Source organism: Strix uralensis, chromosome 10 (genome assembly GCF_047716275.1).
Source record: "Strix uralensis isolate ZFMK-TIS-50842 chromosome 10, bStrUra1, whole genome shotgun sequence".
Classification (NCBI taxonomy): Eukaryota; Metazoa; Chordata; class Aves; order Strigiformes; family Strigidae; genus Strix; species Strix uralensis.
The window spans coordinates 25022690-25151973 of NC_133981.1; the positions used below are offsets into that span (position 1 = coordinate 25022690).

Sequence of the window (129284 nt, forward strand, 5' to 3'; positions counted from 1 at the left end):
AGTTTGTTAATTCTACTGGATAAACATCATCATAACGCATTTTTGAGAGTATATGAGGAGTTACAGATGTAATTTCAGGAAGACTTGTCACCACTGCCACCAAAAGCCTTAGTCCCACCCTCCCCACTCCTGTACTGCCACCGGTGTTTGCATGGCTGTTTGGTGAAACAGATTAAACTGGTCTGATCCAGGCCAAAACTAATCCAGGAAATCTCATGAAACGGCACAGAGCATGGTGCTCCCCAAATATGAGCACAAATAATTAATTTTCTAGGACTGCAGTAAACTCAGTTCTATCTCTCAGATAAAAATTAGTATTTAAAGACTAATTCAAATGGCGCCTTCTTAAAACACAAACACAACAAGCAGAAAACGCGATTCCTTTTCTCTTTTATTGATACTGCCAATGTGACTACCTTTACGCAGGCAGATTGCTTTCCTACATTAAGCACTTTTTTATTAATTTGGAAGTAACATTTTGCCCTCTATACCTCCTAAGGTTATCCAATTAACACACAGTTATCCTTTTAAGAAGTTTTCACATTTTCTCTTTAACTCTTTTTTTCAGATCTGTGTAAAGGTTACTTGGCAAGAATACATGCATATGACGTTAAATGGAGACCAATCCACCACTAAAAGGTAATGCACATAAAACATAATACAGTACTTCGACATCATTTCAAATAAATACCCACATACAAATGTAGTAATTTTAAATGCAACAACTTTTCTTATGAATCAATACTGTAACAGAAGATGGAAATATAAGTCCCCACATCTAGGAATAATAATAATGCTTTTTTTCCAGCAAACAGAAATCTTTTCCCTGCTGTCAATATTATTTCAATTTGTACTTTTTTTGAGGAGTGGGAAGGCTCCCCCCCAATAAGTACCAATTTAATCATTTATGTGAGCCTCAACAAACGGTAGAGAGATAGGTACAGCTTGTTGATGCACTTCTCTGTTTCTGTTTCCTGAAATTACAATGATTAGATACAACATGCAAGAGAAGATATCAATGTTTTGTTGTTCACATTTGCAAACAATACTATGGTTAACTGCATCCACCACCATACAAAGCTAACATAACATCAATATTCTTGATACGTTCTTTGTACTGTTACCACAAATGTGTCAATACATCTTGCTCATTTGTTCAACATGAGTCCATTTGGTTCCCAAAACGTATTCGGGTTTGTTTTTTTCTCTATACCCCTGAATTTGCAAGGATTTGCATGATGAAATATCATTGACTAACAGAATTTTTTACAATTCCTTGAATATATAATCTCTATAGTAAGACTACCCATTAAAAATGTGCGAAAGGGGAGTTCACTTTGCACTTATTGCTCCATGTTTTTCATAAATTCCAAAACAGCCATTCCATGTCTTCTAAGTTACAGGACTTAGACTAAGCTATTCTAAGAGTCTCCCTTAAAATTATTAAAGGCACTACTGGCAATAATTAATGACAGAAAGGCGCTGATATATAACACCCTATCATTGACAACTTTAGAATTTTTCTTTCTAAATGTACCAGAATTTGGCACAATAAAATGAAAAAGTAACAAAACAATTCCAATTTGGAATTTAACTGGTATAGTTGTATAAAATTCCGTTAATCAATAATACTTCAACTTCCTAAAACCCAGGAATTCTGGAATTTATAGGTAATACTACTTATTTAATATTTTTCAAGTGCCTATTACTGTTTTAACCAGAGCAAAGTCAAGTTTTCTTCTTGTTACATTGAACTATTCCTAAGAATAATAATACAATATGAAAAAAACCCCAGAATTTGAATACCCTGGATTTCTTAATGAACATGGCAGTTTAAAAAAAAAAAAAAAATCAGTAATTTAAACATATAAAGCTTAACATTTTATAATAAAAAAGCTGCTGAAGCACAGCACACAGTTTAGCAGAGCTCCTGTTTTTTGTTGAAACTCTTTTCTAATCACAATCTAGAGCCCTCCAAAAATCTCTGCCACATGCTGATGTAGAATTCAAAAATCACAAGCCCAAATTGGAGAGAGACTATGAGCACAAACCACTGCATTTATATAAACTCTTCTACATAAGGAGTTAAAGAAGCTAAAGAAAAATATCAAAATATCAAAAGTGCACAGGTTTAACAATCTGATAAGAAATGAGCAACTGCAATGAAATAAGAAATTCTCCCATCCGAACATTTCTAGTAGATCGTAAAACTAATATGGTGATCGTTACGTTTGAAGTAAGTTTCTTCAGCACTTGTAAGTTTTCTTACTGCATCAGCACTTATAGGTAAAGCTTGTTTGTTTTATAGCTTCAGACATAAAAGGAAAGTTTCAGGTAGTATATAGGAAAAGGTGTTTTCAAAAGTTAGGATCAGGTCAGTGGTTTCCATTCTTTGTGCAATGGGCTACCACTTTTAACCACAATGAAAGAGGCTAAGAAATGCTGTTGCACTGTTGGAAAGGCCTTCTCCAGGGACTACTCTACAGCTGAAAAATGGAAAAATAAAATAGCATTAGAAAAAAAATAATTTAAAAAAAAAAATCAGTGTTTATTTCTCAATTAAAGAACTGAAAACTTAAACCGACATGCTGCAAAAGCTGGTTAGTTGGTTAAGGGTGTCTTAACTTACTGGGGTAGAAGCAGCCATTTTAGCTCACAGATGCTCTCCAAGCTGATGAAACAATGCTTTATGGGTTTAGCTTCGAAGCAATAGTTTTGCAGAAAGAAGGTTTCTTACAAGTACTGAATAAAGCTTTGCTGTTCAAGCACAAGTTAATAGCAATGAATGTGCAAGAAACATTTTCAGTGAAGCTTTAGGCTCTCCAGAAACATGCAGGTCAGTATATCATGCAGGCCAATGCAGAGAGTATCATTCAGAAAAAGAGCCTGCTTGTAGAGGTAGGTGATGGCTTAAGGAATTTTCCATGCTTTATCCCAACCCATTCAAAGTGATACGAAAGACTTACAGCAAATGTACGTTTCAAGAAATTGTTAATCAAGAATTACAAGACTCAATCTAAACATTATCTAAAAATACAAACAGCAGGATCAAGTCACCTTACCACCATTCCTCATTTCTTTCTACAACAGGTGCTACAAGAAGTTAAGCCATAACCTTGACAAGCTCAGATAGCAGTCAGGTTGGCTGTTTTGTTTTTTAATGATTCACGGAAATGAATGAATATGGAAATGACTATTAAGACTACTGGGTTAATAGCATAATTGCTCATATTTGGAACTGAAAGCATGAGCCAAGATTGATAGTAATAGTCACTGTCTGGTAACACCGAAATCTTTACAGAAAGTTCCAGTTAATTTGAAAAAACCTAACAATGCCTTCAATTAGTTTTTCCAATTTACCTTTTTGCCATTAGTATTTTGCAAAACTACTGCCATTAGAGACATGGAAGCAGTGAAAATTGTATTAAAGCTCCCTACCATAGCGGAAGCTAAATTGTAACTGTTTCTTTTGGAGCAGAGAAAGTTAGCACTCAAATGCCTGCTTTTACAAAGTATTTTTAAATGACAATGCAGGAATGAGAAGAATAAAGGCCTTTTGGAAGATTGTGCAGCAAAGAGAAAAGCAGGATTGAAAACTGTTAAAAGATGTCTCACTTCTAAAATATCAAACCTGCTATTTAGCAATATTAAAGCTCAAATTCAGGAGAATTCAGTGTTTTCCAAAAAAAGTAATAACAGATGCACAGGGCCTAGTTTCTAAAGCCAGAATTGCTATTTGTTTAAACTTCTCAGGCAGTGATGTTTGAGCAACATATTAGACTTAAATCACGTGGGGCTTTGTTTCCTCCTCTCCATGTTGGTAAATGCAATTCTGGCCCTGGACTGTGGCAATCTGATGTTTCCCAGCTTTGTAGCAACGTTTCTACGATTCCATTTGTTTAAAATCTCATTGTGTGAGTTTAGAAGACTCTCTTCTCCCCCCGCTCCCTAACATCTGGGAAGCCAAAATCCCATGGGGTTTCCTCTCACTGGGAGAACAAGCTGTGCTCCTTATTACCTTATATTAGTACTGTGATATCTCCTGACTACTTATAGGCAGAGCGGCAATGCACAGGAAGCAAGCTGCTGACCATCTACAAGAAATGGTAGTGAGATGAGGCAGTACCACACCAGGAATATTAGAATGGCTTTAAAAAACATCACTATCAAGCAGACAACTGTGCAGTCTCGCATTGCTTTTAGTAATACTATAGGCATACAAATTATTTTGAAAGAGTACAAAATGAACAGGGCTTTACATTAAAATAAAATTTGAGGCTAGGCACTTTAAAACTCTGGTTTAAAGAAGAACGTGTGCCTTGTGCTCCACAAATTTTCCGCAGTTTCAGAAGCAACATTTTCAATCTTTTTCTCTTATGTAGGCACCAATTATGAAGTACACTTTCATATTATCAAACATATTGTAATTAAGCGGCTAAAAAGGCCCCTTAAAAGTTCAATAGTAGACAAAGGTTTATGTGTTTTTAAAGACTAATATGTATACTAAGCTACTTCATAAATAATTATTAGCAGGATGATCTGGTTCAACTTCCTGTGCCTATAATGTAGAGCCCTGTGAAACATGTGCTTGCATAAGGAATGTGATATCTTCCATGTATTTAAAAAAATGATCAGAGCTCTGACATACTATCCTATTTAGATTAATACTGAAAGCTGAGAAAAATTGTTTTGTGACTGACAGTACTAGACCATAGTCACATTAATTCTACACATGTATGTTGTGTGGCTACAGTAATAAAAACAGATTCTTTCCGAAGTGTTATGCTTGCAAGGAGCAACATGCGACCACAAAGATCCTTTCAGGACATGACACTTTTCCACAGCATAACTTCTTAAAGTGGAACTGTCTACCAGGTAGGATCCCAATTCTTAAAATTTTAAGTTTTATATCAGATGGGGTAAATATTGCATATTTTAATATAAATGTGCAAGTTTCTTCTGGTTAACCCTCCGAAGAGAGGGAAGCAGAGTGTAAATAATGTACCCTACCAAGTTTTTTCTAGCTTTTATAGCCTATAAAAGCTTTAGGACTTTGGTCAGTGGTGTTATGACAGCAAGTTCTTAGTATCTGCCACAACAGGCAAATTAAATTTGGTTCCAGCTTCAAAATGATCTGCATTTTCAAGACATGCCTCTAATTTTAACATTTGCCTTTCACCACTTCTTAAGCCACAGTAACAAGGAAGGTTTTCCGTTTGTTTCTGCCTGTGAAAGCATTTACTGAAGTATGCTGCAACCCTGGAGAAAGGATCACATTTGTGCTATACAAACTACAATTAGTAGCACCAGATATACTATATCAGGTGTACTCTTTTAACACTTACCATAAACAGCAAACCCCATACATGTTAATTGTGGAAAAAGCTAATTCCTTTCCACTATTAACTTGTTAATAGCATCCCCATACTTATGAATTAGTTACAGTTAAGACCACCATAATACAATTTGTATTACCTGGTTCAACAACATACTAGTACAAGCCAACTCACTGCGACATTAGATAGTGGGGATTTATGCTGACAGTTACAGCTTAAAATAAGATGCATAATATGATTTTTCTACACACCTGTCCTAGTCACAATAGATTTTATATTTCTCACTACAAAAAACCTCATTGTTAAGGACAGATCCTTCAGACCTGTCTCCGCAGGACCGAATATGACTTACACTAGGGTTACCGCTCTTGGCTTTGGAAGCAGATTTTGTGCGCACCCTTTTGGACTGCTCGTGGTCTAGCTCCAAATGTTCCAGGCGCTGGGTCAATGCCAGTTTCTGCTGGATAGCCATCCGAAGCAAGGAGTTCAGAGTCTTCTTCTCATCCTCAGCTGCCGCAAGCTGCCGCTGCATTTCATCCAGCTGTGTGACATACTCGTCACATCTGCAATGAAATATATAATCTTTAGCAATCCTGTTTCCACCTATTAAATATGAATCCCTCGTGTCTGGCCGGTACTAGCAAGAGTGATAGCTCTGCAGTTGCTTGCATACACACCCTTGTAAATAGGAACTTCAACCAAACCTAGTAGAAATTCACAATTACTTTTCACAGGGGTTCTTACAATCCCACACTCAGCACTTACATTCATGCCTTTCAAGACACAGTATAATTAACAGCATCCTTAGATAATGAAAGTATGGCACCTGACAGGTAAGTACTCATGTCTACAGGTCAGTAAGATGTCCTTCCATAGTGAGTAGACAGAATGCAGTCCAATTACTTTTGTCTCTACTTACAGAGAGACCACAACAGTTCTATGTTTCAGGCCAAAAAGGGAGTCTGAGGGGACCAGTAGGAGTGCTGTAAAATGACCATTACTAAAATGGCTATTAATAGCACCTGATGAGCACCTGAACTTTGTAGTTTGTTACTTTACACATGGAGCCCAAATAACAAATTTCCAGTGGTGATTGAACAACATTGTTAAAAACAAGCATCTTTCATAATTCTACTTTAACCTACCTCGATTCCTGATGTAAAGATTCTATAATAGTGTTTTATTACTGTTTTCTCTATAGCAAGTGTCCTTTATATAATTGTTTTCACCATCAAAATTAATTTTAAAACAATTAAAGGAACTGAGTGTTACTGGGAACCCTGTAGGCAAAGCCGTATGAATGCCTGCGAGCTTTCATCTACAGTCATTCCCACTGAGCCTGGAAGCTACTTAACTTGCACAGTGCATCATGAACAATTAAAAAATTAATGTCTTTACATGTAGATGCATATTTACTGCACATGGAAGACCAATTATGAGTATGGGTAGAAAAATAAATATTCATAGGTACCAGCTGGAATTTACAATGGCCACATCTGTAAAATACAACTTCATAAACAATCAGCAGAGAAGCATCTTTTGACATCAAAATGGAAAAGCCCCTGACTTTAAGGGACACTTATCACCAGTAAGTAATATAAAGCAGATTGGGAAAAAACCCCCACCACATCACAAAGCAAAACTGCATTCACATGCAGATTCATCAGCTGTGCTTTTACTATCAAGTCTGGAATTCTGCTCTCCCCGACTTCAAATAGCAGGATTAGGCCTATATTTCTAATTATATTTGCTTGGGAAGAAAAAAAAAGGGAAGGGAAAAAATAGGATTTAATTTTTAATACATATGGAGATTAAGCAATAACCCAGAAATATTCATATAAAACCTGTATGAACTACAACTGCAGTGTAGCTTAGCATACCGGAAGGTTTTGAGTTTAGGGCCACTATGTGAGCAGAAATCTATCCTCTCAAATCTCTGTGCCTCCTGCTCTAGGGTTCATCACAGTACTTCTCATACTGGGAGCACAGTAGAAAAGCAGCATGTGAGGGCTTTCTCTTTTTAAGAGAGAAAACTATGAACCTTAAACTTGCTAGAAGTCCAGCACCTGCCCTTTTCTCTTCATAACTAGATAGACCTTAAAAGGCAAAATCAATCCATACATCTCAGTGCGTGGAAGCAGACTAAGGGCCAGATCCTACCTAATTTACCATTAGCACTAGAGAGGAACACAGATTGAAACGGCCCTAGGAAGTCTGAAAAGACAAAAATAACAGTCCTTGCCTCTTACGGAAGGTGGCACAAGCTCCAAATGAGAGCACACCTACAGAAATGAACAGCTCACAGCATCACTGCTAACACTGTGCCCTCTTCCTCTAGATTGTCAGAGGTGTGTTTTCTTCACTTGGGGGTGGGAGCAAGGCACAGACGAAAGATCACTGGGAGGCCTGAGGGCTGTGGGGTTTCCATCCAGTTTTCACACACACTCATCACATTCGAGGTGAAAAGCGCAAACCTGCTTATATCACAAGTGACCTTTCTGTTTTCTTTCCTATCCTCTCTCAAACCCGATTCCTTCAAAGCTCCATTGCTGCAAAGCAGGGGAAAGTCCAGAAAGTGTTACCGAGTCCTTGAGAAATGTAATACGATTGCTTCAGCAAAATATGATCTGGCACTGGAGTGACCTGTCCCCGTCACCCTTGTTTCACTCTCAGTATTACCCTACCAAAAGATTCGGGCAAGGTGAAATTATGGGGAGGTTTAGCCCCACTTTCCCAACTCCTTTCATGTGAATCAGAATGTATCCTTTTCTTTTTGTACGGAACAGGAAGACAATTTAGCCCCAAAAGTTTCAGCTCAGTGAAGCAGCATCAAGACTGTGGCAGTCTGTTTACTCATTTGACTTCCACCAGAGAGGTGCTAATCAAAGCCAGCCACAGCAAGAGGGGCAGACTTCTTCCCAACCCACCCCCCACCCCCCCCTTTAATAAACAATAAATTTTAAAAAAAGAGATATGATGAAAACAAAACCATTGCAGTAAAGCAGAGCAGGGACTTCCCACAGTGTCTTGCTAATGTCCCTTAATCCTCTTCTCGTTTCTGGTATTACTCAAACACCTCTTGATCAAGTTGTGCCAAACCTGATAGCTGTCTGGTAACACAGACAAATGCTTGTCAGAGTCTAAAAGGTAGTCAAGTCATTCACACGTGAGCCAAGCTATAATTAAAGCCATGATTTTGACTCCAAATGGTTATAGTAGCAAGTCATTATCTCATCAAGCTTTCTGTTAGCACAAAGGTTTAAAGCATCAAATGACTGTCCTTAGAAATTACAAGGCATTTGCTGTTTCAAATATCTAAATCAAGATTTTTTTTCCCATAAAACTCTATGCAGGGAGTTTTTCCTTCCTTTCCAACAAAAAGGAAGTGTTATCAGTAGCATACATGCAGCTGCAGTTTTTACTGCACCTGAATTTCTCTCATATACAGGAGAGGACTAGGGAGAGGCACGAGTGTTAACTACTATGATTACACACAGCCATGCGTCCTGAGCCTGTTTTCCTGATCTTTAAGTCAAATGAAATGATACAGCCTCAAAACCAAACCTTCTCGTGTTGCAAGCATGACTGTCCAGGGTCAGAGGAACACTACCCTATGCAAAATACGGCAATTGTTTACCTGAACAGAACAAGTGAGGGTTGAAAAGTTTCCTAGAATTGGATGTAGACGTTGCGTGCACAGGTGGACTGGGATCTGCCTTATTTAATTTCTTCCTTCCTGCTGTTCACTGACTCCCAATTTAATTTTATCAAAAAAAAAAGTTAGCCTCCTCAATGACAGCATATTTTTGTGGTATGTGTATCTATATTTTCATAGCTTTGCAGATATAACAATAAAAGATCCTTCCCTTTTACAATTCCATTTGCCACATGCTGAGCTACTTCCCAGCTACATATTCAATACCAAAATCATTAGAAGGTCAGAGCAGAAAACATCTGTTTTAAAATCACCTCTGAAAGAAAATAATTGAGCTTTCATGCTTTAAAGAATATGAAATTAGCATCAGACTGTTGTACATTTACACATTCACAGTTTTAAGTGGATAGTGAACAGAAGGCTTTGATGTTGCCTATTTTATTATGAATGATAATTCACAACAGAAAAGGGAGCTTAAGGAGACATAAACTAGATTTTTAAAAACAACACCAACTAGAACATCTACAGAGAGGAAATGTCTTGAATGTTAAATATAATGATGAGAAATAAAAACTAAAGCCTCTAAAACGCTATCTGAAGCCAAATTATTGAAAAATATAACAATGGGTTGTCTCATTTTCAAAATCCGCATGCCACTACTTCCCACAAATGCCAGCTGTGCCTTATTTCTACATACCATTTTGCTTAAGCTTTAGCATGTACTATATTTAATAACATTTATAGCTAAATTCATTACTGAATCAAGATCTGTTCTGGAAAAAAAACTGATGTAACCAAATGCACCAAATGGGTATAATTATACTTTCTCCCCCTCCTCTGCAGTCAGCAGGGACCGTATGACAACTTCCAAGAACCCAAGACAGATGCAACTGAGGGAGGCCTTTTGAGAGAACCATCAACTACTTCAACTTCTACCTTGAGATTAAATTGTCAAGCTACATAAGAAATTAGATCATGGAGGATTAAAATCACAATTTTTCAGCTTTATTAAAAACTGGGAAACGTACCAGCAGAGCAGCAGCTGAAGTGACATGTAAATGAGCATTGATTGCATTCGGCTATAAGGGATATGAGCCGCCTGCCATTTCAAACTGAATCTTTATATTAGAAATTAATAGTAAAGACTGAATTTGAACACTTTCCTCGCACCTCCCCCTTACCCCAACCCCTGGTGAAAACCAGCTGATCTGCAGAGAAAGCAACAATTTTGTATTACCAAAGCAGGAAGACAGAGAAGATGATGGCAGCAATAAAGCTCGTGAATCTCCTTTCACAAGAGGGCCTTCCACTCTGTGATGTGTGGCAAATGCAGATGAGCTCCGCGGTGTCCTGCAGAGCTGTACTCCTCAGCACCAAGTGTAAGATTTAGAGCCAGTCCATACACAATTTGGATTTTTAAGTGGAAGAACAGAGAAGGCTGTTACTAGGGATTGACAGCAGAAAACAGGCATGCCTTCAGAAATTAGATCATCACTATTCTCACCTAATCTGTTTGAGTTGGCCTCCTCTGAAGGAACTCATACTGGGTAATTTTGCATATCCATAAAACCAAATACACTTGTTTTTTAAAAAGCTGTTGAAGCAGAAGCATTGAAAAGCTCAACCCCACCTAAGCATGCTCCAGGCAGGTAAATTTGCCATATGCACTAATCCAAGTGCAGCTGCACCAGAACTCAGATCCGACTGAAGAACCAAGGCCCTCTGCTAGGTTCAGCATGTTTTAGATATTTTTAGGAAGTATACTAAAGCTCAGTTCTTGCCTTGGTTTGCATAGTCATAAACCACGCAGATCCAGACTCCAGAAAAATTAAATAAAGCACAAATCCTGAAGGCGGCAGAAGAGCAAGCACCCCAGATTTAGGCAGTTTAAGATCACGGATAAGCAAATTAAAGGAAGTATCTATGGAAACCTCAGCCAATTGCTAATTTGTAATTACTTTCTCAATACCTTGCACTGAAAACTCATCTGGAGTTGTATATTTGACAGGAATAAATGCTGAGGCCTTTATTTGTATAAGTCATTGTGATTTTCAGCAAGAACAGAGAATAGCTTATAACCAGCTATAGTTTTCCAGAATGTTCATAATCAGCCATGTGTAAACAATGTCCATTAGTAAAAGCTATTAAAGAAAGTAATCAGACCATGAATCTCTCTTGTAGTTTGAAACATATGGGAAGAATTATCTCCTGCACTGAGAGGGAACAATCAGCCCCACATTGCTGGACACTACAGCTCTTCTAAATTTCCACTGATAAAAACTCTCAAGGAGAGATCATAAACTTTTATGGCAAATTCCCTCCTCCTAGAATTTAAAAGAAAACTCCTTTTTTTATACATTCAAAGGTTGAAATTAACAATGCTATGCCACTAGATCAGAAGTAAATTTAAAGTTATCGCATAGGTGGGACGTTGTTCCCAGTTCTTCACTGAAGGAGGTAGGCAAGGGGTGGAGAATCTAATCCTGAGCCCCATCCCTATCTACCCACCCTGTACCACTGAAGTTGTGCACATGCTTTGTTTTTCACAGACTATGACACTTTCTGTTAATTCCCAATTGAAACCAATAATTGCCTATCTAAAACACAAATAACTGCTGCTACAGTAGTCTCCCATACAAGGTATTTTAAAGTAACTCACGTTCCATTTTGATTAAAAAGGGCAGACAAACTACACAACAAGAGCTGGCATTGTCTTTACTCTGAATATTTCTATGGCACCACTATATCATCACAGGAACACCTTCTGTGCTTTACTCTCCTTAACAGCAGGCATTCAAACAAAGCACCATGGCACAGAGGAGTTAGTGCTGGGGACACAGCCACTTCAAAAAATATCCGGGAGAAGAGTGAGAACTCACTGTTGCAACCCAGGTCCAGGGTCTATCTACAAGGGGCACCTTCACCAAGGTTGAGTCTCAATATATCCAGCATTACTTGTAGTAGACATTTTAACTGCCAGACACATTTAGAGTCTAGAGCAGGCTTATCAATGCTATAAACGTGACTATGCGCAAGACATCACTCGTGGGTTTTTGTAGCATGTCTGTAAGACAATCGAATGCCTTTGTCCTGCCTGGATATCTCCTCGCTTTCACGTGAGCACTGGTGGCCCAGACATTTTTCTCTCCAGACATCATTCATCACCTCTAGATCTAACACCAGGAATAGGAGGCAAATGCTGTTACTCCCATCTGGGAATCCCATTCTGGAAATTTTCAAAGTCACATTTTCTGTGTCTGGCTCCTCTGAGCATTTATCCTATAGGATATTTTTAGAGCAGTTGAATACTTCTGTGTGAAGTCCAGTAGGAAGACCCTTTAGCTATAATTCTCAGTCCTGTGAGGACTGCACTGTTCTCTGCATGAATTTCAACTCCTTTATATTCTGCAGGCCTTTGAAGTCCATGAACAGAAGAATATTTTCCCAAATGCTTTGGATACTTGGAAAACTGACAGAGAATCTATGATTCTGAACTGACATATGTATTCATTTGAAACACACCTTTTCTCCATTAATGAAAAACAGCTAGCTGCTAGTTTCTTGTGTGTATTCATGGCTTTGTTTCTTCATCAAAAGCACTATCTTGCTATTGTAATCTAATGTTACATGCTGTCAGTCTTTCCAGTATGTTCTAACACTTGCCACTTGTCCCCTTGCTGACATGTTGCAGAGTTTGTCTCTCCCTTTATTTAGAGTTTATGAAACACTGGAACATGGGGGTAGCCATTAATTACACCTAGGCATATTTGTTTTCTGTTTTTCAAAGCCTTCTGCTTCTGCTAGATTTCTTAATTACTGTTCTATCTTTATTTTCAATGGATGAGAAATGTCTGTTCTCTTACTATCCTTGCTTGTTCTTAGGCTCTGGAAAAGAAAAAGAACATACATAAACAGCAAAGTTGAGAAACCCGTGTCTTTAATCAGAGGAGGGAAGATGTATTCTAAGTCACTTGTCAAAGTCTGTTTAACTCTGTCAGGATTTATCAGGACAAATGCAACTTCATATGAATATAATTATTTGGTTTTGTTGCCTGACCTTGAGCAAATAAGCCAGCAAGGAGACAGCCTGGCTGTTTTCAGCCTGCTTTACTCCATCCACTGCAAGAGTGTGGCTGTAAGCTGTCACACAGGAGGTACTTCTAGAGAGCAGAGATCATGGAGTCCTCCCATGAGTGCACACAGTACTTAACATGCAAGTTAAAGGGACAAGAAATTTGTAATCTATATCAAAAGACAGAAAAACAGCTGAAAAATAACACAGGGAAGAGAAAGGTGAAAAACCATGTTTCTGCCATCTTCTGTATTTAGTAGAACGTTTGAAAGGATGTTTACTCAAATTCTAGCAAATAAAAATCAAGGAAAAGACTAGCATAACAAAATAAAATAACCTTTGCTTTTTAAAACGCAAAATTGCGTTTAAACTGCCTTCTTGTCCAATCCATGACAAGCTTTTCTCAGTGCATTTTCTTGGCTGGAAGCGATGCCAACACTGGCCTCCTGCTCTTCATCTAACCATCCCATAAGGACCTTAACCTGGTTTGCTAGTTGGTGAATCTGTGTACCATCAGCACTTGCAGTGTACTCTGGAAATAGCAGATTCAGAGGTGTTCTCCAAACAACTAGCAGAAACCTAGTCTTCTCACTCCCTCCTTCCTTGCTGAAAAGTTAAAGAAGCCTCAAGCTTAAATTCCAATTCTCATCTAATGTGCTTGCAAGTTTGAATGACAAATTGTTTACAGGCAATCTAAAAACATATCTTGACCTACATGACAAGGAAACCCTGCTTCACTCCCACCCCAAATCATGAAAATAGGACATACTCACTTAAAGATCCCTCAAAGCATTTAGGAGAAGCTCGCTCTCTGGCAAAGAAAGGAATCACTCTTTCTTCTGACAATATTTTAGAGGAAGATGAATTAATTTATCTCAATTTTGCTACTAAGCCCCTCTCCTCACCCTTCAGTAGGGATTTATATTGTTCTGTACAAACAAACCTAGCAATTTCCTTAACCTACTAAATGAGAGTTTAAAAAAAATAATTTAAGGCTACCATAAAATATTTTTGGAGATTAAATATTTTTGCCTGGAAGACCAGCAGCAGCTCCTGGCTCTATGCTCCCTATGCATCACTTTGTAGTGACCTGAATACCAGCTGCCGTATCTGCCTCTAGTCTGGGAACTCCTGTTCTCACTCACGACTTTCTCCTTACTTGGTGCTGTTAACACAGGGCGCTGGTCACATTAAACTCAATAAATACCCAACGAACACTTTGAAAGAAGCCCCTTGTTTCATATATACTTGAAAAAAGACCTGACTGAAATGAGTTAACTGCAAATATGTGTTCTTTATACCTTTTTGTTATAGAGATGCAGTTAAAACTCAGAGACAGTTCAAATTCTGAGAGTAAACACTGCTTTTTAAAGGCTTATTCTACCTTTTGGAAATTTCCATTGAAGATTTTATTCAAAAACAAATCAGTTATTAGTTATACTGTCTAATGTAAAAATTCTACCACAAGTGGTTTGTGTGGAGCTGTATTTTCTTTTGCCAGTTTGCAAGGATTTGTTCTTTAAAATATAGAACATACCCACCCAGATATTACTGTAGCTCAGTGTTGCAAGCGTACTGTAAAAGTTACTGCTTTCTTACAATGTTCAATCTCATCATGTGAACACAAGCTATTCTGTTTTAAATTCCTAAGTAAATACATTCATAAGCCTCTCAAAACAGCAACCACAGTAGTGCATTTTGTATGATGAATTTTGAGAAAGATTATTTTGGGAAATATTCTTTCAAACAGCTTCTCCAGATAGCAGGTAAAGTACAGGAGCCAGATGGTATCCATAAAGAAAAAGAAGTATCACTTCACATCTTGTAATAAAGCCGAAGGCTGCACCCTAATGAACATTTACTGCATCATTGTCAGGCCTTGTTTGTTTACATTTTGCATCACCCAAGCTGCCTGTTAGCAAGTGCAAACCTACTTGGCAAAATAAAACAAAAGAGATGTTCAGTTTCTGTTTGGATTTTAAATGTAGAAGTGATTGCATACATTTTTTCTGGTGAAGAGGAAATGAAACTAATGAAACATCAAAATGTTTGATTGTAATACAGTGATACATAAAAACCTGTTACAGCCTTATTAAGCAGATAAATTCCATTTTCAGCTCTACAGGGCAGATTTTAATCTGGCTTCCAGTGCTTTTTGTCTGTATATACAACAGGGATATGTATGTTAATTAAGAAAATCTGGACTTTAACAGGACAGCTATTGCATGTACGTCTATAGTACATAATGCATATCTTGATTTATTCCTTTGTATAACAGCTTAATTTTAGGTGTACAGCATTGTCTAGCAGGCTGCAGCAGTCCCTCAGTGCTGGAAGCTGTTAGTCTGTGTCTTGCAAGCCTTCCTTTGTCTGCAGGTTGAGGTCTTATTGCATTTTCATTACTTATTAAAAATAGCTGGTAGTATTGTCAAATTAGTGGGATTAACCTACTTTAAAAAGGAAATTAGGTCAGTTACTATATTCATGCCCAGCCTTCAATTCTCATGTATTGTTACAGCTCTCTTGCATCCTACAAAATGGGCGCCTTCCTGTGGAAAATATCTGTGTGCAGCAGTCTGCTTCATCCCACACATGAACACAAGACTGAAACAAATGCAATGGGTGAAAACCCCATCACTTGTTATTAGTCTCCCCTGATACAAACCTCTTGTTGGGTCAGAGAAGAAACACAACTTACTGTAGACTGTTAAAGAGGTGCTCCATTAGCAGGTTGTTTGCGATGCTGAAGACAAATTGGGCTGTTACATACTTCTGATATTTGAACACACCTAATAATCAGACTCCAGAAGAGTTTTTGAGGTTATCTTCACCAAAGCACCTAGGAACATGCCTTCCAAACCTACCTCACCTGAAACAGAGACTAGGATGAAACAATCACTGACAGAGGAATACACTCAGCCAACCTCCTAACCCTCTCTGACCAGAGATCAGGGAGGGAAGGGGTGACAGTACCCTCCCTGCAGTAATAGGTCTTGATAGCTATTGTGGCATCTGAAACACTGGGCACTGGGAGTAAGAAGCAATTCTTCATGCTCTGTGCATCTGCCACTGTCTGAGGTTGGATGCAAAATACAAGGCCCAGCTGCCTATCTGCCATGCAACCATCAGAAATGCAAGTGCTCATGAGATGAAAGGCTCACGGACCATGTCTCCACTCACTCCATCCTCAGCTTTCTGAGTCCTCCTTTGCTCTTGATGGCTTGTTTTATTCACTGTAGTTACTAAGACAAGCATAAATTCAGAAATTACAATTGTTCATTTAGGCAGGAGTCTGTTGTGCATCCCCAAACAGAGCTCACTCCTGCCTCTAATCGCCCACAACTCCGTGAGAGCTCCAGGACAGAGCTCTTAAGTCTGCTGCTGTCAGAAAAGCTTTTATTCTGCCTCTAAATTCCCCATGCCAAGGAATCCTCATTATTGTCTTCCTAGTAAAAGGACAAGATTGACCTCTAGATAATACACCACGAGAAAAGCAAAGAGAGAATTATCCCTCAGGCATCTCTCTTGCAATTCTTCCTCTCCAAACCAGTTCACAGTCACTCTCTCATTTTCACACTGAGGCAGGAAAATCAACTTGTAGGAAAAACATACTGCAGTTATGTGTAATTTAGACAGCTAGCTATCTGCATCTAGGAAAAATAACTAAAAGTTAACAATATGCTTTTTCTCTTTCCTCTCAGCTTCAAGCTGATGTACAACTAACAAAGAGTTTGCAATTTCTGCACAGTAATTACACTCCAGAAAAGGAGAGAGAGAGGAAAGAAAGCAGGACAAAACCAGACTGCACAGGGCATTCCTTCCTCCAGCGTAATGAACCACCACAATGCAACCTTTAGCATTCCTTGATATCCATTCCTCCTTTCCATGCTTACCCACACATGCACAGATACTGCTGAGAAAGGCTGAATCACCAGGAAGCCCGAGATTACTCAAGGAACATGAGAGCTGCTGCAGAACCACTCCCACAAAGACCACACAAAAAAGCCTCAGGAATCCTCATAAGCACCTTCGTGATTCCTCACTATGGTACTTTATAGCAGATGACAGAAAGTCATCTGCTTTTCAGTCTGGGTTTTTTTTTTTAAAAAAAAAAAGTGTCCAGAGAAGGTAGAGAAGGAAGCAGCATACAGCACATACAGACTCCCCCGTCCCCTCGGGTTAGCTTAAAAGCAAGTGTCTAGGTTACATCAAACAGCATCCTTTACAGTCTCTCTTCTCCACCTTCTTTAGGCAATGCATGAAATGTGCAGGCAAATGAACATTGTCAGGGGTGTCCTGTGAATCTCACCGAGCTATGACAACTTTTAGATAAAGTTTTCTTTTCATGTTTTCCAGAATTATCTCCACACAGGAGCCAACTGAACGTTCTTTAGCTGTGAAGCAGATCTGGATTTTGTAACATGATGTTGTTGCCTCAACATTCCCCAAAAGAAATGCGTAGACTTAAAGAAAAAAAAAAATCAATGACAGTAGCAGTAAGCAACATGCAGATCAAAACAGCATTTATCACTTCTACAGCACGAGACATGTCAGGAGGTATTTGTCTATTAACTCCACAAAGCACAACTAAGAAGCAGAAGCAAGTTCCAAAGACACATGCAACCCAAATCAGCTCACACAAGTACATGAAATGAAAGAAATGCTAACTGCAGGATGGAGAATCTAAGAAGTTTGCAACACCTTTACTTTTTTCTGGATCACTACAGGTCAAGCAGAGCCACATCTTCATGATGTAATAAATGCTCATTCTGCATTGTTAAATGTCACTCCTCCTCAGAGTTAATGGCCTCGAGAAACAGGGATAATCTCACACCCAAATTAAATAAATACTGCTGCAACAACTTCTTGTTTTCTAGCAACATACTGCATCCCTGGCATTTTCCTCATCAACCAGAACATACCACAGACAAACACCGTAAGCAACGAACTTGGAAAAAGGCACCCCACCCTGATAATCTTTGCATGGGTAGGTGGGTTCAGCTCTTCTTCCACAGAAGCAAGAAATTACATTTTGCAGAGTTCGTATGTTCTTTACCTTGTAGCAAACATTGCTCTCAGGGAAGAGAAAGTAGCAGCATCTTCTTTCAATGCCTTCAGCTCATTTCGCAGCTTCATCATTGTCTCCGTAACCATAGCTTTCTCATTTTCATACTTGCTTTTTAAGTTGGCAAGGGCTACCTCTGCAGTCTATTGTTTACCAAGAAGAACAGAAACATACTAGTTAATGAAACTCTTCACAAAGTGGCTTGCTAAGAGATTTCTAATCACTATTCACATAATTAAACGTATACTTTGTACTGGAATGTTAAACTTCTGGTTGACTTTTCTTGTACAGATTAAATAAAATTTCATTTTGAACACTGGAAACAGATCAGACATATGGGTCTCCCACTCCCATTAATCATGCAGCAGCATCTAGGAAGTTACAGAATATACATTTAGTGACACCTATCTCCAACTACTAAAAGAAATTAAACTTTACATACTTCAACACAAAGAACAGTAGTCTCTTTAGTATCTCTATATTTAAATGCATTCATCAATCACTTGCACAGTTCTCTAACCCTTTCAGCATTTTGCTCATCTTACATATTGGGCCACCTTTATTAAAATGTGCAAAAGAAAACTGAAAGTATGTATATATTTCTTAAACAACACTATAGTTTTGGGGTTTTTTTTTTTTGAAGACTTCAATTCGCATGACTCACTTCAGAGGAGATAATGAAGCATGCCACATGGTGTATCAATAGCACTTATTTTCATCTACTGCACTGCTAATGTGTATCAAATTGCACAGCCCAGTCCCTAAAAGCTAATTTTACCTTTCATCCCTGTTATTTTGACCATGTTCTTATATCACATCCTCATCTTGGAAGACTTTCTTTTATTTTGCAATTGGAGAGAGGAGAGTACTTAAGTTTAAGAACTCTTAAGGCTAACTAATAGAATTCTTCCAAGTGGAAAGTAAGATTCACGTCTTAATTTTAGGTGTCTTACATTAAATATAATCTATATAATTCAGATAGGCAGTACACTGAAGCTACCTTAAGCTTAATAAAAATCTCATGAGTACGTGACAAGCAAAAGTCAGTTAAAGCCCCAGTGCTCAGCTTTACAGCAGGACAGCTAAGTGCCTCTGATGAAACAGCCTGCTTCAGCCTTGTACTGAACAAGTATCAGCAACAAAAGCCCCACTGAGTTGAGGCAGTATGACCTCAAAGATAAATTCTCTTGTGTTTATGACCTAATGCCCTGACACTACAACCTTCACAGCTATAAGACCTGGTTACCTGTTTGTTGGCCTTCAGCACAGTTCTCAGAGTTGCTATCTGTTCTCTCTTGGTGCTCAGCAGGGACTTCAACTTCAGGATTTCTTCCATCAGAGCTTCCTTGTCTTTGTCCACTACTGGCCCAAGTTCTTGAGTGGCAACACGCTGCCTGGACAACTCAGTTGTTCTGTCCACAGCAGCCTGAAGATGTTTGATCTGATCCCGGATTATAGCAATCAAGTTGTAAATGTTCATTGGTTCTTTACGAGGATCTGACACAGGAGATGGCAGAGATGACACTGGAGATGGGCTGCTGTCACCACTCCCATTCTCTGCCTTTCCTAGCTCTATAGTTAACAGCCCTTTAGAAAGAAGAATGGGAGACCTCCTTCCCTTGGTCTCTGGACTACTGCGTCCACCTTTACCTTCCTTGTAGTAATCCAGCATCACTCTATTTGGAGTTTCATTGTTGCACATGCAGACATGGTGGTATAAATTGGCCAGTTCTTCACTGAAGGTGACTAGTTCATCTTGGGCCACGCTGAGGCTGCCCTGTGTTTCTCCAGCAACATCACTGACTTTCTTCAGCTCCTTCTCCAGTCTGGCCACCTGTTCTCTATCATGCCTACTGCATTTTTCTAGTGAGGTGATCTTTTCAGTGAGAGCTTGGCTATCAGTCTCATATCTGCTCTTCTCTTCCTCATACTTAGACTCACATTCTTTGTATTTGGCCTTAAGATTTTTGAGCTCTTCTTTTAGGTCAGTAATCTCTGCCACAGCCACTTTGTACTTGCACTCCAGGATCTCTGGCCCATTGATGTCAACTTCATAATAGTCTCCATCTTCGTGGCTGTCTCGGTCCTTCTCATTGTCAAGGGCAGACTGACGTTCCTTGCTGACCTGGAGCTTCTTCATTGCGTTCAGATTTTCTGTGAGTCTGCCAACTTTCTCATGTTGCTCTGAGAGGGCCCCCCGTGTATTTTCCAGCTGCTTCTGAGATTCCTGTAGCGTCGTTAACAAGTTCACCTTTTCTCTTTCCATCTGAAATGCATGAACAGAGACATTGGCATAAAGGGAACTGTATCACTTAAGTGGTTTTATTATAAGAGACAGCAACTCCGGTCCATATGGTTACAGAAATCCAATCACATGCACATTATGAAAAAGACTATTTAATTTATTCTAAAACTACTCAAGCACAGTGTTTCTTGCCAGTTCTTTTTCATTTCCACTTCAAAATGCACATTTTTTTACACATTTCTCCCATAGCTGATGGTCTCATTGTGAAAACATCCTTTCAGCTGAAGATAAGCTAAAGTTTACTGTTATCTTGCAAATTATCAAGTAAGTATTAGAAAACATGCAGCTAGTCTATAGTGGAAGCTTGGAGCTTCATGAAAAATACTGAAACTTTTAAGGTTTCTCCTCTGGAAGTTCTCATTTTGAAAAAAATCCAGTAACTTTCTCCACAAATGCTTTTTCTTACAGAACACTTAAGAAATGCTTGACAAAATAACTAAAACATTTCCAGGCAACACAAATATGTACCTTGTTTCAAACTGTCCAACCTCCCAATAGCACAAATATAACACAGAAATGTTTGGGACTGATTAAAACTTCATGAACTTTGAACTAATTACAGAAAATCGTTATGGTGTACAAAACACCTTTTGATGAAGAAGACTGGAGTATCTTTCGATTTCTGAACAAAATACTATTTCTTGCTAGTGACACAATGAAGTAGACACAGCATGTACTGACTGCACGGAAGATGCCTTACAGCCTTCCTCCAAACACAGGACATGACTGCTAGTTTCTTTGCATACAAGAGAAAAAAAGCTATGGTTTTCCACTGACAAACATTTAACATCCTCAAATTCTAAAATCACAGCCTTTACAAATATAGTTCATACTGTATGATGGCCACATGAGATACTGAAAAGACCGAAATTACAACCCAAATAAACTATAACGGCTACTTGGCAGTACACAGTTGTTTACAAAACCCATTTACCTGTACAAGCTGCTGTTTCAGCTTCTGGATTTCAGAAATGTTTAATTCACTCAGAAGATCTGAAACCAGACTTGGGGCTGGAGGGAAGCTTTCATTTTTCTTGGGTGTTGACGTACTGTTCTTGCCATTGCCGAGTTTGCTGAGGCAGTTTTGTTCAAATCCATTCATGATTTCATCATTATTGGGTTCTGTGGCTTCATCACTGAACTTCAGTCCATCCAAAGAGATGTTCAGGTGGCTGTTGTACATGGAGTCATTGATGTTCATGTAGTGAGAGAGCTCCTTACGAAGATTGTTCTTCTGCTCCCGCTCTGTCTTCAGCGTCTCTAAGGCCTCCTCAAGCTGGCGTTCGGAGATCTCTTTCAGCCGTATGGCATCTTCTAGCTGGCTGTTGAGAAATTCAGTTTCTTCTTCAAGCCTTTTGATTTCATGTTTCAGGCCTTCAAACTCCACCTGGACATATACAAATGGAGGGGAAAAAAAAACCCTAATGAAAATGTCTGCCTGCAAGGCACCAAGTAATTTTACTTTTGCATGTTTGATTCACTAAATATGGTGAGAATAGAATAATTTTCTCAGTTCTGGAGTCTAGTTTTGGCACTATGACTGTAAACACTGAATACATAATTCACGTTCACAGAGACCATGGAATAAAATCTCTAAGCAAACCATCGAATGAGTTGATCTATTCCAGCTTAACTAGATGGGAGATACAGTGTGTGATAGAGAGGCATCACAAAACAGGCTTTCCTAGCACATTATGCAAACTCTTTCTCTGTTTGATTAACAAACTCCCTTGCCAACCTTCCCACAAATTCAAGCTCAACATTTCCAAAACCCAGGATCACAAAGACACTCTGCTGCACTGCTGTTAGAATATGCCACTGGGCTTAACACTGTTGGGATGCACCTAGCAATCACACCCTGCTTCTACACATCCAGAATAAAATGTTTTACCATATCTGTCATCATCATTTCAGCACATCTTGAGCGCGCTACAATTCAGCCTCTACGCTTCAGACTCATAGTGCTTCTACATGAAATTTGATAGCATGCTGTAAGTTTTTACTTGTAAAATTGTATTTATTTTAAACCTCGTTTGCACTGAAATTATGAACACCAACGATTAGTGTAAAATTCTGGATCTTTTGGGGGAAAAAAAGCCTAAAGAATACATCTTCCTTACCCTGAAAGAAAGAAAAACATACTACATGGTATATGACCCAGTTTTGCCAAGTGCTAAAGGAGTTTTATATGCCAACATACACCAATCTGGTAATGCCGAACCACACCTGATTTAAAACCAGGAACCAATCATGTTAATTCAGTTTTGCAAGTTAAGCCTGGGAAATCTTGATGGCTGCTTCTAGTTATGTCAATAGGATAATTAAAGCTTAATAATATTCATCAAGTAGGATTAGGACAAGGTAGAAAATGAAGTAATCCATTACCATGAAAAGAATTAGCTCCACTGAGCTTAAATATTTCTTGCAGTCTATTTTCAAAGGCTCCAGAATGCACACACAGTAGTCAATAATTACTAGCAACTGACAAGATAGCATCTGAGGTTAAACTTGGCTCAGCCCAGAATGACAGCATTCTTGAATATTGTTATTTTAGAATGTGAACATGGAGCTGGGAACTTTCACTCACTCCTCTGAATACAATAAATGAGACCAAAAAAAAGGTAAAGAACAAAAGTAACCACCTACATAGGTTGGATTTTACCAGATCACTATCTCTTCCAGCCTGCATCTAGAGTGCAATAGCCCCTTCCTCCTTACCATGTGATTTCAGAGCACCCAAACCAGCGTAATTAGACCAAATATATTCATGTGAGAACAGGTCCAACCTGGAACCCCATTTTGGGCACAGCAGTGAGGTCAAAGTAATCCAACACTGACATGGAGTTTCACCCAGACATAAATGAAATATCCCAAATACCTCAGTTGGTAGGGTACCTTTCATTCACAACACTGAAGGAGTTCTCAAGCAAATCCTAATAAGCTTTTTCTATGTGCTCACTACAACAGATGGTATTAACTCTACTGTTTTCTTCAAGAGCTTTTATTTCAGGAATATCATACCATTTTCTCAGCTGAACCTTGAATTTTATTTATACAGTGAGAGTGACAGGTATCTGAACAATAGAAATAGCAAGTCCCCAATTGACACATGAAGGTAAGTGAGCTGTGCCAAAGACAACATCTCATCTAATTACCTCCACAAATGATAACTCGGGGAAATTCTTGAGTTGTTCCAAAAATGCAGCTAAAATTCTGAAAATAACTGGAACTATGCAATTAAAAGTGACTTTTCAGATGAGCAGTCACACAGGTCTGACAGTATAGAGCAGCTGTCACAGTAGTCCATGTTTAATGAAAGTAGCTAGAGGAGAGGAGGAGTACAGAACTGGAGAGTAAATGTGAGCACTACGTAGCAATAAAAACATATGTTCAAAAATACACCCAGTTACAGATACTGTAGAATGGGATGGATGGAGAGCATTGCAAAGAGACACTGAAAAACCAGTGTAGCACAAAGAGTAAACCAAGTAACAAAGCAGACTGGTAGAGACTTCACGCCCATCAAAGAGAAAAGACAACGGAAGGACTTGGAGATCGGTGTAGAAGCAATAAAGTCTCTGTATAGACAGAGTCATAAAGGACTTAAACATTTTGGGACAGCTCTTGGAACTAAAAGATAGAGGTTACAGTCTCAAAAGCAGTACAAGCATAAAGGCGTGGTTGGATGACCAAATGAGACAGAACCATGAGGTAACACAGGAATTAACTGATGTCTCAAAGCAGTGTTCAATATTTTGAAAAACTTGCCTGGTTTTGCTTCAGGACAGACACTTGTTTCTGGAGACAGATGTTTTCTTCTTCAAGCTCAGTGTAGTCTTGCAGCAAACGTGCTTCTCGGAATTTATATTCCTTAATATCATCTCGCAGACGGGCTCTTTGGATCTCCACATTCTGATTGACCTGGAAAAACAAACCAACCCCAAAATGATGTTGATTTGGTCAGCGACAATTCAATTTCAAAATTTTATCTTTCCTTATGTGCAATAATCAATTAGATTCTATTCAAACAGAAACTCTTCCTCCCTGCCCCCTGAAATAAAATTACAGAAAACCAAGTTATTTGCACAATAATTAATTTTGTTTTCTTGCTTCTCTTACAAATTCTCACCCTTGACTCAAAAGTTAATGAGCAAGCAGGGAAAGCAGCACTCACACCTATGTGGTCTCACTGGCTGTAAGCAACAGCCAAAAGTTTTCCAGATCAGAAGTCAATGCCTGAATCTGTTAACACTTAAACAAGAAGGGCCTTTTCACAAGAGAAAGGCAGATTCAGATGACTCCAGATGTTCTTATTTGGACATGTATTTGTTGCTGCTTTTCAACAGACCTTTTCTTTATGCCCTTTATGCCTAGTGCAATAATTTGGAGTATGTTATAATGAATCCCCTTTGGAGAGAGACATTGAATTAAAGCTCAAATGAAATCCAGGATCCCAGGTAGAAAGAAATAGCAACTGTGGTTGACTTATAAGATGTTCCCTCCCCTCAGCCCCAAGACTTATGCAAGACCTTAAAGAAAAACTTTAACACCCCCCCCCCCCCCCCATTATTGTTTCAGGATAGATAAGAAGTAAAAATCAATATGTTGGTGTAGTGTGATCTTTAGATCTTTTGTGAGTATATACAGACACTTCAGTAAATTGAGCTAGCACATATCCGGCTATGTGAACGGCTCACTGTACTTAGCTCTTATTTTTTCCAATATCATTTTCCTTCAAGCCACATCTTTAAATACTTAATTAAAAGAAAGTGAAAAATATGTTCTAAAACATTAACAGAAATATCATCAGAGATAGGCAAACAGGCAATATAGTTGCCTATAAAACCATCCAGATATTTAGTAGCTGTACCTGTGAAGTGACACGATGATTTTCCAAACAGTTCTAAATTGGCACAAAACAAACATGAGCTCATGAAAGAGGCAGCCTATCAATTCAGGTAGTTAGGTTATGGTGTCTTATTTCTGTTTTCATATATCCAGCAGCCTAGCCAAGAAAGCTTCACCCTCTGGTATACAGACTCAGATTCCCTTCAGTGTTCTCCACTTCTGGTTAGAAACAAGAATGCCAGCAATGAATAGAATATGGGCTCAGTCCTCTGGTAAGTGTGCAGCAGGAACACACAGAAGTAATACAACGCAGGCATCAACAGCACCTACGGAAAGCTAGGAGATAAAGGAGAAGTTTGTGGCAGGAGCATATGCCAAGACTTGAATCTGGCATTTTCTGAACACAAACAAATTATCACCTGCAACTGTTAAGACCAAGACATTTAAATGATAGCTCCCTCACATGCCAGGTAAAGATTAGTGAAGATTAGACTATGTAAACTTGTCAGTTTATTTTTAGCAGTGAAGAGCACTACTTCCCAGCACACTGAGAAGCTAAAATAAACATTAATTACTAAAACCAGACACTACAGTACAACAATACAAATGAAAAGCTGCTACATTCCCTCTTCCATGCCTGAGCAAGCACTGGTTCCATCTCTGCACAAACCCAGGGCCATGGGGAAAGATGTGCCACAGGTAGCACAGGCTACAGGCTGACATGAATTCACATCTTAACTTCTGCTCCTTAATAACTGCAATGAAGGCCTCTCGCCTTTGACAGAGAGCCTCCAGCCAAATAATCCAAACTGTTTCAAGTTACAATTGCAAAAATCTCTTGCATCAAACCGAGTTTCACACAAATTAGGAGATCCTATCTGTAATTTTCCCCATTCTCGAGTAAGCGAAATGCAATGGAAGACCTCCCACAAATCTACTGGCAAGCTTCTATCCCCACCATTCCAGTTGCTTTGGTCCTCTTCCTCCCTGGATGATCTAATCTTTGCAGAGGTCAATGCCTGGAAAAATCGTTGGAGCCAGTCTTTTCTGAGGAAAGAATGGTTTCTGTCCAATTCTGCCCGTTTAATTCAGAGCAACAGTAAGAGCTCATTATTTAATGTGAAAGTATTGCCATGCTCTGTCTAGCACAAGAAAAATCATTCTATTTCAATGTGTCCAGGAAGGCCAGATTTAAAAACAGCTCCCTTGTTTCCTGACTAGAGAAGGAAGATATAATCTAGATTTTATTGGCTGTTTAGTAAGCTGTACATTCAGTTTGCTCTTAGCATTTTCTTGTCAAATAAATGTGCGTGCTTGCAAGCTGCAAGGTTAAATTATGTGTCATGCTCTCATATAACTGTCAAAATGGTGGGATTTTTCTGCAGGAAAGAGAAGCTACTGCATCCTTCTTTGTCAGATTTTTCTATTACCCGTACAGAAAGTGGTATTCATGTATTTTAAGACAGACATTGCACACATTCTCACAGGTGGTGTTTTACAGTTCAAGTCTATACAAAAGGTGAGTTCACCTACTGATCAGTTTGAATCTTTCTGTGACTCTTGTTGCTTCAGCAGCTTCTTCCTTCTCTGAGCAACCCTTGAGCACAGGGGAGAATTCACACCTCCACCCAGAGCTAATCATATAGCACTTCACAATATCATTACCACTGTGTGGAGAATTGATGGCCATAAAATCTCACTGAGTGTTAATCTACCTGACAAAACCCCTCAGCTTCTCAACATAGAGATACCCCTGCTGTGCAGAAGCCTCCCACCCATTCTGCCCAGGAAAAGACTGTGATCTGAAAGTGGTTTTGCCTGATCTAAAGGCCACAGACCACCCTGCTCCTGCTGCTACAGAGCTTGTCTTCAGCGTTTTCATCCTCTCAGCTTTGCCTCAGAAGAGTTTGGCAAGGGGCCCCTCTGAGCAGCACTGGTGCTAGGAATAGCAGGGATTTCCTCAGGACCAGTTTGAATTCACACTTGCCTGCATGTCAAAAACACAACTACTGTTCCTCATCACTGCCAAAAGCCTGCTCCTTAGCACCTACTTTTCTAGTACAGCCCAGCATCTAAAGTTACATATAATTTGATCCCATGAACGAAAATAATTGAGAAAAAGATCTCAGGTAGCTTATTCCCTCCTTTGTTTTGGGCACTGCACTGCGTGACCAGAGTTCAGCCTCCCGGTCACCAACCAGAGGCTGCTCTTGCAAGCGAAGTTGTGCCACTAGCACAGTTTCTGTTAACATGAACTCCACCAACTCATGAGGTCACGGGTCAGTTTGAGTTCCCTGCTGCAGTAAACGTGCTCACACCTAGTTTTACATGTCATTATCATCATCAAGAGTCAAAACTTAGTTTGCCCAAATTTATTACTAATTCTAGGATTAGATTTAGTACATCATGCAATAAATATTTCCAGATATGATCATTCCCTTTTGTGTTCTTCATGGGAAGGAGTCACAAAAAAGTATGTAGACTCTTTGGAAGAAATACAGTGTGGTCAGAAAGGATGACAACTCATATACATTCTGTTGCTGTGAAGGAGAAGAAAATCATAGACTCATTTAGGTTGGAAAAGACTCTTAGGATTTAGAGTCCAACTGTTAACTACCAAGTCCACCAAAATAATCAATAAAACATCATCTCTTAGACATTTTATTAAGTATCAACATGAAAATTGGGAAGACTAATCCTCAGACACCTAACTTAACTTAGCGCCTGCTTCGGCACTTTTTAGAATGAGGTGCTTCAGCCAATGTTTTTCTCAACACTGCCCTCATACTCACAGCTGTCGCTCCAGAAAAGCCAACCTCAAAGCTACATCATCTAGCCTCGGTACCAGTGGTGAAATTAAGAACTCAAAATACGGACTATAACGTTTTTCTATGCACAAAAAGAAAACTTCCGGTCAATCACTAGACATTAACACAACTGACAAGTTACATTATTTAGGCTACAGAGACCAGTAGTTACAAGTTGCTTGTGAAATTCACAGTTGCCCATCTGATTTTAATTGTGTTTCCTTTGCACATGTGAGGACTGGGGTCCTGTGGCAAAGTATCACACAACTGTAATCAAGGGCTGGGATATAAAATATTCCTAGAACAGAGCTGAATTAAGATTGCACAAGAAACCAAAAATAATTTTCCCCTAGTTCTCAAGCTACAGGCTCTTAATTTTTTTTTTTTTTTTTTGTATTACAGATGTTAAACAAAGCACTAATATTTGAGAGGGGAAAAAAGTTCCATTAGATCCAATTGTTTACTATGTATCAGCAAAAGCTTTGGAAACCTGAACTTTCACCACTGCAATAAAGATCACCTGCGTGACAATGCTGCTTGCAGTCCCTAGCAATGGGGTGGAGAGGCAGACCAGCAGCCACACATGGCCAGCTGCACCCCCTGACAAGGGCCTTCTCTCTCTCATCTTCCTCAGATGCAGGAACTACAAAAGCTTCTTGTTTTTAAAATTTTGCCCACGCTGTTCTTACACTAGAAGAACTATAAAATAGTATAAAAACATTTATTTATGCAAAGGAGAAATGCCACAGTGGCCTGGCTCTGCTTCCTCATTTACAGGAGAAACTGCCTCTAGTCACAGCTGCACCTATGTTATCATGTGTGCACATGTACTGGTATAGTGTGAGATGCTCCTTTGCATGAGGAAAGATTTACAAATAGAACACCTGTAGATACCATGGCTCAGGCAGCCTCAAGTTAAGAAAAGAATCAATTCTATTTCCCATGCAATCCCTGTATAAAATTCAGGCTATATTACACTACACACACATCTCCCGCACAGTGAATGTCAGGCAATGAAAACAAGTCTGCTGGAGACTGACAACCAGGCACAGGTATACCTAGAGCAGTTTTCTATATATAGAAAAAACGTATTAACAACTACCACTCCAAACTTGTTATGACATTTGTTCAGCATTCAGCTATTCTCATTGACATACAATGGTCACCGAGTTACTCAAATGTAACTATCATAGATTTTGTACTTCAGTTCATGAGCCACAGCCGTCTCTCTCTAGCCCTACACAACAGAAACAGACCATCCTCTGGATACAAATCTTTGTTTTTTATAATTGTATCCAGCACCTGTGTCCTCTTCCCCAAACACTGCACGGAAAACTACTAAGAAAACAGTTCATATAAGTGACAGAAAAATTAGCTTCCTCTCAGCAGTGTTTTACAAAACAAACATATTCAAAAGAAATACTGCAGAAGATAGACCACACAACCAGTACAGAAAGTCTACACCAGTCAGACTGTCTTTTCCAGAATTTATAGCAGTGGTTTTGGTGTCTTGTTCACACAAGCCCACTGGAGAAGAATAAAGTAGATATTACTGAACTGTAGTTTGAACTCTTCTCCACTCTTTAGCAAGTCATTCCGTAACATGATCTATCTGCTGAAAAGCTGCTTGACTTTCTAAGCCTTGGTGTGACTGCAGACAGGAAGATACAAGTAGGGAAGGAAAGAAGAAGGCGGAGCACTGTGGTCACATAGAAGCAGAAGGAACAGTGTTTTGTTTGTGTGTTTTTAAAAACAAAGTCAAGCTTTAATTGTATTTCATACAGAAAAAAATTACTGAGCCAAAAACCCCTAGGAGACAGATGACTCATATCCCAGTCAAAGTCTACCCTTCCCAGGTACCTCTCTGAAATACCATTTCGCTCTGGGAACAGAGGGAAAAAAACAAAACAAAACAAAAAATCCACCAAAATCCCAGCAGTGGCAACTGCAGTCAAAATCAGGCAAGAAGCTCCAAGCCCACCAGTGCAGCACTTGACCCCAGTGCTCTTGGGGAAATCCAAACTGTGCTCGGACACCACTGCAGGCAGCTCTGTCCTCCTAGCACAGCTCAGCAGCACCATCCAAGCCTCCCAAACACAGCACCAGGAACACCTGTGCTAGCACCTTGGGTGGTTCTGCAGCTAATGCTAAAGGAACTTACTAAAAGGTCCTCACCTCACCCCTTTCAAGGTTTCCCTACACCTGGGCCCGGTATACGCCCATTTTATCCATTTGGAGTCACTGAGCAAATATGACCTGATTTCTCTTTCCCAGCAGAAATTGCAGTCTTACTTTCTATTTTTTGGACTAGGAGACAAGAGCTGAAGAAGTCTAATTCACAAGACATGCCCAGTGTTCCCAAGCACAGTCAGGTTGAACTCCGTGACAAATACCCTGCAGGGAACAAAATCAGAGACGGCAGGGAAGAAGAGGTGGAATATGTGCAACTCACAGCACATTTATTCTCTTGCAGAAAGTGGGGAAAAGAGCATACTAGCTATTTATCATAATTTATACATACTGCCCCAATAGCTCTGAACTGTTAATGGAAGCCACGCAGCTACACTAAAACTTTGGTAACAAATCTGCACAATTGCCTGGTTTGTGGCTGGGGTTTTTTTGTAGTTTTTGTGGTTGGGTTTTTTTTGTTTTGTTTTTTTTACCTGTCCATTATCCAAACACCTACCCCATGACAAAGCATCTTACTATGGATACATGTGCCTCAGGATTTTCTTTAGCTGTGATTAATACAGGGGCACCACCCTACTTATATACTCAGTTCAAGATTTATTGATTTTTTTTTTTTTGCAAACCATTAAATAAAAAGCTTTGTGAAGCTGTGACATTAAGGATGGGTTTATTGCAACACTGGAGAGCAAAGAAATGCACTGTCATGGATTTCTTTTCTGCACAGTATTAGAGAGACCTGAGCTGAGACTCAGTTACTACAGCATATCCTGGAGCCATTTAAATCTCTTATAACTACTTAATCAGCATTAAGTCTTGCCACAATACATATGCCCTATTACTTAACATGTTGCTTGCTAACTATCTGTTCAAACATTTGAGCCAATCCAGAGTCAAACCCAAAGCACATCCTCCAAACCCTTTCTTTGTCACAGGGAGGCTTAACACCTGTGCACATATGGCAACACGCCACTTACTCTCTTCAAGTTCCTTGTACAAGGATCCAGCCCTGCTCTAGTGATGCTCTCCTCCTGCAAGCTTACAACCCAGGCAAGGCTTACAGCCTCGCCCCGGCCCACAGGCTTTAGCTGCCCACCCAAATGGTCTTTGCCCGGTAATCCACTGGGCACTAAACACTGGTGTCTGGCACTGGTGCAAGCCCACACAGGCAGCAGCAGCGGTGTGATGTCTTCACAGAAACAAACAGGTCAGTGGTGTAGTAGAAGCTGGGAACATTGGAATGAGCCCTGTGATCAACAGCCGAAGGCACTGATAAGTCTGTGAGATCAGAGGTCAACTTTTTAAATCAATCCAAAATAACCCATTTTAAAACTGGAATAAGTCAGTTACTGTTAATGATCTTGCTTCCAAACAGTCATCTCATTACCTATAAAACTGAGCCATCTTAGAGCTCCAGGAGCACAAGAGGGGACTCTGTTTGCCCTGTGCATTCCCAGGCACCTCTCTTCTCCAGAAACCTGGCTTGTCCTCCTGCAGCACCAGGGTGCTGGGTGGGCCCCGGCTCTGCACCTCAGCTCCAACTGAGCTCTGCAACTCAACTCCAACTCCGTGGGAGTCGGCATGGAAAACGCTGACCCAAACTAACAACAGTGTTATGAATGGCACTGTGTAACATTATTACCGACTCCTCCTTCCTGCACTGAATTGCTTGCTAAGAGCAGTTAAACTTCAGCTGCTTTCCAAATCTCAAATCTAAATGCTTGGCAGCTTTCCATGTCCTTCACTGCCACAAAGAAAACATTTAACCCTTCCAAGGCCGGCCAATAAACTTTTAGGTAGCTGTCATCTTTTACCTCCAGAAGGTCTGGTGGAGCTAGCTCTAAGAAGGGTCACTGGGACCCCAAGTGTCCCCAAGCAACCACCCACAGAGATGGATGATGCTCAACAGCCGCTCCGCTCACCACTGCACCCAGCAAACCTGTCTGCCTGCAGCCTCAACTAGCAGGTTTTGAAGGCTTTTCTGTGTGCTGTGCTTGTATTTTCAGATGTTAATGAAACAAGTTCGAGGTTGTTTCAACAAACCTCCCTCAAGCTGAAAGGAGAAAGAAAAAAAAGATCTCAGTAACTGAGACAACATCCCTCTGCATTCAGTGCCTTGACTGTCATTCTCCCAGGTTTCGAAGGGCACAGGGATGTCGTTCACTGGGGGATAGCTAAGCTTGGATATACCTTGGGAGTATGTGGACTCAAGATCCAACTGCAGTAATTCTACCTATAGATGCAAACTAGCAAGGGACTGGAAAGATGAAGCATGCTTTCAGGAAAACAAAATGAACAGTAAACCAAATAGACCTACATAAGAGTCATAAAGAGCCTTTGCTGCCTCTTTTGCGGTTTTGTCTACAGCCCACACTTACGGGAATAAGTAGTACCAAAGATGTATTTAAATTAGTAGCTCTAAGTCACATTTAATTAAAAGAAAAGTATATTGTGCCATCAGTTTTTTATATTTCAGCTTGAGACTCCTTATTAAAAGCTAATAATCAAAATCAGTCATCCCCTATATCTGCAATCTTTAACAGAAAACAGCAATAAAACCTACAAGTGAGATATTGCTCTGCCTGGAGAAGCTGTGGTGGTCTAAGGAGTTACAGAACAAGAGATCACAAAGTAAACTTTGAAACAGTAATCTGCTGAAATTGATATCAGATCCTTAAAAACTCTCAGGGTTTCACTTCCCAAGTGAAGCATATGATCTAGACTGTTCTAATATACCAGGTGTCTTAGAAGAGTCAAACACTGCAATAATTTGGTAGCAAACTCAGGAACAGACAAAATTTCCCTTTCTAGAAATTGGCCTCCATCTCTGGTTTCAGGAAGACACTCCTCCTCTAAAAAGCAACCATGCTGCTGGAATGTGACTCACAATATATCCACAACAGACCTCATCAGAATAGGGACTTTTTTGGTGAGATGCCAATTTGCTGTCTGCTGGACCTCAATGTTGTGATTCTCCCAGTGAGTTGACCGAACCCTAGCCCTGAGGGGGTGCCAAAGGGGCCGCTGGGCAGCGGGGGAGCCTGCTGCACCCACACGCCCCACGCCCCAGCCCCTGCCCAGCTGGGAAAGTCTTGCAGAGCAGTTGCTGCTGATGCTCCCAGGTACAGAACAGCCTTGGGACAGAAGCAGCGACCCTGGTGGGGAAGCAGCAGGGAATCCCTTCTAATGCCATCAGACCCTTCCTTGTCATCATGGCAGTCAACGTCCTGAACAGTCTCGCTTGTCCCTAACCAAGCTAAAACAACTCTAACGTTTCAGTATTTCCATAAACCACTTTTTCTAGCACACTGATAGGTTCTAGATGCTTTTCTCCTTGGTCAAGCTTTTCTTTGTTGTTACTTCTGGGTTTTGATTTTAACATCCTTCTGTTAATCTGTGATAATTATTGACCAAAGAACTCCCACTTGAATGATATTAGAGAAGTACTCTATGCTGTGTGCTGTGCTTTGTGCCTGCAGTCCAAAACTGCAGTTTTACTCTGCTGTGATGTCCCTTTGCAAATCCATGTTAAGTTCCATTCAGAAATGTCCACAAACCACCTATTTTCAATAACCATAAGTACAAGTTTCTCTTGTTAATTAAAGCTTGCCCTCCTCTGTTACAAGGTCTGTTGGAGGCTCATTTATTTTCTTACTCATAGTTCTTACTCTAATATTAAAGGCATATTTTAAAGTTTCCATTAACTGTTTCCAGCAGTGACAGTCTTTCTTAGGCAGATTTAACACTAGCATACTGCAGCAGCAGGCCAGAAGCAAGTTTATGGGACTTCAGCACTAGATACCACATATCTGTCAGACGTAAAAGAATTTACAATTAAAATAATATTGACAAAAAGTCAAAGTTAGTACAGCTATCAAAGATTAGAGGTCTCCTACTGACTTAATTTGGCCATAACTAATTTATATGTAAAGCATGAGATGAAAGCTTTGGCTAAGTTTATACTCCCAGCATCAGTGGCCTATTTTCACAAGGTGCCACACTTCCTGGACGTGGAAAGTGCTTAGTTGACAGTACCCAATCCTACCGAGATACAATCATCTCAAAACCACTGGCTTAGAGCTCCATCACTACTTCAAACAATTTTAATGAACTAAATCCCAAAGGAGTTATCTATCTAAATTAATGATACCACTTTATAAATAGCAGAGGCATATGAAAGATTTTGCTTACATTTAGATTATGGAAGCGGTACTTCTCTATAGAAAATACTAACACAAGATCACAGAATCGTCTAGGTGGGAAAAGACCTTGAAGATCATCCAGTCCAACCATTAACCTAACAATGATCGTTCCTAACTACACCAGATCCCTCAGCGCTATGTCGACCCGACTCTTGAACACCTCCAGGGATGAGGACTCCCCCCCTGCCCTGGGCAGCCCATTCCAACGCCCAACAACCCCTTCTGCAAAGAAATCCTTCCTAAGAGCCAGTCTGACCCTGCCCTGGCGCAGCTTGAGGCCATTCCCTCTTGGCCTGGCGCTTGTTCCTTGGCTCAAGAGACTCATCCCCCCTCTCTGCACCCTCCTTTCAGGTAGTTGCAGAGGGCCATGAGGTCTCCCCTCAGCCTCCTCTTCTCCAGACTAAACCCCCCCCAGTTCCCTCAGCTGCTCCTCATAAGACCTGTGCTCCAGACCCTGCACCAGCTCCGTTGCCCTTCTCTGGACACGCTCAAGTCATTCAATGGCCTTTTTGGAGTGAGGGGCCCAAAACTGAACAGAGTAATCGAGGGGTGGCCTCACCAGTGCCGAGCACAGGGGAAAGATCCCTTCCCTGTCCCTGCTGGCCGTGCTATTGCTGATGCAAGCTATGGAATAAAGGAAAATGCTGTAGTATTAAACAATATCATATGGAAGCCTTACAGAGGCTGGATTTAAATTTTTTTTTAAAAAAATAAAGAGATTTTTCCTTTAAAGGCATAGCATTCCTTCTGGAGTACAGCAGAGGTGAAGATGCCTGGCAGCTCGGAAGGACGGCAGGTACACGGTACAAGCCATGAAGTGACGCCCAGCCCTTTCAACTCCACGGAGTGTCTGCCAGGTCCACCCATGCATTTGGAAGCAGCAACCTTCCCTCTGCTGCCTGGGGCAGTCAGAAACACTCAAGCACTCATGAGCTGTTAGAAACCACACAACCGATCAATGCAGTAAGCTCTATACTGTGATTCTGGATTAAAACCATCTTCTTGACTCTTATTCCTGAGTATGATCTGCTAATGGCATAGTCCTACCAGTCTTCTCTCACACAAACAGCCAACTTCAGCCAGGGTCTTCATCTGTTGGGCTGCAGAAGAGCTCCTAACACCAGCATAGTCAGGCTCTAGCACGATTCATGCTGCCAAACCAGGATCACTCAGCATTCCCGATAGAAAGTTGTTGTTTTCTATTCCAGCAGCAACATTTTCAAGTAACGTTTCACACACAACACACCAACCTGCACACGGACTGCACAAATTGCAAGTGTCTCTAGGGCAACATTTTTTTAATGAAGCTGCTGTGTATAACTTGCATTAAACCAGAGGCAGAACCTCTGGTGAGAGAAAAGGATCAAGTGAAGAGGGATAGAAAGCAAGGATAGAGTACAAGGAGGTCAGTACAGGCATAACCCTAGCTGCTGCCATATCACAGCCTGCATTCCCGTTTTCCAACGGACTGTAGGTTACAAGAGAAAGACCCAAGCAACTCAGACTTTCTTTCAGCATTCTTGTTTACCACTTAGCAGGACAGACTTTAATAACCTTCTGATGACTTAATACAATTACTTCATATATTTTATGATTAAATTATGAAATCTCTTTCTTTTTTCACAGTTGTACTTCAGACAGTGTGTTACATCTAGCTTGTATTCTACAGAAATAAACAGATGTGGGGACACAGCAATTGGATCTTTGTCAAACAATGACTAAATGCTATTTCCAGAAATTTCCTTTGTCAACTGTTATCTTACAGCTACAAACACTTTGAAAGGCCAGACACACCATAGCAGCCTCTTCTTTGCAGGACACGCTTTGGAGGGAGCAGCCAAGTCCTGTGTGCAGAACAGGGTACACTGTAGATGTGTACCAGTAATTAGCAGGACACTGTTTTGTCCGCTTGCACTCAAAGTGCACCCTCTGTGCCTGTTAAAAGACCTATACTTCCTTAAAGCAAGGAGGGGAAAAAAAAAAAAAAAAAAAATATCAATCTTTGGCCATATAAGAGTAACACACCTCCCTCCTGCTATAAAAAAAGGATTATTTTTCGAACAGCTATTTTGATAGAGAACTCACACTAAAGTTATACTGTATAAAAATCTACACATAGGCAAAACTGGCAGCAGCAAAACAAGAGAGTCCCTTTGTCATGAAAAAAGCTATGGTCATTGACCCCATGTTAGTTTTTCCTTTCACAAGAGCTTCTGTCCAAGTTCCTCTGAACTCGAATGCCTGAGACATTGTGAAGATCAAACAGCTTGGTTAGAATAACCACAGAACATACACTGCCATCATTAAGACACAGAAGGACAAGTTTCCATTTTAGATTCTGCATTTTAGGACAAAATACCATGCAGTAGAAGTGGTGGCATCCAATTCTTGGAAGCAGTTGTCAGTACCTGTGCTGACACAACCATTTATATTGCTACTTAGTCATAAGCTGTCCCAATAAATATCACTTCTAGAGCTGCTGACTATTTTCACATTGGCCACACAACTGTGACACCATGAACTTCCTTATAAATTCTCAAAAAGGAAATCCAAACCAGTTATTTATCTTGTTGAAACCAGTCATCTTTTCAATCTCCTGGAGAAGAACTCCGAGAAGAACAACAAAGGATACCTCCTCCCTGGCTTCCAAACCTAAGCTATTTGCAGAAGCAGCTTGGATTTCATTGCACGTGATTACCTAATACCGGGTTATTCTGTTCAGTATTTCCTCTTCAGTCCTGACTATATCACGAACAGCTCGGACCAGTGCCAGTCTGACACACAGAGGCCACCCTGGGTTTCTCTCATCTGCTCAACTTTTAGAGCAGCAGACACCTCCCTCTGGGCAATCAAATGCTAAAAAGTAGTAGGGGTTAGGGAGTTAGCTACACTCACTAATGAAATAAAGGGAGAGAATACTAAGCAATGTCAATTAAAAAAATCTGGACGGCCTCCTTCATCTGCAGATGATCCAGTGGACATTTATGGGGAGCTGGGGAGGGAGATTCAATACATTACCACCCCAAACTTACTTCACCTAAAAAAAAAGTATAAAGAGTAGTATCAGTAAAAGTACATCAAAACTAAACTTGAAAACCAAAACAACACAGGGTAAAAAAAAAAAAAAGAAAAAGAATGGATTTTGATACAGTCACAAGGGTGGCAACAGCACAGCAATGTTATTTCTGATAGTACAGGAACATCCCCTAGCTGGCTCTTTGTGCTGCTGCCCAAGCGATGTTGTGTCACAAGCTACGTTCATAAAACCTACCGTATGTGACTTGAAAATAAATCTCAGGGTGCAGTTTTGAGTCAGTCTATCAGCACAGAACTACTAGGTGAAACAAAGGAATTTTTTTCCCGAGTGTATTACAGTACTGCTTTGAGGCATACTGTGGTACACACTCTTTCCTATTTTCGAAAAAATGTCAGTCTGCCCCAAAGAAATCTCGCTTAGATAGATTGCCAAGGATCACCTACTTCAATGAAAGCAGTGCCAAGCACAGGCGAAACAAAGCCATCTCCCTGCTTCCACACCCTAAAAACCACCCTACCAACAGAACGGGAGCTTCACTCAGCGGGGTGCACACCCCCCCCCCCCCCCCCCCCAAACCTCTTCAGTTAACAGCTTGCAAAGTAATTTTGAGCCACCGTTTCACTGATTAGAGCGTTTCCAGAGTGATTTTACATCTGTTAAGACTACAGCTGCATACAAGAGACTTTCTCCCTCCACTGCTCATGCTAGTCAGAAACCCTCGGCAGGGTAAAGGTAATGGAGTTCGCCAGGAGCCGTGCCTAAAGAGAAAGACTCATCCTGCTAGTGCTGCAGCGCTGATAAGCACCCAGCAATTTAATTGTCACAGAACAATGAAAAGATCCCCAAGCAAGCATGATACCAGGTTAATTCCCAAAAACAGAGTATCATGGAATCTTAACCGCTATATTGAAGCTTTGAGAATCATATTTGGAGTTTTATAATGTCAGAAAACCAAGAATTTATTTTAATATTTCTTTAAAATCTGAAAATAGTGTTCAAATGGTGACTTTCGACGTCCCCATTTTCAGTGTTAATTTGTTTCTGGACACTGAGTTTCTAGGCAGCAGCCATTACAGAAAGAAAAACACTGTTGTTAACATCTTTCCTCTGAATATATCAGTGCACAACAATAGAGAAATCACGAGCAGATGCCTCCTTGAATACGTGCAAAGCACATCAACTGAATTTCCACGACAATTCATCTTCTTTGGAACGGATTTTTATTATGTTTCAAATGGATACGAATGACATGCAGTACTTCCTTTTTGTACTCAGCTCTCATCCTTCTCAACAAAGAAAAAAAAAAAAAAAAGGAAGCTGTCAGTATAAAAATCAACTTCAATGAAAATAAAAAGGTGGGAAGAAAACAGCTGCCATCTGCAGCCATCTGCAATGTGCTGAGCCAGCACCCAGCAGCACGTCGCTATCATACTGTTATCATCACCTTTTAACTTCCTTGCACTGGACAAGACAGTTTTGGGGTTGGTTTGGTGTTTGGGTTTTTTTGGGGTTTTTTTTGTTTTTTTTTTTGTTTTTGTTTTTTTTTTTTTTTAATAAAACAAAACTATTCACACTGTGACCCTTCTAATTCTTTGAACACATTAGAGGACAAGAAATCCAGTCCTGCCCACTAAATGTGATGGGCTCAGTGCCCTCACAAAACAGGCTCCTCGCTGCTTTGCTTTTAGAAATGGAGCTTTACCAATCCATGAACAGTCAACTTTTGCATTTGGAGCACGTTTAGCAGCTGATTTCCAGCCACACTGCTCACTTCAGACATAACTCTTTCAGTGTATTTTAGCATTATTTAAATATACTTCTGTATGCAGAGTTCAAAAAAATAGCAACAAATCAAGGAATATCTTCTACACACTGCTGTGGGGTATTATTTAAGCATTACACCTGGGCCCAGAAGGGACCTAAAAATCCACAGGTAATCAGCTCTGCGAGAGCCTTTGTGCTCAGAGGCTTTTCCATTAGAAGTTAAGGGTTGCCAGGGGATCCCTGAACAAAGAGAAATGGGGGAGAACCCCATCTTTATCCCCAGAGCATTACACCAAAAGCCGTGTTACACTGCTGCCTTATTCCCAAATTCAGTGCTGATAAACACATCAATTTCTACGAGCTTTCAAGGCGAAAAAGACAATGTGCAAATGTACCTACCTCCTGCAGCCCTTCCTGTACAACACACGGGAATGGCAGAAGTGATGTGCGATACCAACCCTGCAGCCATTCCTGCAGACTGGACAATCACACCATGACCGAGCAGAGCGACCCTCAGAAGGTCACACTTTGCAACTCATCAGGCTGAGAGCAGGGAAAATGCTGTGCTTTTTACCTTGTTTTTAAAAAAAAAAATAAAAACAAAATATCCTTTTCTCCATGACTCACCAGTCTGCAATCTGCTTTTATAAAAGTTTATGCAAAGTGCTCAGCGCTCTTACACAATTCTGCTTGCTTGTTAGGTTTTTTGGTCCAGCAACTTGACTGTATAACTGGTCCACCTGCCTTCGTGTACACCTCTCCCACGCTGGCTACCTCTGGATTGCACTGGTAGTTCTACCAGCACCCAGGCAGCTTCATTTGGTATACAATGCTGGAGCATAAAGCCACCCACAAAGCCCTGCTTTCTAGCAAAGCTCACAATATTCTGTAATTAAGAGACGTTTTTGGTTTAGCTCGTTCAACAAAAGGAGCTCTCTCCTCGCTCTTTGTCAACATTCAACCCCAACCCTCCATTTTCTTCTCATCTCTCTCTAGATCAACAACCCTCCTCCTGTTTCTTTGGTGACCATGATTAGTTTCTCTCTCAACTCGTTCTGCCTCCCATGGAGTCTCCAACTCTCTGTACCCCCTAGATGCAAAGTTTCTAGAAAAGCCTTTATTCACACCTTTTTTCAGTGCAACCAAAACTCTTACACTGCCAAAACTTCAAGCTCCGTTGTTCCAAAGCAACCAATTCTACTATCAACTTTCAGAGCTTTTCAGCCTCCTGCACTCCATTTAATCCAAATATTACCACTAAAGGCATCTTCCTTCCCCTTGCTCCAAGTCATATTCTCCATGAAAAATGTGCCTTTTCTCTGCTTTCTATTAAAATGACACCATTTTAATGCCATTCATATCTCTGACATCTTTTTCCATTCTTCACACTTCTGCTTCCAAAAGCTGCAAATCCTCCTCTGCTACTGTCCTTTCTGATTGGAAAGAACTCCTCTAGACATGAAGTAATTTTTAATTTCTTTCTTCTCCAAGATTCTTGTCATGAAAGGCAATAAATCTTTCAGCACTTCCCCTTCTCTAAGCTGTTCACCTATACAGGCATTACAGATTAGACACTATTCAGAATGGGAAAGGCAGTTTACCCTACACCACGCAAGTGTGTACGGAAGATAAACGTTCTACAAGCACATTTTTGCTATATGATTAACATTAACTCAAGTTTCTTTGACTTTTGCAATATATCCAGAAATATTACAGCACCAATATTGAGAATTTCATATGATTTAATTGCACCAAAAATGTTTCCCCTCTTCCTCCATTATTTAAAAAGGGAAGAAAGAGCAAGCCCTCTTGATTTGATGCAGAAATACAGTTCAGGCTACATGAACTGTAGGACTTCAAATCTAGAATACACTGTAATTAACTACTTGAACACATTTTTTGGCCACTTACCAGTAGCGCACAGTCTGTAATTTAGAGCACAATAAAATGTTGTTTCCACTTATTCTCTGTTATAATAAAACTTACGCCTTCTTTAAGCATGGCTCCTGATAGAGCTTTTAGGGAATGAGAACACGGAGGCTTTCCTTCCTTGGCTGCAGGGGAGATCTGTTGTGCATTTTCCTGTATGGGTTACCAGTGTGTTCAAGATGGAGAAGCAGAAACCAACACAAAGGACTATTCAGCACCTTAGCTATAAATCCTAGTGGGAAAGAGAAGTGTGATCATAACTTTAGGAATAGTCTTCTTTCACTGACAATATCAAGGAAACCTGGAGAACTTCAACGATCAGATCACTGTGTATTTATAGAAGAATTGTCAGCCACGATGGCTCTGAGCAGACAGGGTCACATCTAACAAACAACTTAATGGCCTGCCATGGTGAAAACACTGGCTCCAAAAAATAAACACTTGCTAGCAATTAAAACAGTCAAATATTGTGAACAGACTCTGTCCTGGGCTTCCCAGCAATGTCTCTTCCACCTCTGTTCACCTATTTTAACTTCAAGGCCCACAAAGCTGATACAAGCACCTGCAGTATTGCTGTGTTGAAGGACATGGAGAGATCACTGCAAGCAATTCCATTACTGCACTATGTGTAAGACAGTCATGGTTGAAGTGGCCTGATCTAATACAGTGCATCTCATGTTTTCAGTGATGGAAGATCAGCTTCCACTTGAAACTGTTCTAATCAGAGTGCTGGCTATTGTCTGTCTGTCCTTCAGTGAAGCATTTGGCTCCCCACAACAAGAGACCAAGTTCTAGGTCTTCACTGCAGAATAAAGATGTCAGGGCTGGTTGGTTAGTTTTTTAGGTTTACTCTGAGAGTATGGATGAGCTTCATAAGCTATAAACTTAGTTAAAGAAATTATTTACAGGATTTGACTAGAGCACGAGGGTTGTTAGAGTCACTCAAGACTCTGGAAAAATAAACTTGGGACCAATTCCTCTAACATGAGGCAAGAGAATAGGATGGATAAAGCTGACAGATCTTTATAGAGGTCTACGTGCTGAGTGTCCCTTTTCTCTAGGGTTAAAAAGAAATAAAGAAACCCCAGGATAAACAATTGTGTATCTGTGTTCAACACAGATCTTAAAATCCCAGCATTATCAAGAGAAAAAAAAGAGGGAGAGAGTCCCCTGTCCATAGCAGGGCCAGGTACACATGGTATTCATTATCCTTCAGATTGACACACGCTTTCTTGATAAAGCCTATTAGACAATAATGCAGAACAAGAAAGTTTCTTCAGAACAGACCTCAGAAAAACAGCTTTCATTTTATAGCCTTGGAGGAATAAAATTACTCATATGTTGCTGGTAAGTTGTGGGGTTTTTAAAACATGCTATTTAGTACATATTATATCATACCATGTCATGTCAGCTATTTCTCTTAATGAATAAAAGCACACCCAATATATTTCCTTTTTTAGTTTACATAATCACAACACCTTTTTATTTCCTGGGAAAGAATCGCTCATTCATTTGTCAGCCTCTCTATACTGGGCACAGCTACCTCATGACTTCACAGTCAAATGACCCTATGAAATCTGTTTTGGTACCACTAAAACACAGGAGAGATGAAAAAAAAGATTAAAAAGGAATAGCGATTAGCAATTACTCAGGAGCAATTATTCCTTTCAGTGACTCTTCCAGGACACAGGAGCTGCTGAGCTAGCTAATGACAGCAGTAAAACTCATAATTGGTAACCACCCTGCCAGCCTGTCTCAACAGGCCAAAGTTAGATAATTCAACAGAAAGCATCAGAACCACTCACGTCTGCTACAGCAGTGCCAGGTGTACCAAATGTCACTTTTCTCCTTCCAAAACCAACTAATTACTTCTGTGCAAGTGTCCTGAGAACATACAAAAGGAATGATGACATCTTAAACATGCAGTCTTGAATGCTCTTCCAACCAATGCGAGTCAACATCTGGTTTCAACCCACCACCACCACTACTGCCAGCTCAAGAGGAGCTGCTACCTGATGCACTTGGCCATCCTCCTTGTGCCACTACTAAAGACTGAACAGATTTTTTCAAAAAAGCCCCAGCAACAGCAAAACTCTGTATCCTATCAGATAGCTACAAAACAGCAGATAAAAACTTTTGCAGCCAGCCCTGACAAGCAAGACTCCCTTAAAAATAAAGCAGAGATTCATCCTCAGTTGATTTCCTGAGGTTTTTGGGTTTTTTTGCTTTTAAACTTCCTTTTAGTTTTGACAGGAGCAGCCCTCTGCCTGGCTAGAGGATATACAGCCAAGCATTTTTGACATCCCTCCTCTTATTTGGATCAAATCCAGAACCGCTGCAATGCAAGTAAAGTTTCCTGTTCCCCCAGACATCTTGCAAGTCAGTTCTCTCGATAGGCAGTAGTAACACAGGACTTCCAAAATACACGCTATAAAGACTACATCTGCCTATAAACATTCTCTACAACAGGATGAAGAGCCACAATAGTTTTTCTTTCATCAGCAGTCAGAAAAAAATGAAGGAAGGAATTTCTACTATGTCTCTGTGGTATAAAACAGTAGATCATATTCCACCTTCATCCCCAACATTTTCAGACTACAGCAGCATTCTTCACAGCACAGAGTCTCCTTGGACTAATATCAACGTTTACCATGAGACAGGCTAAAGCCAAGCATGGCAACAGAGACTGGGGAAAACCACACTGCTCATTTTGCTCACTAGCTTACAACCATCACAACACGTTCTCCTTGATTTCTCTCACACAATGCTTTAAAATTAAATTTGCTATTAGACCTATAAATCATCACAGGATGTGCATATCCTCCTGTTTCCATTTACCTGGACAGCAATGGTGAAATAGCAACTATTTGAACTTCTGCCACTTTCTGACACACCATATGAGAGAAAAGCCAGTCCCTCAAGATGGTCATGTTGACTCAGCTTTTTTATGGGCCAGGAGAAGACTGATAGCTCTGTTCACACACCTTGCCTCACTATTCCCTACCAATATTCAAACCAAAATGCAATACATAAATAGGCATCATCAGAGGAAAAGAGTCCCAAACCACACATGGTCAATTGGCCCAGATGATTTCATTTTAACACTAAAGCTTTCATGCCATTTCTTGTTCTCCTCCTCACCTCTTCACCCCACAATTCACCAGCAACAGAAGAAACAGCTAGGCTAAAAAAAGGGCAAGGAAAGAAGAATGTACTCAGTGAGATGACACAAAGTAACAGGCAGAGAAACCCCTAACTTCAAGGTTCCAGTTATTTATCATATTAGGTTTTGATTTTTATTTTTTTTGACAGAGTTCAGTTTCCATTCAAAGTTTAAAATTAGTCACATCCAGTTAATCATCATCAGCCTTTATTTCTAGTCAAGTAACAAAATGCATCTTCCCATGTTCAGCAGAAGATAGCTTAAAAAAAAAAAGTCTTTTTAAAAAAAAAAAAATACGATCTTCACAAGAAACCTGACATCATCCACTTACCTTCTTCCCGCACTCTTCAGGTCTCACTGGGGTCCATCTCACACAAGCATGTTTGTGTAAAAGGGTGCATGGATGAGGTGGAAGGACAAAGCACAAGAGAAAAACCACCCAAAAACCTTGCAAACTGACAGCTCATCCGAGGGCTGTATAAAGCAAAATGCAGCTCCAGACAAAAGTGGCTGAAACATGGCAGTATCCAGAAGGAAAACATCACCTTCAGCTGCAGCGATACAGAGAGCTGGATTGAAATCTGGAGCTGAGCACACTTTTGAGTGGGTCTGGAATCCTTATGGACACAATGCCGCTGCTAGGGTGGGGAGCTTTTAAGGTGTTCTTAAAAGTTAGGAAATAAAGACAAGAGTTGTGTGCGTGCTTGCAAGGACTGGTTCCTTACCTAAGCACACATGGCTTGATTCCAGCTCTGTTATCCCACAGCCAGGGCCATAAAATTAAAGGAGAACTTGACTGGCCTGCTTGACCTGTGACAGTTTGCCCCACAAATCTCCTTCTCTCTCATACCTCAAAGTGAGGTACTATTGAACGCCTACATCTCCACAGAAGTAACCTACATTTCCTCATTAATTTTGTCACCAAATATTATACACATATTTGTTACTATGTCCTAAAGAAATTAAATGAGACTCTTCTGATTTTCAGCTGTGGTCACACAGAGTATGCTGAGATTAAGAAGTGGGCTCTTAGATAACCTTCCCTCCTGGCAGGGGAGGCCAGTCAATTATCTCAGAGCTAGAAGAGACTAGTACCCAACACTTCAAAGGAAGGTGCAAGAAAGCTCATGAGTGATAATTGCTGATTGTCTACCAAATCCATCTGTGGTTTACTGTCTCTAACTTTTACCCAGTCTAAATTTAAACAAAGGTTTGAGCTCTCAAAACAATCCTTTCTGCATCAGTACCACAGAGACTCCTGCTGAGCTACACATTTTGTAAGTAATTAAAATTTTAAACTCAATTTCTCAGCAATTATTTCCCCTCAGAAACAGGCAGTTTCAATACTAAAACAATAAAAAGTCAACAGTACTTTGAGGTAGTAAGTTATGCAACCTATGAAATAGTAAAAGTCATCACTTTCATGAGAGAAAACACAAGACTATAAACTTTAGTATTATTTCTTTTGTGCAATTCAGTGTTTTGTTATGCTCCCACATCCTTAGAAGTTCGGGTGGGAAAAGTTATAAAAGGAGAAACTATGCCCCAAATACTTCACAGCAAGAAAATCTGAATTGGGAGTGAGGCAGAAAAAGTCCACCCAAAGCATCTCTGTGCTTGGACTAGACAGATTCCTCTGGTTTTTAAGGCAGCAGTTCTTGGACTGAGGGAACTGATGTGCAGTACCCATAGCACCAGCTGGCCCGAACACGCAGCCACGTGTCTGTCAAACCACCTGCGACACAACACAGTGGTTACTGCAGAGCTAGTAGGTATTTGAACAAGTCACAGTGAATTTGTATTGGGTCAGAACCATTGCGGGCACAACAGGCTGGTTCAGCAGATGGAACCAGAAAGCTGGATTTACTGATCTACTGAATTACAGCTTCAGCTGGATGTAACACTGGGGTCTCAGAGAGACAACCCATCTTAGCAGCTGCCGGTATTAGCAGATACCAATCAGCTCCAGAATATTCCTTATTTTGATACACAGCACAAGAAAACACAACCACAATACAAGCTGTGGTGTGCACTGCACACCTTCACTCACCTCTTTCAGTTCCTGTGCAACAGAATTAAGGCGCTCATTTTCAGACTGAGTGTTGGCAAGGACATTTCTGAGCTGCTTCAGTTCTGTCTGCAACTCCATCACCTTTTTCATGTAGTACTCTTCCTTGGTAGCCGATTCCTGAATCAAGGTCTCCTCTCTGCTCTCTCCATCTGCTGCTACCTTCTTGTGGTTGGTATGGGCCTGCCCAAAGGCCTAGGACAGTCAGAAAACAAATCTTTTATTAGTAAATCCAGAATTCTGTGTAAGTAAGTAACTGCCATTTTAAATCGTTGAAAATATTTACCCTCAGATTTCTTTGATGCAAGACAACGTAACCCATTCCTACAGCCCCCCTCCTCTGGGATCAGACCTTTAAACGCTATTAAGTGGCCAACACAGGGCTCTTAAAAGTAACACACTTGTGTTTTGTGTTGCATAGGATACTTATGCAGAGCCTCATAGAGCCTTATGGGAGGGAACAACAATGTATTTATTGACTTGAGTCTGCTGTTAAAACAAGACTTGGGTTTTCAACAAGACTACTGCAAGATGACTGGACACCTCCGCAGGTGCATATTACACAGAATCACAGAATCATCTAGGTTGGAAAGGACCTTGAAGATCATCTAGTCCAATCATTAACCTAACACTGCCAGTTCCCATCTACACCATATCTCTCAGCGCTATGTCGACCCTTCTCAGCACTATGTCGACCCTAAATATATTCTCTCTAGTTGGGTCAGACTCACTTCTGCAAAAACTGCATCACTGAAAACAGATTTAGTATGAGCAGCCCGTTCCATTTCTTAGCTGGGAGGACACTTATCCTTCCTGATGCAGCTATGACAAAGAAACATATCGCCACCCTCAGCTGCTCATTGCTGGAAATTACTCCCCCCTCAAACCTGCTAACCCACTGCAGCCATAAGCAAGTGAGGTTAGCAGGGCTACTCCATAACCAGGTTAAGTTAACGTGGGTTATTCTGGCTGAAGTAGGTCAGTGGATGCTCACCCCACCAGCTCTGCTGCCTGCTCTCGGAGACAGCACCTCTAGCAGCACGCCAGCAAACGGACTTTGAGGCAGGTCAGGGATCTAACCTCTTCAGCATAGCACGTCTCTGTTTAGACCTGACACTCTCATTTTTTTACCTCCTCCCACTTATTTTGGGGGTTTTCATTTTGCTTGAAACTACCAGGTAACACTCCCAGCAGCAACGTTCTCCAACACATGAACAAGCAGGCCATAGAGACACCCCAGCTATTGCATTTAAGAAACCTGTCAGTGGCTTTCACTAATAGATGTTATAAAGCAAAGAGGTTAACATTTTAAGTAGGTATATATTTGTAACACACTGCCTGACAGACGGACCAAAGTCAATGAGATTAACAAATGCTATCTTTTAACTGCTGTATGTGCATGCACCACAACCCAATCCAAGATGTATTTGGAGCTTTCAGGTGCCACAGCATCTTTTGGGATGCCAGTGTCCATACAGCAGGTTTTCATAGCCAACGTTAACATCAGGCACTAAGCCAGGTCAAGGACAGATCAGCATCTCATAAAACTCCTTGCCTAGTCATGCATTACATTTTCAATTAATCATCTTTTGCTAGCTCTTCAGAAATATAATGTCAGCACAGAAAAAAAAGATCTGCTTTGAAGAGAAACAGATTTCAGTAATTTATTACTTCTGTATATTAAACCAGATGTATTAATAGTACAGTAATTGATGAATATACCAGGGCTGAAACAGATGATTGAACATGCTAGCTCTGCCTACAGTTAAAGACACCCACATATTTCTCCTATCAGACTAAACTCTATTTCAGATAAGCAAGTCATAGATACTGGAGACTAATATCCATTGAAGAAATTCTATCCAGATTCACTGAATGACCCAAGGGAAATTAAAAAGCATCACATTTCAGACAGAAAGTAAAGCACCATCTGTGCAAGTCCTTGTCAAATGAGTTTCAACAAAGCAGCTTAAAAGCCTAATACCCAAGATCTCCATAAATGTTAAAGGGATAACAAAAAACATGCAAGCTTCTCAAATACACTGTCTTTTTTCCATAAAGAATTAAGATCCACCTTTTATAGACCTGCATTTATTACAAATCTCTGGCGCAGAGAAAGGGACTCTGGGCATCCATTTGCCCAGTGAAATGGCACCATTTTCTTGGTAGCAGGGTGACAATGCAGAGCACATTGAAGCTCAGGATACTCAAAGCCACATCTGATCAGCCAGACAGCAGAGTCCAAACATGATTCAGTCAAGGAACTCAGTAATACCACTAAGGGAGAAATTATGGAGAATAATGACTAATTTCCTCTTAAAACTTTCGATGCAGATGATAGGCCTTGGGTTTCTTTAACAACTAAAAAGAAAATGTCATCATTTTGCAGAAGCCACCATTGACACAGTTTATCTGAACATGGAAGTTGGAACACTAGATGAGACTAGGCTTTTTTTTTTTTTTTAAAAAATCCAATATCCTGTCTTCTACAGAGGCTAATGCCAGATGCTTCAGAGAAAGGTGCAAAAAACCCCATAATCTCCCCAGAGTTGGGGATCACCTTAAACTTTGAAGCAGAATGCTTAATGTAAATTTGGAAGAGCTATTAACATTTAGCTACCCACGTAAAATAACCCCTTATTTTTCACAGGTTTATGCAATTTTGGCCTCAAAATCCTACAGCAATAAATTCTGTATTTTAAATCATACTCTTACATGACATTTTGTCAGTTTACAAGTTTCCCACGTTTTCATAAAAGAGAATGTATTTTTGTTCAGACTTGAAAGTGTGCTGAAAGTGTCCATGATCTCCTGTCAATCATTCATTCTTTTTAAAGACTTCCATCACACCTCTCTATTCCCTGGTGAAGGTGAGGTGAAGTTCCGTAAATTATCACCACTTTTATGTTTGGGAGTTTTTTTCCAAGCCCTAAGACAGTCAGACTCCCTTTTTAGAAACTGCTCTTTATTATACCTTATATGAAATGGCAAAACTAACCCAACCAAATGGGAACTGCAGATGTCAGCTCACACAGACCAACTGCGGAAACAAGCTCATGGATCACCACCCCTACCAAAGGATGCTGCTGATTCATTGTGGGCTCCAGATAGTTCTGCACATCAAGGCTGCCGTTTGCTCTCAACCAGCAAGCTTGTGAAATTTCAGCAGAAATCCTACCACTAGACTTGACAGTATTACTGTGGGGTCAGGAAGCTGGGTACGGAACCGTGAGTAAATGGACCCTGACACTACACAGAACACAAGAAACCTTAACAGACATGGTCATCAGGACAGGCAGCCTGGAACAATTCCATCTGGGTGGATTTATAAGGGAACACTTAAAATCCACCTCCATTCTAACCAAGCTTCATTATCTCTCTTGTACATACTTAGAAACCACCTCATACATTCATGTTATAAGTCATTTTCATAATTGTAACAGCCTGTGTGGAACAGGAAATTTAACTTTGACAAAATTGTGCAAAATTACAAGGCAATGCAATTACCTTCCATGGCTATAGCCCAGGCCTGTTTTAAATCAAGCTATTAAAAGGAAAACTGACTTTTTACTGATATGCATGAAAACCATAAACCTTCAATATACCCAGCATCTACCCATTCACTTTTGCTTTAACATTATATAAAACACAGGAATTGACATCAAAGTTACTCTGCTCTTCTTCCTCTGCCAAAACATCTATTTCTATCTACCAGTACCAAAGGTACCAAAATAGGGAAGAAAATGGTTCACAGTTTATCAGAATGATACTCTTTGGAGTATAGTCTCTTCACAAATAAATGAGTTTCTGACAACTCATTTGCACACACCGTCCTGGATGCAAGGGCTGCAAAGCATCATGTTTTGCTCAACAGCTGCCTCAAGGAATTACAATAGACTAATATTAAGGGACTATCAAAGTTCCCTTCTTTCAGATTTCCCAAGGTCAGGTCAAAAGCAAAATCAAAGAGTTCATAAACTGAAATGCTATCTTGCTATTTGCTCAGCTTGATGCCCTCATTGATACACCGGAAAACACTTTACACTGCTGGACAAAGGTACAATTAGCTTCCATCTATCTCTTCAGAAAGCTGCATGAGACAGAGATCGAAAGCCCTCCTTTGGTTTTAACACTATTTGACACTAATCAAAACCAACCTCCACCCCAAACACACACAACCTCAAATTCTGTGTAGTCATTTATCTCTGGACCAAGTGGACATGAAAAACTCCCCAGGCAGGGTGCTCCAGTTACGTGGTGTGAGGGCAGTGCACCCCACAAGGCAGCAAGGAGCACACACCGAGCCCAGAGAAATGCACCAAATCATTCAGATGCTGATTATTGGTTATTGCCAATTACTGCTGCCAAAGCTGCTGGGAAGCTGCAGATCAGCTGAAACCCTGCCAAGTTTTCTCTCGTCAAGCTGCCATCCCCTACCAGCCATACCACTACTTGTGGGCCTTCAGCCCTCCTCCCCCAAATACACTAGGAAATGTTGCCCAAAGGCTAATTATGGCACCCTGGAAACCAATAGAAAAATTTACCATAATGAGCTGATGAAGGTTTACCAAAATAAGGATAATCAACCAAAATGTTATTAAATCAACTTTCACGTTTGCAGCATTACTTCCATCATCATACTCAAACACGTGTTATCATATTCTTAAATAGCTGAAAAAAATATAATTGCTAAAAATCAAGATTTCTACAAATTTAATCTTCAGTCAATGATGTCTTAAATCTCAAGAATTCAAAACTCTCCATGGTAATTACGAATGGGAAAAGGAATTTGGACAGTAAACAGATGAGGCAGACTCATCCAATAACTGAGACGTTACATAAAATGGTCAAAAAACAGCTCACTTCAAATGAAGTCATGGATCAAACTGCATTTAAATCAGGTTTAAAGTACCAATTTCCAAAAGACAGACTCAGTAAAAGGTGAAGTTTCCTCTAGGCTTGATGATTACACAGATTCATCTGTGTATTTTGCAGGAGGAATCTGATCTCAATCATCTTACAGATGAGCAGATAGCCTTTGCATGAAACCCATCACGCTGAAACAGACTTTCATATAAAACTCCAAGCTTTGAGAAGAAAGTATTCCTGGTTCCTTTAAGATTAGCGTACTTGTTAAGGTATCAAGTACTTCTTAACAAGATTATTAAGATTTTAAACCTAACCTTTTTCAAAAAGTTCCTTCATGTGCAGATGTTCATTGATCCCATGATATGTGAAGAATCTCTGAAACACACTTCTTGGAGTTTCAAATGCTATGCTTCTCTCAGAATAGCTGCTGCGATACGGGAGATGAAAAAATGATCTCAGTCATGCTCAAAATCAAGACTGTAGGCCTTGTGGAAATTCAGAACAGTGCTGCTTTGTTTGCGTCTTTCTTTGATCTGTCACTCCAGACCTCTACTCAGACAGAAGCAGGTCCTAAAAAAATCCTAAAAATCATTACATTCACCCGAAGTATGGTGGTTAGTTATGCTTTCCAATTTTCTGGGAGTTCCTGAACGAGACCGCTGAAAACAAGATATTAACAAGACTACCTGGTGTTTGTCATAGAACAAAATACTAGGATGCCACTACCAAAAAAAGTGATGCTGGGGAGAGCTCTTTCTGAGCTAGAGCAAAACCAGTACAATCTCAAATCCTCTACTGACTTCTGCAAAGAGCTGGTGTCCCTTAAGGCTTGCTGAGATGTGACACTAGTCCACATGCTGCAAAGGGACTTCTACAGGTTCGGGTGTAAGCCAAAACGTTTACAGTAACACTGGAGGCTGCCTTGTGCAGACGCTCCAGTCTGTACCTGTCTTCTTACCTAGTGTGCAAGTCAAGGCACACACTGACCTGAGCAAGAATGGAAAGAAAAAGTCTCAGAGCTGCTTAAATCAGGTGCACCAGTAAGGAAAGAGTCACAAACACTCCGCCGAGATGTTACAGAGGAACAAACAGCAGAAATAAATCTCCCTCTTACTGGGTCAAAATGATGGGGAGGTTCCTGTGGCATGAAAGAACACACCCAAGAAAACAGAAAACAACAAAAATATTTCAGCAAATGAGTTCTGTAAGAGGTTTACAAAATGTCATCTAAAACTGAACTAAAATGTTCTCCATTTAAAGAAGGGGGGGAGCAGTGAAAGAAAACTGCTTATACATGATTTGAAGGATTAAGAAAAAGGAAGGAAAACCTTGAAGAGGCTTAGGGCTCCACAATACAAATCAACTTCTGGACAGTATGTGTCATCCTAGGAACATGCAAAATTATTTTATTCCTTCAGATTAAAAAAAAATAGTACTTCGGCCTGTAACAAACATGAAAAGCTTTTTTTTTCCCCCCCTCCACAAAAATGTTTTGCTGGTGTAATTCTTCAGCCTAAACAGAAGTAAAAATGATCTTTTGTTCTTTTCAAAGAAAAACCTCCCATTTTGCTTTTTTGCCCCTTTAGTCAGCTTATCTCGCATTGATTGGTTGCTATGATAAAATCAGTTGAGAATTAACAAAAGAAAAACCCAACATATTCTACAACATTTATCAGAAACCAAGGTCAGATTTTCAAAGAGATGCAGGTACTTGCTTAACCAGTTTATACATAGCCTGGAGCCAAGTACTGGGCACTGATTATCATTCCGAGACAACCCCACTGAGCTTGCTAATGCCTCTTCATGCACAGTATAATAAAGGACCATTTCGTCCTTTTTGAAACAAGCTGTCTGCTTGTTCTGCTGAAATACACAGCTTATTCTCTGAAAAAAATAAAATCTCACATACTGATTGCTAACCCCAGTCGGTCATGAGTTACTGAATAGCCATCTCATCAGCAGCAGGGAACTATTAGTGATTTTAATGTTTACTCTGCAATTGCTTAAGAGTTGCATTTATATATATTCATGCAGTAAAAGCATTGTAAATTTGAATACATCCTTCTTAGTCTACAAAAGTCCTAACAAGGGCGCATAAGAAACCCCACATAGAACAGTAAATTGCTTTTAACACTTTTAAATGAATGCTAGCCAAGGATATTTTCAACCTCTAAGTGGCTTTAACACTGTGCTCAAGTTGCATCACCTGACTGAAAAACAGCTCCTAGGAGGGAGCTGGGGACGCCCCATGCATCACCCCATCATCAGGGCAGGTTAAGGCTGGAGCTGGCAAGGCGAAGCTCACTATTTTAACGCACCCTCCTTCTGTGCAACATTCAGGGAGGTTATCACATCTCTCTTCCTCAGCACGTCAAGAATGTCAAACCTTTCTTCAATAAACATAAGTTTTGGGTGTTTCTAAAATTTTCCTCTCTGTCTGCAGGTAGAGAGAAGGACAGATGCCTTGGTGACCAGGGACAGTAGCACATCTTCCAGTAAATGACACGCTGCCAAATTTTCATACTGTGCATTAGTTCTGTTTCCTTAAATGAAAACAATTCAAGGGCAAAAAAAAGGGGGGGATAAGGTAAAAGTAAATCATCAAGTTTTTCCCTGTGCACAGCTCCTGCTTGCTTGCAGTCCTTGGAGCACATAGATTTCTGAGCTGGTGAAAACAGACGTTGAGCAGCGTCTAAACGACGGGGTTTTTCTCTTGGTCTTGGGGTTTTTTGCATTACAGCATTTACAAAATCCTTAGGTGCTCTACAATCACACACATGTGGTACTATATAGAGCACATGTTCTCTGCTGAGAAGCAGGATGCTCCTGTCAACCAAGCTGTACACATCCACCAAGGGACATCAAGGGGAAAAAAAGACTAAAATGTAGTGTGGTTTTGTTCCTGATGCTTCACAGATCTAAAAATTAAGCTGCTGTTTCTAATCAAGGACAAAGTAAGCTTGAAAAATACCAACATGGAAAATATCAAGTAACGGTTGAATCAAGAAGAACATCAGAAAGACCAAAGTGGCAACATTCGAGCTTAAAGTCATTAGCAGGTGGGCAGAGACAGAATTCACAGAATCACGGAATCGCCTAGGTTGGAAAAGACCTTGAAGATCATCCAGTCCAACCATTAATCTAACATTGACAGTTCCCAACTACACCATATCCCTAAGCACTACGTGGACTCTAATTCAAGTCAGCTGAGAGGTCTGAGTCCTGGGCTCTGGAGACAGAGGCACCTCCAGGCTTGAAACACAAATTCCCAAAACAGAGGGCTCTGTGTAAGCAAGTGACCCTGCATCCCAGCGACAGAGGTGGCTCATATGCCACTACAAATCAGATATCCATGCAAAACCTCGCACTTCAAAAGCCTTCACTGCTTTACAAATACATGTCTCAGTGGGATTTAGCCACAAAAACCTCCCAAGGAAGGTGATGTTACATGCCACAGCATCGCAACGGAGAGAGCAAGTAAGAAGCAGTACCAGAAGGTAAATGATGGTCACCCAGCTAGTCTTTGTCCTGTGCATCAATCAATCAGTCACAGACCTGGTTAGAACTGAGGGTGCACAGCCCACCTTCCATATGGGATAAAGGAAAGAGGCACGTATTGTGTCCTCTTAATTTGCTGCCCAAAGCAATAAGCCCGTGGCATTGCCTGTCCATTAGTACAGCTGCCTGGGCCAAAGGGTTCGCTAATGCTGACTACAAATACAGGACATAAAAGGTTGCAGCTGCTTACGTATCTGTAGACACATGGAAGAAATAGGAGAATAAGATTCTGAGCATAATGGTGGGAGCAGAGGACAGACACCAGCTTTACAGCTGCAATGCTCCACGCTGGACAGAAGCAACAGAGAAGCAGTCACTAAGAAAACAAGACTGTGCCAAAGACTGCTAGCATTGTCCACAAGTTACCATCGATCGGACAAAAACCTCCATCTCACCCAAAGCCTTCACATACTGATTCGCATCAGGGAGTCAGAAGGAGCCACACAAAGAAAATCACCTGAAGCTGCTGGGGACATAACAAACACTGTCCTTTTAGGATTCATAACATTTTTCAAATCATTGGGTAACTGGATGCCTTTGCTACTAATAAAAGTTACTACTTGCCTTCTTTTATAATGCATGATAGTAATGATGCCTAGCCCTGGCATCCCCCACTGAGGATAGGGTTGTTTCAAAAAACCTTCATGGACACGCATTACAAAGAGCACAGATTACACACCATCCAGCCTACAAGCTCCAGCTTGCTTTGAACACGACTAGACTCTAGCATTGCAGCTTTCAAAATTACATACTTTAGAGGCCACGACTTAATTTTCCCCACTATAGAGAGACTAAACCCAGGGATGCCCAACCTTCCTTTGTTCTCCAAACTGCTCTGTTTGAGCCTTCTTCTTTGTACTGTAGGTTATTTTGCTGTCTCGAGGGGTCAGATTGCTTTATTCACATAAATATGGAGCTAGAAATGTCAATATAGTTACATGCTCTCTGCTTATCACACAGATTCCCAGTCAGCATTAGATGTTTGGTATACAAGCTCTGGATAAGATCAACAGTGTATAAAATCGTAAGTCTCTTGCAGATATTTCTTGCTATTGATACTCAATTTCGAGCATGTTTCTCTGCTTATTCCACAAACCTGGTATGACAATAACAAAAAAGTAGAGACTTAAAAAAAAGTCAAAGAAATGAAAAAGAAAAAGAAATGCTAGCTTCAAGTGAATGTTTAACCACAAATCCTTCAACTGAAGGAGTCAAGATGTTAATAATTTATTTGCAGTAAAGAAATTAACATTTTATATCCATCTTGGAATGAAAGTTATGTGCACTTCTGGAGTGACTACAAATTTGCTTTTATCAAATGATTAACAAATAAAAAGGAAGACACAAGTATTTCAATAAAAGAATAAAGAATAAACCATAGTATATTGCTACAGAATCATATCACCAGGATGAAAAAAACAGCAAGACATTGGCCATTTTTGCACATAAAACACATTAACAACATGTGAGTGTAGAAGCAAAGGTCAAGACATTTTGGAAAAGCTATTCAAGTTCAGGCATTGGGGCTTAAGATGGTCTCTAGTCATTAGGATTGCTACCTTGTGCTGATAGTATAATTCTACATCTTCCTAATGCCTTTTTGCAGATGCTGGTCATCAGCAGAAACACGCTGAACTGAAGATATGACAGATCTGATTCGATATGACAATTTATTCATACACCCACACTCAACAGCAACCTTAGCTTTTTTTTTTTTTTTGGTCAATGACCAGCTGCTCTTAAAATCTCATACCCAAGCGCAATTCAAAATCAAAAACCCAAAATACACACAAGAGAGCAGAGGAGAACTGTTTTAATCAATCCTCCCCTCCTGCAGAGGCCTGTGGTGACAATAGCTGCCAAAGGGCATCGTCTGCATGAAGAGTCTCCTGCTCAGTCCTCACCTCTCCCCAGCCTCTAGACTCCCTGCCCCTCCTCCCCATTTTGTGATTTGGGGGAGTTTGATCTGTACCAGGCAATTTTACCTTCAGAAGTGCAGACTGCAGCTTAAGAGCTGTGTGTAAACCCAACTTGCAATTTGAGTTGAAATACGCCTCTCGATCTTATTCTGAGAAGCCTTCATCATCAGGAGAGCTGGCCAGGTAACAGACAAGCTACAGTTACCTCTGCAAGCAATTTTCAAATGCTACCATGCAATACTGTTATTCTCCTCCCGCTATGTGAAAATCCCATGTTTTCAAATTTTGCTCCTAGCAACGCCACTTCATTTTAATTATCAATAGGTCTCATCGACATTAAACTAATCAGGATACGTTCATATGCATCAGAAGATTAATTAGCACTAAAAGCCACTCAAATTTTTGTTCACGTTTCTGCACTGTCAGTCTGAATTTAATTACAAAATTTTAGCACCAGTTCAGCTCCTAATTCTTACGTTTATCAGATTCAAAATAAAAGATGTTTTTCGTGGCTTCACCAAGCATTGCACATTTTTCGTTACAACAAATTCATTGTGACCATAATGATCTAAAACAGTGACAGCAAAGTGTAAAAACACTGGAGAGACTGACACCTCTTTACAGGGAGCAAGGTATTTAACAAAAGCAGGTATATTCCTCTTGTGCATTGTATTCATATATTTTCATTTAAAATTTTCTTGTAAAGTGGCCACTCATGTGTTCTTCAGTTAATACACCAGCACTTTGACTAACAGGTTCTCAGCAGAGTCGTTAAATGAACACACTAGATTTGCATCAGAAGCCTAAAGCTGCAGTGACACAAGCATTTTCATGTGCTCCGATAAACACCATAATCCTTTGAGCACGACCTAATCCTGCACTCCCACTGACTCAGTCCCTCTCGGCTCTCAGCTCCTTCAGCTGGGTGACAAGGGCTGACCGCAGCATCGGCATGACGGAGGGGATGGACGGACAGACGGATGGATAGATGGAGGTGCACGGACCGGGGCCAGAAGATGCTCATCCCTCCTTCCAGCAGCAGCCAGCTCAGCTCAGCTGCTCCGCTGAGACAGAAGTTCCTAATGCCAGCAAGGAGCTCCTTCACCTTTCTTCTAAATGGCTCCAGTACCTTTAACTGGAGCCTTGTTTCATTTCACAGACTCACTGCTGTTAAACCCTCAGCAGCACCACGGAAGCTGCAGCCCAAACAGAACACTCACAACAGAAGAAAGTGTCCTACAGGGGTTGATGCTTTTAAGAGCCTGAAATTTGTGAAGAATAAAGAAAATAAAACCTCCCAAAAAAACCCATGAGGTTTTGATACCATATTACAAGGTTCAGATAACTTCTGGGTCTTGTGTTGCATGAATTATTCCCATGCAGGCTCCTATTTGCTCTCCTCAGAGATATGAGGGCAGCATGACAGAAAAGAAGTCAGCTGTACAGTTTCCCTGCCCAAACCACCAGCCGTAGCAGACCAGAAGGGATGCTCTGGCAGTGCCAGGAGGGACAGGCTGGCAGCAGTGTGGTCAAGCTCTGGTGCTCCTTTGCTTCCATTCGAGCTGAGCCAGCGTGATCATCAGATTTACACAAGATTTAACAAGGTTTCAGGCTCAGCAGGAAGAAATGCAAATGCCTTATAAGATCACAATGTTCTTCCTCACAGATTAGAGGGACATTCCACAGATGATTTAGAGGGATTTTTTTTTTAAATGGTACAAACACACTGGAGCCTATATTTAGAATATATTGCTTTAGTGCACTGCTGCTGGGATGAAAAGATTTGATGATAAAAGTCTAATTTAGCCTGTCAGCTTAGTTAGCTAGACACTTAAACTGTATTAATTTGCAGAGTCCAGAGGGCTAACTGCAATCGTGCCTAAATCAATAGCTAAGCAGCAACTCCACATATTGTTCCAAGAGCTAGTAGCCACATGTTGGCCATACTAGACACAGCTGGGAAGGGGCTGTAGCCTCCTCTGCTCCCTCAATAAATACTCTTTTGGCATGACCCACCAAAAAAAAAAAAAAAAAAATCTAAGGCAGTGGAAATGGCTCAGAGCAATGCAGGAGACATTCCACTTAAAATCACCTGCACTTGGCTTCTTTTGTTCACAGGCTGATAGGATGCTCTTCAAGGAGTCTAGAGGAAGGGATTACTGAAGCTGAGAGTTTGGCTTCAGGTGTGGAAATTGCTGAAGCAGGTAAGAATCAGTTTGCTTTCAAAGTGAATTCATGTGAAAAGGTGTTAACATGATAGCTCTTGAGTCAGGAGATTTAGAAACGCACACAAGATCCAGCATGAGGAGCATCCACAGCATTAGTTTCTTCCAACACCCTCTTACCTGCCCTTGCAGATCACAGCTCAGGTGTGTCACAGAGCTGCTCCTCTGCCCACTCTCCCCTCGGCAAGGCTAACAGCCTCACCAGCAAGTCAATCTGGAAATTATTCTTAGCCATTTCAATTCTTGCCCTTCTGCTCCCTCATTCAGCAATAAATCTTGGACTCATTAGCAAGTCAAGTGTTAGAATTGGGACCACCTTAATAAGCATAGGCAAATCAGACAGCATGAGCTAAGCAAGTGCAGGCAGCAGCAGTGAAAGCACAGTCTTCATAAAACATTCATCCCCAGGTACAGAAGTTCAAGCTGACAGCTGCTTGGAGAAAAAACAAATAAAACTCAAACCCACATTGCAAAAATTACAGCAAAAAAATAGTGTGAAGATTGCACTGCAAAACAACTTAGTCATGCTTTTTCTGTGGTTTTTTAATGCACAAAAGGTAATAGCTAGATACTTCAAGTCTAGAAAAGTGCTATTTGCAGATTTTTTTTCCCTAAATAAAGAAACTAGACATGTCTTTAGACACTTGTAGCTGTGCTCCTTTGGCACTGATTCTCCACTAGTCTCAGATACTCAAACTGCATTCTTAATTTCAACGTTTTCATGATATAGACACCTGCCCACGCCAAAGCCATCCCTTTGTTTCATAAAGGCCACACACCAGGAATGAGGTAGCAATTACTTCTGCATGCTTTTGATCCAAGGCAAAATTTCTTGGGCTGTCCCATCCTGTTACCCCATTGTCAAGATAAAATTTGAAGCAGCTCCTATCCTCTTTATGGTATACAGATAAAACATGCTAAGGAGGGGAAAAGGTTGCTCTCTGTCTTTTCAAAACATCTACTTAACATGTCACCCTACAAAACTGCCCCACTAGCATCACGGGGATAGAGAAACACTTTTGCTGAAGTGCAAAGAGAAAAATAATCATCAGGTATTTTAAACTACTCCTAAATTCACCACATCTTTCATCAGTCCTGCTGAAACTATACCTTCAGACCAGTAGGGACTATGCAATCTGAACAAACGTTAAGACCTTTCCCACACAAAAGGCAGGCTGGGAAGGCAAGCCATGCAGGGCCACCACTGGGAGCAGCCATCAGCCTTGATGGCAAAGGCAATCCCACAGACTGCACGTCACCTGCCCTGAATCGCAAACAGACCAGCCTGCAAATGGGTCAGGCTATCCTGCATAATTCATAGGAGCTTCCCCATGATTTCTTACAATTAAGCCAGGCACTGCTAGCCAGTAGCTCTGTGGTGTTGTAAAGATCAAAAAATTGGTCACTGATTCAACACTGTACTGTTCCACCTGCACACATACACCCATACACAGACTGCAAGGGACTGTATTAGGTATAATGCTACACTAAACACAGGGGTAAGTAATGAAACACATTTTAAGAAAAGGCTTCTGGGTTTCACGCAAGGTAAGAGATTTCAGGAGCATCAAGAATCTCTGAGATGGTACAGGGAAGAAAAATATGGCAGCTCAAGTTAACAAATTCATGCTGCAGACTTTAGTACCTCAGGTCTATTTTCTGAGAGAAGACCTGCATAATCAACACTTGCATTAAACTACAGAAAGGTCCCATTTACTGTAACGTACACACATAACACTAGGTAAGGGTTTACACATACATCTTGGACTTCTGCTCTTGGAAAATGCTCAGAAGATGGAACAAGTGAAGTGACAAGTAATTTACTGAGGCTTTTTACGCTACCTGTAACATTTTTATGCTCTTTCTCATCCTGGAAATTTAACTCTCACAGAAAGGAGGATGTGTTACAGCCCATTTTTCATGATGGAAACTGAGACACAAAGAGGTTAAAGGCCTTATCACCATCAATCAACATGAGAGAAGGAATAAACCCAAAACCTGCAGAGTCTCCTGACCAGGCAAGCTTCAACTTCATTACTCTGTCTCCCTACAAGCAAATACCTGCACTGAGAATGTATTCCTGCTGGCACACTTTATTGCACAGTAATATCTAGTTATCCTGCCCATGCCTCGTCACCACAGCGTTGAACAGACAGCGTGTAACGTGCAGAAATGATGATATATCAAGGTATCTGTGAGGAAGCATCAAACAGGTTTCTTCAAAATTAAATCAATACACTTAAAAAAAAACCCCAAAACAAACTCAGAATAGAAACAGAGGGGAATGAGTGACCTGACAATAAAAGCAGTAACATACAAGGTACGTGGCAATCCAAATTTGGATACAAACCAAAAAAGCCCTTTCCAAAATAGCTTGATAAAGAGTTCCAGCAAGAAAAAAAAAAAAAAAAAATTTCCTACACACATTCCCTCTTGTGTGACCTAGTTCAGCCCTATCTTTTAATTATTTTTTTTTTTCTCTTCCTCGTTCATCAGATCTTATGCTGAAAAATAGAGAATGAATTAGAGAATGATGCCAGGAGGATGATTGCACTTCAGAGGTCAGAAGGCTGGTCAATAATGCATCAACACCAACTTACATAAAACAAGATCACCAACACAAATCTAACCCAAAATTAGCACAGATACCAAGATCTACACCAGAAAAGGAAAGAGTGGGCCAAAAGGAATGGTCATGCTGTGTTTAGGTACTGCCTTTTCCCAACCTGGTCAGCTGCAGGCACAGAGGAAACCCACAAGCTTTGTCTGTCCTGACTAAAAAGATCAGAACTTTCCTGTCCTCATACCAATTTCATCCCTCCCAAAGGCTAAAGGAAATATGCCTCAGGGGAAAAAAAAAAAACCACACCCAACCAAACAACAAAAACCAAAACAAAACACACAAGAAAAAAAAAAAAAACACACACAACCAACCAAAAAAACCCCAAACCAAATCAACCATCCTTGTTCATAAAACTGCTTGTTAATATTAAATGTGCAATCTAATTTTTGCAATTGCTTCCCTTCAGACAATCTTTGCTAAGTAAGAAAGCTAAGTATTAGCAGTCTCCAGGAGACTGGTTTTATTCCCAGCTCTTCAGTGAATTTCTCGTATGACTGTTTGGATAGCCATTTCATCACTTTTTGCTTCACTTTCCTGACCTACAGTAGGGAAACACCACTCCCAATGCCCTGTGAAGTACAGGGTAGTAGTAAATCTAGAAAAAAGGAGGGCAGGAACACAATAAACAAGTTTGGGTTTTATACTTCACCTATTGCGCTCTTTCGTTATATGAAGAAGCGGGTGAAGCCAACCTTAGCACTAGTCCAAAAAACGTACTTCTCTCAAGAAGAGATTTATACAGCCAAAACTGAAGGAAGGACATAACGCATCTGTGATAATTCCCCAGCACTTTTATGCCTTTCAGCAGTTTTCAAAGGCAATCCTCACATTAGGAAGTCTTCTTCATTTAACTTTGTTAAAAACTCAATTTGCCAGGAACAGCACTTATTTGTGGACTTCATAATGACCATGAGAAGCTTGTGCTCACTCCTGAGTTGCACCCTGAGTCATAACTAGTATTTCCCACATATTTCCATATGATCACACCACTGGCCAAGGGCCATCTCTTCAGAAGCATAACCTACAGAAGGAACACATTTATGTTATTATATTCAGAATCACATGACAGAATGGGAAGTGATTATATAAAGAGTGTTTTTTTCATTCTAATTTATCTTCTGCCCTGCAAACAGCACCATGGCACTCATGAAAACCCATGCCTTTCTGCTATTCACCAGCCTCCCTAATTCCTCAGACAATTACTTCAATAACCAATGTTCTGAGATTAAAAGGTGATCTTCAAAAGTGTAAGAAGGGTTTGAAAAACATAATGAAAATAGGATCAATCTGACACCATAAAGTATGCTGGCAGCAAAGGACACAACTCCTGCCCAACAGCAAATGCCCTAGAGTCAGGCGGCCTCATCACAGCAGGCTCTAATTAAGCATTGTCAGTTGGAAGTGAGAGATGGGGCATGACTGACTGCCTAGGCCTACACACCCAACTTTGCACATTCTTCTCCTTTAACCTTTTCATAAAGGAATTGTGCGGGAAAATAGGACACCAGTGTCCCTCATGCTCATTTCTGCTCAAGTGAAGCCTACACCGTCTGTACATGTCCCCAGTGCTGTTAACCCAGCCAAGAAGCACATTTCTTCCAATTTTCCAGACCGTGCATCTAGCCACACGTGATGCTGAAATGTCAAGCAAAGAGGGGCCGTCTTTAATAAATGCCATGCTGCCCTTTTCTCTGCAGTGAGACACTGCTATATGAAGCTAATTGTACTCAACAGATGAACCAACATGAGGCATTAACCCTTGCTGTCACTCACCCAGAGATGTTTAAGGTCTGCTTCAGCCCTTGTTATCTTTGTCACACAACCATGTATAGTGCACCACCACAGACTGGAATGTGCACCATGTGTTTCTCCAAGAGGCATGTCAAGCAGAAAAGGAATTAGTTTAAAACTCATCGAATAGAAAAGCAGGCATAGACACAGGAGAAAGGTGATATAAGAGAACTTGTCTGAAAACCCCGTGCCTTTCTCAATAAAGTTTGAAAAGCAAACCGATGCCCATGTTTGTGCATGCACCAGGAGAGCAGTATCACGTACGTACCATCACTAGAGTAAACACACAAGAGAGGTGCTTGTTCACAATTTGGGAGCATCTAGCAGATGTGTTTCAGCTTCTTCTCTGCTGAAAATCAAGAAGGATCTGCAGAAACTGCCCCTTTTAGGTGGCTACCGTTAGCTACTCTTCCAGTGAAAAAGGGGTTTATCTATGCAAAATTAAACAGAACCCAAACCCCCAATAAAAAGGTGCAGTTTAATCACGATGTCCTTTTTTAAAATAAGGATAAAAGTCATGTGACAAAAAAGAAAAAAATCAAACAAGGTATTTTCCTTCAGTTGTACTTTACAACTCAGAGATTCAAGGCTTTTTCCCCTCAGAAGGCTTTGTATTGATTAGCAGAGAACAACACACATCCTATCCTCCTTCAGCTACAAGCACCGAAATGTGCTCAGGGCACACGTGCTCTCCTTCTGGTGTCAGTGAGCAAAGCCAGCCCTGCCAGTACTCATTACTGTCCACTATGACTTCCAAGGAGAGGGACTGGAGAGCTTGGAGTGAAAAGCCAAAGGACATTAGTCACAAGGTATTTCATTCATTACTGTTACCTCCTGCAGTGAGGGAGCCCCAACACCCTTGTTTTGTTTCACAGATCCTACTATAAATCAGCATTCATATCTTCCCATAACTTCTCTGTCACTCACAAGCACGTGCGACTACTGACATCAAAAATACATTTATTGACAGTGCGGAGCATTTCCTCAGCCCCCAGTATCCTGCCCTGGGGACAATTAGCAGGATGGTGCCCCCATGACCACATCAGAACCTGCTGCTGCCTCCACCATTAGTCATCTTCCTGGGAAAGCCACCGGCTGAGCGGCTGGCTTCAAAGCCTGCCTGCGATTAAGGGACTCACCAGCAGCTGCTCTAGTTGTTCTCAGCTACTGAAATGGGCAGTCATCCAACACTGGAGTTTTCTTAAGAAAAAAAATCACTTTAACCGCAGCAGGGATTGAAAATTAAAAGGCCCCAAATGTGTTTTGTTGAGCTTAAATTAGAGAAGAGCAGGGTTTTGGTGTGCATACATTTGTGTTTTCTTATAAAGAAAGAAAAGGAGAGCATGTGGGGGCAGGAAGGTGAAAAGGATCACTACAGAAGTCAACACAAAGAAGTCCTCCTTTCAGGATAATTTCAAGACTAATGGGTGAAGAAAAAAAAAAATTTAAAAGCTACCTTGAGGCATCTTTCTATCCTCTGCATCATAACAGATCCACAAACTAATGGTCTTGTCTGCTGGAGGCAGACATCTGCACAGCTCAAGACCAGGCCTCAAAGAAAAGAAAGATGCTGCCATAGATGTAGATGTGCAGGATAAGGAGTTAATGCTACTGAACATCCAGCACTATTTAGTGGTTTGAGAGAGAGGAGACTATGGACTTCTACTTAACAGCACAAAGGGTGCCCTTCACTACCCACTGAGGTATCAAAGCACAGCTAAAACTCACTCTTTCCAAAATCACATTGCAGAAATTTTGATCATCAGATGCTGACTTTTAAACCCTTCTGCTAAATTTGATGGAATGTTTTATTTTTACAGGCCAGTTCACAACATCAGTTTGATCCTATTAAGCAGGCTATAGGGCCTTTATTTTCCCCTGCATATAAATCCAGAAGTGACTGCAAATAGATTATGAACAGTAGTGTCCTGTTAGACTGTTGCTCTTCTGCACGCGCTCAGGACTAACATAAAAAATGACAGTGCAGAAATTTGATATAGGTATTATCTACAATGAAATCATTTTTAAAACTGAAAACCAAGATCAGTGATCTATAAATACTACACTAGATCTTTGGCAGCTGACCACAAAGTATACATAACTAAAGTCCATCAACAGACTAGAAATGTTAGGAAAAGCCCATTCCTTCTTAAAATGTTAGCTCTTTACTTAAAACTCAGTAAGATCATACTGAAATTACACCCTTCATAAAGGACAATGTAGGGTTATCTTAAGTACATGCCTCAAACAGCCTTTGTTATAAAAATTCATAGAAGAGACAGCTTTCATCAAGTGCTATTAAACACAAGGATACCCACTGATGTTCAGCAAGCACCTGACCAATAAATCCCTGGAAACTGAGCAAATGCATCATGGACCTCTGCTGACAGTATTGCATTCCTTCTTGTCTTTACCTTCAACCCATAAACACAACTTGACAGTGAGACAAGTATTAATATTTAATACCATTAGCACCAGCATTTCCCCCCCCAATGCACGTGCCATTTTGCTCTTCTACATTCAGCCTTATGTATCGTACCATGTATTCCAACAGAGTCAGTTGAACTTTTGTTACCTCTAAAAACTTCTGCAAGAGGATGAAAGAAAAACCAAATGAGATCTTGGTCCTCTAAACACATGTATTTAAAGTTAGGAGGAGTTATACTTAGCTGACAAAGCAAGTAGATGCATTATGTCCTTCACATTACACCAAAATGGAGATAGCGTAATTGCCTCACACACACACCCCCCCTAAGAAAAATCTTTTTTGTCTATATTTGAACATCTGCAAACAGTTTGACTGCAGTCTGGAGCATATCCAGTGAGAACATGTGTGGCCTTCCTAGAAGCAGGCGTGGCCGAGTCCCCCCATGGCAGCCTCCGATCTCCAACCCAGCACCAACACCAGTTTCCTCCAGAGCCGCAGCCCATGCTCAGACTGTGGCCACTCACTGCAGGGGTGCCAGTACAACCACACAAACCTCAGCTCCTCATTTGTTCCTCACCATTGCAAAAGCTCTCTCATTTCCACAAGTTTGGGAGCAGGCTCTTTCTCCCACACTCAAATATCCCCAGGGCCAACGGCAAACCTTAGCTAAGCAGCAGGAGCAGATTCACAAACACCAGCTTACTCCAGTACCTACGGGGAGTTGTGAGGCTTTACAAAACAATACATCACCTCCTATCACGCCAGCCCACCCCACACAGAGTCACGAAACATCTTCCAAGAGATAAAGATTTGTGCACACTCCGGGAAAGAGTCCAGCCCTTGATCTGGCTTCAATTTCCTCAAAATAATGTTTTACACTTTCTTTGGTGAAAGCCCAATTAATATACAAAATAATTCTAGATTGCCATTCTCTAAAATGTTGCAGCTTGAGTTGGAGCAGGATTCGTCCTTGTAGAGCATCACTGCAAGCACAACCCTGCAGCAGAGCTCACATATCCCCTGTTCAGCAATAGACTGTAATTGTGAGGAAACAAAGTGACATTGCAGAAATTCGAGGTATCAGGCTGATCATCTACTATAAAACACCACTGAATGTCCTTCAATGTGATGGGTTAACAATTGAGAGATGTTGCTGCAATATTATGAGCTACTTTTCTATAAAGTTAGCTCAAAAATGAAATGCAAGATATAACACCTCATCTCACACAAGAAAGATTACTTATTAAATATTAACACAAACCGCTTACGCAACCAATGTCTAACTGGAGACTTCTACCAAGGCTGACCAAGAATTTAAATCGGTGCTGAGGGAACTGCTCTCGGGCTCAGCACCCAGTCCCAAGAAAACAGGCTTAACCTCCCTCTCACTTCCTCTGCCCCAACCCAGCATTTGTAATTAGAGAACTGAGAAGACTTGTTTTAACTGGGAGTAAGTTTGAGCATTTAGGGATGAGAAGACACAGCTTCTGCTCACTCTTTAATTATTGGTAACCAGAGGACCACCCACAGAGCACAGCGTTAGAAGCCTCATTCCATTCTCTTCAGCACTGAGACCTAGTGTGCTGTGGAAGGTTTTACTCCGCAGCAAATGATCTTTTATCTATATGACTAACAGTGAGCATGAAATTCTGCAGTAATACTCATGTAAGGGGTTGGGGTTTTTTCAATACAATAGTTAATGAGCATTAGCATCTCATTGCATGAGGAATCCTAAGAACAATGCTTGCCTGCTGAGTGGGCACACCCACTAAAGAAACAAGAGGAAGTAAGTTGCATCCTGCAAAACATACTTAATGTAAAGCTCATTACCCTGCTGCTTGTTGAACAGGATAGTGGTTTCCTCTGGTGTGGCAATAATAGAGGCTTTCATGAACAAACCCTGGTCCACAAGGAGTCAGAAATACGGTTGCGTAAACACAGTCCAGCACATGTAAATACCTGTGAGTTCTTAGTACCAGAATGAACCAAGACATGCGGCACTTTCAGGGAAAATAAAATTAAAAAAAATCTCAGACTAATTACTTTAAATACCTAAGCACACTTTTAATCACTGAAGTAGTAAAGGAGACTGAACAATGACTGTGGAATCACTTACTGCATATGTTAAAGTTACCTGTGCTCATGTGAGCTCAACTGCTCGTTTACCTTGTATGCAGAGAGCTTTATAAAAGCCATACCTACTAGTCAGGCTTTTGGTCTTAGTGGTTTTCAATAATTCTGACACACACACAGGGCTGCACAAGGTGTATCACCAAATATACCATCACCAGCGATTTCTGCACTGCAAAAGCAGACTTTTCCTTGTTATATTACTAGCCTGTTCATTAAAAACTCCTTACACCTGAACATCAAATTTATTTCCACTTAGAATCTGAGCAAAGGGCCAGAGAATTTAATCCAACTCAACTGCATCATCTTTTGCGTCCAGCTAGTACAGTATTTACAAAGCACTCCAGATGAGTCTCTTGATTGCATTTCACTTACTTGCTTTCAGCCTACATCTTCACACTAAACTACAGCATATCTATTTACCATTGCCCATAGCGGTTATATATTATTTTAAAAAACAGATATTAAGACAGACACATTTGGGCCTTTGTTTTATGATTTGAGTTAAAAAGCAAGAAAGGAGGGTGAAAAAACCACAGCCTTCTCCTCATAACACAGTTTCTACAGTCAGACAGGAGAGAGCAACTGCCAGCTGTGATAGCACACATGGCCAAGTCACTGGTGTGCACCATTTAATCTGAAACACGCAGCTGAATCAAAGCTCCATCCAGCTAGAGGGAGTGCTGGCGGGGTACTTGCCACCATGCTCAGATGTCTAGCTACTAGCGATATCACTGTCAGAAACGATTCAAGGACAGGCTTTTTCCATCATTTAAAAAAAGGGAGGACAAATGAAAGGGAAGGGAACTGCAAAATACAGAACATGAAGCACTGGTGCGTTACTTAAACACTGGCAAACAGGAAGCAAAGGCTTCCTTTACAGCTCGCTCCCTCCCTCCCCACGGCTCCCACCATGCAGGCCAGGAGGAAGCAGCCCCATCACATGACATCCCAAACACACTGGTAGCTATTTTTACATAGCCCTGTCAGGCTTACAGCAGTCACTGCTTATTTCAGAGCACAATGCCTGTCAAAATAAAGAAACAACTATTCTCACTGGCAGACGGAAAGAGCAAGAGGTTTTACTAAAATGGATAGCACAAAAGAGTCCTAAATCACCAAATTTTCATGATGCTGTATGAGCAGCAAAGCCAAGTTACTCCTTCTCGATGAACATCCCAATATTTCTCATAATTCTCATGATTTAAGTTCATTTTTGTTCTCCACCTTATGAGCAAACCCACAGTCTCCCAAGCCCAGGCTTGACAGTACCATGGGCTGCTTCATCTCCTCTTATACAGATTCTTTCAAGTGCCATATTGTTTCAACAATTAAAGAATGTCAGCAATTAATATAATCAGAAAGATTCCTGTTTGCTTTTTATGCCCCTGGGCCATTCCTTGACATAGCGACAAAGTAAATACTTATTCTATACTATAACTTTAAAAAAAAAATCATTATATCAGTTTCACATTCATTTTATTCTGTATTGTAGATACATGACCACTGTATTTCCAGATAATCATTTTCCAACTACCTGAGGAATGATAGTCAGGTACCCACCTACCTTGGGTACAGACCTCGGACTTTATCCCAGACTCCACTTGAACAGTAAAGATGTCCACATCTGGCACCAAGTAACAGGAGGTGGCTTAATCCTTGTTACCACACGGACAACCACAAACAATTCAACCTTCCAGCACTGGGCTTTACTCAATGTTGAGTTCTTCAATTACAACAAACAATTGCAATTCTGTAGAATTTTAAGGAATTGTTTAGGAACAATAAGACACTTTAATACATTGATGAAATCAACATTAGTACAAGCCCATTCTTTTATTTCCTTGACATCGAGGCTTCAGCACCTTGACATATAACATCAAAAGGAGCCACAAAATTCCACATGAAGCCAGAACAAAAGGCATCCGTAACATTCATAGAATCATAGAACGGTTTGGGTTGGAAGGGACCTTAAAGATGACCTAGTTCCAACCCCCTGCCATGGGCAGGGACACCTTCCACCAGCCCAGGTTGCCCAAAGCCCCGTCCAACCTGGCCTTGACCCCTTTCAGGGAGGGGGTAGCCACAGCTTCTCTGGGCAACCTGTGCCAGGGCCTCACCACCCTCACGGGGAAGAATTTCTTCCTTAGATCTCATCTAAATCTGCCCTCTCTCAGTTTAAAGCCATTACCCCTCATCCTACCCCTACACCCCCTGATCAAGAGTCCCTGCCCATCTTTCCTGTAGCCCCTTTATGTACTGGGAGGCCGCTCTAAGGTCTCCCTGGAGCCTTCTCTTCTCCAGCTGAACCCCCAACTCTCTCAGCCTGTCCTCACAGGGGGGTGCTCCAGCCCCCCAAGCATCTTTGTGGCCTCCTCTGGCCCCACTCGAGCAGGTCCGTGTCCTTCTGATGTTGGTGGCACCAGGGGTGGACACAGCACTGCAGGGGGGGTCTAATGAGAGCAGAGTAGACGGGGAGAATCCCCTCCCTTGACCTGCTGGCCACATTAACCACCTTCACATTCCCCCAAAAAACTGAGGTTTTTCTTTAAAGCATGGATAGTCTGCCTTCCTTTTTTGTGAATTCCTAATGGATGTCAAAGCCACAAATTAACTAGTTGTGCCACAGTATGAGAGAAAGGCATTTTTCCTCTCTCTACTGAGGAATTCCAAAGGGTCGAAGGAGCAATTTAAGGACCTTTGTAGTTAACTACTGACAAATAGCATTCTTGCCATTTCCAGCCAGCCATTCCATTTTGCTGGCTCAAAAATGCAACTTTAGAAAAAAGTCTTTTCTGTTCCCACTACCTGACCTAAATTTTACACCAAGGGCTTAAGTTCTGCTTTCATTTACAGAAATATAAGTGAAAGATAGTAAAGATTTAGACTGATAAACACAAGTATAGAAAATAGACCATATCAGAAGAGATACCTAAGTCTTCATACATGCTACAGAGTTAGATCCTGTTTGTATCACAGAAAAAAAACAAGTACTCAGTACATTTGAAATCTTTCCCAGATTTGCAAATAGGCCATTCTGGTAGTGATTTCTTGCCACTTTTTTTGTACCATTGCTGATTTTAGTAAGACAACTTAAACACACCCAGGAAGCCTTACTCAATACAGATGCTAATTTTTTCCATGGTCAGTGCTAAAAAAACTTATCAAAACAAAGTCTTCATTCTTCAGCTCTTAATGATTTTAATAAGCATCATGTGTTGTTTAGAATTACGAAAAGTTACCACTCTCAGGCTGTGAATGCAGAGGTCCTGCTGCTAAGAATTACAGATCCCCATTAAAAGCATCAGTGTTTTAGTGCTTGCCACTCTTCCAGCTATGCAAGGCTCTTGCGTTTAAAATGTTAAGCATTCCTAAAACAACTGAAACCATGTCACTTCATAGAATCTTGCAGACCCTTTGGCCAATTCATTTTCTTCAATTAGACTCAATTTAACACAGAGTCTTACAAATTTTCAATTTATCTATTGCCCTAATGTGTAGGCCTCTCCTCACAAGGCTTTAGTATAACGTGCACACGCACCAAAAAAAATGTCATTGTTAACACACGGGAATCTGCACTAGCACAGAGGTGCTGCAAAAGCAAAGCTGAAGCAATGTGAAGTCACCCGCTACAGACAATGTCCAGCTTGTGCTCTGCACACAGGATGCCTGTGCCAGGAGTCCACGCTGACCACTGTGAGATCAGCAGCCAAATATAGCCCCAATGCAGTCTGCTGACTGTTGGAGGTCCTGCTCCCTGACAATACAGCAGAACGGCATTAATCCAAACGGATCAGGCTTATGTATCCTGCCTGTACTGCAAGGGAATAAGGTTGTTGGAAACAGAAACGGGTTAAAATAAGAATACAGGTGAACAGCTAAGGAAGCTACAAGGTAGAATGCAAAACACACAAAAAACATGCAGTCAGGTGCAGAGTGCACAAAATAGTAGAGTTTATTAGTAGGTATTGGATTTCTATTTATGAAATATAGCTACACCAGGAATAATCTCGTGTAACAGCAATCAGCTGGCAATCCTCAAAAGCACAAAGCCCTTCCACATCAGTGCTGCAGTCTTAAGCCACTGTTAAGTGAGCAGAAAAAGAGGTGACAGACAAGTTAGCAAGGAAACAAGGAGAAGGTAAATTAAAATCAAGACTCATAGAAATTCCATGACAGAGGCCACACAATCTTAATTTCAGGAGAAATTAAACAGTGTGTGCCAGCACAAAGATCACTAGAGCTATGATTATTCCTGGCAGCTACTTTTCAGAGCTGCTCTTCCCCATATTTAGAGAATAGTGCATGTCTCCCTGAAATTCAGTCCCATAAATACAAACAGCAAATAACAGAAGTGACTTCAGCTGGAAATAATGATCTTTGCTCAAATTGCACTAAACAACATTAACTAAAACTGATGAGAAAAAAACGGATCCATTCCTCAAAATTGGCCAATTTCTCATCCAAATACAAGTTAGAATGTGTCTGCACGAGTTGCATGGCAGAATTAGTTCATTTAGATACTTCCCCCTTTCACTAAAAGATGTCTGTGGGAAAAAAAAAAAAATCCATCTTCTCAATGGCTTTGCAAATTATTTTTTTTTATTTGTTTTAAAAAAGACAGACCAGTCAGCATGCTCCATGCACTGAAAGTTTGAGTCCCAGAATTTACTCAGCACAGTTTGTTTACATGGATGCGACTCCACTGATCACAGCAGACACATTGCAGATTCGCCCTCATGCAAGTAAATGTCAGATCCTACATGTAATCATAGAATCCCAGGTTGAGAGGGACCTCAAGGATCATCTGGTCCAACCTTTCTTGGCAAAAGCACAGTCTAGACAAGATGGCCCAGCACCCTGTCCAGCCAAGTCCAGTGTTGGGGAATCTACCACTTCCCTGGGGAGATTATTCCAGTGGCTGATTGTTCTCATTGTGAAAAATTTTCTTCTTGTGTCCTATCGGAATCTCCCCAGGAGTAACTCCTACTACCCCTCCTCTTTTCCATGTGACTCCTAGTGAAAAGGGAGTCTCTACCTTCTTTGTAGCCACCCTTTAAATGCTGGGACATGGTGATAAGGTCTCCCCTAAACCTTTTTTTCCTCAAGGCTGAACAAACCCAATTCTCTCAGCCTTCCCTCATATGGCAGGCTTCCCAGTCCTTTGATCTTCTTTGTGGCCCTTCTCTGGACCTTCTCCAGCCTGTCCCCATCTTTTCTGTATAGCATAACATGTCTTTTTTGTACAGTAAGAGAGTGCACACCTTCCATCTGATGGACTCCTATGGTAAACACCCTGCTGTTTGGATTGGCAATGAGGACATTGCAGTTTCCACTCCTGGCAAAACAGTGCCATTTTCATTGGCATTGCTAAGTAGCTAACTAGGAGAATGTGATTTTACATTTTCACATCCACATTTGCAGATGCCCAGAATTACAGTCAGGTTCAAGCAGACTGTGGAAGAATGGGAAGACGACTGAATAGTAAACTACTTCTATAGCAAGTGAGGCGTGGTCTAAACTTCTACCCAAGAGCAACTACAGCTCTAAGAAAATTGAAAGCCTGTTATGTATTTCAAGATTTTCAAAAAGAACAGTTTAAAACACAGACTTTTTTTTACAGAACCTTCTCAGTTCTACCAGACAGATTTAAGCTTTGGCCAGGGGAGGAGAGGAAGTGAATGAGTCTCATCATTTGTAAGGCAGAACTGCTAAGCACAATAGGAGACTGCTTGTCTAGTTACCTTATCACACCAAGGCCCAGTGTCTGAAATCAGGATAAACTCAGAATTCTCCAAATTGGATGTAATCTGAGAAACCCAAAGATGGCCCGTGAACATGGTCTATTCCTGACTTCAAAACAATTTCAGAGGAATTGTCATTTAAAAAAAAAAAAAAAATTGTCTTCAGGAAAGCAAAACAAAAACCAAAAAACTGCTAACAGTCAGTAGCCTGTCCTTGCCAGAAATGCAGCAGCAAACAAGCAACAGGAAGAAGTCAAGAAAAAGCTGTCTTCAGACAGCAAATTAGTTGTACACAATCACGGGATACTGAAAAGAGACCAGAATTATTTAAAGTAAATGTCTGAATGATAACAGGACAAGAGCCTGATTATTTTTGGTAATGCCAAAGGGGGTTTTTTTGTTAATTAAAAGACTATGAAGAAAACACATAGATTTTTAAATTATTGGCTGAACCATAAAGCACCTCAGCAGAAAAGGAAACCATCAAAAAACCACCAAAAAAAATCTTCGAAGTTAAAAGATGTATCAAAACTTGCAGGATTCAACATAGAAAAAATGGAATTACCAAACTCTTCAGAGAATTGCTTAGCAGACATTTAATACACGCAAAGAGAAGTTTAACTACAGTTAGAAATCAACAGAAATCTAGATCATTACAAGTTCCAGAAGTGTATCTTGAAAACCTCTGTCTTGGGAGCTCAAAGCCAAGGTCTGAAACCTGAAAATGCCAGTGCCACAGAGGATCCAATGAAGAGCAATAAAGGTGTTCAAACAGCATGATGGATTTACACACAGTGAGAAACTGTAAAAAACATTACAAAGGAAAGGAGTGTATCAGGTTTGAGCAATCTGTTCAAGATTATCAAAGACAAGAAACCTGAATCATGCCGTTACTGTATTCCAAAGCTTCAGACATTCAGAAATAAAAGGCAATAAATTACGCCCATGAATTTTGGAGTCTTTGAGAGCAGATCACAGTTACAGCTCCTAAAATAGCTGGTGGAATACATCTGTTTATAGCTGTCAAAACATAAATATATCTTGTATTTCATTAAAGATTTAATTTCCAACTAAGAAGGCTGAAATTTCGTGTATACATCTAGTGAACCCATTTTTTCCCCCCTCCAGACAAATTTAAGAATAATTAAATGTGCTTTATCATTTCAGGAGATAAGAATCTCATTTTTGCTGCCTTGCTCCATGGGCAATTGTGTCCAACTGTAAACTTCGGTGCAAAGTGCAACTTATGCAGATCTGGTATAATTGTACATCCATTGTGTCAAGGTGTGCAGAACTCTGATTTTCATGGCAGGCAGTAAATAGAGCCATGATGACAAACGTAAAATCCTGACCACAAATAGCAGATCCCAAACTGCTTGTTAAACAACGCAAGACAGAACTGCATACACAGAAACCCAATAAAAGGAGGTAAAGGGCTAAGTTCAAACTATCTTTTTAAGCAGTACGAATGAAGTGATGGCAAAGTATTGTTTAAAAATAAAAATATTTTTCTTCCTCTGAATGGATTTAATTTTATTTCTTGTGCTCATACATTCATCACACCCGTGATTTCAGCAGGGCAGGAGGCTGCAGCAAAGCAGAGCAGAGCAGCAGGAAGCACAGAGGAATGTTTACATTCCTCAACAGTGCTCTCACTTACTTCCATACCCACTAAAAAGAAACAAATGTCATTATCAACTTAAAAAAAACCCACACATACAGGAAACTTTGTTTAGGATTTTGGACATGTGAGGGAACATCCCATTTTAACTGCTGCAAGGACTCATTCAAAGACTACTTTTCATCAGCACAGCTGTTTGTCCAGCTCTTCAGTTTTCCTTGTGTTTTTGTTTTTCCAGACAGGTGATGTCTGTTAAAGACTTCTACCATATCTCCAGCCAGAAGCCTTTCACGTGGGTGCAGCCTGCTCCTGGAACACTTCCTATAGATGGTAGATGCTAACTGAAAACCCACCTTTAAACAAGTAAACACATCTTGACGCAAGTTCTGAACTCACATTTAGTAGGAACGTAATGCAGGTTTCACTGCTGTTAATTATAATCCAAACATCTCTATAAAGGTTCAAGCTGCCCAAGGTCACCTGCCTGAGGACATTATGCATTTGAACCCATCTGCTAGCATCCTAGCAAGAACCACCAACTCTTACACTTTGGTGAGACCAGACTATTTCAGGAGTCATCTAGTCCTGGAGCCTGTACACACACTAAGAAAGCCAAAACCAGGTGTGATCTTTGTAGGGATGTTACAGACATTTATATATCTGGTCATAAGGAAACAGGAAGAAAAAACAAAATCTTATTTAACAGTAGTTTATATAACAATACTTTATATAACAATAACAACATAACGAATGTTACCGTAAAAGCGGGCAGAAGATGTAGACTACAGGATTTCAGATCCTGTTGCTGGAATCATCCCACTGAAATGCCCCAAATTATTTTTTTCCCCAAGAAACTTGTGTTAAAACATGGAATAAAAGCAAGCTTCTGGACAGAGGTTTACAATAGCACATTCACTGAAGAGCTGGGCACTAATTTGTGCCCCCATTCTTGCCCCCTCCCTCCTTACTACTCAACTGCATTTGCTTATTTAAAAACCTTTTTAAAAACAAATCCACATATTTATAAGCAAATAAACCTTTGATTGCAGCTTGCCCTACAGACACAGTAGTTCACCTGGTCAAAAGAACTCCCCCTTCTCACTGATTTATGTTGTGGTAGTAGCCTTGTGTCAAACGACAATAATTTAAGGTACAGTTTTATGCTTTGATTAAACAAACCAACCCGTGGTGCCAGGAGTGTTTCCGTAGCGCTCCCCTCCACACCCCCACGGCAGCCAGGAGGGCTTCAGCCAGCAAAAACTCCTCCCAAGTTTCGAACCAAATGCAACACAAGGAAGTGCTAAATAACTCCTCTACTTCTCCACATCCCCCACAGGGGATTTTTGAGTAGGATCTACACAGACAGATCGACCAAAAAGTTTTGAGTCCTCTCAACTGACAAATCATCCAGACCATTGTTGTACGAGTCTGTTGGCCAGTGGCCCAAACAATAAGCTGTTTTTAGAAAACGGGGGATTCATCCTCTTATGTGGCATGAGGGAGGGATTTACCCTTAATTTAGCACCATTTAGAAAAGATTACCCTTTAATTGCAATAGGAGTTGGCAGACACGGGCAGCAATGAAAAGCCTTTATCCCGCAAAGCTTCCCAACGGCCAGCGGAGAGCCAGCCCGGGCGGCCACCGCGGGCCACCAGGGCGAGGGGGTACACGGGGGCACCCAGCGACGCCGCAGCTGCGGAGGCACAAACTCCTCATTCACCGGCATGCCAGTCGGGAAGAGCCTGCGGGGCTGAGGGGCAGAGACGGTGCCACAGTGCTCAGGAGGAGCTGCAGCCTTTTGGAGGGCTCAGATGTAAATAGAACATAGAGCCCAGGCCAGCAGTGGCTCAGCTCAGGGCCCAGACTGGTTCAGGCAGAGATCAGGTATCAGGGGAGATGCCCATTTCTTCCATTTTGGCATCAGTCTGGCCAGGTCAGCAGAGGCACCTCCCCGCGCCACGCTGCCATTCCCTGGTGACAAGGCAAGAGAGGTGTCAGGCTGTATTTTCGGGCAGCGAGAGCTCTGCCAGAGCAGATGCACAGACATGCCTCAGGTGTAGGGTTGCCAGATCCCTGCCAAGATCCAGTAGCTCATAGCCCCTCAGGAGCCCATTACAAATGTCATCTAATTTGGAGCAAGCTTAATGCTCTTCCAGAAAGAGGTCCAGGAAAATTTAATTCTTGTTCAAACAGATTTTGCTGCAGCGGTAATGCCTGTTTTACATCTGTGTTAGAACAATAAACCGGACTACTCCCAGTTTAGGCTGGCATAGGACATCCCAGAGCCTACTGCAGTTTAACTCAATCCAGCTTTATTTTTAAAAGTTCAATGAAAAGTAGTAATTTCTATGCATAGACAAGGCCTTAAGCCAAGGGTGAACCTCCTCCCCCTCCACTTCTTACCCGTGCTTGGCAGTATCTGGCATTTCTGATGGCCTCAGGCCTGAAAGATGATGCTATTGCCCAGCTGGCTGAGCCCTGTGAACATACTAGGGACCTGGGAGGGAAGAAAGAGGCTCTTCAGAAAGGAGGCTGGGAGCTGGAGAAGAAAATAGTCAGGAAAGGACTGATTAGGTGAGGAACCATGAGAACTGTTAGTGTCAAGGGAGAGAGCAAATCTTCTAAGGAGGCAGCAAAGAGCATGTGTCCACAGGAAAAGATAAGACAGTCAAGACAATGGCACAGGGTGACAGCAGCAGCAGGGAGATTCAGGGAACCTGCACAGCAGAAACTGCAATGAAGTTCAGGAGGAAACCGAGGAAGAGGAACAAAACCAAGGGCAGGAAGAAGTAGGAGTGGGAAGACAGGAGCCCGTAGCTGCTCATCCACATGGCCCTTCAGATATGAATGGGCAGCCAACTGTCCTCATCCCCTTTGTTTGGTAACTGCTTCCAACTTCTGAGCCTAAGGCTAAAGTTTGTCTCCCATGCTGGTCTCCAAGATGAAAAAGCATGGCCTCCAACAGAGCTGTGTGAGAGTCCTTAAAAATATGACACATTAACCAAATCTAGCTAACCAGCAACTGTCAGAGACACAAGTCTATTCAAGAAATTATTTCAGTCTAAGTCTTTACATAGGACACAGAAATCATCCTAGTCAGGACAAGGAAAAGCGCTGTTTTAAACTTATCAGCATGTGGAAGCTACACTTTCTGTTCAGTTTTCACACATGCAGGCAGACCATTTCTGACCTTCTGTCAGCTGCACAGAAGCTACTGAACAGAAAGTGGATGGCCAAACTTCAGTTTCAGTAAGTAAGCACATACTAGTTTGAAATATTGTGAGTTGAGAACAATACCTGACTTGCATAATTGTGTCATTTGCCCAGGGCATTCTTCCCTAAACATTTAAGTTCCCTTCATCAACACCAAGTAGCCTGGCTTTGCACTTAAAAATGCCTTGGAAGTCACTTCAGAGTAGCAAACAGTAGTGGAATTTTGACTTGCTTGGTTTTTTTAATGAGGGATGCATTTTTGCAGTTATATATTCAGAGTGCTTGTGTAATATTATTTGACTGAATAAACCACTGCAAAGTACCACGTTCTTGGCGTACTCATAAAAAGTTCATTGCTCTGCCACTCTCCCCAGGACCAAATGTGAAGCAATTCCACATGCTCTGGTGTGATTGCAGGGATGCTGAAGTTACTGCCAACAGATGACTGAAAGCATCTAACTACATTTCAGATGTAATGTGCTAAGAGATACACGTTACATGTAGACAGAGAGAGGGCATAGAAGGAAACCAGACCCCAAATATGCAATACATATCTAATGCTGCCACACAGCAGGGACACAGCACCATGGAGTGTATGAAGCTACACCTCTGTGTTCAGCTTCACGGGTTGGTGTAGCACATCTGCATTCATGTTTGCCTGCTCGGGTCACAAAGAGGTAATTGATCAAAAGTACATTTTCCCAGATGTAGAAGAGTAAGCAGCAGACTGCAGTGAAGAGCAAAGGCAGGACTGAAGTTTTAAAGCTACATTCTTCAGCCTTCAGAATCAAACACATGGCTCTTCTTAACGGCACACTTAATAGCACACTACCCGCCCCACCATTTCCTTGGATGTTATTACACTCCTTTGCATTCACTGCCACTGCTGCCCTTGCTGTTCATTCTCAAACGAAACATCGGGTAAGTCTATAAAGGTCTAATGTCTAAAGCATGATTAATTCAAAACCAAACTACGATCCCAACACAGAACTGACAGAAGCAGAGCACCCCATCTTGCGCTCAGTGACATGCTGAAGCAGATCAGTTCTATTTAAGACTACAGGGAAGAATTGTCTCTCCAAGAGCTCATTTCACATTTAGAGCTGGAATTTGAGCAAGTTATTTGTTGCATTATAAACAGACACTGTTTTCAGGCACATGAAAGCCTCAAAGTTAAAGAAAAACTGAAGAAATGGAGTCAGAGGAATTCTCGCTGTCCCCACAGATGTTATTCAAATTCCTCAGATGTAACTTTTCCATTATTACAGCGGTTTTCTGCACTCCAAGAAGGAAGAGAAACATACACATTATCTACAGTCCTGAAATTTCAAGACTTTAGATCAGTAAGTCCAATGGGAAAACACTACAACTACGCTGTGTTGCAACACCATTTCCAAAGGCAGCATTAAGACGGATCTTAAAATACAAGAGGAAGAGTTAAACAATCCAAGCCTGTGCACTGGAAAGCATTCATGCGCACACAGACACCGAGTACTGGGCTGTTCTTGATAGCTCTGGCAATCTTTTACAAGTAAAAGCTAGCTTTAGAGCCTCATTGAAACAAGAGGCAATGGAACAAAACTCGTATCTGCATGTTCCACGTCTTGTGGAGGCTCTATTCCCTTGTACAGCAGTGTCCACTAAAGATTAAGACCACATTCTTCATACAAAGCCTAATACTATGTGCAGTAAGACAAAGCTAACACATGACTAACACAGCATGGTACTAGGCAGCAAATAGAGGAGCCCAGGGCAAGAGAAATACTTTCATCAAATTAATCACTTTCTATGGAGATGACCTTGCCACAGAGAACAATGATAGTGAGATGAGAAAATACATTCCTTGTGAAGCACACATAGAAATACAGTGTCAACCTTAATGCTACTTCAGGCCTATTGTGAGTAAGTACAGGACAGGCCTGTTGTGAAAATAAGGGCACACACAACCACACTGATCAAGAAGAGGCACAGTAGACCATGGGGTTGATAAACACGCCAAGGCCAGTTCTCACAATTCCCAGAGCCAAGAACCTTAAAAGCGAACAGATGCCTGGCAGGGGCAGCCCCGAAAGCCTCCCTGGATGAGCCAAATTCCAGGAGACGTTCCCCAGCTGCAGTCCCACACGCTGAGGAGCATGAAAGGAATGAATGCCTTACTATGCTCCCTGCAAACAGTAACAATGGGGAGGTCAGAGGGAACATCAGACCAATTTTGACGTTAACAGGCTTTGTGTCACGTTAAAAGAGTCCATTTGCTTCAGTCCGAGTAACTCATTTATATTTCAGGGCACTTGGCCACACAGGCTAGATTAGAACAACCAGCTACAAACCAGTATAGTAGCTAACGTAAATCCACACAGCTTTCCTTCTATGCAGATGTACCTGCAGATAGTGGAAGCTCTTGGTCACCACATTTCTTACTCCTGTTGTTTGGTTTCTACCTGTTTCTCAAGTCAAATGAGTAGGCAAGAAGGAATCTTTAGAGACATTTCTCTTACTTGTCTCCTTCCACAGAGAGGCTAAGACTAAGATGATTTATTAGTAAGTCCTTGGGTGGGTGGTGTCTAAAATATGAAACTGCCAGGAAAGCTATGCTCTCCCTACCCTAGCACATATCCATGAGAGACTGCAATACAGAACATTTTGACGGGAAAGTTTTCCTCCAGACTTCCAGGCCAGCTGATGTTCAAGTCCACTGTCCCAGCAGCCCTGATGCAAAGCCTACATCCCAGCCCTCAGAGGTTCTCCCATCTTCCTAAAAACCTCCCAAAATTCAGAAAGGATGAGTCACAAGCTAAGATACGTACTTCAAGCCTGATTCAAGTGGCCATGGAGAGCCCTACGTACAGTTCCCCTCTGATTCACCACTGCGCTTACCTCCACTGAGGACCCAGGAAGACAGGAAAGTATAATCAACCACAGCTCACTTGAGTCAAAATTAATCCTAGAATACAGGATTTTTCCCATCCCAGAACCCCACAAAAGTTAAAGGTGACCATAATTCATGCACATCATTCTAGGATTTAAATATCAGTTTGCAAGGACAGAGGGTAAAATGATGCAGAATAACATGCAGGGGTGAGATGAGGGCTCCAAAACTCCTGAACATGAGAGTGATTACTAGGATCACTGCAAAAACCTAAATGCGGGAACAAAACTATAAAGCCTGTAAAAGGCTCAGCACTGACTGAAGTGGACCATCTCTGCATTCCTTTCCTAAGAGGTAATGCTTCAAGTGTCACAGCAGTCAGCATTCCTTCAGCCCTCCTGAAATCCAGTCAAACAACTAACATATCTCACATGCTCCACTTGCTAAAATGTAGATCCTTCAATCCTTCAGGAACTATTCACTGCTTAAATATAGCTGGAGGGGAGGGAAATCATAAAAATGAGTTCAAACTTTAGAACTGTATCCCAAACTATGGGGCATATTATAAAGCACAGTATGTAAAAAACACATACATATATAAGCAGCAGGATAAGAGAATAACAGAATAGTTGAGATTGGAGGGGACTTCTGGAGATCACCTAGTCCAACTTCCCCAATTAAAGCAGGGCCATGTACAGCAGGTTGCTCAGGACATTGCCCAGTTGGGTTGTAAATGCCTCCAAAGATGAAGATTCCTTAACCCGTGGGCAAAGAATAGAAAATGAGAAAATAAGTTAAACATGGCACATTGTGTTTGTGGTTACTTATGTATGTGCTATGGTTCAGTCTTTAGTTTTTATGGACTGTTCTGTAGCAACACAAATACACTAGAGACTGGTGCTAAACTCCACAGCTGGATTTGTTCCAAGTGACTCAAATATGCTCTTAAAATATTTCTATGATTATTGAAGGATCTTAGAACAAGACTTCATTGTAACCAGTGGGGGAGGGGGGAAATGTTTTAAAACACCCCTGCTCCCCAAACACTGCTGTAATTTAGTCAGTTAAGTGCAAGCGGTCTCATTTCCCAGTGATTAGTTTGGACATTTTGGCTTCAGCCCACCTTTAAATAGCTTTCTGATTTGAACTCACAGTATAGAACATAGGCTGCAGTCATGCCAAAAAAAAAAAAAGTACTAATCACCCCTAAAATAAAAAACTTACAAAAATAGCTGGCTTATATTTTGCCTATTGTGTCTGAGTCAAATGTGGCTGCTAAAATGAAGCCACTGACAAAACTGCAGGTGGGAGCTACCAGATGTTATATTCACACCCTCAAACTGCACCCAGTCTGGTACCCACACATCTACGTTCTTACCAGCGGATGCTTCTAATCAGCATGTTCTGAGCCCTTTCCATCCATCCCAGCCTGAAACCATTGCGAGGCAAATCTCACTTACTCTCACACAGAAAGTACTGTCTCTCATCGCAGTTTTTAAGTCAGCTACGTGCTGTTGTATGGCACTTCTCAGTGGAATATCCGCTTTCGTGCTGCTCACCATCACAGCACCCAGCATGCTCACCCCAGATAAACCACCACTTGATCAAGACAAACAAGCACCAAGCTATTAACATGCAAATCTGCTGTAAGATCACCATCAGCTCTCCACCACTGACAAACTTATCTGTCTTGCAAAGATAAACTTCCATTTGAAGTTGGCGAGTATTTAGTGATAGTCACAAGAGAACGAGACAAATCTATTCTCTGGACATTACTTGTTCCAAGCAGAACAACATTCCTTCCTGCTAACTATGCTTTAGACAAAGTAGCCAGGGCCAAGGCCTATTAATTTTCTTTTTAAGCCAATTGTGCATATTCTTGTACACCTGGCATTGCTATAATATTAATACAGTGAATACAGAAGTTACCATGTAATGTTTATTATATAAATAAACCCATGCAAGACAAAACATGGCATACATGCACAACTAAAAGCAACAGTTACACATGGTAATTGCTAACATGTTAAGAAAAATGGCAGGCTTGTAACAGATTAGTAATGTTAAATTTCAAATAAAATACCTAATATTTTTTATTTTACTCCAAGCCTTCACTTTTGAAGACCTTTTGGTAAAAATTCTTCATGAACAGAAAAAGGGGAAGTTTTATAACCCTTACGTAAAGTACTCTGCTCTCCAACTGCAGGGATTTCACAATCAGCGATAGTAACAAAACAAAACCAAAGCCCTGTGTGTTTACAGAGGAACATATGACTGAAGACAGGAAGAAGGCTGGAGTTGGCTGATGTCTGTCAAATCAAGCAACTGCAGTTTCTCCCTGTTCCTGTGGGGAGCTTAAACAGACCTATGTACCACCCACCTAGTTGTCTAGCCCGTCCATCTTAGATTATCCCCAGCCTCAGAGATTCCCTTTCAAGTCCATGAAGACTGTGGCTCTTGAGTGCACAATAAATATGGGGAGAGGCAGGATGGTGAGAGAAACAGCATCCTCTGTTAAAAAAAAAAACTAAAAAAAAAAAATTTGTCATCTTTTCCATGTATTCCCTTTTATCTTCTGAACACAAAGGAATTTTAAGACCAAACTGAATTACCCAAAAGATGCATATTAATTTAGGAATTTGAATTCTGCAACTGTAATCAGAAGGGATCTGAACAAAAGGGCCAAACCTACATGCAATAGCAAGCACGGAATGACTAGGAGCCAGAAAAAGGGAGAGGCAGCTCTACAACTACCCAACTCATTTTGGGGAAAGATGCCTTAAAAAAGCCTTTCACAGATTCAGTGAAACTCTCCAGAAAAGTTTATTTGGAAAGCAGACACAACACCCTTTTCAAAACTTGAGGGGTGGGGGGGAGAAAGTGAAAGGTATCGGACAAGGCCTCAACATCCTCCACCAACACAGCTCCAGGAAGGAGGTTTCTGTTGAACACAGTTATGGGGAATGTTTTGATAATGCTCAGCATAAACAAGGATTTAAAGTTACAAGCTCAGGTGCTAGCTCATGTCTCAGTTTTGCTCTCATTTCCACTTCCCCCCACTCAACTGGCAGCTGCCGAGATTTACATAAGAGAACGATTTTCACATCCTTTCATTATATATATAAAAAAGTGAATGATCATAAGCATCTCTAAAAATACATTCTTAAAAAGAGAAGCAGACTGAGGATCTTTTCTTCTTGTGTTTAGCTGTTGCATGCAAGAAAGAAAGACTTGAGCTCTTTTAGTCTTCTCATACTGCTAGAATTTGCCAGACTTCTTTACACAGCAAGTAAGGAATAAAAATGCAAGTAGCTGCCTCCTGTTGCAAGATATTCAGAACACATCTATGCTTTCTTAACTTCCAGTGTAATACAGAAATCTGTGTTGTGTGTCATAGGGAAATTTGTGTTTACAATTAAAGTTTGATGTGTTCAAAGAGGTTTCTCGGTGCAGTTCACCAAGGTCACAATACATTAGCCAAGTCCACTCATTCTGTATTTCATTGCCTGTACTGTAGCGCAAATGTGAGAGAAAGTGCTGATCTCACAGACTGTATTTAAGGGACTTTTATCAAGAATCGCTTAAGTACATTAAGTTTTACTTGAAAATAGATTTTTGGAATTTCAGGATGTAGTTCCTTTCTCAACAAAGGTAATAAGAATTAGAAATTCAAGCCCTGAACAGAATTAAAGGAATTAATTTAAAATTAAACCCCAGCAGTAAAGCATAAAATCTAAAATCCCTTTCCTTCAATTTACTTTCTCACAAATTTAATGAGGGAAACATCCTTAATAGCCTCATTGACACAGTAAGGAAACGTGATGTTGTAAACTAAGGATGCAAGAGAACAGTTTAAAAACTATGATTGCTGCTTCAAAAAGCAAATGAGCTATTCCAATTCCATGAGGTTTTTGGCTGTTTCCGAAAGGAGAGAGTTCAGCATCCTTCCATTGGTTTAAGTTTATTTAAAACAGCTGTACTCAACAAAAACAGCCATTCCCATTTCCTGTCCATAAAACATTCCCAACCCATTTAAAATAAAGGAGGGAGAAAAAAAGAAAAAAAGAACAAAAATCTGGTCCTGCAACTGCAGAACAGAATCCATGTATTTACAAGGGTGTCTCACTGAACTTCCACGCTGCAACATGCCTGCTCTCCCACCAAACACTGAGGTACAGCTCCAAGGAAATGCTAGCACGTAAACTTTCCTGTTGTCAGGGAAGAAATGTCATTGCAGTCCTGCTCATTAGGTTTCAGGGTCCATCTGCATTCCCATTAAATCTCCCATTTTGTAAGTAATTAGAGCACAACATAGACCACTTTTATGCTCTTTTTAGAAAAGTTGCCACAAAGGGTCTTTGAACACACAAGCCTTAACTCACATTAAACTCAAAGCAGCTACAGAGTTAGGGGCATGATTTTGTGCATGCATTTGTTTATATTAGGGGCTTAGGAGTACAAGCATCTGTACAAAGTTAGATGCTCAGTTAACACTTCAGATGTACAAATACAAAACCATCTCACAAGTATTAGAGGTCTTAAATTATTTGGCATTTAAAACACAACTACTGGAGTCATGGTATTTGTCCTCTTCAGGAGAGGAGAAGAGGAAAATGCAGGGCCAGTTCAGGTACTTTCTAGCCTCTGTGGGTGCACAAAAGAAAGAAGTCAACCTAACTCTTAATTCAGCCCTCTTCTATCCTCACTTCAAAAAAACTGTAGGCATGACTTTTTTTTAAAGGCACAATTCCTGATATCTTGGCATTTAAGACTGGCAACACTGTCAATAAATAGGCAGTATGCAAAGCCAAGGTTTTGTCTATGAAAAACTGTATTTGAGGCTAGAGGGGCAGCTTCCTTACGTTTGTCTCCCCTGAACAGATTTGCTGCACAAGTAAGGGCACGGATCTCTGCATGTCCTGTGCTAGCCCAGCACATGGCAGAAAATAGGCCCTAATGTTTTCTTAAGTCCCTCTTGCTTCAATTAGTTTTTCTGGGAAGACTGTCATAACTCATCTATGAAACAAAGTTATATTGGGCTGGTCTCTGTTCCTACTCAAGTCCCAGAGGATCTCGTCACAACTGAATAATAAGATGTTAGAGCATCTTACCAATTAGAAAAAATAAATTGCAATTCTGCCCTCATCAGCTCTATGTAACCTTTGCAGTTGACGTAAGGGGACAGATAAATGCCTTCCTGCCCACCTGAAATGGTTTTGATGACAAAAAAAAAAAAAAGACCTAACACAAGCAGACTGAAAAATTCAGACATATTCGCCAAAATGAATGACAAAAATCAGAGAAGTTTGGATATAAAGTAAATTTCTTATTAAAGATACACAAGGAAAGAAATGGCAAGGCAAGACTGAAAAATAAGTCCAGTGTAATACTTGAAATTGCAATCTACTGTACCTATCTTCTCCTTCCCATCAGGAAAGAAAGGTCTCCACAAACACACAAGCAGTGCCTAATAAACCTGCCATAGCAAGGGGATTTTCCAACTTAACAAAATATTCTGGTTTTCATGCAGTTGAAGTTAACTCATTCACGCTACTTAAATGCAGATTTCATGTAGCTATACAGTATGCTAAAGATCCCACTCTCACATTAGGATTACTTGTTATGTGCACATAAGACAGATTTTTACATGACAGGATCTCACATCTCAAAAACCAACCAGCCATTCACATCTAAAAACAACCATCCATATTGTTATGAAAGACCAAAAAGCTGGCCGACAAGAGCTAGAGCAGTCGGATTTATTTAAGATCACATTATAATTGGGAGAAAAGAAAATCAGCGTATTTTTCTAGAGGACAAGGCCAGGACAAATCCTTCTTAAGGTACTAGCACTTCAGAGGGTGCACAAAGGTTTGCATTTTCTTACGTGTTTTGTCACACTAAATATGTCCCTGTTTTCAAAATGCAAATTCTTCTTTATAACCCTCTGCCTACCACCACAGCTGTAAGATAGGGGAGAATATCCCAGTACGGCTGAGTGACAGAATGAAAACCATTACCAAATGTGTAAAAAGCACTTTTGCAATGAGAAATGTCAGAGATTGAAGCCACGAAAGTTTGAGGAAAATGATACCTCTTGTCAAGCCTCACTGTTATTGACATTACAGCTGTTAAATTATGTACATTCATATAAAATTTGAAGGGGACAGAAGAAAATTTGAGCTGGAAATGAATCAATCAATCCCTGTTTGTCACTTCAAGAGAAATTATTTATGTGAAAAATGATTACCTGATTTTAACAGCTGAGAATATTTGATTTTAACCACTTCTTCGTTAAAAACAAACACTTTTTGAAAGCATCACCAAAAGGGAGCCAAGTGGAATTGCTTGCACAGCTGTTGAACACAGCGAACGAAGATACAAGTCAGACTGGAGCCTTTATTCACATAGATACAAGTCTCAGAAAGCTACTGGATTAAACTGTGCCAGAGAAAAGTTTAAATCAGGACCACTGCTGAAGGACTGCAGCTAAATCAGAGCACAAAATTTATTTAAGGAAGTATGTTTTGGCAAAATAATCTTTCTTCTTTTGATAGTATGTACCAAAGCTGAGGGCACATCTATGTGACACTGCTTTCTTCTGCTCGTTGCCTCTTGGGGACAGTCATATTCAGCCTACAATAGCCAATTCCTTTTTCAAAAGCCATATGCCCCCTCCAAATGACATCAGAGAAAACCACAAAATAATTATACACTGTCTGCTTGAAAATGCACTCTGTTTCCTTCCCAACATCATACTGTCAGAAAGTTTCATTCATGGCTACTGGCAGGGCACCCACTGCTGAGCTCTAGCAGGAGCTCGACGGCTGGGCTGGACTACAGACATGTCGTGATATTCAGCCAAACTGGGCATCACAACCAAATCTCTCCCTCAAAACACACACAGCCTTGCATGCAGAGAGTGCAAGAAAATCCCTTCTACTTCAGAGTCATCCGTTCACGCAACAGAACGAGCTCCAAACAAACATCATCCATTGATCATCTGAAAACAAAAAGGATTCTTACCTTGGAAAGAGACTAAAATCAGATGTAACAAACACTCTGTGCGTAGGAAGCAATGAAACTTGTTCTGTTTCGGCAGGTTAGATGGCAGTTCAAACGTCTCTCTAGTCTGTAGCAATACTGAAGAAATAAGCTTATTCATCCATTAGGTCAATACACTTTTCTGCCTTGGAGCCAGAGCTAAACTACAGGAACAGTTCTGTTCAGCACTGACAGGCAGCGCATGTGGAGAGACTTCCTGATGAATTTACCATAATACTGCCTCGTTGCCTTCAGCATTGCGCTCAGCAGCACTCCATAAGCTTGCCGAGATCCAGACTGCATGTTGGCAGCAATTAAGGGTGGAAACAAAAGATTTAAGGAGACAAAGGACTGCAGCATACCGCAAGAGGCCAGGCCATACAGCACGAGTGCAGCACGCTACCAGCCCTGCCATTTCCACAAGAGCTGTACAGGTCCCAGTGTGGCACGGCCCCTCCCTGACCCAAGTGCCAAACGTGGCCACAGGACTGCAGAGAAACCATATCCATACCCACACCGCGCTTCAGCTATGTTTGGGTCAAACATTCCCAGTTAGGCCCACGTCCAGGCACACGGACCCCAGAGGCAAGCAATTTTCTGTGTAAAAGACCCTCTAGACACTAGGTGGGTCCCGGTTTCCTCAGAGCCCCAGTGGCAAACCCATCTGTTTTATGGGCAATCAGACCACAGCTCTCAGCAAACTCTTCAGGTAGGTCCCATCTACTCGCTCCGAAGTGACGCCTGCGTGGGGCAAACCTGACACGTGTCAGGATGTGGAGGCAGACTCCACTGCCTGGTGTGTATTTCAGCCAGAGTAGGGAAAACGGCTGGAGAGAGAGGAGGAGAAGGAAAGCAGGAGGTGGAAAGAAGGAAGACAAGAACTGGAGGAAGGCGAAACTAAGAAAAAAGTCACACTTAATACTTCAGCTCTTCTCTGAAATGGAGGCTCCTGCATTCATTTGGATGGCAAAGTTTATTTATGTCACTTCCCTCTGTTAAGGTTTTGTAGTTCATATTTCAAACCCACGTTATACTCCTCTGTTGCTGGGTTACCAGATCTGAACAAACAATTCTCCGCAGTCTGCCAAAAGCAGAGAAAGAAAACAAATGAATGCCTGGAGGATGCATCACCCTCTGGAAGTCATCTTATGGCCCCACGCTGCTACAGATTAGTCACAACCTCACATACAGTAGAGCAAAAAGGAAATGGTGAATCCATTAACTCCGGGGCAGCGCACAGACCTGAGATCTGCTATTCCCACCCACTCACCCCCCTCCCAGGGAAACCAGGCAATTTTCCAAATCATTAGAATTTTCTTTCGGATTAGAAGAAAAATGGTCCTAAATTCAAAGGGATAAATTGGTATTAACACCCCTGAAACTAGCAAGTTTGTTCCAACAGATGTGGAAATGGCAAGTGAGAATTATGATTTCAAATTAGCAAACTGTGGGTATCACTGTAGCAGAGCTGCACAAAAACCCCCACATGACAAAACATTGATGACTGCAGGTTTGAGACTTTCAGTTTGCAGGCAGGATGTCTGCCACGTCAGGGGCTGCACAGACTTCCGCTTCAGGGATGCAGGAACACACAGCCGTCACCCACGCCGTGGTGCCCATCCAGGTTCACTCCAGGTTCGCTCAAGCCCTCAGCAGCACCGCTTTGAAGAAATCTTCCCCTGCAGCACCTGCAGAGAGAGGCTGCCAGTGTGCAGTAGCTGATCTGGTGTTCCTCCTGCCGAGACTGCCTATCCGCTGCTGCTGAGCCCATTGCTGTGTTGTCTGAACACCCAAGCAGCCTTCCATCCCACACGCGGAGCCTCGGCTCTCAAGTGCCCTCATGCAGGGCTGTGTGCTGAAGGATGCCAAATGCAAGTCTCCAATAGGAGCAGTTTGTTTGGCCAAAGACAAAAAGCATCACAAGAGAGACTACATCCCAGTACAGACCCTACCGTAACTGCCAGCCTGACAACAGTGCTGTTGCCATCACAGCATCCCCAAGACTGCTGATCCCCAGTCACCAGACAGGATGGACCCACGCATGCTGCTCAGGCTACGGTTTGTGCTCTTCAGGTAGAAGTTTCACCATCAAGCTCAGCTTAAGATGTTCCTCTCATCACCTATTTGGTGCTGCTACAATACATTCTTAGTGAGGTAGTACGTGCACAACCACGTGTCTGCACCCAAACTGGGCAACTGACCTAATTCAAAAAGAAATTTGCTAACAAAAAAAGAAAAAAGAGAGGAAAATTTGGCTCGGTTCCACAGTGCAGTTCACTGTATCCACTCCACCCAGGACAGCACACACCCAGTGCCTCCACACTTCCAGGGGAAAAATATGTAGTAAATGGCACTACTGATGTCAAATTTTTGTTTTATGAAACCTTGGGTTTAATCTAATGTAGAAAATTAGAAACAAATTATCTAACGTTTGCTGGAGGGTCAGGGACAGCCCTCATTCTGCGGCTCTCTCAGCTGAGACTACAGCAGTTTAGGAAGAACCACTACTCTGGAAACATGAGGGGTTTTTTAGTAATTTAATTCCACATGAAGGTCCTTACTATAAACCCAAATGTTTATGGATGTTATATTACCTAAGGTACAGTGAATTTTATCAGAAAAAGCCCAAGAAGAAAATTCAGCAATTTCACAAGAAAATAATCTGAAATCACCACCTTAAGAGTATTATTTCTGATTTTTAAGAAAGGCAGTTCAAGAAACACTGGCAAAAGAAAATGAAGTCAGCAACATGAAGCCTTACAGGTTACTATTTCTAGTACAGCAGGAAAAACCGGAATGTTTAACTTTTCAGACTTTGTTTTTTCCAAAATAAGGATATGTAAGAAAAGTAGCTTTTCCAAAACACAGTACTAAGTGTCTATACCACTGCAGACATCAGATTAAAATAACAGGTGGCTCTATTCTTAACATAAACCAACTATGATTTATCAAAATATAAGAAGCTTAGTTTACACAGTAATATTTTTCTTACCCCAGCCACAGTTTTCAGTCTGATTTTACACTGGAGACAGCAATTCTGTTCTCTTCTTACATTTCAAGTGTGGCAGGTGCTAGAGTCCAAGTAACAATCACCATTAAATCCACGAGACAGGTTCACAATTAGTATGTGCGAAACTGGTATCAGCTCCCCAACATCAATTTGTAGTTGTACTTTTCTTATTTTGGATTTACACATGTATAACCCAAAATAAATTTCGCCTGAGCTGGTCTATTTAAAAAAACATTTCCTTTATTTTATGCACTATACCCTTTGGTTTTAACAGCGCTGTAAAGGTAGAGGTAATCTCAAATGTCATCAAGATCCTTCCCTTTCTGCAGGAACCAATATTACACCTGAATATTAGGAGGAGGCTACGGAGGTGCACCCAAGGCCTTAGAGGTATTAGTACTGAACATCATTATTTACCATGATTAAATGGAAAGACTTGGTCAAATCCAGCACTGAACTACGAGCACAGAAGATTTAATCCCAGTCTACCACTGGCTTCTTAGGTGACTTTAGCCCAGCCAATTCTTCTCTCTTTGCCCTTATATTCCTACACACAAAATAAGCACAGCAGTACAGGAGCACAACTGGTAAAATGCTATAAAAGTAGATAAATCCAGTGAGGAAAATGACTAACCAGTTTATATTTCTGTCTATAAGGTATACAGCAATATATAAGGTATATAAGAAAGGGAACGATTTCTCCTTCACTTTTGAAGGTGCACAGTTAAAACATTAAACCAGTCTGGATGAAGTATCATGTATCCAATTAACTGTTACATATATAAGTGAATTAAGCAAAGCAAAACTTCCATCAGTGATCACAGATACTGCACACTCCACCTGAGCAGTACGTTCAAATAAACAGCACAAATATTACAGTCCAGGACATACCACCTCAGTTGCACAGTGCACCCCACTTTAGCTTAATGGGAAATAAAGCAGCAAGGTGTTATCTGAGTGTTTCTTTCAAATCAGCTTCCAAGTCTACCCAGGAATCCTCTACAGAGAATTCATGCCATGTCATAGTCAATATGCGATCCTTAAAGGCAAAAAACAGAAACAGGAGCCACTGTCACCCTACAAAGAAGTGAAGTCATGTGCAAATCATTGCCACTCTTCCTTGTAAGCTTCCCCCCCTCCCCATCTTAAAAAACACATACAAACCATATACATCACATTAACTGTGATGTATTGACACACACTTTGACTTTAAGGACACCCACAGTCTACTTGCATTCTTTTACATTATTACAGAAATAAATAATTCATATTGTAACACCCATGTTTTCTGAGGGATTTAAATGTAAGTCTACCACCACCTAATATAATATAATAATATAACATAACCACCTAATCAGAAGGGAGCTTTGGACAGCAGCCAGTTTCATAACTGAGCTAACAGTTAGTTATAAATTTAACTGACATCTCAAAAGCAACTCAGAAATACTGAGTGAAGCAGATAACCCCTTTCCCAAGCTAACCTTCCATGCCATATTGCCCTACAAATCATCAGGAATGCCAATAACTGAATCCCCAGACAATCACTTTTGTGAGCTAGAGCACACAAAGAGCTGATCCTACATATCTTCCCCATAAGTACAGAAATCCCAGCTCAGGCAGGTAGGCAGCCCTATAATTTTTACAATTAGCGCCACTGCAGACAAAGGCTTGCAGGATGACTTACTGGTTGAACACAGCCTAACAGAAGCAACTCGTTATTACTTCATCTCCTAGAGGGGAAAAAAACAATTAAAATTATATGTATACAATGTGGTGTAGTATTTCACTACAAGAAAGCCAGTATCTTATTTCTCTGAAATGGGAAAAAATGTGTTATTTATCTATAATGTTTAATAGAAGTTCGGAATAAAATCCCCGTTACAAAAGCAAAGGTGGGACTCAAGATAACCAATAAGTTTACCTGGGGAGACACTTTGTATTTAAATTTAGTTCTCTCAAATGAAAATGGTAGACGAAATGCAGCACGATTTACCATAAAAGATATGAGATCAAGTCAGCACACAGGCAGGTAAAAGGACAAACTCAGGGAAGAGTCGACAATTTATCAAGGATCCTGACTAAGGAGAGGCTGGTGTGGAACCTCAGTGCAAGGACAGGACAGCTCTCCAGCTTCACCAGGAAGACATGAATTGCAAATATTGGGTGTACACAGACATTTTTATAAAATGAGGTACAGCTCTGAGGATGCCATCTGCACTTACCAAAGGGATAAAACTGTGGAGGTTAAGGCTATGAAATTCTGCCACAATCAGGGACGGGGAGGAAGGTAGGAGAACTTGGTCAGAAAGCTATGAAAGATCTGATGACTGTAGCAGAAAAGCTTGTACTTTCAACAAACTATATCACAAAGTTCCCACGCTCAGAGCCCATTTACTTATGGTATGAACAGGGCCATGATACGGGGTGCTTCATAACATTAAACAAATTAAAGTATATCCAAATCTACAGCACTCAGCAGGACAGGAAAGAAACTTTGCTGTGTGCCTGCAGAGCACTCAGCATAACATGGCCTTGTGCTACTGAGGTCTCCAGATGGAGAGGAACAAACCAAGATCTATAGAGACTGGAATTGCTGTATGTTTAAAAGGCTCCATGAAGTCACAATTAAGAAGGAAGAGATGGAAAGCGCTCCTGTTCTAGTCAGACATGCCACCATCAATCCCCTTGCCTTCCCCAAGAACAACCTCAGGTAACCCAAGGTGGAGACCCTTTAAATTGGAGCTTGACATGTGGCAAGTCTTGTATGCAACGCTCCTCTAGTTGTGCCTGGGAAAAGCAAGAAGTTGCATGAACTGCAAAGAAGATAAACTCCTCCTCTGAGAGCATGCTTCATGCATCTGCTAAAGGTTTACACGATCTAATGCAGACCAGATTCCTCCACAGCATCACAAGAAAGCTAGAGGAGCAATGTTTCTTCCCTGTGTAGGCTAACTAGCAGACTCCTCAAGCTGTTCCCAGAATTGTTTGCCTCCCAGGTTCTGACTTAATTACAACAGGACATGCACACACAAAGCAAATCCTTTAGAATGTTAAAAGCAAGGAGGAGTGAATCAGCAATGCTGATCCTGCCATTTCCATTTTTTAAAAATCTCTTCTACAAGATTCTGAAGTGCTGCAGCCCTAAAAGAATCTTCAAGCCTGTTTTCAAGCCTTTTTCCATCTGAAAGCCAAAACCTGTAGTGCCCAAGTGTGCACAGCACAGCCCGGTGAATAAAGCACTACCTGTGACTGAGGCAACTTGGCTTCCATTTGTAGGTCAGGCGCTGGCTTGTTCAATGGGGTTGGGCCAGTCGCTTCACCTCTCCATGCCATGTTTCCCATTCCACCTACCAAACAGGTTTACTGACTTTGCTTTCCCCTTAGCACAACTCTGCCGCTCTCACCTTCTTTTCAAGACTGACTCTACACTTGACTTTCAGATCTCTCCTACTGTATACTGCTGTAACCACGTTGGTCTCAGCTGGCTTTAGTTATAGCGGTACATCAGTTCAGCTTGCATATTTAGTTAACAAATTTATAGCCGTGTAATTCAAAGTAATTAACCTCTTTTACTTATGCTTGTTTAACATAATAAAAGCAGAATAAAGCTTTATTTACAAGACCAAAACACACACAGGATGCAGGAAGTGATGGCGCTCACAGATTCAGCTGAATTTGTATCAGTCCATTTACAAGTATTCACTTTCCCTTTTAAAGAGAGTCTTTTGATGTTACTTCAAATCCATTTCCAACTGAATAAGCTAAACCAAAGACCCATGGGATAGCGTTTGAACTGGTCAAATAAATCCACATATATTCATCTCTTCGGCTGTATCAGATCTTTTGCAACCAAGGCAAGGCCTGAATCAGTTGAAAAGCAGCACAGGGTTTGCCTGCACTGGAAACACTCACCAAAATAACCAAGGGTACAGGCAGACAAACAAGTTCCCATGGGCCATACTATGTAGTAGACTGGCAGGGGATCAGCTATGCTCTCATAAGGAGAGCTAATCATGTGTCTACATATTCCATCACGTCAGTGCCACTCTGCACAGACTCTTCCTGAAGCAGCGCTTTTCTCATGTTCTAGACCAGGAGATCTTGCACGAGTAAAACTTATGTGCCAGTTGACCTAAGAAAACAGCATTTCTTCTGACAAACTCCACTGTAGATATTAGATCTGAAGCTTCCTTTTAAAAAGAAAAAAAAAGCCAACAACAGGGAACTGCACCGAAACAAAGCTGTGTGGACTAAAGCCTGCTCTAGTATTTTCGTGGTGGTCCACATTAAGGAAGTCATTAACACCAGCCTAAGATTTCTCCCCCCACACAAAAGCAGGCATGTGACAGCCGCCCAAGTCGCCCCCCCTGCCCCCATCAGAACCCTGATCCCCAGCCTCTGTCCTCGCCATGCACCGCCCGCTCGGGTCCCCTCTCCGACGAGAAGCAAGGTGACAGCAGTGAGCGGAGCCAGCCCCGGGAGGCTGAGCCGCACCGGCTCACCGAGGGCAGCCAAGAGGCTCCTCTCCTTGCCGCAGCCCTGAGGCCGACCTGCTACCAGAGCCTGAGGCAAAACAGGACGGGAAGAGAAAGAAAAGCATTTACTCGCTTCCCTCCCACATCCCCCTGGCACAGGACTGGGGTTAGGAGCAGAAAAGCCTTTTTTTTTTTTTTCCTTCTTTCCTGGTCTGAAAGGCAATCGTCTCCAAGAGCTGTCATTTTGCAGAACGAAGGGTTTAACGGCGCAGCTCGGAGCCAGACTGAGGCCTGGTCGCCTTCCTCCGAACTCTGCCGGGGGGAAGCAGACCCTCCGACCACCCCACGGCACCCCGTGCCCCCTCAGCCCGCCACGCCCGGCTCCACAGAGGCCATCTGCCCCTCTGCCCCCTTCCCCAAACCGCCTTCCCCCGCAGCGGCCGAGCTCGGGCCCGGGCTGGGGCCGCCCCGCAGGGCAGACACCTGCCGCCAGGCCCCCGCCGCCGCCTCACCTCCTTCAGCTGCTCCATCTCGGTGCGGATGGTCTCGTACTCCAGCTCCAGCTCCTCGTACTGCTGCTTCAGCTGCTGCTTCTCCTCCAGCACGGCCAGCCCGTACTCCGCCGCCTGGATCTTCTCCCGGGTGGTCTCGCCCAGCTCCTGGAAGAGCCGCTTGATCTCGCTCCGCAGCCACTCGGGCTCCGACTCCATCACCAGCCTGGCGTACTCCTCCTCCTCCATGGCCAGCGACATGTCGGCGGCGGCGGGGGCGGCCGCCGGCTCCCAGCCGGCGAGGCGGGGGGCGAAGGGGCGGACGCGCAGCCCGTCTGCCGCTCCTAACAGCGCCGCAGCCCGCGGCCGGCCATGGCAGAGCCTGCCCGGGCTGCCATCAACGGGCGAGGCGCCCGCTGCGCCGCGGATTCCCTCACGCCGCCGCCGCCGCCGCCGCTGCGAAACTCACCCCGAGCGCCGACCGCAGTGAAATCATTCAAAAGGAACGGGCCGGCCCGGCGCCCCGCGGCACGCTGGGGCCGGTAGTCCCCGCCCGCCGCCCGCCCGCGGGCCGCCCCGCCCGCTGGACTACAACTCCCAGCATGCACCGCGAGAGGCGGCGGCGCCGGCGGCGGGGGCCAGAGAGCGGCCCCTGGCGGGCGCCGGCGGCCGTGGGCGGGGGGCGGTGGCGGGAGCGCGGCCGCCCGGCGGGGGGGGGGCCGGTGCGGCTTGTGGCGGCCTGGCCTGCCAGCCCGCGCCCGCGAATCCTCCCGAGGCAGCCCAGGCACCGCGCACACACCGCCGGCGGCTCGCTCCCCGCGACCGAGCGCTGTCAGGGCCGGTGGGAGTCAGGAGGCGTCAGCAATAGCGTGGCCAGCAGGGACAGGGAAGGGATCTTGCCCCTGGGCTCGGCACTGGGGAGGCCGCCCCTCGATGAGTGGGTTCAGTTTTGGGCCCCTCACTCCAAAAAGGCCATTGAATGACTCGAGCGTGTCCAGAGAAGGGCAACGGAGCTGGTGCAGGGTCTGGAGCACAGGTGTGATGGGGAGCGGCTGGGGGAACTGGGGGGGTTTAGTCTGGAGAAGAGGAGGCTGAGGGGAGACCTCCTGGCCCTCTACAACTCCCTGAAAAGAGGGTGCAGAGAGGGGGGGGATGAGTCTCTTGAGCCAAGGAACCAGCGCCAGGCCAAGAGGGAATGGCCTCAAGCTGCGCCAGGGCAGGGTCAGACTGGCTCTTCGGAAGGATTTCTTTACAGAAGGGCTTGTTGGGCGTTGGAATGGGCTGCCCAGGGCAGGGGGGGAGTCCCCATCCCTGGAGGTGTTCAAGAGTCAGGTTGACCCAGCGCTGAGGGATCTGGTGTAGTTGGGATCTGTCAGTGCTAGGTTAACAGTTGGACTGGATGATCTTCAAGGTCTTTTCCAACCTAGATGATTCTGTGATTCTGTGGAAGCGGTGGGGCAGGGAAGGGTCAGCGCTGTGCGAGCGTAGCCTAACACCCCACGTGGGGCGGAGGCACGGGCACGGCGGGATGGCTCCCCTGGGCAGGACGGAGGGTCGCGTAGGCCACACCAGCGCGGAGAGAGCGAAAGGTTAAAATGAGAAGCCCTCGTGTCAGCCCCCGAGTCCGCACGCAGGAGCTGCCGCTATCCCATTCATTTCCCATGTTTCCCATCTCTGGTGCAGTTCCTGCTCCAAGTACTTCTCCATCCACCAACATGGAACAAAACCCGTGTTCCCCAGCATCACCCTGAAGATAACCACACCTGTGGGACAGGGTGCTCACGTACCGCCAGACCACCCGATAGGAGCAGGGCAATGTTGCAGCAAGTTCAGCTGGCACGGACAGTCGTGAGACAGTAATACCTGGGCAACCTCACTACGCTGCTTGGAAAAGGACTTGCCAATCTGGTAGGAAAATGCGATCAGCTGTTGCTACAGATTACACCATCGGGCAACTATGGTGGCAAAGGCACAGAAATTGGGATACTCATTTCTCCACACAGATAGAATTAATTTCTAAAATATAGTGGAGGCTGAACAGAGCCACATGCCTCTCTTAGTTGGACCATTGTAATTCCTAAGGAACTCCATAAAGCGGCGCGAATGTGCCCCTGCTCTACACCCGTGCAGAAGAGATGACTGCTTTACCTCCCCACCAGCCGCAGAGCTCACCTGGCTTCCCTGCTGCTTCACCCTCCTTCAGTGCAGCAAATGCAGCTCGGAGTTTCTTCCAGCGTCAAAAATAGTTGGTAATGAACTGGTAAGCAAATGCCAAACATAATAAAAACAATTACACATTTCAGCACTCCGCAAGGTCTAGAACATAAATAAACATATTTGGTCACAGTTGCAGGGTTTTTTCAAGCTACTTTCAAATTTTGCCTGTGTTCATCACGCTCTGTCCTGGTGCATATAAACCCTTATCCCTTTAACAAACTGTATAATGGCTGAATACTGCCTCTTAGTCATGAAACTGCTTCGGCAAAATTTTCTTCAGGGCCCTGACACTGCCTGGAGCTCCCTGTGCCTCACGTGCAGGGATGTTCTTGTCCCATGAGCACTGATGTGACACTCAAACGGTCACCTGGATCTAAGAAGTAGCAAGTTGATATCCTCAGCCTATAGTGTGTATGTGAAATTCCTTCAGCTTTTTATTTTCAGAATTCCTCAAGGAAGTCTTTTTTGTTAACAGCGAATAAGTATCTGGCCTAAGCCAGAAAAATACTCACATACCCACTCTGTAATCAATAAGTTGGGACTGGTACAGTGTCAGGTTTTTACGTTTCTCTGAAGCCATGTCAGCTGCATGTGCCAAAGCTCATTTAAAATCCGCATCTGTTACTTTTAGGCACTACCTGGGGCTGCCTGTGATCTTACATCGTTTTCAACTGGTGCAAAACACACCATACGGCTGCAGAACTGTAAAACCTCCAGGCAGCCCCATTTCATGTGAAACTGTTGAAATATGTTTCTCCTCCACTACCCCCTAAGAGAACTGGTAAGCTGGCAGCAAAGGACATGGAGGAGAGCATCTGGGCCTCACAGTAGCCCAGCCATGGACTGTTAGAGGAGAGGCTGGTGGACACAACTGCTGCGTTGGCTTTCCCTTCTCATTTCTAACTTCTACCTGAAACCTGAAATTTCAGCTTTTTTTTTATAACGAATGCCCTGTGTTGGCAAATTCTAATGTTACACCCCAAAGGGCTCATTAAAATCCAGGTTGTTACTTCATCACGAATTGTGCAGATTTGGATTTGGATAATGAGAGGTGCCTCTGACAGGTGTCCTCAGTGGGAGAAGGTGCATCTGATGAAGGACAGAGTAGAGAGATAGGCAAAGTGTCACTAAGGGTCACTTAAAGTCAGTAATATTTCCTCAGAGTTACTTTTAATCTCTCAACTCCTCATCCCTGGGAGCTAACATGCCTCAGCCAACATGCTAGGAAGGCAGAAAAATATAAATGAGGTGTAAATTAACAAAATTCTCTTATTCCAACTCAAACCATACTACAGCTCTGTGGTAGGATTCTTGCACCAGCTAAGAATGCCTTGAAACCCGCCAGGGAGGTGAGTGATGTGGGGGCAGCCCTGGGCCTGGCAGGAGACCTTCGTTGGACCTCACTCTCTCAAGTCCTGCTCCAGGCATGCTCAGCTGAGGTGGCAGAGCTGGCTCCTGCTCCTGGTCTGCTCAAGCTCTGGTGACCTTCAGAACAGTGGATTTGTTGTTCGTCCCCATGGATTTGTTGAGAAATGCCCACATTAAAATGGCAGTACCTTCAACTCACCATTTTCAAATAAAATTAATGTGAAAACAAAGTTTAATTTTATTTCATAGAATCATAGAATGGTTTCGGTTGGAAGGAACCTTAAAGATCACCAGGTTCCCACCCCCCTGCCCCGGGCAGGAACACCTTCCACTAGCCCAGGTTGCCCAAAGCCCCATCCAACCTGGCCTTGAACCCTTCCAGGGAGGGGGCAGCCACAGCTTCTCTGGGCAACCTGTGCCAGGGCCTCACCACCCTCACAGGGAAGAATTTCTTCCTTACATCTGATCTAAATCTGTCCTCTGTCAGTTTAAAACTGTTACCCTTTGTCCTATCCCTACCCCCTGATCAAGAGTCCCTCCCCATCTTTCCTGCAGCCCCTTTAAGTACTGGAAGGCTGCTCTAAGGTCTCCCTGGAGCCTTCTCTTCTCCAGCTGAACCCCCCCAACTCTCTCAGCCTGTCCTCACAAGGGAGGTGCTCCAGCCCCCTGAGCATCTTCGTGGCCTCCTCTGGACCCACTTGAGCAGGTCCGTGTCCTTCTGATGTTGGTGCCCCCAGAGCTGGACCCAGCACTGCAGGGGGGTCTCAGGAGAGCGGAGCAGAGGGGGAGAACCCCCCCCTCGCCCTGCTGCCCACACTGCTCTGGGTGCAGCCCAGCACATGGGTGGCTTTCTGGGCTGCGAGTGCACGTTGCTGGTTCATAGACAGTTTTCCATCCACTGCTGCTCCCAACTCCTTCTCCACAGGGCTGTTCCCAATCCACTCATTGTCCAGCCTGCATTTGTGCTTGGGATTGCCCCGACCCATGTGCAGGACACATTTCCACAAAGCTGAATTCTCATGTAAATTCACTCTCTTGCACTGGATTTATTCTGTTGTACCACCACAACACCACAACTGCCACCTAGGTGCAACCTAGAATGTTTTTAGGGGGTTTAAACATCTGGATTATTTTTTAAACCCAAGCGAGGAAAATAAAAACTTTGTCTCTCAGATTCTCCTCCACACTATGTTTTTAAGTATTAGGATTTCTTCTCAAATCTGTTGCCTTTTCTGTTTTTCTTTTTTCTATCCCTGCTAGGTAGCATTGCTAATCCCACCCATTCACAACTGATTCATCAATAAGGTATTTTTCTTTTCTTTCGCCTCATACTTTCTGAGCCTTCATTGTGCTCAGGTTTTTCTCTGCAACTCCAGACTTGAACAAATTAGCTCCCCTTCGGTGCTCCTCCCTTTCCAAAACTGATATCTGCATGTAATGACTTGCTCTCAGGACATGGAGCTTCAGTTCACATCCTGAATATTGCTGGGCTTACAAGTAAATTGTGAGACTTGACCAGTTTTGGGGATTAATAGATCAACTTGTCATGGCACAAGTGACTTCATTGGGTAATTATTTGTTTTCTAGGTCATTCTTAAAACCAAGATCTGTTGCTAGGTTTCACACTTTGTTATTTTGATAAACTGCCCAAGATGCAAAGGCAAATATCCAGCAGCAATTATAAATATCAGAACAGCTATTTCAAAAGCACTTCTGCACAGCTTTAGTAAACTGGAGTGCCTTGTCAAAGCCAAAGTTGCCATCATTCTTCAAGGTAACGATGCAGCATAATAAAAGCTTGTAATGAGTGCAGGAGCACAGCCTGGCCCATGCCCGTCACCTCCTCCCGGGCACAGCCAGAGGCCACTGCCCATTTTGGGCACTGTTCACTGTACCCAAACTCCATTAATGCAAAGGCTTAGCTGTTACCCCACTGATTCAAGGTGTCATGACCAAGTGTGTTTACAGTGCTGTAAGCCTTACACTCCTTACAGGTGGAGAAGGCAGACTGTTGGTCTTCCTTCTCCTGCTGAGATCTTAAAGCTAACCACTGAGCACAAGGTGGTAGAATTATACCGGAACCATCTTGAATACTAACACAAAGTTGGATAGGGTTTCTTCTTGTGGCAGTTAACCCACAGAAAAATTTTTTCCCCGGTGGAAAAATCACAGCAAAGGCAAAGCGCTGCAACACTAGTTTTATTTAACCTGAGTCCAAACCCCAAAGCACTTAGGCACTCTAATCCAATGCTGCAAAATGTCCAGGTATCCGCAGGCATGATCAGCTGCGAAAGCTGAATTTTCTGATAATACCTGCTGAATGAATGTGGAAAGCCAGCCTAACCTGTGCCTAAAACTGGGATGACTGCAGACATAAGAATCCTTAAAAATGCCTTTCTTTTTATATATATTACTTTGGATTAGTTTAAGTGTACCAAAATAAGGTGGTACAGCACATCATTGTTTCATTCTCATTTTATCCAATGCATTTCTGTACAGCTCAGCTGTAGCAAACATCAGAACAAAAAAATCTTTAAACTGGCCCTGAAACAGTCATAACAAACCCCTGTGAGCAGTCCCCAATTCCTTCTCTTGTTTTCTATTTAAGAAAAAAAATTACTTCAAGGGTAAGAACACTTTGGACTGGCTAGGTGTTTGGGTAAGATATGGTAGTGACTGTTCTTAAATAAAACATGCTTCAAAATAAGAACCTGAAAGGCTCAGGTGGCTTGAAAATATTTATTTACAAGAGTTTGGTGAGTTCCTGGCAGAAAGGTGACGGAGGTAACATCTGCATGCAAGAAATGAGCAGAGGAATTAAGAGATCTTTGTTGTGAAACTGAATTCTTAAGATGTCTAAGCATCAGGAGAAAGAGGCGACTTAACTTTGGACATTTGCTGAAATGCCTGGGCTGGATTTGGGAACGTACAACAACCGTGGGGATTGCTCCTTGACCCGAGCAGTTGGGTATCGTGCCTGATAAGCACTTAGCCCACTGCCAGGAGCTGCGAAGGAGCAATGGCTGGAGGGTCCAAATAACAGCATGTCTGGCACACCATCTGCTAGGCGTCGCAGGGAGCAGATGCTCAGAATACTTCCTTACTCTGCCAGGAGGGAACAAGCCAGAGAGAAAGGGAGGATTTTTCCCCCTCACAAACATCTCCCTGTTTTCTTCTCCTTCATCCTGCACTGCAAGCCTGACACCTCCCTCAGAGCCACCTACAGCTTCTCCAGACCATGCAGTGCCCTCTTGCTTTTCAGCATTTTTCTTCCTTGGTCTCATTCACCTGAGGAAGCCCCTCCTGTACTTTTGCAGACAGGACCAGGTCATCCCTAGTGGCTGACCTCTTAAGAGCTGCAGTAGAGGACCATGTTTACACTTCTCACTGATGAAAATGTTCCCTTTTAAATCATCTTTGCAAATCTGATTGACAAGCAGTAAATGAGCTGCCATTACTCACTCTCTTTTGATGAGGTAAATACACCCTTATTTGGATTTCAGCCAAGCCTGTTTCATTTTAGATAAATCATTCAGGCACATGTTTAAACTGAAGGAAAGCAAGAGCCCACACAGCGGGGTGTACCGGTATAACCAAGCAGATCATTGCAATGCTATTTCCCTCTCTTTTTTTTTTTTTTTCCTTCTCATTCTCCTGTTATAACTCAAAAGGGTCCCAGGTGCCAAAGGTCACCTACAGGGGAGTAATATAATTATGCAGACACGCAGAAGTGCAGCACGTACATTTACAGGGACAGATTTTGTTTTTCTCTGTACAAGTAAGAAATTTTTCTACTTACTTCCACCAGTATGAGAAAAGAAGTTTGTATATTTTCCCTCTTCTCATAAGCTCTGAAGTGAGACAGACGAAGCCTGACCCTGCTTTTGGCTGCGCTGTCACATGCAGCAGGAATGTCACTGAAATCAGATGAATTACTCCAAATTGATGTGACATGGGTAAAATGGGTCAGAGTTTTGGCCCCAGAGAGGATGCTTTTATAACACCACTGGGACACAGCAGCTTTGGTGCCTTTGAAGAGCATCTCTTCAACCCTCTGCAATGTGCCAGAGTCCCAGGATGCTGCTGGCACCACCTCCTCCATCATTTTTGCTGAAGAGCTAGTCTGGGAGGAACAGCGAGGCAGCATTTCTGCAGTCAGATGATTTCCTCACTGCTAGAACATCTTCCTGGCAATGCCAGTTTTCTTAATATAAAGCAAGCCTCTGGGAAGTGCCTCAGATCTGCGTTTGATTCAAGACAAAGCTCATGTAAAAGTCACTTTCAAAAGTTTCTCTCTACTTCCAAGCAAGCACACTTCTGTGCCACATATGGGCCAAAATTTGATCTATTTTGAGTGACTTAATGTCACTCAATAGATGACACATAAGTTTAATAGAGCATTTTCTCCACATCAGGGAAACCGAACTGTAAATTACATCTCTGGCTGATGCATTCACATGCCCATTGCACTGCTAAGTAGCTCAAGAAGGTGAGAAATGACTGTTAGTCCTCTACTTATTTTGCCCTGTTCTGAACATAGTATTCCTCAGTTCCAATTTTCTAGATTAGATTAAGGAAAAACTTTTAAAAAAAAAAAAAAGCAACCTAACTGTGGTGTTACATTTCATTAATTTAAAAGCTAATCAACTAAATAATTCATTACTTTTAAAGCTAATCAACTAAATAATCCACAGTAGGTCTGAGCTCATTGTTATTTTCCTGTTCTATAAACATAAGGGCCCTCAACGACGAGAGCATCAGGTTTAAATAAAGAAAAATCACAAGGCTGGTGAAGCTGTGTAGGCTGGTAGCGAAGCAAAATTACTGCATTTTGGAAAGAGCTAGAAGCACACAGAGAGATCACAGTATGCAGGGACAAAGCTGCCAGCCAGCTAGCTCACTGATAGTGGTATGGTAAAGGAAATGGGGTGTGATCCAGAAACCAGCTGAATTAGTCTGTGCTTTTAGCACTAAACTAATGAATTATGGAACAGAAAGGTACTGGGTTTTGGAGAGTGTTACTTCCACTTACACATTTTGGGAATTCACAGATTTCACCGACATCTGCTATAATTTCTGTATTAATTACTAATAACCCGAATTCCTATTAAATTCCTGTTATTCCCAATTAAAATGTTTTGTGAAAGCAAAATGTATCATTGTGGTCAATGTCAATGTTGAGGAGGGGCTCAACTTTAGCACTTGGAAATACTACTGTGTGGATTTAAGATGGTAACAGTAGGTTCCTATTTTATACATCTGGCTAGAAATAAATAGACATATACCTTGGTCTTTGTTCTCTGATGTCTATCCCTCTGCTCTGGCCTTTAGATAATGCTGCCTTTCCAAAGCAGATTAAAAACACCTGCTATCAAAAAACTCCCAACCAAAACCAAAAATCCAAAAGAAAGCATCCTCAGGCAACTAAACAAACATCAGACATACAAAAAGGGATACCTCTAATGTGTTGATATGGGCAGCATTTTCACTGGATGTTATAAAATCCACAATTAAAATATAATAAAATGCCTCACTGGTCAGTTCAGAGCCTCCATGGGAGGGCTCAGGGAAACAAGGAAACAGAGCGCCAAGTTAAATGCACCTTGTTGAACGTAACCATTTAAACAACCAGACCTTAACGGTGTACTTTCTGTAGCTACTGCAGTTTTATATATCTGAATTATTTTCCAAAGTGGCTTTTGTGTATCTGCAAAGCAGACGCAGGGGTGTATAGGTGCAGGGTGTGCACTCACAGGCTGCAGTAGTGGACGTCTATTAACACTAATTATAGACAAATACAGCTGTAATGTCTTCGCTGGAGATACTACTGGTGCACAGCAAGTCAGGTCCCTTCTACAGAGAGACTTGCTTAAAAAGCAAGAACAAGCCTACATTTACACTGATAAAAAACCAGAGGTGCAGTACTTCACAAGCACATGCTTGTACCCAGCAGTCAAATTCTTTGCTGCTATAAACATAATTAATTCCATAGAAAGATAAAAGCAGACTTGCCACAGCTTTTCCTAAGCAATGTCTGTGGGACTAGCTGCTTCCATCCCCAGTGTCAGCCCACCAGGCTGACCACAGGGACCGTGCAAGGGAAGAGGTGACTTCCTTAGCACGTGCCCCATTTCTTTTGGTAGCTGACTAGGGCTCCCCACATGATAGTGGCCTGTCAATAACACATAAGCAAAGAAAACTGTTGGCAAAAATATGAGCAAAAGTAGAATTAGACTTTTGCTTTCTTCTTCTCTCAGGAAAGACTATAGGCTAGCCAAAGCATAAGCTACATCTTTCATCACCATATCTGGAAAAAGACTTGTAGTTGGAGGGGAAGAGCTGAATGCCAGAGATAGCCTGATGTGAAACCACATCCAAAGAACCGCAACCCCCTATCACCCTGTCATGAAGAAATTCACACTATTATACAGGTAACATCATTCAACATGGAGCACAAATAAAAGAAATGTTAATGGTCCTATTCTTGTCTGGAATACCTGCAATTCTTATAGGCAGTAATGAATGCAAATTATATGATAATCATAGCCCATCATTACAATGAGAAGGTCCACTGACAAAGTGCTACCATAAATGAAAACCCACATGGCATATGATGCCAAGAACATAAGCAACGTTCTCCTGTTTCCATCTAAGCACACCTTCCACGCAGATATCCCATATGTATCCCAGATCTGTCATACTTTAAAAAGATGTTCCACATACTTGTCACTTCACTGAAACCAGCTGTATTTTTGGCATCATTGTGGTTATTAGTTTTTAAGAGTACAGCATTTATCAGTATTTCACCCATATCTTTTGCTCTTGCAACTGCCATTTCTTTCCCATCTCCCTGAGCTCTTCTTGCTCCCCATCTTCCCCTGCTCAGCTCAGCACAAGGGACCAAGTTTTGGTCACCTGGAAAGATCCTCTTTGTCCCGAAAGTGCATGGTCCCTGGCACAGTGCAGTGCCACTCACAACATTTCTAAATCCAGCAGCCTTGTCTTTACCTGTTAGCACTGAATATTAAACTCCTACTGCTGTAGACCTTTTTGCAGATGGGCAAGTAATGTCACGTTTGTTCCTGAACACAATCTTATGGAGAGAAGAGTAAACCAAATGTCTTACTTGGCCAGCTGATGATGTACTGCTATTAACGGCTTTAAAATGGCAATTTATTCTAAGTATCTAGAATCATAGAATCTTTTAGGTTGGAAAAGACCCTTAAGATCATCGAGTTCAACCATGACCTAACACTGCCAAGTCCATCACTAAACCATGTCCCTAAGGACTATGTCTTTTAAATTCCTCCAGGGATGGTGACTCAACAGCTTCCCTGGGCAGACTGTTCCAGTGCTTGAATTCAGTGCAAAGTAATATAATTTCTGCAAAAATTCAGTGTATAGTTTCAGTGCAAAGAAATAAACATTAAGAAAAATGAAACAAACCAACTAGAAACATCCAGTGGGGCTTTGAACACATATTTAGGAATAAGATGTCAGAAATTAGGCCCAAGCTAGGACCAAAGAAAGCAGATTTTTGACCAGAAGTATCTGTCTCAAACTGCAACACTGATAAGGCAAAACCACAGGCCAATTTCTGCAAACAGTTCTGTATTGGAATAACTTCAAAGATCTTATTGACAGGAAGAAAATTCCTTACCTAAGTGTCTGCATGATCATGCAGGAGCCAGCATGGCTGGAGAAGAGTTTGATTTTGCTCCTTAAATATTTCTAGTCCAGTGAGGAAGGGGATACCGTTTCCCAGTTTGACATAACCAGATGAAAGCACATTAACTTGAAATATGTCATGGCATTTAACTTAAAACTAAACCCTAAAGGAAATTGTATAAGTCAGTGTACCTTCTTTTATCACATTGCACACCCAACTGAACATCATTGCAGGACTGACTTCTTATTGTTTGGATGCTAACTCTTGTGCTTTTCACAGCATGTCCTGTACATTTTGTTTTCATATAAGGTACCTATAGAGGTATAGAGGGAAGGGGCTGTTCTTATTTAAAAGCAGGAAAAAGTCCCTCCTACCGCATAGGAGATTTGGTTTTGAGAGCTGCTACATTTTGTCTTTTGTGGAAAAGGTGAGTCAGACCCATGAAATACAAACTGAAGGTAAAAAAGCCCTGAAAGTAAATGATCTGCTGAAAGGTGTGCTTTGCACTTGTGGGACAGTCATCAGATAAGGTTCACAAAACTACATAATGATTATTTGAATGTTTGATATAGATAGCTACTATTTATACAGCTTGATATCTATATGGATAGCAACTATGAAGTATCACACCTTTCATGTAGAAGTATATATTAATTTCTGGGAATGGCTCTGGATTCTGGGTGCTGTGTGCTTTGAATTTCCAGTCGAGCTCTGGATTTTCAATAGTGTTAAAGGCAGTGGGAGCTGCAGATATACAGTAAATCCAGTGAACACAGGGACATGCAACCATAAACCAGGTATGGAGAACACGCTTTGAAACTGCTTTTTGGCAGGTAGTTGCAATGAACTCAACAAGGCGGAGGTCCAAGAAAGTCACAATTTCCTATTCTAATCTCTAGGATAGCCTTCTTAGCAATAAATGCATTATTAAAAAAAATAATGATTTGTTTCAGAGACAAGACTAAAATTTAATTTCATTGATCCCTTCAAATAATATATCCCCTATCCTCTCTAGTAGTTGGATGACTGTCTGCATTCTGAGAAGGAAGTACCTCCATTGCCTTCTCTACAGCAAAACACATGTCCCATGCAAAAAGATTTTTTCCCTACCATGTTTTTGGTCTGGTGTAAACAGTCAAGAAGTAACTCAGGGTGGTGCTCACCAACAACTCACCCACTTGGGCGTTGCAGCCCAGTTACATGAGGGGAAAGCTGGCCAAAGCCTTGTTGTTATTTGTATTGGGGGACCCAGACACCCCTGGAGCCTTAACAGTAAGAGAGAAGGTTTCAAAAGTAGAGAAATCGGACTTGGTGCAGTACCTCTGTAAATCTCTCCCCAAAGGCATAACTCAAAAAGCTGTTAATGGGGTCGAGAACTTTCATCATCTGAAGCATGTTTATTGCATCACTTTCCCCTGAGGAAAATAGCACCCGGCTGTGAAATGGAGGGCAGTTAATGGATTGCAGCAGCAGGAGCAGGAACAAAATATATTTTCTTCTCTTCTATAGGTACAAAAGAAAGAAGAAAAGGCCAGCGCAGGCACTACGCACGGAGGTTAACTGTTGCTCCAATTGCCCAGACAACACATCAGTTTTACAGCTTCTCAAGGATCCTTGTGTGTCACAAGTGCAGATGCTCTGTGCTGGGAGAAGGATTATTCCTCCCTGAGTAACAGTGGTTGAAAGACTCACACCGAACAGCTGTGCACAAAGTTGTCTTAACAGTCTGGAGGAGACTTACCAGTCCAGGGATAGAGGCCTTTGACAGACAGAGGGTCTCTGGGGCACAGGCTGCCTCTTCAGCCTCCCCTGTGGGCACAAGACCTCGGCCAGCTGCAGGCCATGGAAAGGCAAGTTGGAAGGATGCACCTGGGGGACACAATCCAACACCCCACTGGAAGATCAGGTCTCCCATAGCTTGGTTCAGCTACTCCCAGCCTCTCTGGGTAACACTTTGCTGCTTCCGCTCTGTTTAGGCAGAATGGCCTCTCTACCAACTGCCCAGTTGGGATGACATCCTTGTTAAAGGCATCCTCAGGCAGCACATTTAATTTCTTCTACTTGCACTGTGTAGAAGCCTGCTACCCCACCACCCCAAACTGACCCCTAGGATAAGCAAATCTGTGCCTGGGCACAACAGCTGAGCTCTGGCCATTAGCAAAGAGGCACCAGGCTGGCGGCTCACAGCTGACCTTGCTGCCACAGCTCTTGCCAGCCAACTCTGCTGCCTGTTGACCTAACAGGAAAGAGCAAACAGAGGAAAGAGAGCATTATCCTGAGCCTAGCACATGCAATTTCTATATCTTGTTCTCCACAGCTTCTTTCCAGCAGAATAAAGCCAGGATATCTCCCTAACTGACCTACTCCCGTAGCTTTGGCTGTTACCCTGATGCTGCAGCACAAGCAAACAGAAAGGAAATACTGAAGTGGCAGTGTAAGGAGGAGAATAGATTCCCCACCCAAGTCTTGGAAAGTGAGGCAAAGCCAGAAGGATTCCTACTTTTAGAAGTTTCACACACATTTTTAACAAACTAGCGTATACAGGTACTGTAATTAGTTATCTTGAGTTCTTCTGCTGATTTAGAAGATATTGGCCAGAAGGTTGCAATTTGCATAGAGATACTTGCATTTATTCCCTTTAGAAAAGAGCTGAGGTTGAATCATGAACATCTTCAGCCTGGGAACCAATGTTGCTCTGAAGGAAATACTGAAGGATGAGGTAGAAAGAGACAAATTGATTGAAAAAATATAAATCCCCTGGCTTTTATATGCAAGGTTAAAATAAAATATAAAAATGGGAACATAAGGTGTATTTATTATGTGGTCCAAACACAATGTGCCAAAATTCTCCATGCAAATAAAACATTTGTGGGGTGAAATGAAGAGTCTGGTTTTGCTGCTTCTGTAAACAAGAAAATAGATTGTCAGCTCCGAGCTCCCTAGAGTATATGTACTGGCTATAGACAGCTATGTCTGCACATCAGTTACAGATTTTTCTACGCCAGTGATTCACCTTGGACAGAACCAAAACTTCCACATTTCCCCAAATACTGATAAAATAAACAGCAAAAGAAAGGGATGATATTCCCCAGCTTTTCTAGTTCTGCAGCAGGCTCTGGTACAGTGTAGTTTCCCAATGAGAAGAACTGAGGTGAGGACTAAGAAAGACAAATAGAAAACAGATTTGTGAGATGCCCCTGGAGACATCTCCATGAGATTTTATACCGTGGCTTCCTCATTCCCCTACTTCAAGAGTCTGTACTCTACTAAACTATCTACAGTCCACATAAACTGAGTGCAACCAGAGTGTTTGGAGAAAGAGATGCTGAGGTTGCCCTCTCCTCCTTCTCCACTCCTAGCAGGTAGATGATGTTTCCAGGGAGGCTGACCCCATGCAGCTATACTTCCAGGGTTGAATTTCTCTTCTATTCAGCTTTTTTTCCTGCCATTCCCTCAATGCTGCTTGCCTGTCCAGTAAACCTTTAAGAGGCCCAACCCCACCTTTAGATTAAACACTTGCAGCTGACCACAACCTCCCTTACTAGAGCTTTGTCATCAAAGTCCTTAGTTCAACTCCTGCCTCAATTCTTTCTCCTGCATGTTTACATTCCTCATGTTCCCACTTCAAACGCTTCACTGCATGACCCCTGCTTTGTGACCATACCTAGGCTATATAAATATCTCAGGGCACGCTTATTTTTTGCAGGTTTTCTGTCTCCCCGTCACTGGCTCAGCAGGAGTGTCTGGGCAAGCAGGGCTCACTGGTCCCAACATGCTTTCCTGCAGGATCACCGCAGCCGCGCAGCCCCATGAGATTTTGAAATACACCCTCAGCACTTTGCTTAGGCAGCACAGGGGAAAATGCTACCTTGTGCTATATGCAGTCAGACCTTTCGGACTTGTGCATGTGGACAAAATAATGTTTTCAAAGGTTCTGCACTCCTGGGAGCTGGGTTGTCTCTACATGTGACATGGCAGTCATTTCCCACTCCACTCTCTGTCCCCTATTTTCATTGTGCTGATGTTACAGTAGGAAAAAAGACAAAAAAGAGAGAGAAGACAACAATTTTTGTGCAAATTGGGTGGCAGTAATTCAGAAATATACAAAATGCAGCAGCTGGTGGTGGGATCTCACTTACTTCCCTTCATAACTGCGTACCTTGCACGTGCTCCTAAATCCCTTTTGCTGGTGTTAACACTCTTGTTGCTGGTGCCAGAGCTTCTTTGTTTCACTCTCACTCCAGCTAAACCCACTCATCCACTCTCTTGTATTTGTTACACTATCTATTTGGAGATATGTGTAGAGCAACAGTGGTTCCTGTCTCCCCAAGGACAGCCAGCCCCAGCTGCCAGGACAGGTATCTCTGAAGCTGCCAGGTAATCCAAAGTACTGGAAGATGGTAAAGCAAACATCGCAGAGGACAAACCCTGGTGTTGCGTGCTTGGAGGAGGAAGCTGCTGCTGCCTAGGAAGACTTATCATCACAGAAGGAGCGCAGGTGAAAAGATGGGGCTCCGCAGAGCAGCATGAAAGTGGGAGGACCTGACCACAGCTGCGTCGGAACAGAGATGCCTCCACACCTACTTTGTTGAAAGCCAGTAGCTCTTGCATCACTATAAATGGGTTTAATCATATACTAAAGTGCCAAATAATTCATCCAAATATTTAGTTATTAAAAAAATATCCAAGGAAAAAAAGTTCGTGGATGCGAGGTACTTCAGAGCAAAGTCACGGAAGTTAATCCTCACCAACTGTGATGAGGACAAGCCTTTTTTTACCAGTACATTGTGAGCCTTCAGAGTGCTTTGTTAACATATTTGACCTATTGCTTAATGCTCCCCTCTCAGACAGTTGCATCTGTCCTGCCAATATTTAAGGAAATACTAGCTGTAACAAGAAGGGTGCCTTAGATCGATGATGGTGTCAATTGTATGTGGGTACAGCTCTTGATCCTATCATTTTTTCCCAATCATTACACTTATATTTTATTGTTTCAAGCACAGTTTTAGCAGCGCATGCTGTTCTTCTGTAGTAAAGAATCTGATGCAGCAGCTTGCCACAAGCAGGGATTTAATTTTTTTTTTTTTAGAATAAAGGCAGCATAAGATTATAAGGGATTTGTCCAGATTTTGGACAAAAATAACCTTTATTTATTTATTTTGTAAAGGCAAAAATATCATATAGTAATTCTTCCCTCTCCCTATAGCATCATTGATTCAATATATGTTCACCTGGCTTCTTAAGAACATTATTAACTGTAATTTCTTCAGAATAATGAGATTTAATCATCCCTTTCATAATTACACATACTCCCTAGCCTCAGGGCATTTCCAATTGAAGGTAAGCATGATCGGACCTGAGACAAGAGCACAGGAAAAAGAGGGTGTGGAGATTATTAACAAGGAGACAAAGGTAAGAGCAATTTCTCAAAGAGCCAAGCTTTTCTGGAAGGATTATCAAGAAGAAAAATAATTTAAGTATGGAAATGCAGAACATGTGAGGAGAGTGCAGCGCAGTTATGACAGAAGGAGCAACTGAGCCATTCCCAGAAATGGCTGTAATAATGAAGACAATGTTTATGCAGTACTTGATCTTTTGAAAGACAAGGAAAAAATAGGGCAGGAATAAAGAAATAATTGGGGAGAGGATGGCAGAGAGAGACAAAAGGGAAAAAACTGTCCTTTGGATTTCAGGGGATGACTAAATCAGGGATGTCTTCTGTTTGGTTTTCACTGACTGTCGTCATTCCCTGCCCTCACCCTTCATGCAGCACTACCTGAGTGTCTGTGCAGGTCTTGTAACATAATATCTGGACAAAACGTCCCACAATGTGCCAGCCATAGGCAAACAAGTGCCTTAAGTGTTGTGCGGATCCCCCTCACTTTGCTCTGCTTAAACTGGAGCTGAGTGCACTGGTGGCACGGGAAGCTGGACACTAAGGGACTTCAAGATAGATTTGTGTGGCCTCTCAAGTCCTTGTGAGAGTTTGTCCTTGTATGGGGCGATCCTGCACGTCCCCTGTGCAGGGACCAGGTCACACTTCCATCTGGTGGGCAGCCTGGCAGATCTACACTCTTTTGTACTGAGGTCTGGGCCACAGGCTGTCTTTGGCTTCTCACTATTTTATAAAAAGTCACTTAAAATGGTGGTAATCAATTCTTCTGCATCACTATGGTGGAGTTCAGCTCATTTGGAAGAAAAGCTCTCAGGTTTCTACCTGGCTACCAAAATTCAAAAAGTTCAATTTGATAGTGTAGGTCACTATGGATGTGATGCCTTGGAACTCAGCTATTTCATCCAGGAAGGCTAAGGTGGGTTTAGGCAGGGCTGATAGGCTTGAATATGTTTTAAACTTAAGCCAGATAATTTCTGAACCGAATTCCAGTTCCATCAAAGCTAATTCAAAAGTTAGATGAACAAGTAGATCAGGGAAAATTCATGGCCTACAGACTAGGTAAAAATGAACCTAAAATCTTCTATGCTATTCAGTATATGTAGCCTATGTCAAGGAAAAAACCCACTCTTTTTCAAAGTGTTAAAACTCATTCAGGAGAAAAAAAGGAACTGCCTGATCACCTTGGAAATACCCAAAGGGGGTTTTAGAAGAAGAGAAGTTTCTCCCATCTCTTCTACACAACAACCTCAGTAAATCCCAGAGAAACAGTCTGTCAGCATCCACACACTTAATGCAGATTGCAATTAATGAGTTGAATGCTCTTTCCCTGTTTATCACAGCTGTGAGGATTAAAATTTAACATGCTATTGCTAGGTCCAGGATGTATTTCTGAAGTCCTCTTCTGTTTCAAGCCTCTATACACAGATTGTCAAAAGAAATTAAAAAAACCCCATCAAAACAGCCAAAAAAACAAATACTGAAGTCCCAATCCATGGAGGAAACCAAATACCCAAATCCAAGTCCCTGAAGGGACCTAATGTCTCCATCCTCTGATTTCCAAACAGCCTTTTATCAGAGTGAATCTGACAGTTGACTTGAGGTAACCTCTATCATCTGCAAGGAAAATTCCCAAGCAAAGAGCTGAATCAGATGATGAATTAGCACAAATGCTCAGATTACTCTGGCTTGGGGGAGGAGAGGAGAAAGGGAGGGAAGAGAGAGAGAGACATCTTCAGATTTCAGCTTTACTCTGCTATTCAAATACATCTGTGTAGCTCTCAAAATTACAGTTGCTAGAGCTGCTACCCCCTTTCATTTTGATCACTGCTATTTTAAATGGTGCTCTTTCCTTTACAGACAACCATTGTTCTTTCCAGCAGTGTGTGAAAGCCAGAAAGGGCCACAGCAAAGGAAAAGCATCTCCCAGGTGGCAAGCTGCCACCCCCAGTGAAATGAGACCTCAGTCCCAGGTTCCCACCGCGGAGGTGCCACCCTCCATTGCTCTGCCTGCGTGGTGCTGTCCCATGTGGTCCACGTGAGGCTGCCTTTAGGTCCGGGGGAGCAAACCTTTAAAATAGGAGGCACACCCCACTTGCAAAAGCAGACACATAGGCATTGGTGAGTGGGTAGCGAAGGTGAAGCTGTAGCTGAGCGATCTCAGCTGCCAGATTGCCACAAGCTAAAATAAACATACCAGTGTTTCAGACTGGTGGGCTGGTACCATCTAGGGATTAAAACAAGAAGGGGCTAGACTGAGGTAAATAGCAACGGCAAAGGATTAATTGGTTCCATGTGGATTTCTGACCCTTCTTTCTCTGGTATGTATCAAGATTGTCCTGAAAGTTGCTGTGGCCTTGAACACACAGTTTAGGAACTTCTTATTCTACCTTCAAAATGAGCCAGCAAAGCCTGAGAGGACAATTGGGGATCATGGTGGCTGGAGTAACTTGCTGGGTGTTTTGAGCATGTTTACACCAATTTCTATACTGGTGGGAGAAATAGGAACAGCGTATATTTAGCATATCTCTCTCTTTAAGAGAGAAATTATCTCTTGTCAAATTTTGAGTTGATTATTAAAATTTGAAGGAAAATTTTTTGTTTGCAAAAGCAAAAATCTGACACAAGTCATTTTAAAGCACGATTGAAACAGTTCCTGCATCCTTTCCCAGCACTTCAGCTGCTGGACCGTGCTGCAGACAGCCCATGCAAGCTCAGCAGCTCTCAGAGAGATTTCAAGAGGAGCAGAAAATAATGAAATAGAGAAGGCAATAAAGAGATATCTCATTTGGCCAGCATGAATGAGCTTCCAAAATCCAGGCCAGAATTAACCAAGTTCAGGTGATTTGTAGGAATCAAATGACACAAAGATAGCTCTCCCTCCTTCTCTAACTACGTTTGCTCCAACCAGTAAGTAGCTTGGAGAGACACAATTTATGCTTCTCTGTCATAAACTGTGGAGGCAAACAGCACTTCCCACTCTGATGAATGGTTGTGGTAAGCATGGGAGGGAGGCTGATGAGTCATTTGTGCAGACCAGGAGTAATGCCGAAGAGATGCTGGAGAAATTGCTTAAGAGAGAAAAGTTTAACAAGAGGGTCTGGAGGAGCTGACTTCAGGTGAAAAGCTTAACGCCTTGCTGGCAGAGGTGCACAGGGTGTCCCACCCATATGAGGGGCAGTGGGAGGGCCACCTACATGTTACCACACAGTCTGAAAAATCTGGTCAGAGATTATTTGACCTGAGCATCCAAATTAGATTAGATTAGGGATTTTAATCCTCCCTCTTTGCTTTAGCTCCTTCTCTCTAAAATGGGGTCAAAATGCCCCCTTCTTCCACAGGGCTGAAAATAAGATGTTGTGAAGAACCAGTGCCTTTACTGTGCACCATAGCCAGGAGGGTTTGGTAATTCTCAACAGCCATCATGGATGCAGGAGTTAAAACTTGAGTCACGCGCTGCTGGTGAAGAGAAAAGAAATTATTAACTACTTAGTCACAGCTGCTCACTGCTGCTCTGATGGGTTCAGTGACAGCCACTGTGCTCAGGAATCCTGGAAAGTCACATGATGTGCGACAGCTGGAAGAAGTCCTGGGAAAGCGCATTTTGCAAGAAAAGTTACTAAAGCTGACAGCCCTCCTCTGCATTATAACTTCCAAGGCAACATCGTATATGGGGACCTGGAATGCATATACAGTCCTGGGATCAGCAAGTTTTTAATGGCTAATGCATTTCCTGCAGCTGTACAAAATGGGATCCGACCTATCTAGACTCCACAGCAATCTTTTTTCCCAGTAATTGGAGTGTAATTGATAGGCTCCAGTCCGCTGTGCCTCTTGGAAAGCACATGTCTTTATTGAGAAGTATCTGGGTCTTCTATACATTTAAGAGGGAACAGAAAACCTGTAGCTATAGCAGAGGTGTTGCCATTACGGGGTTAATTAGGCATTAACAGCTGGGGCACAGCACACATTTTCTGTGGATTAATGACCATCTGGGAGAAACCAATGACCTAGGAAACCCTGATGATTAGTGTTTAGGGCTTGTCCTTTCTCAAAGTCCTTAGTAGGGCTGCAGGGTATGGCTGGATCAGAGTCCAAATGCCCGTTCAAAGGCCCCTCCAACCCCTGAGGAGTCTGTGCCTGGCTCAGCCGCTTGTGGTTTGCAGCCAGCTGCTGATAAACTGATACTGGTGAGAAGGTTTTGAAAGCATTCAGAGACCGTTGTTTGAACGAGGCGTAAAAGGTTTACAGATCAGGTACGTTTTAATCTTTGCAGTTTATAATATCACTCAGTTAATTTGGGTTACAAGAAAGGTTTTTCCCTTGAGCTCATAAGCAGCTATTTTGCTGGTGTCAGTCCCCCAAACTACCAGTGCTATGGTGTCTCAGAGTTCTGCCTGCTGTACCCACCAGCAAGAGATACTTCACAAAAAAAGTGGGAACTGCAGGATAACCCACCAAATGGGGTGATTTTCCTGCTTTGGTATGAAATTGGAAGGTTTATATTTTCAATATTTTTATATACCCACTTTATATATATACAGACATATGTATATACACGTATATATACACACATGTGTATGCATACAGGAAGAGAGGGGAAGAGTGAAATGATGATGAGGTCCACAGAGGTCTGATCATTCTGTACCTTAAAAAATAGATTATGTTATCAAGTCTCTATGGCTTCCCAAGACAGGTGATGCAGCATGGCTCTGTGTTTTCACATAGGCTTGACAATTACAAACATCTTCCTGTTTCCTTGCCGTACCCTGAAATCTGAATCAAGGAAAACAAAATCCCACTACTTCCTTTCTGAAGTTAGTATTAGTTCTTACTCTCTCTCATGCATGCATTTCTAAACTTACCAATAAATCATTTTGCCTCTCCATCTCTGGACATCTCTATACATTCGGCAGTAGGAAGCAGAATGTTTCATGGGGCTGTGTAAGCTGAGGCCCAGGTCTTTTCCCATGTGTCTGTTGGCATAGAAACTCCTATCATGTGCATGTCACTATCGTCCTTCCTACCCACACTAAGAGCTAGTCAGCAGATGGAAGTTGTCTGCCACCAAGTGCTCAGTTAACATAGCTCTGTAACTCTTCCATTCTTAACTAATCCCAGTTTTATATCATTTTGTGTCTCCATGCTCCCCTCTTGACTGACTCGTGTGAGAGGACCTCTGCTCTGGCATCCAGAGGCATGGTACAAGGCTGTTGGTGCTTTCCTTCTGGTCCTGAGCTCCTCTGTTTCATTAAGGTGCCCCAAAAAAGTTCTGGAGGTGCTTATGGGGGCAGATGAATACCCTCAGCTGCCTTTCCTGTCCTGCTGGAGATTAGGCCTCTTGGTCCCCTTTCTGTAATAGAATTAGCTGAAATGAATATGCTCTGACTTTTCAGCTGCCTCCATTCATTGCCTGCTGCATTATCTGAGACACCAAATTAGTTAATCCCAGCAGGACTCTCCAGATTACCTGAAATTGATTTTTACTTGACTACTTTATGTCCCTCAATTGCTTCCAGTCAGGCAATTTTCCAAGCTTTTTTTAAAAATCAGAATGAATTGTGGTGTGGTTTTTTTGAGGTTTTTTGTTTGTTTGTTTGTTTGTTTGTTTTTTATTCCTTTGCCCTTTATCTTCTATTTTGTCATCCAGAATTTTATTTCAGAAGTGTTTCACCTTGTCCTCCCCACAAGCAGGGCCACTGTTGGGCACTGCCATCCACCACACAGCAGAGTCCTGAACCAGTAGGAAGTCCTGAACTGGGTGTAAGACACTTGACAGTTGTCAAGAGGGTTGTCAGCAGTTCAACCCCATTAACACCTGTCTGCTAGTGCCTGCCAAAAATTGCATGTGTAGATTGAACAACCCCCCTTTCCATACCAGTGAAGATAGCATGGCTGAGCAAAGTGAAGAACAAGGCTCCCCAAATTTTTTAACTTACTGCTTAAGTTATAAGCAGCTGGGTAGTGTGACATATTTAGAGCCCATTTCTGCTTGATCAGAAGCAGTAGTGGTTTGAGAGATAATAACGGATCACATCAAAATAAAACCCCCTAAACCTAATTTTCTTCCTAGCAGAAATGATCAATTGAGTTTTAAATAGCTCTGGACTTTAGCAAAGTGTGTATTTGCCCATTATTTGGCTTCAGCCTCTAGGTACAGGCAAGTCCGGCCTTAAATCCAAGTGATGCATTCAGCTAGTATCCTGCTCCATCATTATTCACTCCAGCTCTCCCCTTGCTCACAAGCATTTGCCCAGACATTGAAGAATTTTTTTATGACTACACTGTTGAACACAACTGTCTTCTGCACAGTAATTCCCAGTGTCTGATAAGCCCACGCACGGGCAGGCCATGCTCAGGAAGTGGGGACCAACATCTTTTGCTGCTAACAAGGTTTTGTTATCAGAGAATCTGAGTGTTTGGCATACATCCATAGAGCTATTTAAGTGTTGTCACCTTTAATGTATAGTGTATGTCCTAAAACCCTTAAAGGCTTAACCACAACTCTACATGCTTATGCTCCATTTCTCTGTGAGGCTGCTGAATACAAATAGCACTGTTGTATTATCAATTACAAATCTGTTAAACCAAATAAACCACTGTTTTCAATATTATATTATTTAAAGCTTTTCTCATTTTCATTTTGATTGTTTGCTAAAGGTCTTTAGAAGTAAAAACAGGAAGGAGGAGAAAGGGCAAACAGTAATACAAATAACCAAAACATCTCCTCATCCCTCTTTTCCAGGGAGGCTTCCTGGCCCCCGTGAAACACATCAAAAATTCCAATTGTTTCAAGCAGACGCTTTTCCAGCCTTCGTCTTTATGGGATGAATTAAACTGTAACTATTCAACTAAACATAGAAAATTACAGAAAGTTCTGATTCTTTTTGAATGCCTGATATTAAATTTCATTCTCTTTTTTTTTTTTTTTTAATCAAGAAATAGACTTGTTTTAAGAACACAAGCTAACATAGCTAACACATGTTTATCCGATCCTGGCAGAAAAAATATTTTATACCTCTTCTCTTTATATCTTGTCTGCTGTGTCAAGGTCTTGGTCATCCCTGGCTGGCCTACATGCTTTCCAGAGAGCCTTGTTTGCCTGTAACATCCTAAATTGCGCTGACAGTCTGTTTAGAGCAATCAAAGTAATTTGTGACAAATGCAATTGCTCCAAGTGAAAAAACTTAATGTTCTGCAGCTTATTTATTTCATTTCTTTACATTGAGCACATTCTAATAATAGTAAAAATCTTTGTGTTATTGTAACATAAATAAGAATAGTAAACAACCTCTTTTTTCCTTCCCATTCAATCCTTGCTCTTTATTGGTGGTCAGAGCATCTACCTGTAGGCACAGCTGTCGGAACATACAGCAACTTGCATTTGCTCATATGGTTGGCTGGAGCGAATGGGAGGAGGACAGGACCAATCCTGAATAGCGCAGCACTAGCTACAGAGCAGACGTGCTGCTATGTAAGGGCACAGAATGAAGCAGTTCAGGCCCTGTTTTTAGCTTTGTTCAGTTAGTTATTCTGAAATTGAGCAGACATAATTAAGGTCTTTCTAGGAATATTCAAGATGGTAATTGCATATGACCCGCCATTATTAACTCGATGGCCCTTAACCATTGCCTGAATTAACAGAATTAGTGACAAGAGCTTGAATATAAATAATATAAAACACTTTTTTTTTTTTTTTTGTTAGGATATGCAAAGCTGATCTTTAAGCACCTCTGTTCCTTTGCAAGGTTATTTGCAAGTTTTATAGGGACTGTGATTCACAAAGGGGAACAGTGCTTTATAATGCCCACGTGCCCTTTGACAAGCTATTATGTTGTTCTAATTAAATTTTGTTGGGGTTAGTAATCCAGAAACTGTGGTAAAAGGGAAGCATCAGTGATTTAACTGCGCTACAAAAGATTCTCTTGTTTTAAATATATCTTTTTAATTCTCCCTGTTTAATTATCATGTGGCACACAACTTCATCTAGCTGGCCATAGGTTCTGTTCAAGGCGTGCATGCATAAACATGGATAGCAAAATAGTCACCCTTTTTATGGAGCATAAAATTGCCTATCCATTGAATTTTCTAGGTTTATATTAAGGATTTGATATTTTAAGAGAGAGTGTCTTATCAAGGACAGGTAAGCAAGGAACTGAAACATCTAGCAGACACGCCTAGTATCATCTACCTGACAAAAACACAGTTTTGGCAAAAATTGGCTAGTGCCTACCCGAGAGCGCAGTTTAACTATGGCCATTCGTTCAGCTCTCTTCTAATGCACATGTATTACTCTTTCCCCTTGCGCATCTCGGACCTTTCTCCTGAAGTATAAGGAGATGAAGAACAAGCTACTTCTCTGCTGAAGGTCTCCACTCCAGGATCTGTGCTGCATTTGCCTGCCTGTACACTTTTAAATAACAGAAGAGGTGAACTCTTGCATGTGCTGATTTAGGTTTCTGTCTTTGATATGAAATTATTGCAGGGAGGAGATCAGAACCCAACTCTAGCCCCATGAGTGTGTCACTTATGCCCTCTTAAAGCTTACGTTTCTCCTGACTCAGTTGAAATTTGATCACTTTGACCTTTTCTGGCCCTAAGATGCAGTGATGAACAAAAAAAAAGTAACTAGAAATCACAGACACTTAGAAAAACAGAACAAGGGACAGATTATTTGGGCTTCTATTTCAGTCACACTGATCTCCATTACAGTAGTTGAAAAAATGGAAGTCTGTGTTGAAGTAAAAATAGCTTTCTACAGTCTCTTATTATCATCCTATTTTTAATAAATGATCTCAGATATTTGAATAAGGACTCACAGCTGTGTGCAGTGCTTTGAAACACCAGCAGTCTCGGGCTCTTTTCTCAGGTCTCCACTAGCACCACTGACATCAGTGGTTTGCCTGAGGCTGGGTTACAGCCTTGCTGATGCTGGGGGAAGAGACAGGCAGAAACACATAGAATCATAGAAGAGTTTGGGTTGGAAGAGACCTTTAAAGGTCATCTAGTCCAGCCCTCCCTGCAATGAGCAGGGTCATCTTCATCTAGATCAGGTTGCTCAGAGCCCCGTCCAGCCTGACCTTGGATGTTCCCCAGGATGGGGCATCCACCACCTCTCTGGGCAACCTGTGCCAGTGTCTCACAGTGTTTTTCGCAAAATGTGTCTTCCGTATAGCTAGTCTAAATCTACCCTCTTTTAGTTTAAACCCATTATGCCTTCTCCTACCACAACAGGCCCTACTAAAAACTCTGTCCCCATCTTTCTATAAGCCCCCTTTCCATATTGAAAGGCCGCAGTCAGGTCTCCCCGGAGCCTTCTCTTCTCCAGGCTGCACAAGCGCATCTCTCAGCCTTTCTCCACGGGAGAGGTGTTCCATCCTCTGATCATTTTTGTGGCCTCCTCAGGACCCGCTCCAGCCAGGTCCATGTCTGTCCTGTGCTGAGGACCCCAGAGCTGGACACAGCACTGCAGGTGGGGTCTCAGCAGAGTGGAGCAGAGGGGCAGAATCACCTCCCTTGACCTGCTGGCCATGCTGCTTTTGGTGCAGCCCAGGATACCATTGGCTTTCCGGGCTGCAAGTGCACATTTCTGGCTCATGTCCAGCTTCTCATCCACCAGTACCCCCAAGTCCTTCTCCTTAGGGCTGTTCTCAATCCCTTCATCCCCCAGCCTGTATTGATACTGGGGGTTGCCCTGACCCAGGTGAAGGACCTTGCACTTAGCCTTGTTGAACCTCATGAGGTTCACATGGGCCCACTTGTTGAGCTTGTCCAGGTCCCTCTGGATGGCATCCCATCCCTCAGGCGTGTCAACCTCACCACTCAGCTTGGTGTCATCTGCAAACTTGCTGAGGGTCCACTCAGTCCCACTATGTCATTGATGATATTAAACAGTACTGGTCCCAGTACAGAACCCTGAGGGACACCACTCATCGCTGATCTCCATCCTGACATTGAGCTGTTGACCACTACCCTCTGGACACGACCCTCAAACCAATTCCTCATCCACCCAACAGTCCACCCATCAAATCCATACCTCTACAATTTAGAGAGAAGGATGCTGTGGGGGACCATGTCAAAGACCTTAGAGAAGCCCAGATAGATGACATCTGTAGCTCTTCCCTTGTCCACTGATATACTCACTCCAGCACAGGAGGCCACTAGAATGGTCAGGCAAGACTTGCCCTTGGTGAAGCCATGCTGGCTATCTTGAATCACCTCCCTGTCTTCCATGTGCCTTAGAATAGCTTCTAGGAGGATCTGTTCCTAGGCACAGAGGTGAGACTGACGGGTCGGTAGTTCCCTCCTTTCTACACTTTTTAAATATGAGTTAGTGACCTCCACACCTTAAAAATGTGATTGATTGGTTGATTGATTGATTGATTACAACTCTGACTCCAAAGGCTCTGTATCTTAGGAATCCGATTAGATTCCTAAATCTTAGGAATTACTTATTAGGCCACAAGGAACATAATAGGTTACAACATCTCTAAACAAAGCAATGTAATGCTGAGATACTTTCAAAATTACAAAGTCGGATGATATTAAACCATCTTACTAAGTAATAGGGTCCATGTTAAACAAACAAGTCATACTGGTCCCATTGTATAAACTGGTAAAGCCAAACGCAGGAAGCATTTCTAAAAAACCAAACCACTGAATGTCACTTGGCAGCTATAATAGACTCATCTCATCAGCATGTTTTATTGGACACTAGATGACAGACAAACACTGCATGCAGTTGAAAGTTTCCCAGTGCACAAACATCCCCTACATATAACCCCATGCAAGAGGGTTCATAGGGACTGAGGATGGATTCTCCCCAAAGCTAGTTTAATCTTGATGCTTTGTATACGTGGTTGATAGTGGCACAGCATTGAGGGAAGGGGGAAGAAGACAACAGATAATCAGGGCTTATACTTGGTTTCCTCAAAGGCTTGCTGTGATTTACCATGGTATGGGCAAATCCAGGCAACAGGACTCCTTGGTGGATGATATACAAGTGCAGTGCTTTGCAGGTTGTAAGGTGGTTAGCATACAGTCTGACAGCTCCTCTGCTCCTTTACAATTTCTATTAACTCTATCAGCTCTTGACAGCAGGCCATGACCAATAGGGCCAAAAATAAGTCTAACTCTAATGGGACAAAACTTAGAGACATGATCTGATAACATGCATGGTGAAATACAGACAATAGTAGAAAATATTTAGGGGACATAATACATTGATGTTCTGCTATGGCGTACTAGGTACGCACAAAATTAGGAACTGTCTCAAGGAAGCCTTGGCAAATCAAAATTTGATTCATGTGTATGCAGAAAGTAAGAACCCATCAAAGATATTTCCTGTGACAGTTTTTTATCAAAGGTTTCTGTTTCTTGCTGAAGAATTCCTAAGAGAGGGAAAATTGCCTGAGAAAGGAGAGTTTTATCAGGTCTCCCTTTTCAGTGCACCCAACCTCCACAGGACTTCCAATCAAGGCTTGATTAATGAAGCACATCCCACTTTCTACCTAAGGATACAAACAGATAAGAGGCTTGGTGTTATTTTTAGTTAGTGACTCATTCTTATATTGCATCTATTTAGAAATAAGTAAACAGAAACAAACTGCTCAGATGTCTTCTTGGGGTTTTCAAAACCAGAAACAAATTATACTGAATCATCATGCTGATTCACACTTGGTCTTACTCTGGTTCGCTTTTGATGAAAGGGGTCTGATGAATTGCATCTCAAATACCCTGAAGGCATCTACATCCTTTCCCTTTTTTTATTTTGATTTGACATGTTAATTCCTCTGGAAATAACCCAAATCCTAGAGCACTGCACTGCAACTCCTTTAGTGCACTGTGTGTTTGTTTAATGGGGGTTGTGCTCCTTCTCTCCTACTGTAGGGCTTGGTGTGCTGGAGGGAGGGGAGGCTCCAACTCCACAACATCCCACTAAATCCATGTCAGGGAACAAGGTACAGTCAGCCAAGAGCAAAAATGGACCCCTAAAATCATCTCATGGGTAAAACAAGACAGCAGGCATTTTACCACTTCAGGAATGTCCCATTCTTGGGTGAAATTAGCACTGCCAGCTCTGCTTTCATTGCACTTTTCCTAAAAAGCCTCCTGCCTTGTTGCAGAATCAATGCAAACACGAGGGCAAACAGCTACTGGGTTTCTCTACACCATGTTGGCCATTTCTCCTCTCTGCAGGACTGTTGATGCAGTCAAAAAAAACCCTGGCAAACCTTTAAATGAACACTCACTATCTCGACACTGGTGATAAACCCCAGCATAACAGTGCACCTCAGCCACTATTATGAGTTATGAGCTTTATGAAGATGGAGATACTGCAAAGAGGAAACAGGGCCTTGGCTTCAGAGTGCCCCAGCAAGGCTGTTTGAAACTTCATTGTACTTTGTAATGAACCTGTGCACTGAGTCTTCATCTTCACCACTGCTAAATCAGCAGCCCATACCAGCACTAGTTTCTTAATATCTATTTACATTACACCTCCATTTGGGCCCTTTAGTGCAGGCTTTCAAACAAGTTTCAGTGCTTACCCGCTGCCTGGAGCAGAGAGTCTAACCAAGATATGTAAATGATCATAAAAGTAATTTTGTCTCAAAGTACCTTTCCGTCTTCAGATGGGGAGCCTTACAGTTCTTTTCCTACTGCATGGGTACACACACCCTGAAAGGTACCACTGTCTGTTCACAAGCACCTAAAAGGCTGACAAGCTCTCACCTTGTTACCTGACTCCAGTGTCTACAGTTCATTAAGGCAGACGTGGGGCCCAACATGCTTCTCATCTCTGCTTGCTTCTAGATGATGGGGGTGGCAGTGCTTATCCAGCTTCTCTGCTGGATGCTGGTTCTGAGCCCTCGGGGATTCCTGCAGGTAAATTCTTGATGTCTGTTTCCTTGAAGGAATAAACATTGACAACTCAGCAAGAATTTATCCATGTGCAATTTGACTAAAGGTTGTGTTAAGGTTGATGGCTCCCTGACTTCTTGGCCTCATCTTGTCCTTAAGCCTCAGGATCCCACAGATATGTCAGTGGGAGGAATGAACATTTACCTTTTAGTTTTCTTTCCATGTGAAATGTAACTTAGTCCTTCTGTGGCTGATGCACAGAGATGCAGAAGAACAAAGAGGGAAGGGGCTGGGCTCAGCGATGTGCCCCGGCGCGCTTTCCCTTTCAAAGCTGTCTTTGCTGGCCGCTCTCACCCTGAGCTGCTCCCGGCACTGGCTGCCATGCCGGCGGGCTTGTTGGGGCCGAGTTCAGAGCCGGTGTGAGCTCCAGGGAGCCCTTTCTCCCGGCAGCTCCGTGCATGGTTTGTTCGTCCCAGCGTGGTGCCGCTGCAGGTGTGAAGCGGGAGACCTGCCCGTGGGTGCCCTCTCCTTGCGTAGTCCCCTCGCCGCTTCGGCGATTGGGTTCTGGCGATGTAGATCAGAGGAGATGACGGGAGCTTCTCTGGGTGTTTGGTTACAGACGTGCCCGCAGGGAGGGCTTTCCCAGCTCCTCGGCCGCATCCGGCGCCACAGTCCGGCTGGCGTCGCAGGGGTGAGTAGTCTGTCTCTGCTGCCCTCACGGGCTGTGCGCTGGTGTTCTGTAATTTGTTCATGGGAAATTGAGCCCAATACTTTCTGTTAAGGTCCTCCAACAGCAAAGAACCCTGCAGAAGGAGGGAAAAAGTCCCCGGAGCCCTCGGAGGTCCTAAAGGAAATCCTGCAGGAACTGGAGAGAGGACCCGGTGGGTGTATTTCTTTCACTCAGCATTAGCCACAAGACAGCCGCAGCTCTGAGATACTCGTCTGGAGATGCTGTGGCCTGGGACAGCGGGAGGGGGTCGAGCAGAGCCTCGCAGCAGCGATGCCGGGTTTCATGCCTTGCGGGCGCTGGTGAGCCCCAGAGCTGGTGCAGAGCCTCTGCCGCCAGTCATGGCTCAAGCCAAGTCCCAAGGGCAGCTGGTTCCCCGTTGTACCATTATGGCTCAGCGCTGGTTTGTGCAGACGTTGGTAGGCAGATTTGAGAGCCTGGCATGTGCTGAACTTGTGTTCAGAGATACACACACAAGTATCTTTAAGGCAGATTGTTCCTTGTAGAACAGCTTAAGGTGGTAGGACTCTCTCCAATGCATTGTTCATTAAAAGTTTCTAAACTTAAGCACAAAAGTGTGTTTAATTCAATGCAAGAGGTACAAAAAAATTTTCCCCAAACATTGGATTAAAAATGGGATTCCTGCACCATTGCTGCACCTGCAGCAGTGGCCAGACTGGAACCAGAGATGCAACAATTTTCCCAACCTGCAAAACTACTCAGCCACCACTCACAAGCTCCTGCACAAGCCTGCCTACCCTGCACAAGGCTGCTCCTGCCTATCATCCACTCTGGCACCAGTGGGTTTACAAGAAACAGCACAGACCGTGGGGCTGCTCTTCTCAGCATCTACTCAGTCACCAGTAAACTCACAAGGACCTACAAAAGCCAGACGTCTGCTCCAGCTCTAACAGCTACTCAGCCATCAGTGACCTCATAAGCATGACACAAGCCAGGGGTCTGCTCCTGCCCTGTGAGCTACTCAGCCACAAGTAACATCACAGTCACCTGCACAAGCCAGTCCCCAAATCCTCGATCACCACCAGTCTCATGCTGATGGATCACTGCTATGTATGAGGCTTCCTCAGACCTGCCGTTTCAGTGTTGTTGGGAAAAATTCTACACAAGGTCCCTGACCCATCTTGTCTGGCAGAGATGGGAGAGCTTCTGTGTACCAGGGCTCCAAATTCCACTGGTGCACCCAGGATGGAAATGAACACTGCTGAGGGCACACATCCACAAGCCCCTCTGGTGCACTGTGTCTGGGCACATTGCTGTGAGCCAGCATTGCCAGTGCTACCCCACAGATGGGAATGCTGCTTTGTGTGAGGGTTTCAGTCTCCTGGGGATGGAGCCACTCCTCCATGGAGCTCCACAGAGCACACAGCTGTGTGTCTGCATCCCAGGGCCTTGCTGGTATCCCGTCAGTGGGAATGCTGATGCTCGACTGGAGCACCAGTGCTAAGCACGGTGCTATGGACACATGTCCCTGATCCCCACCTCTTTCCCAGCTGATTGGCATGCTGCTGTGTACAAGGCTCCCTGAGCACTGCTGCTGCCCCTAGGCTGGGAAAGATGCTGTGTGTAAGGGTCCTAGAGACTCACTGCTACTCCTGGGCTAAGCACAGCTCCGGGCATGCGGACCGTACAGCCCCAGCCCTGCCGCAGTGACTGTGTCTGAAGGACAGCCCAGAGGTTCCTTGGGTGCCTCATGGATCCTCTCTTTGGTTTGCATGCATGACACGTGGGGGTGCTGCTGCAGCTCCATCACAGCCTGACTCGGTATGTCAGCCCTTTGACTGAGGCAGGGGCTGCAGGAAAAGGCTCAAAGAAGCACTGTGGTCTTGGGAGAGAATTTATTTTTAAAGTCTTGCCTTCTTCCAGGGTAGTTTCTTTTAATCATGTGACAGCAGAAGAGGTGAATTCCTGGGACAGCTTTTTGGAAGCACTGGAAGACCTTGTGCTGTTAAGTTTAAATTATCAGATATTGATTATGAAGGCACGCACAATCTCTCCAAAGGTTTGCTTGAAGAAGCCAATGGTACAGTCAAGCTTGCTGAGCACATGTGCGAACACTAGGGACCAGATGCTGCTGGTCTTGCCTCCAAGAGTGAGGAATTGCATGGACCTTCTCTTGCTGCCGCACTGCCCACTGATTTCAAGGACTGCTGTCACGGTTCCTCCACGATCCCTGCTGATAAGCCAAAGGCAAATGTCAGCTGCTAATTAGCAACTCCACTGTAGCCATGCATGCCTTGCTAATCGCTGTTTCTCAGAGAAGGAACTTCAAGAACTGCTATCTTGTTACAAGAAATATAACCAAAATGAGAGAATGATGCAAGACACGAACTCAGCAGTTTCTGCAGTAACCAGGGTAAAGGCGGCAGGGGGAGAGCGCAAGCACTGACTCAGTTTAAGACCAAAAAGACTTGCCTCCCCCACTCATTGAGTTTGAGCCAAATAATGAAAAGACGCTGTAACTTCAAGACAAGGCATGTTGTTAACATTGAGGGACAAGGGTAAGACAGTAACCGATGGTCATTGCAGTGACTGTGCGCTCCTGTCGTTCGAAGCGGGGGGACGGGGCGCTGCAGACCCACA

General features: G+C 42.2%; 1 protein-coding gene across 5 annotated transcripts; it reads right to left on the minus strand.

Annotated features, from left to right (window-relative positions):
* Nucleotides 1-373: 373 nt before the first annotated feature.
* On the minus strand, nucleotides 374-96918 carry BICD2 (BICD cargo adaptor 2). Of its 5 annotated transcripts, none has more exons than XM_074879861.1 (9): nucleotides 96471-96918; nucleotides 46421-46633; nucleotides 24202-24354; nucleotides 21368-21820; nucleotides 19375-20394; nucleotides 18120-18271; nucleotides 5734-5899; nucleotides 4019-4094; nucleotides 374-2486 (listed from the first exon to the last, which is right to left on the minus strand). In XM_074879861.1, exons 1-8 carry the CDS (start codon nucleotides 96708-96710, stop codon nucleotides 4047-4049), a joined length of 2445 nt encoding a protein of 814 aa, XP_074735962.1. In that variant the 5' UTR covers nucleotides 96711-96918; the 3' UTR covers nucleotides 374-2486; nucleotides 4019-4046. The 5 variants fall into 5 exon arrangements, with proteins under 5 accessions (XP_074735962.1, XP_074735959.1, XP_074735963.1 ...); XM_074879858.1 differs by having other exon boundaries at nucleotides 5689-5899; XM_074879862.1 differs by lacking the exon at nucleotides 4019-4094.
* Between the last annotated feature and the right edge of the window lie 32366 nt (nucleotides 96919-129284).

Bases quoted from the DNA above. Each gene is read 5' to 3' on its own strand.
- BICD2 (XM_074879857.1), bottom strand. From the start codon at position 96,710: ATGTCGCTGGCCATGGAGGAGGAGGAGTACGCCAGGCTGGTGATGGAG. The intron at 21,821-24,201 runs GCAAGTTTTTCA...GTATATGTCCAG, and splicing joins CTGTCCTGAAGCAAAACCAG to GTGGAGTTTGAAGGCCTGAA. The intron at 18,272-19,374 runs GTAACCAGGTCT...GGTAAACAATAG, and splicing joins TGCTGAAGGCCAACAAACAG to ACTGCAGAGGTAGCCCTTGC.